The sequence below is a fragment of the Cricetulus griseus genome (genome assembly GCF_003668045.3).
Source record: "Cricetulus griseus strain 17A/GY chromosome 1 unlocalized genomic scaffold, alternate assembly CriGri-PICRH-1.0 chr1_0, whole genome shotgun sequence".
Lineage (NCBI taxonomy): Eukaryota > Metazoa > Chordata > Mammalia > Rodentia > Cricetidae > Cricetulus > Cricetulus griseus.
Genome location: NW_023276806.1, coordinates 36,960,675 through 37,104,853, shown reverse-complemented (window position 1 = coordinate 37,104,853; position 144,179 = coordinate 36,960,675). Strand labels below are relative to the sequence as shown.

At 44.4% G+C, this 144,179-nt stretch overlaps 2 protein-coding genes across 3 annotated transcripts; one reads left to right on the top strand and one right to left on the bottom strand.

Annotated features, from left to right (window-relative positions):
- The first annotated feature begins 36,484 nt into the window (after positions 1–36,484).
- Cnn3 (calponin 3) lies at positions 36,485–68,633 on the top strand. Its single transcript, XM_027395621.2, has 7 exons — positions 36,485–36,823; positions 59,991–60,112; positions 60,310–60,376; positions 61,974–62,111; positions 62,471–62,587; positions 65,174–65,320; positions 67,770–68,633. Exons 1-7 carry the CDS (start codon positions 36,767–36,769, stop codon positions 68,112–68,114), a joined length of 993 nt encoding a protein of 330 aa, XP_027251422.1. The 5' UTR covers positions 36,485–36,766; the 3' UTR covers positions 68,115–68,633.
- A 1,699-nt stretch (positions 68,634–70,332) lies between these two features.
- Positions 70,333–143,223, bottom strand: Slc44a3 (solute carrier family 44 member 3). Of its 2 annotated transcripts, XM_027395625.2 has the most exons (14): positions 142,808–143,222; positions 142,536–142,678; positions 141,210–141,346; positions 140,333–140,426; positions 127,580–127,740; positions 126,235–126,324; positions 124,226–124,350; positions 123,295–123,481; positions 112,064–112,229; positions 103,762–103,918; positions 100,381–100,467; positions 75,244–75,381; positions 71,885–72,121; positions 70,333–70,904 (listed from the first exon to the last, which is right to left on the bottom strand). In XM_027395625.2, the coding sequence occupies exons 2-14, from the start codon at positions 142,667–142,669 to the stop codon at positions 70,800–70,802; spliced, it is 1,818 nt and encodes a 605-aa protein (XP_027251426.1). In that variant the 5' UTR covers positions 142,670–142,678; positions 142,808–143,222; the 3' UTR covers positions 70,333–70,799. The 2 variants fall into 2 exon arrangements, with proteins under 2 accessions (XP_027251426.1, XP_035307888.1); XM_035451997.1 differs by having other exon boundaries at positions 142,536–143,223.
- Between the last annotated feature and the right edge of the window lie 956 nt (positions 143,224–144,179).

Sequence of the window (144,179 nt, the reverse complement as noted above, 5' to 3'; positions counted from 1 at the left end):
ACCCAGGAACTGCACAATGGACATGGACCACTGAACTGCTGAACCTGCCCAATGTTGCCATCTCAACAGCACGATGAGCGCTTATCCTCGAGTATCTGTCCCAAGTCCCCTCCTGAGTGATTATATAATTATATTGCAATGTAAAGGAAAGGCGGATTGTGCTTTTGGTTGTTTTGTTTTGTTTTGTTAAGAGTCAGAGGCTGGGTGGACTTCAAGCCTGAAGATCCTGTCTGGTAGGGTGGTGTGGTGCATGCTTGTAGTCTCAGCACTTGGGATTCAGAGGCAGGGGGATTGCTGCAAGTTCAGGCCTGTCTGAGCTATGCAGTGAGCACTTGGACAGTCAGGAATGCATAACAAAGACCATGAAATGGGTCAGCTTACCTATCAGTTGAAAATCTGAAAATATCAGAAGTCCTCCCAAGCCCTGGGCCACAGGGAATTCCAGGGGAAGCATTTTGGTTTGAATGCAGTGTCAGCTCTTCCTCGGTGCCTGAAACAGCTTTCTTGCTATGGGAGAGACAGCAAGAATTTGTCTTCTTAAATATTCACTTTCTTGTGCTTTTTTAGAAACCTCACTCCGTTTACCTCCAATTCTTCCTTTATGGGTGCTGGCAACAGAACCCTGGCTCCCCCACAAGAGCAAGCAGTGCTCTTAACCACTGAGCCGTCTCTCCAGCCCTGGGGCTTGAGTCTTAATAAGAAGTATTAGATTATGTGTGGGGGGGGGGGGTCTGTCCCCACAGATGGGCTTTGGTCACCATTGCAAAGGCTGGTGATCAGTTCAGCCCTTCCTCCCTTCTGTTGCCTCAGTTGCTACTATCAGCAAGTGGGACGACCTCACTCATCCCCCCCAAGCCGTGTGGGAAGACCCTCCCCACCCCCAGATGTCAGTACCACACACAAGACCTTCAGATCTCCAGAACTGCAAGTAAATAAATTCCTTTATCTTTTTCCTTTCGTGATCCTGAGGCTTGAGCCCAGAGCCTTGCCTCTGACCACATACCCCTACTTCGTTTTATTATTTTAGAGACAATGATCTCACCAAAGTGCCCAGGCTAGCCTTCACCTTGTGATCCTCCTGCCTCAGCCTCCCGAGTAGAGGAGATGTTAGGTATGTGCCACCACACCCAACTGAATTTGTTTTCTCTGTAGGTTACTTAGAGTGGGGTATTGATATAGCAACATGCATGTGTTATAGCAACGAACACAGACTAATGGCTCCAGTGGGCTGGCTTCATGTTATCAAATCTTTCATACACTTGAGCAAGGCATTGGTGGCGCACACCTTTAATCCCAGCACTCGGGAGGCAGAGGCAGGTGGATCTCTGTGAGTTCGAGGCCAGCCTGGTCTACAGAGCGAGTGCCAGGATAGGCTCCAAAGCCACAGAGAAACCCTGTCTCAAAAAACCAAAAAAAAAAAAAAAAAATCTTTCATACACTTAAATTTTGGCAAAACAAAGTTAACACAAAAAGTTAAATCATTACAGAAGTCAACATGTTCTTATGTGTAAAAACAAAACAAAAACCCAGCATGTGTGGTCTAGTATGAGAGTGTTCATAAAAGAAGAGATCTCTGGAGCTGCTTTTTAGAGAACTCTTGCAGAAGTGTATGTGAATCGGGACTGTCAGCATAAGTGGACTTTCAATGGGATGGGGGGAGGGGAGGCCATTACAAGGTGGGCAAAGAAGAAGAAAGAGCAGGAAAACAGAGAGTAACATTTATAGTTTGGTTGACAAACCAGCATGACAAGAGGGGACACTAGGAAAACACCTTTTTTTTAAAGACAAAAAAAAAAAAGTGGATTTCATTCTAATCAGATTAAAATACTACGTAAATAAAAGAAGTCCTTAGAAGCTTTTCATCTGACAACAGAAATGTTTGGAAAATTCTTAGTGGTGTGTTGCAAAGGGGACTTAAAGGGACACTGAAGGCAAGTGTCCAGGATCTTCAGGACCTGCCATTCAGTCTCGTGGTTGATGTTGATTCATTTAAAAGTTTTAAAGGTATGTGGGAAGGAAACACACCCGACACTAGCTTAAGCAAAAAGACAATTGCTAGCCAGTCATGGTGGGGTATGTTTGTGAGTCTAGCACTCAGGAGGCTGAGACAGAAGGATCACCCACAGTGCAAGGCCATCTGGGCTACATGGCAAGTCAGAGGTCAGTTTGAGTTACACAGACAGACCCTGCTTACCACTCCACAAAATAAAATAAATAAAAATTCCTTGCTTTGTGTAAGAGGAAATATGGGACTCGTCCATTTTAGTCATGGATAGACCCAGGAACATACCTCTACAGAGTGTTGTCTTCATGACAGCCTGCAGCAAGCACAGTCTTTTAGGATGGGTTGGGCAGTGTGACGAGGGCATACAGGCAGCTCTAGTGTCACAACCCCATTAGCTTTCAAGCCCAGCAAGAAAAGACTGGCTTCCTAGACAGTGCCTAAAGGGAAGTACTGGGGCAGATGCCCATGGGCAGGTGTGTGTGTGTGTGTGTGTGTGTGTGTGTGTGTGTGTGTGTGTGTGTTTGCCTTGACCCAACACTATGTATGGAGGCTAGAGGGTGGGAAGGGGCATCTGCCACGTTAGAATGGGTCCACCATGAGAAAAAAATCCTGGTATTAGGAAAAGGAAAGGGCTTCTGTTAATCATAACTCTTTTTTTTCCACCTTGATTTTTCTTCTCAAAAAGATTTGAAATGTCTTGCCAGGTATGGTAGCACACACCTATCCCAGCATTTAGGAGGCTGAGACAGGAGGATTGCTATGTGTAACAGGCCAGCCTTGGCTACATAGTGACTTCCAAGCCAGCCAGGGTAACAAGGAGAAAAAAAATCCCCTGTGTCAAAACAAACAAAAAAAGGGAAAGAAAGAAATTCCTTGTGAGGCAAATCTTGAGTGGCTTTGGAGCTGGTGGTATCTTCTAGTTAACTTAGCACATCTCTCTATATTGCCTAGACTGGTACGAGGCATGCAGTAAACACATGGCTCTCTGAACTCAAGTAACAATGCAGGGTCAAGACAGAGAGCCAGGCAGATGGGTGAAGCCATCTGGGCGTCCCAGCCTCGCTTAAGATTTGTTTGTTCAGGCACATGAATGAGCCCGGGGAAACCAATAAGCAAATGCTCAGTCAATCCATAGTATGGTAAGAAATGAGTTGTCAGGGCTAGTTCCTTTTCCAGCAATGGATAACTGTAACACATAGATCAACTGGATTTGTTGGAAAGTGAGAGAGAAAGTAAGCACAGTGCTATAAGCCTGTAATCCCAGGAGGACTGTGAATTCAAGCTAGACTGGGCTACATAGTGAGCTCCTGACCAGCCTGGGCTATGTAGGAAAACTGTGTAAACAAGAATAGGGGATGGGGGAGTGAAAGAGATCTGTAAAATGACTCCCATGCATTAAGGTCATTAAGGTTGACAGGAACTGATAAGTTTAGATAAGAACTGAGTTCAGATAAGAAGATGCTAGACATCTGGAGTCTTTAGGGACATTCCTATAGAGATGCCCAGTTGGTAGGTAGTAGGGTAATATGTGCATTTGAGCCTGGCTAGATGGGAGTCATAAATTTGACCTGTTGAGGATGGACTGACTGACCACCCAGGGAGTAAGAAAATGCAAAAGCCAAAGGCTAGAAGACAAGACCCAAAGGAGCCTAAACATTTAAGGGTGGGCAAAGGAAGGAAAACCAGCAGAAGAGACTACATTTTGCAACACATACAAAAGAGGGGATATGACTTGTTACCCGGGGTGGTAGATAGCATGGGGAAATTGCAAGGACCAAGTTGCTCATCCTCACCTCACAAGATAGCCTAGAAACTCTATGAGGCAGTGATGAGATGCTAACACACACACACACACACTTCCAGGCCCTGGGCAAGCTCATCTAAGAAACATTGCAAACTATGTGAGAAAAGCAGCCACCCCACACTGCTCCCACACTTGTGTCCCCAAGACGAGAATCTGGGGAAAACCCAACAAATTCAGAGCAAAAGAACAAATAGCTGCTCTAATCGGTGCCAGAAGACACAACAATGAGTTCAGTTACAGGAAGGCATGAAGTAACGCATGAGGAACCCACACATCAGTGAGGAAGACTGTAGCTCCATGAGGAAGCATGTGTGGGGCTATGCCACCCCTTCTCCAGACTCTTCTCTCTCAGTTCCAACACTGTGGCTTTCTAGAATATTCCTGTGGGGAGGAATCTTGATTGTTCCTTTTGCATTCTAGGACTGAAGTGTGCAATCACATATTTAAGCCAGTATGACACTTGGCATCCAGAAGCAATGGTAGCTTAAGTGTACACACCTGCAGGTGCTGTTTACAGTAGTGTGTGTGTGTGTGTGTGTGTGTGTGTGTGTGTGTGTGTACATGTGCACTCATGGACACTCAAACTGCACGTGTGAGCATGTGCTTGTGTTTACCCCAGTGTACCCCCACATCAAAGCCCAGCTATCTTAGATGTACAGTCGTCTTGTTTTACAATTTTTTGGCTGTTTCTGACAATAAGCCTGCTGTGCTGTTCATAACCCTGCCTAACTGAAGGCTTGGTTTTATAGACATATGTCAAGCAGCCACAGCAGGCAAGGCTCTACTGAGCACACACAGATGACAATCAGTGCTATGCTGGTGAATGACGCTTAGTAAAAGATAAGGCCTGATTTATAACATTTATCCATTTCTGTGGTGTACATGCTTCCTCTGTAGCTGATTCCAAGCTTCCGGTGGTTTAACAACTGGCTAATAAAAATCTTTGGGACAGGGGCGAGGAAAATGGCTCCATGGGTAAGAACACTTACTATGCAGTCATGATGACCTGAGTTCAAATCCCCAGCACCTCCCCCCCAAATAAAATTGATTGTGGTTACATGTGATACCCTGAGCTGGTGGAGGGTGAGAAAGAAAGATTGCTAGGGCTTGCTGGCCACCTGCTTAGCTCCAGTGAGAGATTTGTTAGACAGTGATGTATCAAGACACCCAGACATCCAATTTCTTCCTCTGACCTCTGTGCAAGCCTGAGCTTGTACATACACACACACACACACACACACACACACACACACACACACACACTCCTCAGGACAAGAGTCTGGAGAGATGGCCCAGTAGTTAAGAGGGAATTCTGCTCTTTTGGAAAACCTGAGTTCAGTTCCCGGGGCCCACACTGGATGTATCACAACTGTAAGGTTACTTCAATACCAAGGGATTGTCTCCTCTGGCCTCCACAGGCACCTTCACTCATGTGCGCACACACATAATTTAAAAAAAAAATGAAATAAAAGTTTTTAAAAGATGTGTACTGCTCTGAAGGGGACTGAATTTGGTTCCCAGAACACATATTGGGCAGATCACAATTACTCCATCTCCTGGGGAATCCAATACCTCTGGCCTTCACACACACACACACACACACACACACACACAAAGAGACAGACAGACAGACAGACAGACAGACAGATGCAAATATACATGTAATCAAAAATAATAAAACCTTTGGGGAAAGTATTGAAGAATGACATCCGAAGTACTTCAGACTAAATAGCATGCCCTCTCAGCTCTGTGTGTGAGACCTTGTTGGTCCTTCTAGCTCAGCCAATCTGCATCTGACATATACTTGATGGAAATCAACATAAGGATGTCCCAAACAAATCATGGAAGCAAGATTAACTTGTTTGAAGCCGCTAGGCTTGGAAGTGGTTTGTTTTGTAGCAATTAACTGACACACACCTAGTAGCCAGGAAGCTAGAGCCGCCCTTCAGTCTTCTCCTCCCCTCTGCTGTCCAGTCCTATCCACAGTTATCCAGACACTTTCAGTATTTCTTTTGTCTACACCAAGACTTCTGGATACCTGGTGCCACAAATAGGCACTGATAGCTGTACACTTTTGTCCCTTGGGTAGGTCAGTGTCATATTTTTAATTGGAGTTGGGGCTGCACAAAGTAGAGACTCAGTTTGGCAGGCAGGTATCAGGAAACGTTTTATTCAAACTAAAGACTGTACATTTTATCAAATAAAGGGAACTTCTGTTAATCAAGCCACTCAAAACCAGGTAACAGGGGCTTAGGGTGTAGCTCAGTTGATAGAGTGCTTGCCTAGCTCTCACAAAGTCCTGAGTGCTGTCCCCAGCACTAAATAAGGCAGGCTTAGTGGTTCAACATAGGCAGCACTCAGGAGCTGGAGGCAGAATTAGGAGTTTAACATCATCTTTGGTTACACAGCGAGTTGTGAGCCAGCATGGGATGCATGAGACCTCAAGCAGGCAACATTTGGTAGTACCTTCCTCTTCTATATTACTGTGTCCTTTAGATACATTAACCCTTCCTTCCTTCCTTCGTTCCTTCCTTCCTTCCTTCCTTCCTTCCTTCCTTCCTTCCTTCCTTCCTATCTTCTCTAAAGTTTATGAATGTTTGTCTGCACTGTGTGCATGCTGAGCTAGGAGAGGCCAGACAAGGGTGTTGGATTCCCTGGAACTGGAGTTACAGGTAGTGTGAACTACCTTGGGGATACTGGGAACCTAACCCACAGCCTTTGCAAGAGGAGCCACTCTAACTCTAACTGCTGAGCCATCTTTCCAGCCCCTGGATTACAAACATTTCTTATGTGTCCACCATCAGTAACAGACTTTGGACAATTGTAACTGGTTTGTTAACTACTGACAGTGCAGAGTAATGAGGACCCATTTCTTCCAGGACACCTCACTCTACAGTTAGTGCTTTTGGGGGGAAGGGTGATACCTTCACTCTACAGTCGGTGCTTTGCAGGGGTGAAACCCTCCTTTTCTAAGCATCACAGCTAATCCCGGGCTGGACTTCACTAAGGCATTATCTTCTTCCATGGATTTCAAAAGGTAAGCTCCCTCCCTTTGGATGATGTACCTTTACCACGAATGGAATGTCACCACAGAGCCAGGAACAGGCTAAGAACAACAGCAAAATCTTCTTGAAAAATCAGTTTCCTGGAGCAAGAAAATATTTATCACAGATGGCAAGACTGTTTTCTCCTGTGAGGAAAGAGTTAATGATGAAAGAGAGCATAAAGGGGGAAGCGTTTTAACTCTTGCCGAGCTAATAGGATAACATGCTTTCTAGTCTATGTTTTTAAGTATCTGTACAACTCTTTTTATCAGTGTGTGTGTGTGTGTGTGTGTGTGTGTGTGTGTGTGTGTGTGTATCTGTTCATATGTGTGAGTACAGGTAGGAGCAAGACAAGGCACACACACAAAGGTCAGAGGACAATGACAATCTTGAGTGTTGATCTACTCCTTCCACTTTGTTTGAGACTGGGTCTCTTGTTGTCTGCCACTGCAAATGACAGGCTAGCTGGCTTAAACTTGAGGATTCTCCCATCTTGTACCTCCCAGCTCAGTATAGGAGCACTGTGGTTACAGATGCAGGGGTACTGCTGTGTGTGGCTTTCCATGGGTGCTGGGGATCTGAATGCCTCAGTCTTCATATTTTTGTGGCAAACATTTTTCCCACTGAGCCATTTCTCCAGCCCCAGTGCACTTGTTTATTTGAGATGGGGGGGGTCTCACTGTGTAGCTCAGGCTGGCCTGAACTTGTTTCATAGAGCAGCTTGGCCTTAAACTCACAGAGGTCCATTTGTCTCTGCCTCCTAATGCTGGGATTAAAGGAATGTTGGACTGAACATACCCTGCCATCCCCAGCCCAGTTTTGTTTTTTTGCTTGTTTGTTTTTTAGTGTGCATCGGTGTTTGCCTATATGTATGTATGTCTATGTAAGGGTGTCAGATCCCCTGGAACTGGAGTTACAGACTGCTGTGAGCTATCATGTGAGTGCTAGGAATTGAACCTAGGTCCTCTGAAAGAACAGCCAGTGCTCTTAACCTATGAGCCATCTCGCTAATCTCCGTAGTGCAGATTTTAATACTCTTTGTAACTGTAGGGTTGGAAGTGGGTTTTGTTTTGTTTTGCTCTGTGTTTTGAACTCAAGCCCTTTCCATGTCAGGCGTGTGCTCTATGGAAGGGTTGCAGGAGAGATCTCCAGGTCTCATGCAGATTCTGTTTCACATTCAGAGCACCTACTCAATATAAATGTAAAGAGGCTCCTCAACTTACAATGGGCTCTGCTCTGATGATCCATTATAAGTTACAAAATGAAAGTTCATTAACTACATCTGTGGTGGTTGGAATAAGGAATGTCTCCCAGAGGCTCAGGTGTTTGAGCATTGGTCCCAGTGGGTGGTGCTGTTTCAGGAAGTTTAGGAAGTGTGGTCTTGCTGAAGGAAGTATGTCAGAGTGTGGGCTTTGAGAGTGCAAAGCCTCACCTGCTTCCAGCGGTCTCTGCTCTTCTTCCTGCTTGTGGTTAGGATGTGAACTCTCAGCTTCCTGTTCCGGCTGCCATGGCTGCCACTTGCTGTAGCTCTTCCAGGGCATCCCTGACAAGATGGACTCTTTTCCTGCTGGACCTTAAGCCAAAATAAACTGTTCCTTCCATAAGTGCTATTGGTCATGGTGTTTTATCACAACAACAGCAAACTAATCAACACCTTACCTATCAAACACCAGAGCGTAACCTCACCTTCCTTAAACATACTCAGAACAAAACACCTAGATTAGCCAGGTGGGCAAACTCATCTACACAAACCTATTGTACAATACAGAGTATTTCATTTAACTTTGTATATGTTTCACCGAAAGTCAACAATACATAACATAGTTATGTGAGTTCATTTCCACATCATCATAAAGTCAAAGAAGCAGACTCATGCACTGGAAGGCAGGGACTATCTATAGCATATTCTACATTCAGCTTTTTTATTATATCACCCAGGAGCTTGTTAGAAACGAGACTCTACTCCCAATCTACAGTACCTGTTGATCCTGAAGATGTTTGCACATTGAAGATTGTGAAGCACAAGCCACTGGTCCTGAGATAAAAGGAAGTCACCTTGTCCGCTTCCTCCACTTTCATCTACAAAGTAGCCATAATCACATAGATCTGTCTTCCCTCCCAGGTTGTCTGTGAAGACAGTGTAAATTGATATAAGAGTGTGTGTGTGTGTGTGTGTGTGTGAGTGTGTGTGTGTAAACATTGAATGGATGAGTTATTTTCACCATCTTGGAATAGATCCTAGAGACAGTCAGTTACAAAGAAGGAACCATTCTCCCTATCCACTTAACTTCCATACTTTCTGGAATAGCTTCAACTCCTATTTCCTGGCAGCCTCTTGCTTCTTGATTCTGCTCTGTCAAAACCCTTTTCTTCTCTCCCTTTGCAACCAGATGCAGGCTTATCCATGCCCACCGCAAGGTCTCTGAGGCAGATTATGTTTTTTCAGATGGCACTGACATCTGCAGCCTGACTATCTAGCAGATCAAACCCATCTGTTTGGCTGTGCCTGCCTTATGACAACACTGTCTAGGCTTGACTAAGGAAGAAGTTGAGCTTCAGGATGAGAGAAATCCAGGCAGGCAGATCTCAGACACACTGGATTCTGGATTACTTGTGGCTCTTTTGCTCTCTCTCTCTCTCTCTCTCTCTCTCTCTCTCTCTCTCTCTCTCTCTCTCTCTCTTTGTGTGTGTGTGTGTGCATATATATATATATATATATATATATATATATATATATATATATTTAAGTACAGAAAGCTAGCATGGCTTCATTTGCTGAATAGCTAACGGGTGTGACATTGGTCTTGACTGTCAACTTGACTGCACTGAGGGATGCCTAGGACTCCAGCAAAGTATACCTCCGGGCATTTTCAGAGAGGGTTGGTTTTCACAGGAGTAAGTGAAGGAGTAAGTAAACATATCCTGAATGTGAGTAGCACCTCGCAATAGGGTGGGGACCCGGATGAGATGAATGTGGAAGGAAAAAAAGCCATCCAGTATATGCATGCTCCATTAGGAGCCAGTGTGTCTATTATTGCTGCCATCACCCTGGACGTTAGGCTCTAGCTTCTTCATCCTTTCAGTGTAGACTCACACCAACAATGCTCCAGGAAGCTTCTAGTCCTTCAGCCTTGAATTGAAGTACATCACTGTGCCCTCTGATTCTGAGGGTTCTAGCTTCTCAGACTGCCCAGCCTCCAGACTGTCTCGCTAGCCTTCAGGTGGCCCTGATGGCAGGACTACTCAGCCTCCTATCATGTAAGCCAGTCCAATAAAGCCAATATGTTTCTGGCTCAGTTCTGAGATATGGGAACTCTAGCAAGTGCCAGTGGCATGGATAATCCATTCAGGACAGGTCCTTAGCCCAACTCAAGAAAGCCCATTCAGCAGAGCTTGTCAAAGTCAGTATCATGGTCAAAAGTTTGAGGGTGGCACCAATAGAGCTGCTGGTGACACATTCCTTACAAGAAAGCAGTAAAGAGTCATGTTGTTCAAAGTGTCATACCGGACCCCCCAAAGCCCCCAGTGTATAGTTGGCACCTCCTACTTCAGCCCAAGCACTGCCAATTAGTTGTAAGATTTTGTTTTTAGATTTATTAATTCTATATTTGATGTGCATGAGTGCTTTGCCTACATGTATATATGTGCATCATGTGTGTAGCTGGTGCTGGAAGACGTAATGGAAGGTGTGGGATCCCCTGGGATTGGAGTTATAGACAATTGTGAGCCCTCAGCACTGGGAACCAAATTCCAGTCCTCTGAAAGAGCAATCAATGATCTTAACCACTGAGTCATCTCTCCAGGCTCTAGCTGTGAGATTTGGGGGTTTTGTTTTTTTGTTTGTTTTTTCATTTGTTTGTTTGTTTGAGACAAGGTCTTACTACGTAGCTCTAGCTGTCCTGGAATCACTCAGTAGACCAGGATGGCCTTGAACTCTCAGAGATCCACCTGCCTCTGCCCTCCTAAGTATGGGGATTAAAGGTGTGCACCACCACATCCAGCCTCTAGCTGGATTTTGAACAAATTTTGAACACACACTACCTGGGTCTAAACATTCTCATCTATAAAATGAGGAAAGGACAAAGGACTTGTTTCTTGGTTTACTGTCAAATTTCAATGATTTAAATAGTATCCTGGAATGGTAAAGGCTCCATAAATATTAACTAATAGAAGTTTTAAAAAAAGGATCAGATATCACCTTATGAGGGGGGGAAACAAAACATCAAAATGGTTGAATGGTAGGACCCTTGCTTACTCTGCCCAAGTACCAAATAAAAGAAAAACCCTTCACGTTCACTACGGGTGGTGTTCATGAAGAAAGAAAAGTGGACCTGAACTCCTCCACATGACAGGCCTGCATGCAGGGTGGCCTCTTGGCTGGTGCCTGGGAACTTGGATTTTGGCAGGGTTCCCTCCCACTTTTGTTGATAAGAGGTTGGCCTTGCCAAAACTGTGCAAACAATATGGTTTATGCTGAACACCTGCTTTCCTCCTAGGAGTCTCAAATTGGTGCCTGTGCCAAGCAGAGGCTGCCTGTGTGACTGGCCCCTTCCATAAAAAATTAGATGTTGAGTCTCTAATGAGTTCCCTGGGTGATAACATTTCAACCAGTTCCCGCATGGAGAAGTCCTTCCTTGAGGTTTCGTGTGTATCTATCTTGGAACAGCACCCCGGAACCTGTGTGCCTGGGTCTTCCCAGAGTGCACCTCTATTCTCTTTCTTCTTGCTGAGTGTGCAGACATTTGTTTCCTTGTGGTGAGTCTTCACCCTGACTGGGTGTCCGACTAGGGAGTTTCCAAACCTGGGAGTGCTTCGGGGAAGCCTCTCAATGCAATGCTGAATCAGTTACCTCTGAAAGAATGCTTCAAGGGAAAACACCACATTATCTAATGGAAAGTAGATAAATGAACATGGTTTCACAAAAGACTCAAAAACATAGGGTCTGAAAACAAATGTTCTTTTAGGTGGGGGTTGCTGGGGATCGGAGAATCAATACCTCCCCTTCCCCCCGCAGCCCCTGCCACCTTATCCAGGCTAGGTAAGCATTCTATCGCCCTCCAACTCTTGGAAGAACTAGTCCTAAATGAAAAAAGGATACAAATGCCATCGAGCACTGTTTCATCATCCACGGCCTTTCTCTAAAATGATAAAGACATAAAGAGCCTTAGGACCTTACAGTTTAACTGCCTCACACACACTGAAACAGAAAGCAGCAGGGCTATCATTTAAATCATTTAGGTCATTACACATTAAAAACTTTCTGGTTCTGCCCCACCCATGTGTGATTTTTTTTCCCCTCCTCAGTCAACTCTTTAATGAGACAGGGTCTCACAATGTAGCCCTGGCTGACCTGGACCTCATATGTAGATCATACTGGCTACACATTCAGTTAACCTCCTGGGTTCTGGGATTTGGTTTGTGTACAATCACACCTGGTGGAAACAATGGTTTGATTTGTGAACATTTTTTTCTTTTATTTATGTTCATTATGTTAGGAATCGAACCTAGGGCAGCAGACATGTAGCCAGGTGTTCACACCAGTGGGCTAGATCCCCAGCTCCACCACTGATCACTTGACTGGCTTTTCTACATATGTGAAGGGAAATTGCACATTCAATCACAAGTCCTATATGGTGTGGCAGTACTGTGTCAATGTGTGGGATTAGGGATGTTCTATCATCTCTGTGTCTGTTTGAAATACACTCAGTCAACAAGAATTACTTGAACACCTTCTTCTGCCAAGCAGACTTCTTTGTTTGAACATGAATCCTGCAGCTTAGAAATCCTTGTTAGGAAAGCCTCTGGAAAATCCCGTTCTCCTCTGTGGAAGAGAATCATGTGTTTGAGGGGTGTGCTGGGCTTGGTATCCAATGTGCTAGTTACAGGTGTTGTTTTCTATGTCTTTGATGGAATGTCGCTTTCTCATTTGGGAGTGGGGGCACATAAACCTTCCTTTTACAAAGGTTTAATTAAATGGTGCATTTTTGAGACCTCACTATGGAGCTCAGGCTGACCTGCCCCAGCCTGGGGATTACAGTCATGAGCTACCATGACCTAAATGGTACTTCTCTCCAGCTGGTTAAATTTAAAACACTGGAAAAAATAAAATAAACAGTTTCATGCAAGGCTCTTCAAATCCAGGCCTGAGCATATTCTTTTGAGGGTGAGCTGATGGCATTGGTATGTCTCTCATAGGTCTGCAAGCATTTGTCTACTCTGGAGGGAACTGAGCCTTCAGGCCTTCCGTAGCCCTTCTGGTTCTCATAACAGTGTGGTTTGCATTACTGCTGCTGCTGACGGCCCCTTCTCTTTGAGTGCTGACAGGTTTCACGGAAGGGTTGGGCCAAAACTGTTACTATTTTCCTCTTCAAGTTCTGAACTGAGACATTTCCTGACATCCTTGTGACTGCTTTTCTGAGGTGATTTGAAGCCTCTGTTATGCAATTGGCAGAAAGGACGGAGACAGATAATGAGTGTATCCAGCTGCAACAGGAAGTGGCACAGTAAGTCAAACCTGTGTTTACCTACTAAGCATGGGCGCTGCTGCCTGACTTACACCAGTGTCAGGGATGGGAGAGGAAAATGCAGCCACAACTGCCAGGAGTAAGCGCTCGTCTTGCCTTTCCTAGTTCCTTGATGTCAAAGGACAGAAGGCTGCTGGGTTTGACTATGCAGGGTCACTGTAAACTGGGCAACAAAGCTGCTGGGTCCCCATGATGACCTGAAGCCAAGAGCCTGGGGCTAGCAGGAGGCCAGGGGCTGTTCTTGTCTGGAGGTCCCACTTCTGCTACTGCTTTTTCTCCGAGTCTGCTTGACGATCACTCCCTGCTGACACACTGTCTCAACTCGAGGCTAGTTGAGTCTGCTTGTTGTGCCTGTGACAACACTGTCTCAACTCGAGGCTAGTTGAGTCTGCTTGTTGTGCCTGTGACAACACTTCTCCCTTCTTATAGAAGAATTTTTGCTAGACATTTCCCACACTGCTAGTGGATACACTTCTGATGAGGTTCTGACCAGTGTAATATGGACAGACGTGATATGTACAGCCTCTGGGTCATGCTCTTGGCTCGCTCTTTCTGTTTGTTATAAAGATTTTAATGTTAAGCAGGCTGGCTTGGGACATTCTCACCTCCACCTCTTGAGTGTTAACAGCCTGCTCATATTACTCTTCTAAATAGACACAGGTAAACTCTTTTCTCTTGTTCTCTCCTTGGTCTTGGTGTGGCTGGGATGTAGCAGTTGAAGTCACTGTCTTGGACCATCTTTCTAGATGGTAACTGAAGGTTGAATATGGCAACAATAGCACTGAAGTCTAGGCCCTGACTGCACAGACCTGAGATGGTTATTAACCAACTCTGCTTAGACAGCTGAACTTCATTCACACTATAAAAGAAAATTTTCTATTTTATTTGAGCAATTGTTATATTGGGTCTTTAAGAGAGTGTAGAACCTGGTATGATGATGACCCAAGTTCAATCCCTGTTTCCCATGTAAAGGTGGAAAGAGGGACCTGACCGTCTCATACGTGCCAAGGCATGCTCCTTCCCTACATGTCATACACAAAATAATAAAATTTAATAAAACATAATGAACATTTTAAAAATCTAGACCCAAACTAATAAATCTTTTTTTTTCTGTTTTCTATACCTAATATGGAAAATGATCACCTTGTCACTTCTAAATTTACCAGACCCCAGCTGAAGTGGCCATATGAGAATTTTCATTCTTCCACCCAGAAATTGATTGGTCCATCTTTTGTCTTCTGGCTAGCTAAACTGAGAAGGGAGAACCAAGGAACACAAGCCCAGTTACTGGGTATCCCTAGGGAAGGACATTCCCAGAGGAAAGTCATTTACTTTACTCAACCAGGTTTATGCTCTGAGACCAACCAGTCCTAAAGGCATGTCTATGTTACCTTAGAAAGGTATAATTTGCTGGGCCATGGTGGTATAGGCCTGTAAAGCTCGAGAGACAGAGGCAGGTGGATCTCTGTGAGTTCCAGGCTAGCCTGGTCTACAGAGTGGGTTCCAGGATAGCCAGGTCTATTACACAGAGAAACCCTGTCTTGAAAAACAAAAACAAACAAAAAGAAAGAAAAAAAGATATAATTTATAGCATATAAGTAGATTAGCAAGCCATATATGCCCCACCAGCTACCAAGTCCTTGAATCATCCAGTGGCAAATCCTCAAGGCCAAAGTCCCATTTAAACACCATATAAATCAGATGCAGTGAGACTCTAGGCACATCCCGAAGTGAGATTCCACTCTATCATCAGTGGACCTGTAAAACCCAGCCATCTATATGCTTTCAGAACAAACTGGCTAGCCGGTCCCTTTCTGAAAGGGAATTAAAAGGGAAAAGGAAGAGATGACAGGTCCCAAGCAAGTCCCAAACCTAACAGCATAAGCACCCCACATCCTCAAAGCCAAAGAATGACCTCTTCAGATGCCATTCTCTGCCCTTTCTTCTCTGTGGGACAGTGGTCCCACCTCTGTGGCCCACTGGGGTGCTATCCCAATCTTCTAGATGGACTGAACTGCTATCGCTCAATTGCAGCCTTCATGGCTGAGAGTCTGTACTTGGAGTTTTAATAGGTAGGGCTCGAACCCCCATGACTCTGAGAATAGTGCAATTTTGCCTTCCAATATAGCTCTATGATCTCATCAATAATAATTTTTAAAAAAGACCACAAAATTGACTTCTTCCCCCCACCCCCACCTTCCTTCTCCTCCTTTGGTTTGGTTTTGGAGACCAGGTCTTGCTTTGTAGTCCTTGTTGGCCTAGAACTCACTAGGTAGACCAGGCCTGCCTCAAATGTGCAACAATTTACTGGCCTCTGTCTCACAGGTTCTAGAATCAGAAATGTATACCACCTTACCTGTTTTGAGACAGGGCTTACTGTGTAACCCAGGATGACTTTGAACTATCTTCTTACCTCTTCTTACCTCAGCCTTCCAAGTATTAAATGCAGGAATAAATTACTAGGTCCAGCATGGCAACCATTTCTTATTTTGCCCCTCTCCTTTGCCCTCCCTTCCCACTGATAGCATTCTGTTCAGTGTGCACAGTTGACACAATACAAATATCCTTATGGAACTTGGGCTGTGTCAGTTGGCCACACACTGAGAGACTGGCCTCTTCTGAGCTTGCTTTCTCAGTTTTCACAGGGTGGGTAGGGTGAGAATTTTTCTAAATCTTTTACATTCTAGTTCCCTTTGCTTAACAATTCTGACTTCAAGGAATTTCTTCCTTCTCACATTTTACTATTAGGACCTGGGCTCCTTTTCAACACTTGGCTTAGAAATCTATCCAAGTAAGTGGCCAATTCCTCCTCTTCTCCACCTCCCAAAAAACACTAGAGAATAAACACTGGCTCTGTGCTTGACAAGGATGGTCTTTTCCTTACTGTCCAATAACATGCTCCTTTCTGGTGGAGTCCTGGAGTCCTGGAGCTACCACCCATATGATGATCAGCTATACTGGTTATAACTCTCTAAGAAGACCCTTGGTAGCTTTCTTCTTTCCTCTGAGTTCCCAGGAGACTTGATTTTCAAGTTGGTTCTTGACAATCGGTTCTTGACGATCTGGGCTGACGAGCCAGTCTTGCCTAGGCCACGCTTTACCCAGTTCCCAAGCTCCTTCAGCTTGTAAGTGCACACACAGAACCATGGTGCTTCTTAGTACCCAGCTCCATCTTCACACACACAGGCCACAATAGCTAAATAACCCCACGTGCTGGGAAGTTCACGAAAAGCTGCGAAGATGCCAGCCCAGTGTCTGCAAAGGGTTCTTCTGTTTCTAGTATGCAACTACATACATAGCACAGACAGAACAAGCTAATACCATACTGAGGTATGTACCAAAAGGAATCAAAGTGAGCAAACAAGAGACTTGACTACACACCCATGTTTATTGCAGCACTATTCACAACAGCCAAGATAGGAGTCAGCCTGGTGCCCATCGGCACATGAATGGATAAAGAGAATGTGATAACATCACACAATGTAGCTTTTTTATTCCACCATAAAGAAGAATTAAAGTATGCCATTTCCAGGAAAATGAATGAACATCGTGTTAAGCAAAATAAGCCAGATTCAGAACAACAAACTTACATGCTTTCTCTCATATGAGTAATCTAGATTTAGAAACAAAAAAAGGCATGTAAATAGAAGACAGGCTGTCCCAGAAAGAGAAGGAGGCCACTTAGAGGGGTATGGGAAGGCAAACATAATCAAAGCATTATATGTGTATGAAACTGTCATGATAAAACATGGTATTTTGTAAAAATTAATATGTACACATGCTAGAATACAGCCCAGGAATAAAGTGTGAGAATTCTGAGCATGTGAGAAAACTCCAAGAAAACAAGGCTGCGCTGCATGCCTTTCACCCCAGCACTCAGGAGGCAGAGGCAAGCAGAGCTCTGTGAGTTCGAGACCAGCGTGGTCTACAGAGTGAGTTCCAGAACAGCTAGGACTACACACAGAGAAACCCTGTCTTGAAAAAAAAAAAAAAAAAAAAAAAAAAAAAAAGACAAGGTTTGCTGTGTAGCCTGGCTGCCCGGAACTTACTCTGTAGACCAAGCTGGCCTCGAACTCAGATATTCAACTGCCTCTGCCTTCAGAGTGCTGGGATTAAAGGCATGCACCATCAACACCTGGCTCAAAACCCTGTCTTGAAAATCAAAGCAATACAAACAAACAAACAACAAAGTCTTGTGATGTCAGTATCTTCAAAACACAGAGTTGTTCTTAGAATGTATGTTTGTGCTCTTCCCCAGGTGTATCGGATAGGAATGAGTTTACTTCAGCTGTTGCTACTCATATGCCTCTAGGAAAAACCTGGTTTTGCCATGTGTGCCTTGTCCTTGTCCTTACTCAGGTGACTCTTAACCCTCAGAGTATAAATTGTCTGGTGCACTGAATAAAGTTGGCTGTTGCATGAGACTTTAGTCCGCCTCATTTTTAGGCCCAGCTCTACCAGGTTCATGTGGCCAACTAGATCGGTAAACACCCATGCATATGTACACACACACACACACACACACACACACACACACACACACACACACACACACACACACACACACGAGAGGGGGGAGGGAGAGGCAGATGGAGAGGGGGAGAAAGAACAAACTAACTCTCCTGCTTCTTTGTACAAGGGCACTCACTAATCCTATTCAAGGGCTGCCCTCCTGAACAGTCACCTCCCAGAGATGCCACTTCCTAGTACTGCCACCTTTGGTTTTGATTTCAACAAAAATTTGGGGGGGAACACTAATAGTCTGTAACAGACAAAATATAACAAGCTGCAGATGGGCAGGCTTGGGAACCTCCAGTCAGTGTAACTGGAGAAAACAGTGGTGAAGAATGGTTTTGTGAATGAGAGCAGGGGAGTCTGTGTTCATCACTCTCCTGTCTCTTGAAACCAGCACCAAGCAGCCAACAGGATACGTAAATAAATGGAATCTGGAGCTCCCTTCCCAATAGTGGCCCTGGTAAGTCACCCATTCAGGGTCACCTTTCCTTCACTTTAATATATCGAAAGAATATAACCACAAGAATATATTAAAATTCAGAAAAAAATACGGAGACAGTAAATGCTGTGTGTTAGCTTTCACTAAAATGAAGCCTCGAGAGTAGGTGTGGTAGCTTGCACCTGTATTCCTAGCCCCTGGGAAGATTGTTGCAAATTTGAGGCCAGCCTGGGCTACAGAACAAGACTGTGTCTTTAAAAAGCAAACAAAAAATTAAAACTCTAATTATTATTTTTTTCTTTCAAAGGCACATGCTTATTAAACCCTTGCTTGTTGCCAGGAATAAGGGACACCCTGAGTTAAATAATTTAGCATTCCCTCAACTAATCATTTTCCTGGGTACAACTCTTAAAAAGCAGGTACTGGGGAGACTTATTTCTTCTTTCTTCCTGCCCCCCAACTCTCTCTGTGTGCACATGTCCTGGCCTATACATGGACATCAGAGGACAACTTGTAGGAGTTAATTCTTGCCAATGATCAAACCCAGCTGTCAATCTTGGGGGCATGCGTCTTTACCTGCTGAGGCATCTCCCTAGGGAGAACTCTGATCAAGAAGGCATCCTCTTTTCCTCCTCCTCCACCACCTCCTGCTCCTTCTTCTCTTTGTTTAGTAGGGTTACCACAAAAGAAAACACATTAGTCTCTAAATTTAAGAAGCACTTAGGCTGGTGCCAGTTACTGAACTAACATGGGCAAATGGGGACAAGAAAGGCTTCCCGGAGAAGTTGACAGAGATGAGGCTGATGAGGTAAAGTCATATAAAGAATGGGAGAACATGGAAAAGACCTCCAGACACAGACATGTTACTTGGTAACGGAAAGCCGGCCACAGAAACACACATTAGGAACATGGCAACTACAAAGCTCAGAGACCCATTTACTCCAGGCTGCCAATGAGATAGCCCATGAGATGAGGTCTCTGTAGAGTTGTCCATGATGGGGCACACCAGGAATGCCAGCACTTAGGTAAGAGGGTGGCTGTAAATTTGAGGCCAGTCATAACTTCATAATAAGATCCTGTCTCAAAAACAAGGAGGGTGTTTTAAACTCTAAGATGTTTAGAGCTGTCCTCCAAGCACTGTTGAGTCTCCTTCTGGAGGGACAAGGTTGGTTATGAGCTGTCCTTGGGCATGTGCAGGTTTGGTTAAATACAAGATGTGAAAATAGGGCTGGAGGTGTAGCTCAGTTGTTGAGTATCTGCCTAGCACACAGAAAGCCTTAGGTTCCATCCTGGCACCTCCAGAACGTGGAGGCAGTATGATAAGTTCAGGTCCATCTTTGGCTACACAGCAAGATGGAGATCTGCCTCATGCAAACAAAACCCTGCCTCAAAGAAACCTCATGAGTTTTCATAAATAAGTTTGGATAATGAATCCCCAGTAATGTAAGACATGCTTTTCAAGGCATGGATTTTGTATTGTGTATAGCTTACTTCTCAGAGTCCAGGACAGAGGCTGACACACAGAGGACACTCAGTGGCCATTTGTTAAATGAGTGAGTGAGCTAGCAGAAAAGACGTGTTATACTAAAAGCACTGTTTGCCGACCTTTGTTCATCCTTTTTGGGTTGGCCCTGATTGCAACAGCAGTTTTGGCTCGCATCTGAAAGAGACAACAAGTTTTTTCAGTTGTATATTAACCAGGCTTTTGAATGGTTATGTAAATATAAAAGTCTTCAAGAGGTAACCTTGAAACTTTAATTGAAAAAGGGTTCCTGGATATTATTGATAGTCTTCTTGTTACCTTTCCATCACTGTGACAAAGTACTGGATGAAGATCAATTTATATAGCAGGAAGGTTTGTTTTGGTTCACTCTTTCAGAGATTTAAATCTGTCGCGGTCAGTCAGCCTTTGGGCCTGTGGCAAGCAGATACTTCAGGGCAAGGAGCACATGGGGGAGCTGAGTCAAAACTGGTGGCTTCTTCGAGGCCAGGAAGCCAAGGGGAGAGAGAGAAAGAGGCTAAGCTCCCAGGGGCGCAAGTGACTTTAGTTCCTTCATCTAGGTCATGCCTCCTCAAAGTTCTCCTTCCCTGTATTGTCCCAGGCCTTGGGGACGTAGAACTGGAAATAATGGAGCTGTCTAATTCTCTCACATCTTACAAACCAGACAGATAGAGCTTACGAAGGTCAGATAAATCGTCTGTGTAACACCCCACAGCTACACATCTTCAACTCCAGGCGGATCTCTTAACATTTGCCCTGCAATTCTCACTTATTTAAAAATGCTTAGTAGGGATTGGCTCCAAAAATACTTAACTGATGTCAAGGGAAAACAAATCATTTGATTTTTTTTAAAATCACATTTTCCAAAAAATAATAAAATCTGGCTCTTCCCTCTTCTCACAGGGTCTGGCTATATTACCTAGGCTGGTCTTGCTTGTATCCCTGAACTCAAATGTTCTCGTGCCTCAGCCTCCCAAGTAACTGAAACTAGGAACTAGCCTGTCCAGCATTTTTGGACTTCCCCTTGCTTTATCTGTTGGTGCAGTCATGGACAATGATTTCCTACTGTTCTGGAGGCTGGGAAGCCTGTGGGCTCCATGATGCACAGGGCTGCTGTGTGTCCCAATGCTGCACCCTTTTTCTGCATGAGACAGAGAAGAAGGGGCCAGTTGTCCTCTGAAGCCTCTTTTATAAGATCCATAATCCCCAAGGGAGGGGCCCTCAAGACCTGGTGACTCTTGAAGGTCCCATCTCTTTGACACTATCACATTGCAGAGTAAGTTAGGGGACACAGTGAGACCACTGCACCATTGGTGAGATAGCAAAACCAGGCAGGCAATCAGAAGTGCATTTCAACAGCTGAAATGCATAGGGGGCTGGTTTGGTGGGGAGTAGTATTTAGAATAATGCCTATAAATCACACCCATACAGGATTCTAGCTGAGAGCTACAAGCAAAAAGCATGCAAATCCCTTTACAAAGCAATTTTCTTGAAAACTTTTTTTGGGGGGCAGGAAAAAAATTTTAGGTGAGGCTAAAAAGTGTTTTTTTTTAGTCTATGATCACAATCCAAACAATTTAAAATGCAAAGTTGGAGAAAGAAATGGAAACGAATGTGGAGGCCAGTTCTGAGCGCACAAAAGGGAGTGGAAAAATTCTTTCCTGTTCTGCTGACCACATTCCTCTACTAAAGCCTAAGCTCACAGCTGAACCAGTGCTATAATATAACAGGCATGTTTTTATCCAGGATGGCTGGACAATGGGTCCACCTACGTCTTTTTCTCAGCGCTGGGGGTTGAATGCAGGCCTTCCTGCCTGCTATGGAATGTTCCTGGGTGAGCTGCAAACAAGGCCTCTCTTCACTTTCTAATTCAGATGTGATTCAATTGCTCAGGCTGCCCTTGAACTCACATTAGCCCAGGCAGGCTGTGAATTTAGGATGGGGCTACCTCAGTCTTCCAAACATCTGAAATAACAGTTCCTTGCCTTCCTACTTAATTTCAGTTTGGGGATGAGTTACCAGATACACTACTCAGGATTCCATTTTAAAAATCACCTTAAGGCCTAACTAATTTGGGCTTATTTTAATCCTTGTTTAGTTCAGAAACACACACAGAGGATTGTTTCTGGGTTTTTGTTTTGTTTTGTTTTGTTTTTTGACTTCTTGTCTTCATTGTTACTGTAAGACCCCGGGAAAGCTCAGGCCTCCAGGATCTCAGCCCAGTACCTTGGTCACCCCAACCACCAGGCAGATTCGAAAGCTTGATGCAAACAGCATGAGGCTTTATTGTTGTTTTTTTTGTTGTTTGTTTGTTTTTGTTTTTGTTTTTTGTTTGTTTTTCGAGACAGGGTTTCTCTGTGTAGCTTTGGAGCCTGTCTTGGCACTCGCTCTGGAGACCAGGCTGGCCTCGAACTTACAGAGATCCACCTGCCTCTGCCTCCCGAGTGCTGGGATTAAAGGAGTGCGCCACCAATGCCCGGCAGCTTTATTGTTGCTTTATGAGCTAACCCCATGTTAGCTCAGGCCTTTCATCCCACCGTGGCGGATGGCTAGGAAAGAAGGCTCGAACCAGCTGCATAGAGGTCTTATTGGGCAGCGTTAGGGGAGTGTCTAGGGGTACGTACAGGCTCAGGATTGGTGTGCCTCCAGGCTTGGAGGGCTTGCCCTGTGTTGATTGGCCAACTGGTTGTTATGGCCCATAGGCCCTCCCAGGGTGGTTGCTATGCTCTGCGCATCATTGTGCACTCGTCTGTAAAACACACCCAGAGCCGTAAAGCATAGCGCCGCCATCTAACTTCTGATTGGTTCCTTGCAATGAAGCAAGCATCTGACCTCTTAGTGACCAAGGCAAGGTCAGGCAAGCACGTGTTCGGCTGATATGGCTGCTGAAATGGAGAGCTAATCCCTTCATTACTTGTAGTAGTCTGTTTCCTTTTGTTAAAATACATCTGATCCTGGTTTAAATAAAAGCTTGGGCTGAGATATAGCTCAATAAGTAGAGTGCTCACTACTTACAAGCAAGCATAAGGCCCTAGGTTCTAGGCACAGTGCTGCATGAAATTAGACTGTAATCCTAGTGTTTGGTGGGAGGGTAAAGGCTGAAAGACCAGAAGTTCAGGGTTACCCTCAACTAGATAGCAAGTTCAAGGCCAGCTTGGGCTATACAAGACTCTGTCTCACAAACAGGGAGGAACTGGTCTGGTCTTTCTCTTTTCATAACAACCCATTCTTGTAAGAATTCATCCTTTCTGAAGGCAGTGCACCAATGACCTAACCACCTCCCACTTGGCCCTACTTCTTTGTTCACGTCTCAGTTAAGGCTTCTATTTCTGTGAAGAGACTTTCATAAGGAAAACATTAAACTGGGGCTGGTTCACAGTTTCAGAGGTTTAGTCCAATATCATCATGGTACCATGGAGGCAGACATGTGCTGGAGAAGGAGCTGAGGGGTCTACATCTTGATCCACAGGCAGCAGAAGCAGACTAAGTGTATCTCAGTCTGGGTGTATCTCAGCCTGCCTCCACAGTGACACATACTCCAACAAAGCCACACCTCCTAATAATGCCACTCCCTATGGGGGCCATTTTCTTTAAAACCACCTCATGTGCATGTATGTGTTTGTATGTGAATTCATGTGTACATAGTGCATGTGAAGGCCAGGAGCCAACCTTTGGTGTCACCTATGTTGCTTTTGAGTATCTCATTTTAACATGGAACTTTCTAGGCTGTTTGGTCTGATACCTTTACCTCCCCTGTGCTAGATTCCATGTGTGCCACCACACCTGGGTTTTTTAAGTTGATTCTGGAGCTCAGACTCAGGTCCTTATGCTCCTACAGTAAACACTTTACCAATGGGGTCATCTGCCTAACTAAGCCCTACCCCTTAAAGATTCTACCAATACCACCTCCACTCTAGAGACCAAGCCTCTGGCACACGGATTTTTGGAACATAACCTACATCCATTCAAGCCATAACATTATCCTTTAAGTCCAAACTCCTCATAGCCTTCAAAGCCCTCTTGCTCTGACTCAGTCTGCCTGACCTCCTACTTCACCATTCTACCCTCCCCTGAAAGACCCCCGGAGGCTCAGGCCCCCAGGATCTCGGTCCAGGACTGCGGCCACCCCAATCACCAGGCGGAGTTGAAAGCTTGATGCAAACTGCACAGAGGCTTTATTATAGTTGTTTAATGAGCTAACCCCATGTTAGCTCGGGCCTTTAATCCACCCACCATGGCGGATGGCTAGGAAAGACAGCTCGAAGTGTCTGCATAGAGATCTTTATAGGGCAGCGTAAGGGGAGTGTCTAGGGGTACACACAGGCTCAGGATTGGTGTGCCTCCAGGCTTGGAGGGCTTGCCCTGTGTTGATTGGCCAACTGGTTGTTATGGCCCATAGGCCCTCCCAGGGTGGTTGCTATGCTCTGCGCATCATTGCTGTGTGCTTGTCCATAAAGTACACCCAGGGTCGTAAAGCATAGCGCCACCAGCTAACTTCTGATTGGTTCCTTGCCACGAGGCAGGCATCTGACCTTCTAGTGACCAAGACAAGGTCAGGCAAGTATGTGTTTCGGCTGTTATGGCTGCCAAAATGGGGAGCTGGTCCCTTCACCCCCACCTCAATGCCTCTCTCCTTTTTCTGGGTTTCAAGCCCATCCTCTCTCCGGAATGCATCCTCCATTGACCTCCCTCTCCCCGTAGCACATACCCAGCCTCCAGGGCAATGTTGTTTTACCACATGTTAACACATGTTCCCAGTCATATTGGCCTGACTGTATTCTGTACCCTGATCCTCCTAGACTGGAAACCCTGCAAGAGCTTACCTGTCTCATTTCCCAAGCATTCCCAGAGCCTAGAAAAATTGGTACTCAACAAACAGTAACTGAATTGAAGGAAATATATTCACCAGATGATCGGATTCTCTAAACTGAATTCTTTATCAGCTTTTCTCACGTTCATTTATTAAATATGAGAAATATATTTAATTATTTAATAGTAACTTATTTAATATAAATAATCAAAAGTTATTAGGGGGCCCCAAATATAGCAGTGTCGAAAATTAAAACAAAATTAAAAACAATATTTTTACCAGGGCATGAAGTAGTGGCAGGTCATCCTCAGATACACAGTGCATGTCATCCTCAGCTACACAGTCCATTCTGGGCTGCATGAGACCAAGATTCAGAAATAACGAAGCAGACACGATTCATGCATCAGGCAGAACTGGACCCTAACCCGTGTAGTTCCATAGAGGCAGTAAAGAAAAGGGAAGCTTTTGTGAGCGGTTGGCAGAAACAAGGCAAAGGAAATGTCTGATTGGCTAAATCAGAAAGTCCTAATTAAGAGGTTAGCTGGTGGTTTCTGATTGGCTAAATGGAAGTTTCATTTTAACGGCCTCCCAATTTATTACTGTTGTAGTCGTTGCCTTGCTGAAAGGCAACCCAGAGCCTCGAACATGTTAGGTAGTGTTGCTACCACAGAGTTCGGCTCCTAGCCCTCAACTAATTATTCTAACAACCTTTCGTGAAGTATCAGGATATACAGAATGGTCCTTGCCCTCTTGAAGCTTATCATCTAATGGGAAGGAGAAAAAATTTGAGTTAGCAGGGTCTTTGGTCTCCTATATGAATGCTTTAAATATCATTGAATCAATCCAAACATCTTCATTACCAAAAAGTAAATGCATGTGTGTGCATGTTGGAGATGCAGCTAAGCATGATTGTTTTAAGAAACAGGTGCCCAGCAACTTTGAACGGACCAGAGCTTCTCCCTTGCCACAGTGCTAAAGAACTTGTGTTTCAGAAAGGTGTCTGGCTTTCATATTTCAGTGTAAACAAGTTTACAAAGGAATTAAACTGCATTAGTATTCTGATCCCTTCTTAAATCAAATTATCTAAGGTTTTTGGTAAGTAATAAAGAGGACTGGAATGTGACACTGGAATGTGGGCCATTGCTTTACTTTAGAACATTTGCTTGCCAGAGATTCTCGGTGTTTACCCTACTCTTTTTGTTTGGATTTTGGTTTTTGGTTTTTCCAAGACAGGGTTTCTCTGAGTAGCTTTGGAGCCTATCCTGGCACTTGCTCTGTAGGCCAGGCTGGACTCGAACTCACAAAGATCCACCTGCCTCTGCTTCCCGAGTGGTGGGATTAAAGGCGTGCGCCACCAATGCTCGGCTGCCCTACTCTTTATAGGCAGGAGTCTTTACCTTACATCAAACTCAAGGACTTAAATGAACATGAAGAAGTGGAAATGGAGCAAGTTTGTGGGACGGGGTAAGGAGAAAAGCCCAGAGGCTGTGATCTTCATTGCCTGAGAATCAGTCAACACATCAGAATCTTTCTAAAACACTCACTGGGCTGGACATGGTAGTGCATGTTATCAGTCCCAGAGCTCCAGGGCACAGGCAGGTGGTTTGGATCTATGAGTTCAAGGCCAGCCTCATCTACCTATGGAGTTCCAGGAAACAACCAGGGCTATACAGAGAAATCCTGTCTTGAAAAAACAAGACAAAACAAAAACAAAACAAAAAACCATACTGTACTTAAGCACGTCATACACCAAACCATCACGGAATGTCTCCAGCAAGATCTAAATTCCAGACCACATAGCCCTTGCTCTCTTGCTCAACCCCAGACTGCTAAACCCGAAGGCTACACCGGCCCTGGGTCACACCTGGTCCACACCTAACCTAGAAGTCAGCCACCTTTGACCTTGAATGACCATCAGTGAAATTAGTGGAGTATTAAGATAAAACAAAAGAGGGACTGGAGGAAAGGAAGGGGAAGGGGAGAGTCATTCAGAAGTGAGGAAAATTAAGAATTGCCAGAGGAGACCAAGTCCTCCCTTTAGGATTCCAAGAATCAATACTGCCCCACCCCCATCACCCCCAGGCTCTGCTTTCCTCACTCTTCCCCCCTCCCCCAGCGCCTTCCTAAGGACCTGACCTTTCCTGCTGCCCTTCACTCTGATAGGCTTCCTAGAGCTTCCACCTCCAACTCTTCCCTTCCTACCTTAACCAATTTTAGTCCTGTTGGTTTTAGTTGAGACGAGGTTTACAGTAGCCTGGTTAGCCATGCAGCTGAGGACGACATTGGCCTCTCACCCTCATGTCTGTCTTCCAAGTACTAGAGTTAAATTCATGCATGCATCACCATGTCTAGCTTGCTCTCCACCCCAAGTCTTTTTTTGTTTTGTTTTGTTTTGTTTTTCAAGATTTCAAGACAAGGTTTCTCTGTGGCTTTGGAGTCTATCCTGTAACTTGCTCTTGTAGACAGGCTGGTCTCAAACTCACAGAGATCCACCTGCCCCTGCCTCCTGAGTGCTGGGATTAAAGGCGTGCATCACCATCGCCTGGCTCACCCCAAGTCTTATACTGCAGCTGGACTAGCCTTGACCTGTTAGTAATCCTCCTGCCCCAGCCTCTCTACTGTTGGGATTACAGCTGTGTGTCACTATGCCAACGGAAAGCTTCATTTAGATCTGCTGGACTCATGGCCCTGTGGCTTCTCAAGACAAACTGCACTCAAAATGACATGACCTTTTTGTTCTGTCATGGACCCTGTCTGGTTACTCAATCCCTTTGTTCTTTCTGAGTTCATTTTTTTGATTTCACAAGTTTACAGTTCTAGCTACTTTTTTTTTTAAAAATCTTTCTCCAAACCTGAGTAGTCCCAGAATTTAGCTTTCACTTTTTTGTTTTCTTTATACAACCTGCCTGAAAGAACTATTGATTGTGGTGATGTAATACAGGGTGATCAAAAAAAAGAATTAAACCACAGGCACAAATAAAAATTCGGTTTTGAGCCAGGCACTGGTAGCACACAACTTTAATCCCAGCACTCAGGAGGCAGAGGCAGGTGAATCTCTGTGAGTTTGAGGCCAGCCTGGTCTACAGAGTGAGTTCCAGTATGCACAAGGCTACACAGAGAATAGAGAAACCCTGTTTCAAAAAACTGAGTGAGAGAGAGCAAGCAGAGAAAACACATTCTCTCTCTCTCTCTCTCTCTCTCTCTCTCTCTCTCTCTCTCTCTCACACACACACACAACACACACACACACACACACACACACACACACACACTAAAACCTTCATGGAGATGGGGGCAAGAGGACCAGAGTTCAAAGTCATCCTCACCTATCTACTGAACTCTCTTACTTTCTCTGTCATCCATCAATTCAAACAGGTTGTAAATTGCACAGTCAGGACAAAAGATGTATAAACATCTCTTTAAGATGCTTTCGACTATTTTGGGTTTATAACCAAAGTAAAGTATCTGGATCATTCAGTAATTCTATGTTTGAACTCCCCCTGGGGATATGTAAGTCTTCTGGAGACGAACCTAGGGAAGAACCGTGTGGCAGAGACACAGAACCTGGGTTTCAGCTGCTGTGGGTGGTGTGCTAGCACTTTGTCAAGTAGTTACTGCTGGATTGGCAATTAAAGAGAGGGCGTAGGCATTCTGGGGGACTCCCTTAGAAGGTAGCTCCAAATTTGGGGGCAGGGCTGAAGCTTATACAAGTTTAGGACTATTTGTAAGAAAAGGACGAATGGAAGTATAAAACGCTGAGGTTTTTTGTTTGGTTGCTTTTGGTTTATTAAGACAGTATCTGAAAGAGCCCAGGATGGCCTTGAGCTCACTGGGTAGCTGAGGGCAATCTTGAACTCCAAGTTCTGGGATTATACACATGTCCCGTCATGCCTAGAATTGGAGTAGAGTATAGGGTTCTGAAGAGACTGTGAGAGTGGGGGAACCTTCTCAGACAGATCGTTGGGGAGGAGCTTGCACAGTGGGTATCATCTTCTTGCTGGCCCACAGCTCCCCTCCAGTTAGTAAAGAACTCTGGTGAATTCAGTGTGCTTCCTAGAACTCCAGCTCCAGGGGCAACTGGCACCTGCACTCACAAATGCATACCCCCACACACATAATTTGAAACAATAACAATACATTTTTAAAGGAAGCACTTTCTACCTTCTCTTTGGCAGAGTGAAATTACTGCCACCACTACAGTCCTTGCACTTTAGGGCAGTTATGAAGTAAAATAAAGCTTACTTGAATACAGCCATTGTGCTATTGTTTTTGATCCGATAACCAGGATCAATAGTGAGTGATGGGCAGGTAGTGTCCTCGCTTGCCTATTACTGTCATAAGATACTGAAGAAAAACATCTGGAGGAGGAAAGGGTTTATTTCACCTTATATGTAATTGTTCATCGCTGAAGGGAGTCAGGGCAGCAAATCTAGGGAAGAACCTGGAGGTGGGGACTGTATTAAAGGGGCACAGCATTAGGAAGGTTGCTTTAGGGGTTCCTACAGGATGGGGTGCCTAGAGCATGGCTGGAACCCCTGTGTCCTTCTTCTATGTCTCACCCTGTGCCTGCCTTCTTTATTTTCTTTCAGGAAAATCAATTGTACATGAAGCTGAGCCCTGCACAAAGCGAATATTTAAAGCCCTGACACTAGGGAGGTTGAGGCAGGAGGATATCTGTGAATTAGAGGCCAGCCTGGACAACAAAGACCTGGAGCCAGAAATAAACAAAAAGTAAATAAGAATTTAAAAAATGAAAACAGGATATTTAAACAACATATTCCACAAAACATCACCTGTAAAATTATTTAAATTCTCCAGGGATTTGAGTAATTTTTTGAAATTACCCTACACCAGGCCTGGTTTTAAGGCATGTCCACATGGACATCAGAGGACAACCTCAGCTGTTTGTCCTCAGGTACCATCTGTCTTGGTCTCTCACTGACCTGGCACTCAGTAATTTGGCCAGGCTGCCTGGCCAGTAACCTCCAGAGCTTTATTTCTCTCTTCCTCCCCTGGGAGGAGGACTACACCTCACCCATCTTTTACCTTTCTTAAAAGGTGAGATCTGGGATTCGAACTCAGATCCTTGTGTTTCAAACACTTTACTGAGCTATCGTCCCAGCCTGGAAGAATTGCTTTCTAAAACAAAAGACAAGACTCCTTTACAGTTTTCCAATGCCTGCTTTCTATTAGTAGGGTTTGGAAATGTAGAGTTACACTGTTTATGAGTGCTCACTTCAACTCAAAGTGTTCTTCACATTAACAACACTTTCAGGGAAAATGCTTAAGACTGACAGGCCCTCCCTAGTGACACACACTCTTGTTAGAACTTGGTTAGAGTTGTCTGAGTTTATCTTTTTTTTTCTTTCTCTCTACTTTTAAATTAGAAACAAGATTATTTTACATGTCAATCCCAGTACCCTCTGCCTCCCCTCCTCACCTGTCCCCCGCCCCCCAACACCCTACCTATCCCATACCCTTTCTGCTCCCCAGGGAGGGCAAGGACTTCCATAGGGGGGTCTTCAGAGTCTGTCATATCCTTTGGGATAGGGCCTAGGCCCACCCCCTGTGTCTAGGCTCAGGTAGTATCACTCTATGTGGAATGGGCTCCCAAAATCCATTCCTATGCTAGGGATAAGTACTGATCTACTACAAAAGGCCCCATAGATATCCAAGGTCTCCTCACTGACACCCACATTCAGGGGGTCTGGATCAGTCCCATGCTGGTTTCCCAACTATCAGTCTAGGAACCGAGAGCTCCCCGTTGTTCAGGTCAGCTATTTCTGTGGGTTTCACCAGCCTGGTCTTGACCCTTTGCTCATCATTCTTCCTTCCCTGCAACGGGCTTCTAGTTCAGTTCAGTGTTTAGCTGTGGGTGTCTGCTTCCATTTCCACCAGCTGCTGAGTGAGGGCTATAGAATGGCATATAAGTCAGTCATCAATCTCATTATCAGGGGAGGGCATTTAAGGTAGCCTCTCATCTGTTGCTTAGATTGTTAGTTGGTGTCACTTTGTAGATCTCCAGACATTTCCCTAGTGCCTGATTTCTCTTTAAACCTATAATGGCTCCCTCTATATGCTCTCTCTCTCTCTCTCTCTCTCTCTCTCTCTCTCTCTCGCTCTCTCTCTTTTGAGACAGGGTTTCTCTGTGGCTTTGGAGGTTATCCTGGAACTAGTTCTTGTAGACCAGGCTGGTCTCGAACTCACAGAGATCTGCCTGCCTCTGCCTCCCGAGTGCTGGGATTAAAGGTGGGCGGTGCCACCCCCGCCTGGTTATTATAGTATCTCTTATCTTGCTCTCTTCTATTCTTCCCCCAACTCAAACTTCCTGCTCCCTCATGTCCTCCTCACCTGTTCTCTTCTCCCCTTCTCATTCTCCAAGCTCCCTCCCTCCTCCTCTCATGAGTTTATCTTGACACCAAGTAAAAGACACTCTGTAAAAAGAAAACAGATGACTAAGCATGGTGACTCATGTCTACAATGCCAGTAATCTGAGAGGCTGAGGCAGGAGAATTGCTATGATTTTGAGGTCACACAGCAAGACCCTGTCTCTTAAAAATAAATATAAAAGATCCAGGAATGCTAGTGCATGCCTTTAACCCCAGGCAAAAGCAGGCAGATGTCTGTGAGTTCAAGGCCAGTCTGGTGACATATTGCAGTGTTTTTCAACCTTCCTAATTCAGTTTCTTATAAAATTTTAGGATTGGTACTTCATAACTGTAAGTTTGCTACTGTTATGAACCATACAAGATATCTGATACATGACCCAAAAGGGTTGAGAACCCCTGACATACTGCGTTCTAATCAGCCAGGGTAATGTGGGGGAGACCCTATCTCAAAGGGGGAAAAAACTTAAAAGAGAATTTTTTAAAAACATATGAGAAGATGCCCAATGTACTTATGAGAAAAACTGAAATTAAAACAATGAGCTACCACCCCATAAAAACATACTGAGTGTTGACAGAGGTACAAAAGATGTACAAAAGATGTAAAATTCCCATGCTTGCTGGTGGAAACATAAAACATCACAAACATTTTGGGAAAATATAGGTTGTTTCTTTAAAATAAACTTTTTAATTACACGTGTGTGCGAGTGTGTGCATGTGCCATACTTGCATGTACAGGTCAGAGGATGGGTTTTGGGAGTTGGTTCTCTCTGTCCACAATGTCTATTCTAAGGGGTCATGCACAGGTCATCAGGCTTGGAAGCAAGTGTTTTTAATTTCTGAGGCATCTCACTCACTCAGTTGTTTGTTACAAAATTAAAGAGAAACCTTTTACCTGCCAGCCATTGGACTTGGAGGTATGTATCTAAGAGAAATGAAAGTATGTCTATGTTAATGGTATGTTCATGAATGACTGTAGCAGCTCTCCAGGTGGTCCCTGACTGACAGTGGTTTAGGATTTCTCAATCTACAGTCCTGTGAAAGTGACATGCATCCAGAAGGAACTGAACTTCAAATTATAAATTCCTTTTTGCACTTTTGTTTTTTGTTTTGTTTTTAGAGATAGGGTTTCTCTGTGTAGCTTTGGAGCCTGTCCTGGAACTCACTTTGTAGACCAGGCTGGCCTTGAATTCAGACAGATCCACCTGCCTCTGCCTCCTGAGTGCTGGGATTAAATGCATATGGGCATATGCCATCAATGCCAGGCTGCGTTTTTGTTCTTAAGACAGTCTTTCTGGAATTTGCTATGTAGACCAGCTGGCCTTGAATTCACAGAGATCTACCTACCTCTGCCTCCCCAGTGCCTGGATTAAACGGTTATACCAACATGCCCAGCTGAACTACAAATTTGTATCTTTTCCTAGGAAAGTGCTATGTGGTCTAAGGCTTTCTCCTCATATTGAGCATTAGTAGGGAATTGCAGTTCTAGTCAACCAGGCGATCAAGAGGATAAACAATCACTCAGGCGCTTCACAACTGTAATCCTAGCACTTGTGGTGACAAGAAGATTGCTGCAAGTTGGAGGCCAGCCTGGGCTACATAGCGAGTTCTAGGCTAGTTTAGGCTACAGGGTAAGGCCCTGTCAAAAAATAAAACAAAAATGAGAACAACAGTGAGCCAGAGAACAATTGAAGATGATCTATGATGTACTGTGTGTTGTTAAACTTTGATGCTCAGTAGATTGGGTGTTATTTGAATGTAATTGGCCCACATAATTTCATAGGGTGTGGCACTGTTAGAAGGTGTGGCTTTGCTGGAGTGGGTATGGCCTTGTTGGAGGAAGCATGTTATTATGGGGTTGGGCTTTAAGGTTTTCTTTCCTTCTTCTTCTTCTTCTTCTTCTTCTTCTTCTTCTTCTTCTTCTTCTTCTTCTTCTTCTTCTTCTTCTCTTTTTTGAGACAGGGTTTCTCTGTGGCTTTGGACACTGTCCTGGAACTAGCTCTTGTAGACCCAGCTGGTCTCGAACTCACAGAGATCCACCTGCCCCTACCTCCCGAGTGCTGGGATTAAAGGCATGTGCCACCAACGCCTGGTGGGCTTTAAGGTTTTCTATGCTCAAGATGCCACCCATGTCTCAGTCGACTTCCTGTTGCCTGCAAGATGTAGGATTCTAAGCTATTCCTTTTGTACCACATCTGCCTTCACACTTCCTACCATGACGATAATGGACTGAACCTCTGAGAGAGCCACCCCAATTACATGTTTTACTTTATAAGAGTCATGATGTCTCTTCATAGCAACAAAAACTCTAAGACGGGTGTGTTAATTTTATTTCAACTTATACAATATTGTTAATTTATTATGGGTTTATTTGTAGTATCACCAAACTTTAATCAACTAGCAGATTAATCAGCAAGGGAAGTGATAAACACACACTCTTCTGTATCCCTGTGCTACAGGAATGTGCTAATGATATATCCTACAACGTGAACTTCAAGATTTAAAAATTTGTTTTTTATTATTCTTAGAGAGTGTATATGATGTATGAGTGTGGACATGCGTATGCCACAGAATGCATATGGAGGTCAGAGGACAACTGTGTGGAGTTTGTTCTTTCCTTCTTTCCTTGGGGTTGTTCGGGTATTGAACTCAGGCTGGAAGGCTTGCTCCAGCAAGAGTTTTATTCACTGAGCCATCTTGCCAATCCTGAAGACAATTTTGCTAAGTTAAAGAAGCCTTGAGGATGACAGCTACATCCATTCTCTGGTTGTGATGTTTATGGAGAAGGGTTGTGTGTCTCTCAAACTGCACTTTATCTGTTGTTTGTGGTTCATCAGTTGTGTTTCAATAACAAAATTAATAATTATCCTAATTTTTTTTGGAGACAGGTTTTCTCTGTGTAACAGCCCTGGCTGTTTTGAAACTCACTTTGTAGACCAGGCTGGCCTGGAACTCACAGAAATTGGCCTGCCTCTGCCTCCTGAGTACTGGGATTAAAGGCGTGCACCATCACCTGCCGGTTTACTCTCAAATTTTTAATTTTTTAAAAATTCTAATTTCATTTTATTTGTTCTGTATGTGAGTGTGTATATGTGTGCCACATTTTTCAATGTAGGGCAGCTGGCTGTCTTCCTCCTCTATGTGTGTCCTGGAAACCAAACTTAGGTCATGAGGCTGTGCTGCAGGAGCCTTTACTCACTGAGGTGTCACTTTGGTTATCCCCAATGCTAAACATCCTCCTCTCTTTCCTTCTTTAGGAAACAGGCTCCCGCCGTGTAGCTCTGGCTACTCTTGAACTGGAAGAGATCCACCTGCCTCTTCCTTCTGAACCCTGGGATTAAAGGGGTGCTTCAACATGCCTGCCTTTCATTACTGACACAGCCTTACTTATTCCTGGCGGTGAGTTCAATGAGAAGAACCCAGCTGCACTGACAGAACCCACCAGAACCAACAGTACTCCAGTAAGTGTCAGTGGCAGAGCCGAGAACAAATGTACTTCCAGGGAGAATAATTGATTGATTATAGTTGATAATAATAGTTGATTACAGGAATGGAACACTTGTTAATGATCATTTTGAAGCCACACAGAGGGACAGGAGAGTTAAATCCCCACAGTTGTGAGTGCTGTCACTGTCCATCAGCAGTACCATTTCATGTCACTAACCTTTCAAACTCTGTTGCCCTTAACAGTAACTTGTTAAAGACTAGAATCCACTCCTTTGGTGACACAAATGAATAAAATTCCCAAGCATTCTATCCAGTATGATTTAGGACGATTAAAATGGCATTGACCACAATTTACCCACTGTGGCCAAAAGAAGCCCTGAGGCTTGGGGTTCTGCAGGAGATCTGGAGCTGAAGCTGTAATTTCTACTTCAAATCTGGCTGCCAGGTTTCAAGTATTAGTTCTAAAAAATGGGTTTGGTCTGGTGGATGACACAGGGCCACTATCACAGGACTGGAAAAACAGCTCCAACCACTTATCCCATGATATTGGGTCAGTTGCATCATCTTTCTGTGGAAAGAATGCCCTAATTGGTCCTAGTACCTTCAGAATCAATCGGTAAATCGTAAGTCATTTCACATTTCTGCCTATTCAACTCATCGTTGCTCTATTACACTGTATCTTCCAGATTCTTCTAGCTAATAATTTTGTGCCCTTTCCTTTTCTTTATAGCTCAGGCTGACCTCCAACTCAAACTCACAGCAATCCTCTTGGTGCTGGGATCGCAAGGTGGGGACACCACGCCATACTTCCTTATTTCTATCCCAGAAAGGTTCGACTTCGGCTATTTGGGCTCTTTTCATGCAAGCAGTCATTCCTTGTTCTGTGCTCTCATCTAGAACATTAGCTTGTATTTGGGAAATAAAACTCATATCAGAACTGAAACCTGTCCTACGTTTGCTCCAGAACGCCAAGTAGGGAGGTGGTGACCTTGGTCATATTAGGAACCTGAGTTGCAGCCTTCAAGCCACTGAAACAGGTATGAATTCTATCTAGTAGTTGTGGCTAAGTAAATGGGTTAACCTTTGGGAGTCCTACAGTCCAGTGTGGTCCCACGAGCACAGGCAAGGGGCAATGTTCTGTTCTCACCTTCCTCTATCAGTTTGCCTTTGAGATCAGAAGAAAGGAAGGGTACAGGAAAGAAGACAGAGTGCTGATTCAAAGAGATCCCTGATTAAAAAAAGCAAACAAAAGCAGGTAGACTCCTTATTCAAGGCAGTCCTCTAATTAAAAATAAAGGAACAAACAAAAACTAGGCAGAGCAACAGCCACTTAAGACTTTCGGACTGGGTGAACTCCCTTCCTCTAAAGATGTTAGCAGAGGGTAACTGGTGCGAATCCAGAAAAGGACCTGAAAAGCCCCCAAGGTTTTGTCACAATACTTTCCCAATTTGTTTCGCACTGCTTTTAAAGTTTAGACAGAACGAGCAGGAATTTGGCAAAGAACTTTGACCGAGGCAGAGGTCAGACCCACAGGTGCGGCAGCTGCGTGGGGAGGGAGGACCTGGCAGGTGTTGATGCAGGCCTCCCTGTGCCAGACATGTGGGCTCGGAGGCTGCTCCAGGGGTTTCCAGCGCAGCAGCATCGGGGCGCGCTGTGCTCCGGGAGGAGGCGGATGGAGTGGCCGGTCAGCCACGGGCCAGCTCCGGGAGCTTCCTGTTCCCTCCACTGTCGGAGCGTCACGGATGCCTGGGAGTTGATGAGAACCGTGGCGACTGGGAAGCCCCCAGGCGCCGGGGCGGGGCAGCCGCAGCCCGCTGACCAGCCGGGAGGAGGGGCGCTGAGGTCCCGGGTGGCGTGAGGGCGGGGCCGGGGGCTGGGACCCGCGGGAGGGAGCGCCGCGCCCGCCGTGCTGCCATTGGCCACGACGCCCGGGAGCAGGAGAGGGGGAGGAGGCGGCGCTCCATTGGTCGGGCTCGCCGGCCAATCCCCGGAGGCCTAGGGGGGGGACCAGGCTGGGGGCAGAGCGTGCAGAGAGCTTCGGAGCGGGCAGCGAGCCGGGTAGCCAGCCCCACTCCAGAGTGACCCTGAGTCTCCGCGGGACCCGAGTCCGACCGAACCCTCGAAGCATCGCCCACGTCCCCCAGCCGCGTTCCGGAGTCTCTCCCGCGGCGCAGAAGAGCGAGCTCGAGCATCTCCCGCGCGGCCGCCTCTGGGGCTAGGAGTTGAGACACCACCGAGGGCGACAGACCCCCGAGCCCGAGCGCAGCCCCTTCCCGTCGTCGGAACCGCCATGACCCATTTCAACAAGGGCCCTTCCTACGGGCTCTCCGCCGAGGTCAAGAACAAGGTACGCGCGCGAGCGGTCTGGGGTCTGCGGCGGGGGGTTGGGGGGCTGCGAGCCGCTGCGGAGAGACGTCGAGGCTGCCGGAGAGGTGCGCGCTCCCCAGCTCACGGAGCCGGCTCGCACGCGCTGGCCCTGGCTTTGTTCCCGCGCCGCGGGCCCCGGCGGGCGGTGGGTTCCCGGACGCCTGGAGTCCTGCGGCGCCGCGGGGCCCGCTGGAAGGCTGTAGGATGCGCCCCTCCGGGAAGAGGGCGCTCCTGAGTGGTCTTTGGCCCTCAGGCGGGGCCTTGCCTCGCGGCTGGGACTCCGGGAGTTGCCGCCCCCGCCATCCGCCTGGGTCGGGGCTGCCGTGGGACCCTGCGTCTCCTCCCATCCTGGCCCCCTCCTCCCGCAAACGAAGTTGGGCGGTTACGTGGCCAAACCGGGCCCCTCATTGTTCCTCTCCTTCTCCATGGGAGGGGACGCTCGGTGTCCCGCCAACCCCTGGGACCCGCGGGCAGAAAGGGAGCCCGTCGGTGGTGCCTTGGTGCGGGAAACGCAGACAAAAGCCTGAGCGCGCAGCCTGAGAGCCGGCTCAGATGTAGATGGGAGACTTAGAAATGCAATCCTGAGAAGTTTTGCATCACGTTGAATTGTCACGATATCTCGGCAGGGTCGCTTTTGTTCGGGGCTTGTTTGCTGTAGCGGGTTGTATTTTTGGAGTGATTGGAATTTGGCGATGCTGCTTTACCGAGTACTCATCTGAAGAATGCATCGGGGTTTATCTTTCGGACTTTTGGCCTGGGAAAGAGATGAGAGGTGTCCCCCTCCCCAAATCCTCTCCTTCCTTCCTCCCTGCCTGCATTCCAAGTCCATGACATCAGGGGTTTCGGATGGGGGGGGGCACCAGCCAATCCGCGTGGAACTGCTCACAGACCGCTCATTGTCTCCCTTTTGCTGTTCCGGCCAAAGCGCCACAAAGGAGGGCTGCTGTGGTTTAATTCCCATTAACCTCCCGGGAGCCGAAGCATGTCAGAATTGTCACCGCTCTGTCCCATCTCTGGTAAAATACATTGGCATTGTCAGAGCTGTTAACATCCCGGAGCTGCGGGTGTCTGCGGTGCGAAGGGAATCACTTAGAAGTGATGAAGCTCACCGTTGTCAGACGCGAGCCAGAGAGTGGCTTATTCCTTCCCGCTGTTGTAGCTAGCGCACCCCTTTGTAATTCATCTAGAAGATTCTAAACAGTCTTTGAAGCAAGGGGTTTAATTTTCCTCTTTGTTCTAACATTGAGGTCTTCGAGGTTTTAACTTTTTCAAATGTTTTGTCTGTATTAAAGTCTTCCTAAAGAGGCAGAAAAGTTTGGAGTACTGCGCTCACCAACTGAAAAGTTCGTTGCAGAATAGCGGTCCTTCCAAGTTTATAGCCCTAGCTTTAGGAAGCCGAGGGCGTAGGCAGGGAGAACAGGGTGGCTTGTGCCCAGGCGCGGCTTGGCGGCGCACAAATTGTAATTCCCTCTGGGATTCTGGCGCCCTCTGAGTCTCTTTACCTTTGCATTGTAAATGAGGTACTGGTGTTGTTGGCAGTCCTTCAAGTGAACTGACTCTTCCTGGTTCTTAGTATCCAAGCTGGTTTTCTTTTTGCTGACTGGCGTAATAGCTTCTCCCATAGTTGTTCTAATTGAGCCAATAACCCCAGGAAATGCAGGACTCTGGCTGGGTCGCTATGACTGTGTTGGAAACAGTAAATCTTTTTTTTTTTTTTTTAAAGAACCTTTGGAAAGTTATAAAGGCAGTGGGGATTAAACACCAGGCCCTTTAAAAACAAACAAACAAACAAACCTTTATTTATGCGGGGCTGTGATACAGGGCCCTTTCATAAGAAATTCTTTTGATCTCAGGTGTCCTGTGAGATGAGGAGGACCACTGGGATTCCAGCATCATTTTCTGATTAGGATGCTTGGCTCAGGAAGGGTGTGATTGGTCAAAGGGCACAGAAGAAACTTGGAGTATTCTAAGAATTTCAGCAGTCGGTGTCTTAGTTAAGTACTTAGATATGTTCAACCACAGGACACTGTTGTCTGCCACTGCCCACCCTATTTTTGTCTTCCACCTGTTACTACTTGACATTGTAATTATTCCTGTCATGGTATTCATCATCTGTTCTGGGCTTAGAAACCCAATCTGCATGCCTGAATGGGGTGTTGATTTTTGACAGAGTGTAGGACTGTTGGATAGAGTGGATATATGGAAACATGGACTTCACATTGCATCTTTTCATTCACTCCTGTTTTTTTCATGCATTGTGTAATTTACGTGTTGATTACATACCAGAATTGTGTTGTCTGTTTTGTGTGTATGGGTGGTTTATCTGCCTGTGTGCCTGTGCATCTTGTACTTTCAGTGCCTCTGGAGGCCAGAGGAGGGCTTTGGATCCCCTGGAACTGGAGTTACAGATGATAGTGAGCTACCAAGTAGGTCTTGGGGTTAAACCTAGGTCCTCTGCAAGGCCAACTGGTACTCTTAAGTATTTAGCTATAGCTCCAGTTCCCTAGAATTTTCTTTCTTAAAATATCTTTTAGGAGTTTGAGTCCAGCAGATGTAACTTCCAGCCCCCCCCACCCCCCCCTTGGCTAGTTCCTGCTTTGGATGATGTGGGCAGGGCGGTTCGCATCTGTCTGCTGGAGTCCTGATTTAGGAAATGGAAGGCTCAGCTATTTTGTTTCTTGCAGTTGTCTGTCCTGCTCTTTTGAGTGTTCACTTTGTATCACAAAACATCAAGCTTATGCTTTAGTGGTGAGAGTAGTCCACCAATAAATTGAAGGCGTCTTTGATCTTAAATACCTTGAATCAGTAAAATTCCAGGGCAGCATCTTTGAAATTAAACATTTATTTGGTGAGATGCCAATACATAGCAGAACATACAAACTTCTTTAGGAAAAAATAGGGCAAGAAAATGTGGAAACCTGGATTAAAAAAAAAAAATCTGTTCAGTCTGCATTGTGGATAAAGTGTTTCTGCTTTTTTGAGACAGGGTTTAATGGAGTTGAGGCTGATCTGGAATTCACTGTGTAGCCAAGAATGATCTTGAACTCCTCCTGTGCCTGCCTCCACCTCCCCTGCCTCCACCTCCCCGCTGAGTGCTGGGATTACAGACCTGCACCCACTGTATCTGGCCTGTCTTACATAACAAAAAAGAAAGAAACAACAAAAGGACCAGTAACTGTGAGCTACATAAAATCCTAGCCGGCCCTGGAAGAAGTAGAGGTGATAGTAGACTTTTGAGGGAAAATGAAACTCGTCATAAGTGATACAGCCCTTTGGGTTGCACAGGTTGAACAGTGCTAAAAGCCACTTTGGAAGACATTACTAAAACTTTAAGTCACTTAAAAGTAAATGAAGCAGTCCTATAATAAAATGAGGACCGGAATGGAGAGGTGACTCAGAGGTTAAGAGCATTGCCTGCTCTTCCAGAGGTTTTGAGTTCAATTCCTAGCACCCACATGGTGGCTCACAGCCATCTATAAGGAGATCTGGTGCCCTCTTCTGGCCTGCAGAGATACATGCAAGCAGAATATTGTATACATAATAAATAAATAAATCTTTAAAAATAAAATAAAATGAGGACCAGGACCCATGACATCCTTGCTTGCAGCTGTCCCATGCCTTTTGAACAAACAGCTGCTTTTCAGGGTGGCCTGGATCAGGGTATTGCCCAGGTGACTCCAGCATAAATTATCACTGAAGCCAGGCTTAATGGTGCACTGTTTCATCCCAGCACTTGGGAGATAGAGGCAGATGGATTTCTGTGGGTTTGTGGCCAGCTATGGCTGTGTAGTGAGATCCTATCTCCAAAATAAATAGATAAATAAATAAAAATAATAAAACCACTTAAGGTAGCACACCAGAATCACTGTAAAAATGAGTAGCAGGGCTTACTTTTTTTTTCTTTTAAGTACTGAAGTTAAACAGTTTCTCATTAAAAACTTGTTATTATTTGTCTCTGACCATTAGTGATAAAGATCCAGGTCTTATTCAGGGATGTACCTCAAGGTCTGTATTAGGTTGTGATTTGGAGCATAAGGTAGAAGTTGAAGTGTAACTAAATACAATCCTAATGAGAAGAAATGGAAATGTATCTTGCAAGTTGTAGTAAATATTTATCGGTTTAATGAATTTGTTCATCAAGCAATAGATTTTGCTGTCTCTAACAGCTGGAAATCAATCTGCTAAGGAGGTGCCTCCTCCCCTCTACAGGAGAATTCTGTTGGGCAGGTCTGATATTTTTGAAGGGCTCAGATGGTTTTGTTTAGTTGTGGTTGAGACAGGGTGACTGTGTAGCCCTGGTACTGGTTATGTAGACTACGATGGCCTCGAACTCTCAAAGATCCATCTCACCTGCTTCTGCTTCTCAAGTGCTGGGTCTAACACGGGCTGTATGTTGTTTTGAATTTGTATTAATATCACCTTGAAAACTGTACCACTAAAATCACTCCATCTTGTTGCAGATTTGGGAACCCTTTCTTGGACTTCCAGTTAGAGAGAAACGGTAGAGGTCCCCTTTGAAAAGCCTATTCTGATTCTAAGCTCCCAGAAGTGGGACAGGGTGGCTGTCTAGCTAGGTCACATTCTTTGCTGCTGGAAGGTACTAATTATTGAGATTTGTCTGCTAGCTCAATTTTCTTTTCTTTACCCCATCTCCTCATTTTGACCAAAAACATAAAGAAGATGCTCTTTGAAAGGATGAGGAGAGGTACCATGCCTACTCTGGAACACTTTCTTATGGTGCTTACTGTCCTGTGACCTGTAGCCTTTCACAGTCTGAGACTTACATTGTTAGCCTACAGTTTTAGATTTCAGACATAGGCTGAACAGTGAATCATTGTCAGTATGTTCAATAACTAGGGTGTGTGTGTGTGTGTGTGTGTGTGTGTGTGTGTGTGTGTGTGTGTGTGTGTTTTCTCTATGACTGTCTGTCTTCCAGGAGGATTGCTGAGTTTTTTTCTTTATGTGTATGGGTATTTTGACTGCATGTGGTTTATGAGGTTTTTTTTCCCCTCTGCACTCCATTCACTGTATCTGAAATGGTTAATATTATTTGTGGCTAATTTTCTGTTTTAAAACGTGATTGGATGGTTTTGTGTGTGCTTTTTTTACCATCACTGTAACCATTTTAACTTGCTTCTCATGATGAGATTGGCATTTGCCATGTACTGTGTATTCTGTGTGCATTGGTTCTCTGGCTCTAGATTCCCCCATACGTGGGCTCTTGACTGTTAATGCCTGTCTTGCATCCTCCATATTTTGGTAAGCATTTCTGGAAAGGGGGTGTGCATTGGGTTTGTGGGGACTTGTGCCTAGTCTTTATGGTAAGCAATATGAACATACTTTGCAAGTTTTATAAGCATGTTTCTGAGCCCTGGAAGGCCTCCTGGTAGTATCATCTCTGGCTCGTGTCAGTGAGCGAATGAAGCTGTGAAGAATGAGCACCCTGGATTGACCACAGTTTCTTTGAGGTTCATTGTGGACTTCCGGCAAGTGACTTGACCTGTTTATATTTCTCCTGCGCAGTGAAGGTGCAACACACAGCTTTACAAGGCTGTTGGGACAAATCTGACCTAGATCATTCACATCAAGTGTTCAGATTAACACAAAACACACACAATACAGATGGTGTAGCATTTTGCTGGCCGGTTAGGTTCAGTTCTGGCTTCTGAGCGGTATTTGTCTTGTAGATTTTGATACTGTCTTCCAAAAGCTGAGCTTTCATTTGTATCTGACAGGAAGGGGCCCAGGACACCAAGCATCCCTACTTGGTTTCCCTTTTTCCTCAGGAATGTGTTGTGTCTGAATCCTTGTCCAGAACTCCCATCGCATCCTGGGTGATGCCCCTTTCTCCCCCATACCCCCTCCTCCCCAAGGCCTGGGTCCTCTGCTCCTTTTTGGCCCGGTTTCTCCTATGAGGTAAGGGAGAACTTTTCTGTGTATCAGTTAGCCTTCCGAGTAGGAACTGGGAAGCTGTAGGGAGTGGGTGTGCCTCTTGGGCAGGGCATCTGCAGTGACCGAGCCAGAGAATTGGGAACAAGAATGCTGCAATAGAGACCCTTTTCTTTTCCTCTTCCTCTCAGGTCTGTCTTCTCTTTTTAATCCCAGCTTCCCAGCCCTCTTTGCTACAGGCTCAGCCAGTGGGTAAGGGTATGAGCTCCATTCTTGCACTTTTCTCCCTCTCTTTTTGCTTCATGTGGGAGGAAATCTGAGAGAAAATAATTAGTACCATGTGTAGCAAGTCTGTCTCTCTTACTGTTGGTTAATTCAGACATCTGATTCTATTTAAAAAGCAACAGCAAGCCAGGGGCTGTAGCCCAGCTGGTAGGCTGCTTGCCTAGCATACACAAAGCCCTGGGTTCAATCATAGCACTGTATAAACCATGCTGTATAAACCCAGCATGCTCACAGGAGCCTGTAATCCTAGCACTTGGGAGGTGCAGGCAGGAAAATCAAGAGTTCAAAGCTATCCTTGGCTAGATGGTTAGTTTGAAGACAGCTTGTGGCACATGAGAGAACTTGTCTTAAAAGGGGCGTTGGGAAATAATTCTGTTGGTAAAGTGCTTGCCTTGTGGACCCGAGTTTTTCTTCCCACAGGGAGAAAAACAAAACAAAACAAAACAAAACAGCTAGGTATGGTAGCATGTCCTTGTGCTTGTCATCCCAGACTGAGGAGGCTGAGACAGGCAGATAGATCCTGGGAGCCCATGGCCAGGTAGCCTAGCCTACTCAACAAATCCCAGGGCAGTAAGAGACCCTGTCTCGGGGGTAGAGGAGGTAGATGGTGTTTGGGGAATGGCACCCCAAGTTGTTCCCTGTCTTCTACACATATATACAAATTCCTCTAAAAGAAAAGCAACAACAGTCATGTTATACTTTCCATCATGCATAGAAACTGTATGTACACGAACCTCATCCTTGGGATCTTGTTGGGGTCCATGCCTTTAGCAGCAAAACTGCTTCCCTTGGGCTGTTCTGAGTCTGGACATTGGCTTCAGGTTTCTGCAGAGAACCTGGATGCTGTGTACCCTCATGCCCCTCACCCTGGCCAGATACACTTGGACATTTATCTTGCCTGTGAGGTTTTCATCTCTACTTTTCTTCCTCTCCTGGCTCAATCTCATTACCTTTTCTTTTTCTTCTTAGTGGCAAGTAATTCCATTTTAGATACTTTCCTGTAGTTGATTTTCTAGTACCTTCAGACTGTGGCAAGAGGCTACTTTCCAGAGAGGCTAGTCGAATAGTTTTCAGACTGAGATGTCTTTGCCAGATATCTTCCTATGAACTTCTGAACCATGCTGGCACTGCCCTCCTGAGACTGCAGATTCCCCTGGCTATTGGAAGCAGAGTTCTTAGCTGGCAGCAGGCTCTAGTATATCCATGTGATACAGTGACACTGGGGGACAGGGATAGTGGCTGCCTTTTTTGTTTGTTTGTTTGTTTGAGATGGAGGGATCTTACAGTGTTGTCCAGATTAATCTTGTAACTCCTGGGCCCAAGCAGTCCTCTTTGCTGGTCTCTCCTCAGTGGCTTGGGAGTCGAGGCATACTCTACCCTCTTCTCTAGCTACTGGGAGATGAGGTAGCTATGAACTGGATATAGTAGAAGATGGAAGTCGAAAAGGCTTAGACTCTGGGCAGACCTGGGTCTAGATTCCTGCTTGGCATTCAGTCTTTGGATAGGTCATCTCTGCTTTCTTCCTTGCTTGTGAGAACCTCTCCAACTCTTTAATCTTTGTTTGGTGAATGAATAATTGTGAGGAATGGGAACGGTGCCAACATGGAGGAGCAAAGCGCTGAAAGAGCCCTGTATCCCTTACCCTCATCTCCACGGCTTGAATCACCTCGAGTGTCACTCAGATATTCCACAAGCTGAGCTGTCGTCTGTTGTATGGAGTTCTGTGATTTGCTTACTACTTTGTAGGAAAATTTTCCTTAAAGATGCTTGCGTGGGGAAGTGCTCTGGACCCAGTACTTAAATGTGCTTTAAGTATCCAGCAGTTGTTCATTTAAAAAAAAAAAAATCAGTCTATATTCCTATCCAATGCTATGAAACTGGAAGAAAGTCACTTTATTTATTTATTTATTTATTTATTTATTTATTTATTTATTCTTTGTCATCTGAAAAGCCAGTACTTGGAAGATAGAGAAAGGAGGATCAGGAATTCATGGCTACCTCCAGCTACATAGTAAGTTCCAAGGCCATAGTAAGTTCCAAGGCTAGGGACTCTGGGCTCCATGAGACTCTGCCTCAGAAAAACCAGACAACAGGGATGGCTCATTGGTTGAGAGTGCCTGCTATACAATCATAAGAATTAGAGTTGAGATCTTAGTTCCCAAGTAACAATGCATGCCTGTAACCCTAGCTCAGAGGAGGGGAGAGACAGGGGATCTCGGGTTTGCTGGCTTCCAGCCTGTATGAGAAAACATGAGCCCCAGGTTCAGGGAGAGACCCTGTCTCGAATAGGTGGGGAGTGATGGAACAGGACACCTGATGCCCTTTTTTCTGGTCTCTACATGTACACAGGTGCACACACGTACACATACACTCACACTTGGACCATCCATATCAAAACAAATCTCAAAAGAAATGCAGCCAGGCAAGCAAAAACAAACAACAGAACTATGTAAGTGGCCTTGGCGAGGCTCAAGCCACATGCTCTTTATTGTATGTATGATCACCAACATCTGTAATCCCCGATTCACTGGTCACCTTTCATACATGGGGATGGGACAGTGGGGAGGGATGAAGACACTTCCATTAGAAATTACTTGGTAAATAAAAAGCTTAGGCAGCATCAGAATGATCCCATATTAAATGGCCATCAAATGGTGTCAGTTAATTAATTGTAATGATACGTAGTCAGTCTTCTGTGGCTGGGAGCTTCACATTTGTGGAGGAAGCCAACCATGGACTGGAAATGTTCAGAATGTTCGTGTCTGTATTGAACATGTACACAGATTTTTCCCACCTGTTCTCTGAACATATGGTATAGTAACTATTTACAAAGCATTTGCATTTCTGTTAGGCAATATAAGTAATCTAGAGATGATTTTAAGTATGGGGCAGCCCTGAAGTTGTCACTTGGTGGTAGAGAGCCTGCTTAGCAGGTGGGAAGCCCTGGTTACCATCTCCAGTACTACACTTAAAATGTCATGGAAGCTCTGTGAGTTCGAGGCCAGCCTGGTTCCAGGACAGGCTCCAAAGCTACACAGAGAAACCCTATCTCGAAAAACAAAAACAAACAAACAAAAAAACGCCATGGAAGGATGTGCACAGGTTACTTGCATTGTACTACTTAAAATACCATTTTATGCAAGGGGCCTGAGCATCAGGTGTTTTGGTATTTGTAGTAGGGAGGGAACACCCAGAACACCCTGTGGATACCAAGGGACAGCTGCCGAATATGAGCAGTCTGCCAGTGTCTGAGTGGGAACGGCCAACAAAGCATAGGACAATAAGGGGGACATTCAGGGAGTTCTGCAATGTTCATGAATGAACTTGGGGTTATTCTGAGCAGTCGTGCGACTTGAGAGCCACTAAGGATCTCAATGTTTGCAGCAGAGTGGTATGTGTGGAGGTGCTCAGCAGTTTCCAGACCTTCTCTGCTTTAGTCCTAGGCCTGAGAGAACCAACATCTTTCAAGGGCAAAGAAGAAAGATGCTGAGCCTGGAGAGGGCTGGCCAAGAGGAGCGCCAAGACGGGCCTTTGACAAGATGGAGGGAAGGAGAGTCAGAGGCCTGGGAAGGCTGGTCTCATGCAGGCAGAGGGCTGGAAACAGGCCCTGGATTGGGCTGTTGAGCCCTTACTGCTAACCTTTTGAGAGCACTAAGAGGAAACAGAGAGAGCTGGCCGGACATAAAGAGAAACAGGTCAGTGCTAGAGACTGGCATCAGGTTCCTTCAAAGGTTTGCTTGTTTCAGTTGAGATGGGATCCTGTGCCCATTGAAGGGCCAGTGAAGGAAAGGCTGGGGACAGAGGTGGAGTTGAGGGTTAGCAGAAGTGAGAAGAAAGTGGAGAACCTTAAAACATACAGGTGATGTGGACGTCACTTGGGCTAGTAGTGTTGCTCTTCTTATGTGGAATGGGGTGTCTCTTTGGCCACGGCCTGGCCTGGAGCTCCTGAGCTGGCAGCATAGGCCATGGGAGTGAAGGTGGTTTGGCCTGTGTGTGGAGTACACTGCATTCTGCTGCTTGTGTCAACTGAGTCCTGTGGGTCCCTTTGCTGCCTCTGGGTTCCCTCCACCCATTCCCTTAGCCGTTGACCTGGAGAGGATAGGAAGTAGAGTTTCCGTTTTGAGTTCTGTGCCTGTGTGCCTGTCACATCACCTCTGGGAGACCTTTGTGCTGGGACAGAACACTGACCAACTACAGTTCACGAGGACAGACTTTGTTCCTCTTGGGTATATTCAAACTCGGTGGCGGTCACAAATAGTGTGAGTTGTCTTTCCTGTTGATTGGGATATCCTGGGGCCCCATAACCAGGTCCTGGCTGGAAAAAGGAAGCTGTGTTCAAGTTTTATTTATTTATTTATATGTTTGTGTTTGTGAAAAAAAATTGAGTCTTCTATTTCCTTCTTCGTTGTGGTGAGTGAGAAGCTTGAACTCCAGTTTGCTTCTAACCTGTGTTCAGGGGCATTTGTGTAGGTCATGGTGCTGTGCAGGTATGTGACTCTAACCCCCAAGTTTATGATTCTCTCTCTCTCTCTCTCTCTCTCTCTCTCTCTCTCTCTCTCTCTCTCTCTCTCTCTCTCTCTCTCTCTCTAGGGTTTCTCTATAACAGTCCTGGCTGTCCTGGAACTCACTTTGTACATCAAGCTGACCTCGAACTCACTGAGATCCGCCTGCCTCTGCCTCCCAAATGCTGGGATTAAAGGCCTGCGCCACCAACGCCTGGCCCAAGTTTATTATTTTTCACATCATTACATTAAAAGAAAACTGAACTCTTAGGGGTCTCTACCAAATCCTTGCACTGCTTGGGTCTGGGGGCTAGGGCCAATGAGGGAATGAAGAACGGACAGACACATGTACAGGAAAGCTGGGATGGGCTGGAGTGGACTTTACATTTGTGGAGGCAGCCAACCATAATAATTTATTATATGCAGGTGAATGGAGAGGTGGTGTTATTGCATACAGCTGGATGGGAAAGCAGGGTTATTACATGAAGATAAAAAAGGAGTTATAGTTATTAAATACAGCTGAGCAAAGAGCCATGGTGGATATTCTCTGTAAACACTGTCAACATTTGCACTCAGACCAGAAAAGGGCTCTTTGCCTTCGAGCTTCATCTGGCCATGCCCATGTCAACAGCGCATGCGCACTCGGGGCTTCTCTCCCTAAAGGTCACTTCCCATGCCATTTCATGAGGCACAGGGGGGCTTTTTGTTACGGGGGAATGGGATATTCCATCCTGTTGGTTAATGGAAACTTCATGTCCTCTAATTTTCATGGTGGGAGAAGGCCATGGTTTCTTGCACATGTAATACATTTGTGGGGTTCCCTAGCCAGCCTCTAACCTGCCTTAAAATTCCAGATCTGTGGCTGGTTGTGTTAGGCCAGCACTGTCAAATGGACAGGAGGTGCCATTGTAATAAAGGCACTTGTAGTCTGAGATAACAGATCTGGACCCCCAGGCAGCTCCACAGTTACTACCGACTAAGTGCTGACAGTTGCCTCCTACCTGTCCTGAACTTCCAGCTCAGTAGTGGATAGGGAGCCGCATGGCTGATGGTTAACTCAGAGACTGATGGGATGCTCACTGGATGGAGGGCATCCGAGGTCAGTAACAAGGAGCTTCTGGTGCTCTGCTTTGGGGACTATGATGGTAAAGTGGGTTTGTGAATTCCTCAAATCACCGAAGATCTTGAGTTGCATCCTCTAAGGCAAACTTGAAGTTATCCCGTGAGGAGTGAATACACACCCCAAAGCTGCAGAAGGCGCTGCAGCCAACATAGCCCGTGTGTGGGCTCAAAGGTTTTGGATGTAGCCACAGTTCTGAATCTGGGCAGCAGCAAAGAGCTGACACTGTTGGATGCTGCTGTGGAGAACGTGTGTGTTCCAGCCCTGGGAACAGAGAATACAAACTTGAGAGAGGTAGCCTTATTTTCACCCATTGCAGCTTCAGCTAGGACCCTCTTTCAGCAAGATCTCTATAGATCTCTCAGATTAACAAGGAATCCCTTTATAAGAGCCAATCTTCTCCAGCTGGCTTTTTTGCAAGTGGGCTTCCTACGCACACTCATTGGTACTAACAAGGTACTTTTCCACTTGGCTTCTAGTCCATTTCCTTGGTACTTCTATTTATTTTTTCTAGGTCTAACCTTCATGTGCCTTAGAATAAATTGGCTCTCCTGTAAGACTTTCAGTTAATATTTGGATCATGGCTATCATCACTCATAAACTTCTAGGCTAGGATATGTGTAGTCACTGCTGGCTGCCCAGTTTTTCGGGATAGGCTGTGTATGATTGAACATTTAGTCATTGAGACAGAATGGCTTCCAACTTGTAATGCTGCCTCTGTCTCCTAAATGCTGGGATTATAAACATGTGCCACTATGCTTGGCTGTATCTGAATTCTTTAATTTTTCACCACCCAGTTAGATCTTTCTAAGAGCAGTGGTTCTCAACCTTCCTAATACTATGACCCTTTAATTCAGTTCTTCATGTTGTGGTGACCCTCAAATATAAAATTATTTTCTTTGCTACTACACGACTGCATTAGCTACTGTTATGAATCGTAATATAAATATTGGTGTTTTCTGATGGTCCCAGGCAACCCTTATTGAAAGGGTCATTCAATATCACAGGTTGAGAACATCTGTTCTAGAGCCTGATGATCAGTTTTTCCTCTTTTAGAATGCATCTGGTTTGACCAGGGTACAGTTGATCGATTACCTAGCATTCTGTGTATCTGATTCTAAACTACCTCCTGTTTGAGTCAAGATGCTAACCCAGTGATGTGGAAAGGGCGTGTCTCTGCAGACAAGAGTCTAGGTCATACTTTGGCAGGTAGAGTTTCCATCTCTGTGAAGTTAGGTGATAATAGCTGTGGACGGTTTAATAGGTCACATACTTTTCTCTCACACTCCCTTCTTGAAGCTAATGCTTTCGTCAGGCCATTGTGATTCAAACAATAATTATATCTCTACACAAAGAGAACATTAGCTTACCTCAGTCTGCTCACTGAAGAAGCACTGTTAGTTCTAGACCTTTGGGGCAAGGTTTTAGATGTATCTTGGATAATTTGTTTATTGTACAAAATATGATTTTCTGGTTCCCAGTTTACATTTATAAGACACACTGTGGCTTCTAGATCACTCATTACCAGAGCAGAAGGGAACTGGCCGTAAGCCTCCAGAAACATCGCTATGAGCTCCTCCTGCCTCACCTTGGATAGTCATAGAGTGCCTGGTGACTGTTCCTGGCTGACCTTCCAGGACTACCTCAGACAGCATCTATGTCCCTAGCAATCCATCTAAGATTACTAGATTGACTGATGAAGGAGACGTGACGCCTGCGATGACCATAGCAGCATTCAGATGCAGATGCCTTTCCAAACAAGACAGATCTTTGAATCTGAGGCCTTTGGCTGCTGACATGGTCCATGCATGAACTCAAGAGCCATAGAGATCAAGTGCCAGTTTTACCTCATGGAAGGAGACCTGGGCAGCTGTTCTGGATGTGACTTTGAACCTTGCTGGCTATTGGATATCTACCCTCTCACCTGCCAGGTGCTTACACACAATTATCAGAAGTCCAAGTCCCCTCCAGGACAGTCATCCTCTCCTACCAGTAATAGAGACCTTTGTTTTGGAGGGTGGGAGTAGGAAGTGGACAGACATGCCTCGAGGATTTTATTCACAATTGCTCACTAAATAAGATGTCTCCACCTAACAGAGGGTTTTGAGTTTTAGCATGTTTGGGGTAGCCAGCCTACATACTGCACCCCTACCCCCCTTTTAGGGTTGCACTTTCAAAGTCTATTTTAACTATGTATGGTTTACAGCTGAGAATCAAAAGATTGTTTTTCTAGACGGTGAGGCTAAAACTGACTTTGTTCTTTTCTTTTTCTTCTGTCTGTTGTACTGTTTGGATTACATGATAGACCCATGTCTCTTCATATTTTTAAAGCTCCAGCTTCTTGTCAGTTTCGTAGTGTTTGCATTATCAAGTCTTAGGGGTCTTTGTGTTTATCTGTCTGGTAGAATTGGAATCTGACAAGTCTTGTGTGTTGAAATCTTGGTTGTCTACCTATGGCTGGTGCAATGTGGAGGAAACATTAGGAGGTGGGGCTTAGTGAAAGGAAGTGATGTCATTGGGAGGCTTCCCCTTAAAGGTGTCTTGGATCATTGCCTCTCCCTTTGTCTCCCTTTCTTTACAGACACTGTCAGCTGAGTATTTTTCTCTGTCTCATATTTCCTACCATGGTGTTCTGCCCCGTCTCGGGCCCAAAGACAACAGGGCCCAGTGGCCACGGACTGAACTGAGCCAAAAGAAATCTGGCTTCAGATATTTTTGTCTCAACAGCAGGAAACTAACATGGTCTGTATGGGGCCGGGGGTAGCTTGGTCTAAAGGTCTGGCTGTACCTTTGAGAGAAAGACTGGCTTTCTAGATGCCTGTAGGTGCCACCCTGCTACAGATGTAATTTTTGTACTTGACTTTCAGATTTCCCTAGCAAGTTTATGCCATAGAATGACTTTGGATTCTGTACTACTAAAATAAGGTCTCTTGGGGCAGGGTCTGCCTCTGAACTGTGCGTCCTAGCCGTTTAAGGAGAGCACATAGGAGAGGCCTAGAAGAAGCTGAAAGAAGACTCCAGAAAACATGTGACAGATGCTGTTTTAGTTACTGTTCTATCTCTTTGAAGAGACATTGTGACTAAGGCAATTCATGAAAGAAAGTAGTTAATTGGGGGCTTGCTTACAGTTTTAGAGGGTTAGTCCATGATCACGGTGGGCACAGACAGGCATGATGCTGGAGCAGTAGCCAAGAGCTTTACATCCTGATCCACAGGCAGCAGGCAGAGACAGACAGACAGAGACAGGGCCTGGCATGAGCTTTTGAAACCTTAAAGCCCGCTTCCAGTGACACACTCCTTCAACAAGGCCACACCTCCTAATCCTTCTCAAACAGTTCCACTAACTGGGGACTAAGCATTCAAACACAAGCCTTTGTGGGACATTCACTTTTAAACCACCACAGGCACTAACATGAGTGTAGTTTTGGGGAAGATAAATTAGGGTTATTCTGAATCATCTGAGTGGCTCAAAAGCACTCCCAGGAGAATTTAGGCCTGGCTGAAAATTGGGAGACTTTTGTCAGCACCAGAACCAATAATTGGAATATTGTTTTAACCGTCTCTTTGATGATTTATTTCAGGAAGGAAAATCCATTGGTTGCATGCACGGGCCAGGCATCTGCAGATTCTGTCAACCATGACAAAAATACTAGGAGAAAAACGATGTGTTTGTCAAACGTATTTTCATTCATTGTCATTATTCCCTGAACTCTATATGCCTGCTGTATATATGTATGTATGTATGTGTGTATATGTATATATATATATACACACATGTGTGTGTGTATATATATACACACACATTTACATTGTATTGACTATTGTGCGTGTGCAGTTGATTTAAAGTATACATGGATGTGCATGGGCTATATGTACATACTATGCTATTTTATGTAAGGAACTATAGTAGCTAAGGGTTTTGTTGTCTGCAGGGATTCTCAAGCAGAGCCCTGTTGTTGATAAAAGAATAAAGTCAAGTACTCTTCGCTCTTCAGGGATACTCTAGTGTGCCTGGCAAAGTGTGGCCATCAGGCAGTTTGTTTCCCATGAGAGTGAGCCCTCTGCCTCTAGGTGCCCTAGCAGCTTCTTGTCGAATGCTTGCTGCACACACACACACACACACACACACACACACACACACACACAGCACTACAAAGTAACACTGGGTTTGTTTCTAGTCCATTGCTGAGATGCCTTAGAAACCTTTTGTCTTCCTGTGGAAGACTTGAGCTGAAACTCTCTACACAATGCCAGGCCTTGGCTGCCTCTTAGCAACTGGAAGGCTTTTATCTGATGTAGTGTCTCCTATGATTAGGAAGTGCAGGCCCTTGGGGCTTGTGGTTTTGAAGAGAATCCTTCCTGTGTTGTTTTATGTTTTATTTGACAGAGGATGACACTTTGAAGAAGGGGGTGGGATTGGGAGTGGTGATGAAAAGAGATTTATGCACCCTAGTTCATCTGGCGTTTCTTTCCCTTGTTGTCTGTCATCGTCACTTTATTCTAATGACCTTTTCCCTAACATCTTCCATCTCGGCCAGTTTAGTTCAAAGGAATGAAACTCTGTTGAGAGGGCTGAGCTTTGGAGGGTCTTAAGTTTGTGTAAGATTTTGTTCACTGTCGTCTGCAAGACCCTCTGTGTGTGATGTGCATACTCCCATAATTTAATTTTTGGAGCAAATGCTGCTCTGTAGAAATATAAAGTGAGGGCTGAAGACTAGCCATGCAGGATTGGCCTGCACTTGAGTGAAGAGCAACTCCCAATGAGTCTGAGAGCCAAGGTTGAGCACATGGGCAAGGCTTCACAGAGAGAGGAGAAACGCAGGTTGGGAAGTTCATCCTGGTGCTCTTAGTTGTGTTCTTATCGTGGGAGAGAGGGAGGGAAGAGGGAAGACAGTTGGTGTTTAAGGGGAGTGATAGCAGCACTGAGTGTTGGCTGGCAGAAGAGGATGATCCACTCACTTGTGGCGGTTTGAATAAAAATGGCCCCCACAGACCTATAAGGAGTAGCACTATTAAGGAGTGTGGCCTTGTTGGAGGAAGTGTGTTGCTGGGGGCAGTGGCATTTGAGGTCTCAGATGCTCAAGCCAGGCCCAGTGTGGCACTCTGCCTGGATCTGCCTGCAGATCCAGATTTAGAACTCTTAGGACCTCTCCAGCACCATGTGTACTTGCAAGTCGCCATGTTTCCTGCCATGATGATAATGGACTAAACCTCTGAACTGTGAGCCAGCCCCAATTAAATGTTTTCCTTTGTAAGAGTTGCTGTGGTCATGGCGTCTCTTCACAGCAGTAGAAACCTCAACTACGACAACGTCTTGACCTCTGGAAGGCTTTTCTCTTGGTCTTCTTCCTTAACTGTATTCAAGGAAGATGCTGGTGAGCTTCAGAGGGGAGGCTCCACCAGCTGTGCCCAGGCGCAGATCTCAGTTCCCGTGATCTTCACTTGAATTTTGATACGGAAAAGATGGGGAGGAGTAGCTCTGCAGATACCGAAGGAAAGGAGAGGGTTTCTTGAGGACTTTAACAGCCAGGCAGAAAGTCTGAGAGAATAGCTTGGGAAGGTCAAGAAAGATAAATTTTGAAGAAGGAAAATGATGTTTATAAACAACTTCAAAGAGTGAGTTGTTTTCTCCCAACAAATTATAGAGCACCGTTTTCTTGAATTATTAATGAATGCATACAATCAGGTTGTTTTTTTTTTTTCATCTTTTCTTTCTTTTTCTTTAAAGACAGGATTTCTTTGTGTATCCTCTAGCTGTACTGGAACTAGCTCTGTAGACTAGGCGGGCCTCAAATCCACAGATCAGTCTGCCTCTGCCTCCTGAGTGCTGGGATTAAAGGCGTGCATTGACAGCCACCAGGTCAGTGTTTTCTTGATGACTGCTATTCTAAATGGAGTGAGGTATTTCAAAGCAGTTTTATTTATTTCTGTGTGTGTGTGTGTGTGTGTGTGTGTGTGTGTGTGTGTGTGTGTGTTGGTTTTTCGAGACAGTTTCTTCCCTGTAGGTTTGGAGACTGTCCTAGAACTTTCTTTGAAGATCAGGCTGGCCTCGAACTCACAGAGATCTGCCTGCCTCTGCCTCCCTCGTGCTGGAATCAAAGGTGTGCGCCACCACCGCCTGGCTCAAAGCAGTTTTAATTTGCATTTCCCTGATGCCTAAAGTTGTTGAGCCATTTAACAAAAAATATATATATATATATATATTTATTGACTATTTGTATATCTCTTGAGAACTGTCTGCTTCATAACCTATTTATGGATTGGATTTTTTTGTCTTGATGTTTCATTATTTGAAATTCTTTTTATATTCTAGATATGAATATCCTTATGTGTGATTGGTAATTTGTTGTTGTTGGTGGTGGTTGGTTGGTTTTTGAGACAGTGTTTCACTAGATAATCCTGACCGAAAGCTAGTCCCTGGCCTAGAACTCACCAGGCTGTCCTTGAACTCAAAAAATCTAGTGTCTCTGCTTCTCAAGTGCTGGGACTAAAGACGTCTAGCAGAGTGTTTTCCCTCCTTCCTGTATCTTTATTCTAACATTAGGGTTATTGGTTTTTTTGGTTTGGTTTGTTTTTGCTTTGTTACAAGGACGATTTAGCCTTAAGTTCAGAAATTAAAGCTTTGAAGGTGAAAATAGTGAATTGTATTGGCTAAAGGGTATTTGCTTTTTTAAATTTAGTTTGTTTATTTATTTATTTATTTATTTATTTATTTATTTATTTTTTCAAGACGGTTTCTCTGTGGCTTTGGAGGCTGTCCTGGAACTAGCTCTTGTAGACCAGGCTGGTCTTGAACTCACAGAGATCCACCTGCCTCTGCCTCCCAAGTGTTGCGATTAAAGGCGAGCACCACCAATGCCTGGCTTAAATTTAGTTTTGAGAATTCCATAATGCATGTGATGTGTTTTGATCAAATTCACCACCCATTCTGCCCACCACTTCCCTTTCCAACTTCATGTGGTCAGTTAAGCCCACTGAATGCACCTAGTGCTGCCTGTGTGGACATGGGTGTAGGATCACCTACTAAGCAGAGCATGTGTACTCTCTCCAGGATCACATTCCTGAAGAAAACTCTCATTGCCAACAGCTCCTCAGGTAGGAGTGGAGCGTCATGAACCCTTCCATTCTGGAATTTTGGCTGACTTGATCTTGTGCAAGTCTTGAGTTGTGGTCACAACTGTGAGTTAATGTGTATGACGGCCTTGTCATGCCAGGCGACTACATTTTGCTGCAGATGTCCATCTCTGCTTCTACAACCTCTCTGCTGCCTCTTTCAACAGTGACCTCTGAACCTTGTGGGCGGGGCCTGGGGTATAGGTGTCCCATTTAGAGTTGAGCACTCCGTAGGCCCTTATTCTGTGCATGTTGACCAGTTGTGGGTCTCTGTGTTAATTGCCAACCACTGCAAAAAGAAGCATCTCTTGAGGGTTGGACCATGGGTGCTAAGAAAGAATTTAGGATACAGTTTATTACTGTGTCCATTTAGCAAAATAAGAGTAGTAGGTTCTTATCTGTGACTTAGGCAGCCATGGGTTTTTGGTCCGGTTAACAGTGCCAAGTCCTGTGGCGTAGTGAGCCTTAAGTCCAATCAGAAAGCTATTGGTTACTCTTAAAACCTCCCTCCCTCTGTTTCACTGGTGGCCATATCTTGCCAGCTTTCAAGGTTCATGGATGTTGTTTACTTTTCTCTCCAAGTAGGGAGACTGACTTCTAGGGTTTTTCTGTGTTGTCTGTGTATATGGATGTGGTGTCTTTGGGGCCTTACCATCTAATTCTAGGGGGTAACAAAGAAGACTGGCAATGGCCTATGGTGTTTGAGGGGTTCTATACCACTCAGAAAAGCTACCCCATACCTGGTACAGGGCGTTTTTAATAGCTTGTGGTATATAGGAGAGGCATTGTCCCTCTGTTATAGAGTAGCTTCGTTTGAACTCAGTACTATCCATAGAAACAAGAGAGACCCTGCCTCAAAAACAAGGAGGAAGGAGAGAGCCAACTCCCAAAAGTTGTCCATTGACTCCCCCCCCCCCCACACACACACGCATGGCTATGTTTAAAAATCATCACCACTGTTCTGCAAAGGAAAAAAACCTGTAACAACTTCATCTCTGTATTTGAAAAGCAAGAGTATTTTTCCACCACCCCCAAAAATGGTCTCACTGGGTATCCCCCACTGGCTTTGCACTCCACCACCTGCCTCTGTCTTCTTGTGTTGGAATTACAAGTGTGCAAGTATGCAACACCTCTTTACTCTCTCTCTCTCTCTCTCTCTCTCTCTCTCTCTCTCTCTCTGTGTGTGTGTGTGTGTGTGTGTGTGTGTGTGTGTGTGTGTGTATGTATGTATGTATGTATGTATGTATGTATGTATGTACCATGTGCCTACAGTTCTTCCTTGACCAAGTTTGTAGACAACTAGAAGGAACTTAGGGAACTCATTGAAGTCAGTCTTGCTGCTGTGGAGACAGGAACTGGGTTGGAAGATAGGTGAATTAATCATGGGCTCCTGGTGAAGACAGAAGGACAGGTAGAGTGAAGACAGAAGGCTTCTTGTAGCAGCTGTGTGTGTCACTCGCCAGGTCTGTTGAAACGCATCGCACAATTAAAAATAACCTCAGTTAGGATTCGCTTTCCAGAGCTGTACCTACAGAGCACACTGACTTGTGTTTTTGCCCTTTCCCTTCCCTCCACCCCATCCTCCAGTGTGTGTAGTTTATTCTTCTAGCTATCTAGAACAAGATTTAAATCTGTCTAGCAATTTAATATTTATTCTACTCAGTACAGGTGTCATGCATAAATGGACCTGCTTGCTATGTGGTGTAGATAAATTATTCACAATGTTTATCTGGGGTAAGGGAGTGGTCACTGCTTTCTGCTTGTCCCTCACTGACAAGGTGAATCCTGGGTAGAACCTTCTACTATCCGCACCTCCTCCCTGCTTCCAGTTAGCCCCCAGTGCACCCAAGCAGGCAGGTAATAAAGTAGACCTTTTCAAGGAATTCGGGCACAAGGAAGAGAACCTTGCTGCACTCGAGGCACACGCTACACTGTAGAACTGTCTTGTGTAAACTAACTTACAGTGGGTGGGATTTGATCTGTGGAGCATTGCGGTGCTATCTTAACATGGCTATAGAAACTTGCAGGATTTCCTTGTGTAATCTTGGTTAAGCAAACACACAGTTGAAGTAAATTATCCATTATCCAGACCCGTTTCTCTAATTACGGGTAATGGAGTGTGAAGGGGACACAGCAATCCCTGAATCATCAGTTGACTTCAGCGGAGCCTCCCCTTGGTGATGGGGGGGTGCACCTGCCAGCATCGGCCTCACCCCCACGCCTTGGAAGGCGACCTGAAAGCCCTAGTGAGCCTGCAAGAGGAGGGTGTGGCTGTATTTGATGGAGAAATGACATCTCTTCCTGCCTTGGGAAAAAAAAAAAAGTAAAGTCATCATTGTCACCTGAAGAGGAACGGTAGTCAAGTATAGTCAGTTATGGCTGTTTGTTTTTAAGACTCGGTGCTGACTTTCATTGTTGGGTGTCACATGCCCTTCCTGACCCCACTGACCCATGACCCCTTCCTGGAAGGGGGGGCACACAGGCAGCCTGGAGGTCTTCATAGCTGTGCTTCACTCCTGCGGGGCTGGCTGGACCTGAGCTCTAAAAACCTCCTGAGCAATGTAGTGTAGTGATCTGTCTGCCTCTTTCGGTCCTTAAGCCTCATGTTTTATGGCCAGCAGACATCCCTGCTGTTCACTTTCATTTCTGACGATGCTGTAATTGACCTCCTATCTCTAGCCCCTGGCCTTTGCTTAGTGTGTTTAGTTGGCATATTTACCTGTGCTGAATGAAAGACAGAGTACATGATCTTGCCTTGTTCCAGCTGCAGCTGCCACTGCTGTTTCCTCCTCCCCTGTTTTTGGTTCTTTTGTTTTGTTTTGTTTTTGTTTTTTGTTTTTTATATATTTGAATTACAAACAAGATTGAATTTCATGACGATCCCAGTTCCCTTCTCCCTCCCTTCCTCCTCTACCACCCCCCCCAACTAAAATCCTACCTATCATATGTCCTTTCTTCTAATCTACACCTGACTCAAAATTTCTGCTTTTCATGACCTCTGCATCCTTCCTTTTCTTCCCTTCTCACTCTCGTAGCTTCCAACCCCCCCCCCCCATGTTCTCACTTTGTTTTTGGTTCTTGAGACAGAGTTTCTTTGTGTAGCCCAGACTGTTCTGGAACTTGCTCTGTAGCTCCGAACTCAGAGATCCACCTGCCTCTGCCTCCCAAGTGCTGGGATTAAAGGTGAGCACGGCTACGGCTACGGCTACTGCCTGGCTCTATGTTCTTTACTGACAAACCTCTTTAAGGAACTTTTAGGGTGAGGGAACTTGAACATCTCTCTCTCTCTCTCTCTCTCTCTCTCTCTCTCTCTCTCTCTCTCTCTCTCAGACAGGGTCTCACTTTTTAAACCTAAACTTAAGAGATTTGCCTGCCTCTACCTCGTAGGGGCTGGGATTAATGGTGTAGTACATGTCATTTTTAATATTTAAGTTTCATTTTTAAATAAGTTTAGGGAGCTGGAGTGATGGTTCAGCAGTTAAGTCCTGGTTGCTCTTCCAGAGGACCTCGATTAGATTCACAGCACCTATTTGGTAGCTAAAATCCTTGTATTCCTCTAGTCCCAGGGGATCCAATTGATAGTTTTTAGTCTCCACAGGTTATGATATTATTATGAAAGGATCTTTCAAATGTAGTATTTTTTAAGCCCAGAGAAATGACTTTTGAATGTATTTTTAGAAGTGTATTTATTATTGTGTATGTGTCCGTGTGTGTGTGTCTGTGTGTCTGTGTGTGTCCCTGTGTCCCTGTCCTCTTGCATGCCCACGCATGTGGGTGCAGTATAGTTTGTATTTGATGTAATAGAAGGCAGATCTCAGAACTTTCTGGACAACCTCCTGGAATGGTATGTCCTAGATGGTTGAGATACTGTGTCCCATGTGTTGGAATCTCTCTCCGTCTTTCTTTGGAATGTGGTGATTAACAGTCTTTAAAGTTTAAGGTTCAGCTGATGCCTTATTACAACACTGTGCTAAACCGGGTCCCTTGTGCCGTGGCTCAGACTCTGTCTTGTCTTGTTGGATTCTCTTCTTGGTCCCAGCTTCTCTCTCCATGCTCCTTAGTGGACACTGTCTTCACCGACAGCTTGTGTGTATGTAGTTACTGAAGCTGTAACAGCTGGTTTCGGTCACCTGTGAACTCTCCTGCGCGTCACAGCTGGGCTTAGTGGGTAAGGAACACAACTGAGGACTGTGAGTCGGCGGTGGGCAGCACCCTGTTACTGAACCCCTCTATTTCAGATTGCATCCAAGTATGACCAACAAGCGGAGGAAGATCTCCGCAATTGGATAGAAGAGGTGACGGGCATGGGCATCGGCACCAACTTCCAGCTGGGCTTGAAGGACGGCATCATCCTCTGCGAGTAAGTGGCCATCCCGGTGGTTCCCGCTCTCCTGCTCCTGTCCCTGCGACTTTGCCTTAATCCTGGTTCCAAATCTAGGATGCCGACCTTGATGGTCTACCAGTGTGTAATACTTCCCTTCACTGACTCCAGGGGATCAGCCTAACATTCTAGTTTTGGTTTTGACCCAAAAAATGTCCTTGTGGTTTTGTTTTTAGACTCATCAACAAGCTACAGCCAGGCTCTGTGAAGAAAGTCAATGAATCCTCACTAAACTGGCCTCAGGTAATTGCCAAGTGAGCAACCTCCAATCCATCCCTTTCCTCACCTCCTCCCTCCTTCTCTCCCCTCCCTCTGCTCTTTCCTTTCTCCTCTACTCCCTCTGTTCCCTCTCTTGTTCCCATTCCCTCCTTTCCTTCTCTTGTTTGAGTCAAGGGTTTCACTTTGTAGCCCAGGCTGGCCTCATTCATTATATACTTCACAATGGACAGAACTCAGGATATTCCTGCCTCCGCCTCCCTAGGCTTAGAATTACAAGTAAGCTGCACCATCTCAACTGGTTTTCTTTTTATTTGGCGAAAAAGGTCAATTTTTTTGTGTTAATTGTGTGTGTGTGTGTGTGTGTGTGTGTGTGTGTGTGTGTGTGTGTGTAAACAGAAAGTTGCACACACGGCTATATTTGTTTTTTGCCATTAAAAATGTTGGCATGATTGCTTACTGAACTGGTCTCTTCTCATGTTTAGTTTTAGAAATTTTCTGCATGTAGTTAGTATGCTTTGAAGGATTTGATACAATTTGACGCAAATACCATCTGGACCATAAGAAAAAAGGGGGAGAGCAAGGCATTTAATGCAGTGACTCCTGGTTTATGATGAACATGGCATCACAGTTTCATATCACTGGTGCATGGGAAGTGGCATTGGCTGTTTATTTGGTCTTAAGTAGGTAGCCAGCTTACTTTGAAACTAAAATTAAAACCCAGTGAACTATTGATATATGTGTGTAACTTTTGACAAAACTCCAGGCCTAGATAGCTATAGCACAGAATTCTTAAACACATGTAAGGATAATGGGCCTGGGGAGCAGTGGTCACCTAAGCCCAAGGACTTGAGTTCAGATCCCTGTAAAAGCAGGGTGAACCTATAATAACAATTACATGGAGGCAGAGACAAAATCACCAGGGCAAGCTGGCCAGCTAGACTGGCTAAGTAGTGCGCCTGGGAGCACGGAGACCCTCCTTGCTTCAGTCAGTAAAGTGGAGAGTGATAGAAGAAATATCTAATGTAGGCCCTCAGAATGCATCCATGCATACCACACATGGCTGATTTTTTTGTCCTTACAGAGCTTTAAAAAGCAGGGAGTGTCGGGGTGTGAATGTGGCCCCGTTTGTAGAGTGCTTGTCTAGCATTTGGGAAGTCTGGGGTTTGATCCCCAGCACAGCATAAATAGGGTGATAGTGCTCACCTCTAATTCTAACACCAGGTATGGAGGGAGGGTATCTAGGCAGGAGTATCAGAAATTAAAGATCTTTGTTGGCTCTGTAACCAGTTTGTGGCCAGGTTGAGCTTTCTGGTTTGTTTGTTTATTGTCTCAGATCAAGAACAACAACAAAAAAAAATGTGTTTTTTGTTTGTTCCTTTTTTTGTGGTGGGGGGCGCTGGTGGTTTTTGATTTGGGGGGATATTGTTTTTATTTAGATCTACTTTAAAAAACTGATCTATAGGACCCTTTCCAGAAAAAGCTATGTGCTTACTTTGTATCTGATAGGGAATCCTAACCAAAATCCTTCTGTCTGGAGTCTTGTTAACCATTCGTGAAGACTGAAAAATCTTGGTGCGTCCATTGTTAGCTCCAAACCTTGTATGACTCTTTCTGTTTATAGTTGGAGAATATCGGCAACTTTATTAAAGCTATTCAGGCTTATGGAATGAAGCCCCATGACATATTTGAAGCAAATGATCTTTTTGAGAATGGCAACATGACCCAGGTTCAGACTACGCTGGTGGCTCTAGCAGGCCTGGTACGTACATGCTTTTCACTCTGTCAAAAAACTTCCTGCACATAGGTGGTGAATTACATCATTGTTGTCTCAGGGATGCACAAACCCGGTGGGGAGGGGCCTGTGTCTTCCGTAATTACTAGCTTTGTGAAAAGACTGCTGACATCAGCTTGTGCCAGAGAGGTTAATTAGAACCCTCACATTTCAAAGGGTACAGAATTATCATTGAGTAGCCCTAAGTATGTTTTCTTCCTCCGGAATGATGTGACCTCCCCCATGAAGCCCGTCTGTGGACATCATTTCTTTGTTGTTTCCTTTTCAAAATGCTGGTGGCAGAATATCTGTGTTCCAACTCAGCTGATGAATGTGTTTATGTCTAGGCAAAAACAAAAGGGTTCCACACGACCATTGACATTGGAGTTAAGTATGCAGAAAAACAAACAAGACGTTTCGATGAAGGCAAATTAAAGGCTGGCCAAAGTGTAATTGGTTTACAGGTAAGTGGTGTGATGCTGTTTTTTTCATTCATTAACACAGTGTCATTAATTATTGCCACATAAAATGTTATGCCTCTCATGAGTAAAGTGTTTGTGAAAGTTCTATAATATAGATTGCTTGGATATATACATGGCTTATACAGTTTCAATCTATTTAAAACCCATGGTGGGGTGTGGTGGTTTGCACCTGTAATCCCAGCACTTAGCAGGCTGACGCAGGAGGATTGCTCTGAGTTTGAAGTACTCCTGGGCTACAAACAAGTTCAAGACCAGTCTGATCTACAGAATGAGATCTTGTCTCAAAAAATGAAAATTAGCTAGGCAGTGGTGGCACAGGCCTTTTATCCCAGTACTCAGGAGGCAAAGGCAAACAAATCTCTGAGTTTGAGTCCACCTTGGTCAATAGAGCAAGTTCCAGGATGACCAGGGCCACACACAGAAACCCTGTCTCAAGACATTTAAAAAAAGAAGAAGAAGAAAAGAGAGGAGGAAAGAAAAGAAGGAATAAGAGCTAAATAAGAGCTATATAAGAAAATGATGATAGTATCTTGATCCCCCCCCCCCCGACCCCACCCCAAGACTGGGTTTCTTTGTGTAATAGTCCTGGCCATCCTGGAACTCACTTTGTAGGTCAGACTGGCCTTGGACTTTAAGAGATCCGCTTGCCTCTGCCTCCTGAGTGCACATTAAAGATGTGCACTACTGCTGACTAAAATGTTGGTATTTTTAAAAGAAACTTCAGGTGTGTCGCCCAACTTGACCATTGTTTCTCTAGGAAGTTAAGTCATTGTTGTTTCTAATCATATTGTCTTTCAAAAAAGAAAGGAAATGCACTTTATAAATTCTTAGATGTTATTGACCAATGGAATATATACAAAGCCCATGATGCCAGAATCATTATACACTAGCAGTGTGTGGTATTGTGACTGGCTTAGCTGATTGGGTCAGGTTAGTGCTCGGGAAGTGGTTGGTTAAGGTAATGCTCACAGTCTCCCTGGAGAGTGTCACAAAACCACAGCCAAGTGATGTGAATGCCAAGGACCTCTTGACTGAGTCTATGTCAGGTGACTTCAATTTTAAAAAGTATAATATTGTATGGAAGGAAGAGTCCAGACCCTGATTGATCAATGAGTTGGAACCTGCAGCCTAAAAATTAACACCAGTGTTTGCAAAAATAAGTTAAGGGGAAGATAAGGTTATAAAATACTGTTAACTTGTAAGGGATGTGTGTATTTTTGTAAAATGTGGGTTTCTATGTGTGTGTGACTTTAGGCATACATAGAGACACATATGCACATAAAACCCAAAGGGCATTCACAGGTGTCTACTGCAAACTCTAGTTGCATCTATGCAAATGTTAATATTGCAGTAATCTCCCCCCCCCTTTTTTTTTCTTATGTGTGTGTGAATTGTTTCCTGTTCGGGGTTTTGCTTTTAGTAATAGAAGTTTTCTAAGTGTCCCCTGAGCATGGTGATGTGCACCTATATATAACCCCAGTACTCGGGAAGTGGACGATCGGGAGTTTAAGGTTATCCTTGCCTACCTAGCGAGTGGAAGGCTAGACTGGGTTTATATGAGACTCTCAAAAAAGCAAAGCCCCAAACTCTTCACAGTAGCAGGAACTAGTTTCCTCCTCCAGCACAGCCGACTGTGCTGAGAAGTCATGGGTTCATGTAGTTCTCAGCTGAGACGAAAAGTTAATTATTCCTCTGATCCTGCTTCAGTTTGCCCTCTTACTGCCTCATTCTGGTTCTGGCCAGCACGGTAGGAATGAAATGGATCTTTCCTCCATGAAAATGATGATGACTGCCAAGTACCGGCTTTTGCTTTGCTGTTTTTACTGTGAGCACACAGGCTGCACATGCAGCAGAGGTAGCTGTGGATTTCAGCCCAGCCCAAATTATGAACTTACTGAAACAATGCAAGATTTTTTTTTATTTTTTATTTTTTTTTATTTTTTTGTTGCTTTTTAGAAATTTTCCTTTCCTTGTGGCTTGATGTGCTTCTGGAGGGTGAACTTTGTAGATGACAACAGAAAGGTTGGGTGTGCCTGGAGCTGGAGTTGGAGGGCTTGTCTGTCTTCTGGTCTACAGTTGCTATTGGGTTCCCTGACTGAAGTGGGCACACTTTAACCCCGTACCTGTGCTACAGAGAATACAGAAAGAGCGTCAGGGAATTTATCCATAGCTCTGCCAACACAGTAACTTCCTATTTAATATTATACCTCTTTCTGTGAGTTTATATGCAGCTGATTGTTCCATGAGGAGCTGTGTGTTTAGAGTGGTTGGAATTCTTTTAAAGTTAGCCTTCACAGTTTGCGTTCAAAGCACAGAGGGGCCTTCATACTTAGTTGCCTAGAGACACTTTAGCTCAGGAATTTGTAAGTCCCTGGCTCCCCCCATCTTTTGGGGGGTGCTTGGGAATTGAACCCAGATCTTTGTACATGGCCTATGAGGACTCTAGAGCTGAGTCCACCCCAGGTCTACTTGACATTTCCTCGGTAACAGAACATTTTATTGTGTCTATGTTATTGACTTCTGGTTATTAATGCTGATTTTTTTTTTTTTTTTTTTTTAACTTAAAAGATGGGAACCAACAAGTGTGCCAGCCAGGCGGGGATGACAGCCTATGGGACCAGGAGGCATCTTTATGATCCCAAAATGCAGACTGACAAGCCTTTTGACCAGACCACGATTAGTCTGCAGATGGGCACCAACAAGGGAGCCAGCCAGGTAAGCAGAGGGCACAGGGGCCTGCTAAGTGAGCGCTGACCCTGAGTGAAGCTAGATTCTCAAATGGTATTTTTCTATAGTATTTTTAGTCTTCAGGAAAGTAGGTTTTGCTGGGAGATGGAAGAGCAAGGAATGAAAGGAGCCTTTCTCCAGCCTGAAGAGTGTAGCGTGACTAATGGTTTTGGTTGGCAGTAAGAACAGTTGGCCTTTCTGCCTAACCAGGAGAGAAAAAGTGATGTTTATATGTGTTCTTGCTCCAAAGTCCAAGTAAAAGATGGTTGGTTCTTCCTTACCCCTTTTTGGTTTTACTTTTCAAGGGGCCTATTTCAATAGGTCCATAAGATTATCTGGCATTTGTACTAAGAGCATTCTTAGGAAATATTAAATGAATGAAAAACATAAAAGGAAAGGACATGACTGCTCCTAGGTAAGACGGAGGAGAAAGTTTAAGGCACATCTGGGAGAGTCCAGAGTGGACATGACCACACTGAACTGGGCCATGTGGGGAGATGGGGAGGGGGAAAGGGAGAAAGGGGAACCAGGTGCGGCAGCCAGGAGGCCAAAGGTACAAAGGGTGGGTAACTAGAATGTCTGGATTATATAGGGAATGGCCTCTGGGGACTAGGTGTGCCAGACATACCCTATAACAGGTAGGGACGAAGGATGCTGGGAGAAGCTGGAGGCCAGGTCCGTTTTGATAGTTAAAATGGCACCTCAGGCATTTGTCCTGGTTTGAAACCTAACATTAAGTTACCAGAGAAATGAATTTGTAGGAAATGCTAGTTCAGCAATTCTGTAACTGTTAGTATTCTATTTCTATTGCTGTGATAAAACACCCTGGCTAAAAGTAACTTGGGGAGGAAAGGGATTGTTTGGCTTACATTTCCATGTCACAGTTCATTCTCCAGGGAAGCCAGTGCAGAAACCTGGAGGAGGCAGGAGCTAAAGCATAGGCCATCAGGGAATGTCATCTACTGGCTCCTCCTGCTTGCTCGGCCACCTTTCTTAGACAGCCAGGCCTCCCTGCCCAGGGGGCCCTCCTATATTCATTAGCAATCAAGAAAATGTCCCGTAGACACGCACATAGGCCAATCTGATAGTGGTAATTCCTTTATTAGTGTAAGAGTTTTTAAATGGATGCGGGTGTGGACAAGATGGCCCAGGGGGGTAAAGGCACTTGCCAGGTGACCTGAGTTTGATCCCTGGGACCTCATGAAGGTGGAAGAAGAGAACTGACTCTATAGAGATATCTCTCGTGTGCACGCACCCTGGCCCTATGTCTATCTAGCACTCCCCCCTTCCTCCCACCCCGTTCTCTCTCTCTCTCTCTCTCTCTCTCTCTCTCTCTCTCTCTCTCTCTCTCTCTCTCTCTCTCACACACACACACACACACACACACACACAAATAATAAATAATAAAAGCAAGAAGGTACCGATAACCATTTGAGAACAGCAGGGGTTTATATCTAAAAAGTAGCAGGAATAGGTTTTGGTAACCCTTTTATTTTTATGGTGAAATCTGTCATTTTTCCTTTATGGAACATGCCCCATCCCGTCAGCTGTTTCTCATAGCTGCCACTCACGTTTTCCTTTTCACCCACTCTGTATCTGAAAGTGTGTGCTGGCATAAGTGAGAAACTGAGGTGTGAGTTACTGTATTGTGAAAGAAGGAACTGTTCTGTAGTGGGTGGCTCTTTGTGACACCTCCTGGGAAGACCCCCATCCCTTAGATCGGCTCGGTACACTTCTTGATGAATTCATGTATGCTTGTTTAATCGGTTGTCTGGGTGGCCATTAATAGACAGTCTCACCTTTAGGTATGCCAGTGAGGAACTTTTTTAAATATAAAAAATGTTAGTTATTTGGGGGGTTTTGTATATGGCTAGTGTGTATGTACGTGTGTGTGTGTGTGTGTGTGTGTGTGTGTGTGTGTGTATCATGTTCATGCCTGGTACCCTTGGAGGTCAGGAATGGGCACTGGATGCTCTGAAACTGAGTTACAGATAGTTTTGGGCCACCGTGTGGTTGCTGGGAACTGACCCTGGGTCCTCTGTAAGACAGACAAGTGCTCTTAACCACACAGCAGTATCCCCAGCCCTGGGCTTTGTTTTTATATTCTTTGTGTCTAATTCTTTACTTAGTGGTAGATAGTATTACTTCTGTATTACACATAGGAAGGAAAAGATCACTATAAGTTGTCGGAGGCTGTATGGTGATTTTACTGAGGGCAGTGATGTGAAAGATGGCCCGGCTCAGCTCAAGCCTCAGTGACTCCCATCATAAAAACGGGTAGTTTAAGAATATTTTGGTAAGTTAGGTCCATATCAGACCAATTGAAAGTTACCATGTCAATGTTCACATTCGTGTGGCTTTCATAATTTAGACAGTATTACCAAGTGTAGATCTCAGCTGTTATCTTACCTTGTGTACTGTTATGTTCTAATAACAGGCTGGGATGTTAGCACCGGGTACCAGAAGAGACATCTACGACCAGAAGCTGACATTACAGCCAGTGGACAACTCAACCATTTCTCTACAGATGGGTACCAACAAAGTTGCTTCCCAGAAAGGAATGAGCGTATATGGGCTTGGGCGGCAAGTGTATGACCCCAAGTACTGTGCCGCCCCCACAGAACCTGTCATTCACAACGGAAGCCAGGGCACAGGAACAAATGGGTCAGAAATCAGTGATAGTGATTATCAGGCAGAATACCCCGATGAGTACCATGGCGAGTACCCAGAAGACTACCCCCGAGAGTACCAATATGGTGATGACCAGGGCATTGATTACTAGTCAGATACAGGAGCGCAGTATTTAGTCCATTGTTTTTATCCAGTGAGACCCAAGCTAGCCTTGAGTAATTCTCGTCTTCCTAAAACACTATTATGCTTATCTTACCTTAAAAAAAAAATGCCTTACATACATTCCTTTTTCCTTTTTCTGCCTCCTCCCTAAATAGTTGCCTTTTAGTGCTGTAACCATTAAATCCTACAGCATAACCAGTAACTTGCATATGAAGTAAAAAGCAATGCTGTGAGAGGACAGCCAATTCTTTTATTGAAGATCTATGCATTCTTTTTTACAACCTTACACTTAAACTGGTATTTTCAAACAATAGGAAACTATTTTTTCTTTTTTTACAGTTTAGCGTGTATCTGGCTTGTACATGGAAGACTAAAATGTTTGATTTGCTAAATGTGGTCTTTGCCAACTAAATCTAAGATGCAGCATTTAGAACCTGACACGTGGATGTTTTTCTGCAGTACTGCTTGCTGAGTTCTAAATAAAGTCATGATCAGTGTGCATTTGTGATTATACGTGTACTCATTCTCTTCCTTAAGCTGACAAGGTCTTTTCAGAGTGGCGCTTCTAAGGGCGTGTGTACAAAAATGGCCGCAGACGTGCAGGTTTGGGTGGTGTGCCTGCAGACTTCACTTGTGCCAATGTAATCACTGTAGACTCGCTCTGTTTCCCCCGACTGTATTTATTGCTGCATTTCTCAGCATAAACTTATCCCATTGTATTTTTTATAAATAAATATTTTTTTTTGAACATTCATATGAACCACAGGCTGCTTATTTTCTGGCTAGCTTCTATGCAGGCAGAGTCAGGTCAGAAACTGGAGGCCTCATTCCTTGGACACTAAGAGAAGGTATTCCAGCATTATTTAATTCATACAACATGGCGCTCATGGAGACTGGGTGTGGTGACTTAACACCTGTAATCCCAGCCCTAGGGAGGCTGAAGCAAGAGGATTTCTGTAAGTTTGAGGTCAGCTTGAGCCACAGAGTTCATGTTTTAAAGCTATAAAAACAAAACAACAACAAGAAGAAGAAACATTGCCATTGCCTACAGCCAAGAATTGTCTGGTCCTTGTTTTATTATGACTTGGCTGCCCTGTCCTGGGTTCATCTTCAATTTGGAATACCCTTAAAAGCACTTCTCCCTGCAAAGGGAGGGTTATTATGTATGCACTGAGGGTGTGATATGAATGATGTTGGAAGCTGACATGGGGTGTTGGGGGGAGATCTAAACCATCATTGTCACCTTAGAGAAGGCCAAACAGCAGCTAAGTGTGGGAAACAACAGTACCATCACCAAGGGGAGTTGGTCGCTCACGCCTTCTGACCTTGTTTCAGCCAAGCGATTTCTTCTGATAGGGCTGGCTGTTAAGCTTGGGTGGTTTTTGCCAAGACAGATAAAGAGATGCTTGAACCCACAGAAATGACGTATACTTGCCCATCTTTCTGTGACTCATTCGATGCTTCTGGGAGTGTCCTGTAAATTGTTGTAGGAGACTTCAGAGCTAAATGATTCTGTTAAGGAAAAAATTTGCATTTAAAGTGGACCTGAGCTGTCAGGCTGTTTCTTGTCAAAAGCAGAGGCAGCTGGGACAGGGAAGGGAAGGGAGCCTTGTATTGTATTATCACATGGCTGGCCAGCCACGTCAGTCAGATCTCTCGGATGAGGTGCCTGCCCTCATGTTTAAAGGTCCTTTTGTTTAGGGCTTTGAAAAGGAAAAGCTCTTGAACGCGCCATCTACGTTTCAGTTGCTGTTCAGGTCTATTTTTAAAAGTAGTAGCTTTTAAAAAGCTCCCAGGCAAGTCTCATTTGGGGTGGAGGTGAACATCAGCTGTGAAGGTGCCACCTGCCCACAACAAGCTGAGTCGAATCCTGCTTAGCTGCCTGTCTGTGTGTGCCTGCTCCAGTCCAGGTCAAGCCTAAGTGTAAGAGCTGTAACTGATGCTAATATGCTTTCTTAGCCTGTGTCCAGGGTTGGAAAAAACAGCGAAAGTCCTGCTCTGTAAGAACAGTGTTTTTGTTTGTTTTTTTGTTTTGTTTTGTAGGTTTTTTTTTTTTTTTCTTTTTCTGAGAGGGTAGTTTGAGGAGGGGTTTCCCTGTGGCTTTGGAGGCTGTCCTGGAACTAGCTCTTGTAGACCAGGCTAGTCTTGAACTCACAGAGATCCNTCGTCTTTCTACTTCGATCTCCTAATGGTTGTGACCTCACAAACTCAGGTTGAGTTTTTACATAGTATGTTATTTACTTACATTTTAAGTGTGTGTGTGCATGTGTGGAGGTCTGAGGACAACTTGTGGGAATTGGTTCTCTCCTTCCACTATGTGGGTCTTGGGGTGGTCAGTTCAGGTTCTCAAGCTTAGTGAGCCAATCTTATTTTTTATTTTTATTTATTTATGTTAAGATAAGGTTTCTACATAGCATTCAGGTTGGCTTTAAATTCCTGTGTAGCACAGGCTGGCCTTATACTGGTCGTCTTTCTACTTCGATCTCCTAATGGTTGTGATTATAGATGTATGTCACTGTGCCCAGACATACTGTGCCTTCTAAAGTGATGCATATAAACAGATTTCACGTGATTTTTCTTGCCCCAGTTCATGTGAAAATAGCTGTAGACGTTTCAGTATCACAGTGTGGTCAAAGTGCACTCAGGTTCTTCAGGTACAAAAGTCTCTGGGCCCCTATCTCACAATGGGCCTGAGTTCTGTTCCCTCTTCATTTGGTAGTGAGTCCCTGTGTCCTCGAGGCCTTGCATTGTTACAGTTGTTGGTCCGTGTTATAAAACTCTGAAAAACAAAAGAATGATGACACAGTGATGTGACAGCACCTTGGGTAGCCATTACTCATGGCCCTGGAATTTTAGGAAATAGAATTTTAAAAGCTTTCCAAGTGTATTAAAAACATTTGTGTGCTCATGGGGTAGATTTCGAAGTAGACTTTTAGCTGGAAACTTACAAGTTGTGAAGAGTAGACAAGTTAGCTTTAATTTAACCACCAGAGTACATGAAGAGAGGTAAAAATCGTATCCTTGTGTGTCTGTGAGTGGGACATTCAAATTAATACTCATACATTCATAGAAGTGCTAGAATCCAATGTCTGCTGAACCAACAGTGCCTTGAATGTTAAGACCAAAGGAACTTAACCCTTAATTTTTATGGCAACAAAATGAAAAAAAAAATATCATTTGACTGCCAGCTGCCAAAGCTCAGTTGTTGAAATGTCTCCTGTCCGAAAAGGATAAGGCAAAATCATGAGCAATTCATTGTATTACAAAAAGCTGTTGGAAACCACTGCCTGCTAGTTCCAGATACAAGGAGGGTGTGCCCTGTTAGCAGAGGGGCCCAAGGGCTGTGGATCTGTCAGTACTGGCACAAAAAGTTAGCAGTCTGCAGAGCAATGAGCCCTACCCACAGCTTTGTGGGTCTGAATGGTGCTTGGAAATGCAACATGCTTTCCATAAACATCAGTTGTTCAAACTCCCAGGCAAGATCAAGCTTTAATGCCAAAAATAAACCAGCTACTACTGTGTCCATTAGAGTCCCATGGAAGAGCCCATATGCCCCATTATATTCTCATTTCTCTTTGGAGAGGGGTGGGGGGTCTCTTAAGGAAGTGGTTCAGCCTCAGAAAGCTGAGCTCCCAAACCCCTCTGGAATTTTGGGCCAGAAATGAGACTGGGTGTGTTGCCTCTGCCATGTGTGAGTCTTCGACACTTTGGGAGGTTGTGAGGATAGTGATTACAACAGGAGGTGAAAGGTTTGCTTACCAAAAACTCTGGGTGCATGAAATACGGTTTTTCTGACGATCCATCATTTGTTTCCAGATCCACAGCGAAGCACAGGAAAAGTATATCCAGCACAGTTTCAAACACAGACAAGAAACTGTGAGCCACTAGGTAGGCAAAAAAGGCAACTAGCAGCAGAGGGATGGCCCACACTTGGAGCGCACGGTTGTAGTTAAATGCCATCAACCCTCCGAAAACGGTGAAGCACACCACCAGAACCTGTGGGAGGTGAGGGGGGGGCTCGTTGAAAACCTTTATGAATAGGGTCAGTGGGCTATTTACGCAAGGTTTTATTTCCCCGCAACTACAAGTAATACTGTTGTGTGTGTCCTAAAGAGATTTTGACAGGACGAAATAGAAAAAAGGGAAAACTGGTGGAAGAAACAAAAGCCAGTGGGTGAGAATATAACATGAACTTTCATTTTACCTGTGTTCGCTTTTGCCTTCATGTATATGTAATGCACAAAACTTTTATTCTGGTTTCTCGACACAGTAATGCAAAATCATCGGCATCATGAAGACGTGTGCTTGTGTGTGGAGGCCAGAGGCCCATGCCCAATGCCTTCCTCTATTGCTGTCCACCTTATTTTTTTGAGTCAGGATCTTACTGAACTTGGAGCTCATCCATTTGGCTTCCAGAGATTTCTCCCATCTCTACCCACCCCGTCTCCCAGCCCTGGAGTTAGACATGGAACATCTGCCCGTCTTTTCTGGGTGGTGGCCCTCATGCTTGCACAGGCGCTTCAACTGAACCAACTGGCTCTCAGCCCTTTGAAGCTTTTTCATTGTTTGTTTTCTTTTTGGTTTTTTGAAACAGGGTTTTTTTTTTTCCTTTGTTCCCTCCCTCCCTCCCTCCCTCCCTCCCTCCCTCCTCCCTCCTCTTTCTTTCTTTCTTTCTTTCTTTCTTTTCTTTCTTTCTTTCTTTCTTTCTTTTTCTTTCTTTCTTTCTTTCTTTCTTTCTTTCTTTCTTTTCCTCTGTAGTTTTGAAGACCGTCCTGGAACTTTCTCTGTAGTCCAGGATGACCTCAAACTCACAGAGATCCACCTCTGCAAGCAATTGAGTAGGTGAATTATTAATTTCCTAAGTGATTAGGATTGCTTTTACCCTCCAGGCACTGAAGTGGAAAGGTGTTAGTGTGCAACACAATTGGATGCTCCCAGGCTTTTGTGACGTGTAATTATTATATTTCCAGGGACACACTTATAGGCCATGGTGTACTCGGTTTCTTAAAATATGTGACAGAGTCTACCTCGGGCCCTTATCCCTAGATGCCTGCAAAGATGAATATAGAATTCAGAATGCTATTTACTTCAGAGGCCTAAAGTCACTAATTATCCCATACTTTTTGAAAGCTCGTATAGGAAATCTTAAAATGAATATATTTAAAGTGGAAAAACACAAATATGTTAAGGATTATGAAACTGCACCCAAAAATATTTTTGGAATTAGAAAATGTATCACTCACAATCTGACTAAGGTGATAGTATTACCAAATTGCATGCAACTCTACCTTATTTGGCTGTTTTGAAAGGCATAATTATATTGTGCTTCTGTTACAATTGTCACATGAAACACCTCTGGGGCCACACACCTGTGAGATCCAAGCATGTCTTCACATGCTGGAAGCTAACTATGACAGTCATGCAAATATTACACCAGAAGCATAGAATCCTAGATGGAGCAGTCCCCATGTTTGACATCATCCAGGTCACAGTTAGTGACTAAGATCTTTTTCACTTGGGAGCATTGCTGACAACTGGTATTCATATCAGAGAGGGAGGAATGATTTGAAAATCTGAGTACAGAAGACATGGTGGGGAAGAATCAGAGTCAAGAATCTGAGCAGCAGGCTGGAGAGATGGCTCAGAGGTTAAGAGCACAGACTGCTCTTCCAGAGGTCCTGAGTTCAATTCCCAGCAACCACATGGTGGCTCACAACCATCCGTTATGAGATCTGGTGCCTTCTTCTGGTGTGCAGATATACATGAAAGCAGAATGTTGTATACATAATAAATAACTAAAATCTTAAAAAAAAAAAAAGAATCTGAGCAGCATCTAAGGAAGCAGGAGAGCTAGAGAGATGGCTCATCAGTTTAGAGTCCAGTCCCAAAATCAGGCTGTTCACAACTGCCTGTAACTCCAGTTCCAGGGACTCTGATACCTCTGTCTTCAGCTGTATGCACACGATGCACATAAACACAGACACATACATTAGATAGACAGATGGATGGATGGATGGATAGACATCCTTAAGTGGAAGTGGCATCAGACAAACTAGGCTGTGCAGAATTTGGCGGAGAAGATGAGAATTACATGGAAAGAGACATCCATCAACATTTCAGTTATCCTTACAACCCAGGAGAGGCACAGCTATGATTTGTTTTGTTTTGATTGCTGTACTGGGGCTTGACCCCAAGGGCCTCATACATTTGACACCAATGTTCTCCCACTGACCTACATCATACCCAGCCCATTTTTAACTTTTTATCTTGGAGAGAAAAGATTAGGTCTTACTCATTTGTCCAGGCTAGTTTTGAACTCACTCTAAAGTGCAGGCTAGCCTTGCCTTGAGAGCTTCCTGGCTGAGCCTCCTAGTAGGTGGAGGGTAGACTGTGTCACAAGAGCTGGAGGTTTGAAGTTCCAAGTTACTGCTCTGTCCTTTATACCACAGGACACTGGAGCTTTAAGGAGCCTCTTTATTGCACAAGGCATTTAAAAAAGATAGTCAGGTGACATCAGAGTACTACACTTGAACTGGCTCCACTCAGATGCTTGGATTCCTTTTCTTTAGCAAGCTCTTGCTATGTGGCCCCGGCTGCCCTGGAACTCACTCTGTAGACCAGGCTGGCCTCACACTCAGAGCTCTGTCTGACTCTGCCTCCCGAGTGTTTGTGGTTTAAAAGCGTGTGCCACAATTACACATGGCTTCCAGATTCCCTTTTATAGACTTACTGCCCTTAAATAAATGTAGAAATTAATCAGATCAATGTTGCGTCGACACTTTAGGACACTTTAGAACAACAACAACAAAAAACAATCCGTGAAACTCATTTCTGACATTTTCATTTTTGACAAACCAGGGATCAAAATGGTGGACTTGGTCAGAGGCAAGAAAGGTAGACTAAGATTAAAACAGTGACTGTACATGCTGTGGGACCCTGGAAACATGAAACCTTGGTTTCCTCAGCAGAACAGGAAGCTGCATGGGATTGGGGAATGAATGAGGTAACCGGAGGCACGGCAGCTACTCCAGAGCCACAAACACGAATCTTTCAAGCCAGCCTCCATATTGTCTAATCTGCTGAATTCTAGGCTCTGTTGTTTAGTCAAGACATCTTACCTTTCCCAGGAAAATGACAAAGTTTCCAAAGCAGTTAACAGACATGAGATGACTTGTATTCTTGGACATGATCTTGTGTGCGTCTTTTGCTGATGTACAAAAATCTGTCCCGTTAATGGCAGCCGCAGTGTAAGCGTTCTAGAACAAAATACATCAGTTACAAATATGATGGTTCCTGTCATTTTAAGATAACAGAACAACAACAATACAGACTTCATGGCTGTAAACCCAGCGTCTCCGCCCGAAACAAACAAGTTCAAAGTCTCCCTCAGTTTTTGACCATATTCAAATATATCTTCGTACTGTTGTGGCAAATGGAAAAGTATCTCTCATCCATACAGCAGGTTAAAGGTCCCACCACAAACATGGAAACAATGAATAAGCGTAAGTTATTTCTCACTACAGAGTAGGAGGGCAGGAAAGGGAGTCTGGGTACCAGGAAGAGAGCAGATCCTAGTGACCAAGGGTGTAGCTGGCGTGGAATTAGCAAGGGCATCAACAATTAGGGTTCCTTAGGCCTGAAAAATGGTATTGGTTCTTACTAGAGAACTGAGTTTCCTGTACAAATTAGGATCCATAGTTCAAAATCAACCAGCCACTCAGAAAAGTGCATGAAAGATAACTACTGTGTTTTTCAGATAGTTGATATCTGGAGTCTGGGCAAGAGTGGAGCAAAATCATTCCCTCAGGGAATGGTGGGTCCCCACAAACAGTTACACTGACAGAAGTGGGCTCCCAGGAACAAGACAGACCAGGGAATATGCATAACCAACATGAGGGTCAAGCCCCAGTACTGCAATCAAAACAAAACAAATGATAACTGGTGCCTCTCCTGGATTGTAGGGATAATAACTGAAATGTTGATGGATGTCTCTTTCCATGTAATTCTCATCTTCTCGACCTAATTCTGCACAGCCTAGTTTGTCTGATCCCACTTCCGCTTAAGGATCGCTGTCTGTCTATCCATCAATCATATTCATATATATATATATATATATATATCCATCCATCCATCTATATCTATCTCTACCTATCCACCCATCCATCCATCCATCCATCCATCCCTCCATCCATCTATCCATCCATCCATCATCTGTCTATCTAATGTATGTGTCCGTGTTTATGTGTATCGTGTGCATACAGCTGAAGACAGGTATCAGAGTCCCGGGAACTGGAGTTACAGGCAGTTGTGAACAGCCTGATTTCGGGACTGGAGCCATCTCTCTAGCTCTCCTGCTTCCGTAGATGCTGCTCAGATTCTTGACTCTGATTCTTCCCCACCATGTCTTCTGTACTCAAAGCTAAACATCCTTAGATTTTCAAATCATTCCTCCCTCTCTGGTATGAATATCAGTTTTCAGCAATGCTCACAAGTGAGCAAGATCTTAGTCACCAACTGTGGCCTGGGTGATGTCAAACATGGGGACTGCTCCATCTAGGATTCTATGCTTCTGGTGTAATATTTGCATGACTGTCATAGTTAGCTTCCAGCATGTGAAGACATGCTTGGATCTCACAGGTGTGTGCTAATCACACATACATTTAGGGCTGACCTGGGTCCCAGAGGTGTTTCATGTGACAATTGTAACAGATGGATGGCTTTCCATCACAAGGATTGGAGAGTGGCCAGCCTCATGTCTCAGACCATGTCCCAGTGCTCAGTGTGGTTACCATTGTCTCTCTCCATCTTTGCTTCCTCTCTTCATTCAGGTGCGAGCCCAACGCATTCCCTTTCTAAACTAATTCCTAGGGGACATCCCAAGTTATATGGGGAAGGGTAGTTTCGTTATTTTTTGTTTGTTTTGTTTTGTTTTTTGAGGGAGGGTCCCCCTAAAATCCCCACTCCCTTGCGGCCAATTTAGTGCTATCCATCACTCATAAGCAACAAAAATAGACTTTATTCCTCCACTGAGATGATTAAAGGTTAAATGATACATTTTCATACATGTGTCAACTCCACAAATTTCAAGGGGGCTCATAACCATTTATCTTTACCATCTTGTGGCCCACTGAAAGAGAACATTAAAACCACATTGACAGGGAAATTATATATGCCTTCTTAAAGTGACTACAGCACTAGCATTTTACTACGAGAGTCATCCCTGAGTGCCACATCAAGACCTAGATTAATGACTGGCTGAGTGAGTGGAGGAGGGCAGCATTGCCCTAGACACAGGGTACAGACTTTGAGCATTCTGCTGTTTCAGCATTAGTGGGCCCGCCTACACTGATGCGGAGTAGAAGCTGCTTCCTTCGTAGGCATCAGCAGGATGGACTGCACTAGGCAGTCCATGATGTGTACATGTGCCTGAGCTCACATCTTCGGGGCCGTGTGGAAGGCAGCTATAGAGCTTGACAGAGTGTGGAAAGGATGGCTTTCGATGAGGCCTAGGAAGCAAGGACGTCATGTCGATCATGAATGATGAGGGGAGGTCACCCCCCACTTCCACCCCTGTGACCAACCTTTCAACAAGAGAAAGAGAGGGAAATGGTTAAATTGCTTTAAGTTGATGACCACATAAAATTCACAGGGTGAGCTGCTTTTATCCTCTTTGTGAAATAGGGTCTCATGGACCTGTTCTCAATTTTACTCTATAGCTAGGATGACTTTGAACTTGTGGTCGGTCTCCTGTCTCTAACTCCCAAGTGTTGGGATTAGAGCATTTGTTGTGCAGGCAAGCACTCTACCAACTGAGTGAGCTCCATCTCCAGTCCAGGTCAAAAGGTTTAAGATTTGACTTTCTATGTCACACCTTAGAAAGAAAAAGGAGAAATGAGGACAGAAGACCCGAGAGAGGTAAGTTTTCTAAATCACTTAGGAAACAACAAAGGCTATAGGAGGAATAAGCTACAAGTTATGGCTGGAAACCGTCATATAAGAACTTTGCAAGACATTCCCACAAGCCATAATGCCCGAGGGCCCTGCTGCACTTAGGGTCAATGTGGTATGACCACACAACCCCCAAGCACACTGGCCCAGTGACAGTGACAAACCAGAGTCTGGCCCAAAGTCAAGAAATTCTCCCCTGGGCACAAATACCAGGACTAGGAGCTGTAATTCTCCCCAGATGCTCTGACTCCTGAATACCCTGACCCGAGCAGATGTCCTAGTGGCGTGTCCCCAAACAACTTGGCACAAACCTGAAGAGTGCTTCTTATATCTGTGGCCTTTAAATGTTTTCTTCTGTAGGTATGTGTGCAACTTGTATGTGGAAGTAAACACTGTCACAAATGTTCATGCACTACACCGTGTGCTGCATCCTAGGCTCTCTCCCTGAACGTAAATACTGACTCATTTAATCCTCTTATCCCCAAGACAGAAAGGTAGCAGAGAGCACCCAAGCACAGAAAGGCTAGATGGCCCACCAAGCTGTCCGCATGAGTCCCATGTTACATCACTCCTGCGTGGAGAGGATCTCTGATTCGCCAGACCCGTCTGCAGGGTCTTGCCTTCAAAACAGCTGTGTGCTATCCGTGTGAGATCTGCCATTATGACACGTCAGGACAGTTTTGTAAAAGCAGGCTGGGTTCTAAAAATGGTTGCCTCCTAAAGCCTGCAGAGTAATCGCTGCAAAGTTGTCTTTCCAGGAGCCTCATTTTGGGCTTTGTAAAAAGACATCGGCTGGCTTCAAAGCTTTGTATTAAAGACTATCAGGTTTGGAGAGATGTTCAGTAGGGAAGAGTGCTTGCTATGTAGTGTGAGGACCTCCATTTAAATTCCCAGAGTCCACATTAAAAGCTGAGTGGAAGGGCTGGGAAGACGGTTCTGGGCTTAAGAGTATTTGCTGCTCTTTCAGAGGACCTGGGTTTGGTTCCTGGCACACACATGGCAGCCCACAACCCTCTGTAACCCTAGTTTCAGGGATCTGATACTCTCTTCTGGCCTCTGCAGGCACCAGACAAGCATGTGGTGCACATACGTATACACAGGCAAACATTCATACACATAAACAAAATAAATAAATCTTTTGAAAAGGAAAAGCTGAGTTTGTTCACACACTAGTATGCGGGAGAGTGTCAGAGACAGGAGGGTCACTGGGGCTTGCTGGCTACCAGACAGCTCCAGCTTCAGTAAGAGATCCTGTCCTGTAGCAACATGGTGGAGAGTCATAAAGCAGGACCCCTGAAGTCCTTCTCAGGTCTCCACGAGTATATATGTATTCGTGCACCTACACACACATATGACTCACACAGAGGCACATGTGCATGCGGACACACACACACACACACACACACACACACACACACACACACACACACACACACACACGGGAAGTGCTTCACAGTGGACCAAAACCCCTCATCATGTTACTTCACCTTAACTCAGTAAAATAATCCCTGTAGGCACTGTTACCTTACTTGGTAGAAAATTCTAATCATTGTGCTTTTAGGTAACAAAAAGGCTCCATCACCTCTCTATTTTGAAATTTCTCCAAGAATATTATTAGCAACACATAGAAAGGGTCCCCTCCCCCTCCCAAAGTCAAAACCGGAGCTTTCACAGCCTGGCCCTGAGTCCTCTGTCACCTGAGAGCACCTATATGTCCTCTCCCAAGCTGAAATGGCTGCTTCTTTTGATGGTAGGGCTGTGAACTTGAGCTGCTGTTGACTCTTCAAAAAGTAAATAGAGTTTTCCTCCATAGAGAAGGGAAGGGATTCGCCCCAAAGCCCTGCTGTGAATAGCTAGCTTTATTTCTGGAACAACTTTTCTAACTGAGTTCTGATTTTATTCACTCAAAATAAAGCAAGAACTCCTAAAACAAACTTGAGTAACTCAGACATCACTACTTCCCTCAGAAGTCAAGAGTCCACAGACATTTGGTAGGCCTTCTGAGGCCCCTAGGAAAACTTGCAGGAACTAGCCCAAGCCAGTTTCATCCCTGATTTTATCACAAACACATGGGAAGGAAGTCACGGCACCTGGCAAACACACTCCAGCTTTCCAGGGCCTGGCATTTACTGGCCCCTTCAAGAATGCACTGTTTACCAGGCTGCAAACCACTACCAAAGAGACTGTGAGTGGGCAAGCCTGCCAGCCCGGTTCTCTTCAGGGGTCCTGCCAGGAGGGAGGCACTCCCTCAGGGTTGGGGGTGGGGAGTGGTGGCTGAGAGTCACTCCTGCCAAGAAAGCCAGAAGCAGGGCAATACAGTCAGTCTCATTTGCTTTTCTGAAATTTGTTTGCTTTTAAGCTTAATTTTTACGATAGCCTTATTCTATCCACATAATGATGAGATTCTATCTCATCATTAAAAAATTAAGCAACATGGGGGCCAGAAGAAAGGAAACCACTGATCACTCTCTAGTAGCCCCTGGGAAGGACACTTCCTTTTCCTTGGCAAATATGCATAGTTGAAAGGACAGACAGACAGACCAGCCCAAGGGCAAGAGAACTGTATTTTATAAGGTTTTTCTATGAACGTACACATGTTGTCAAGTAAAGAAAGTGACATTCAACCCCACTGAAGGAATATTTGAATTTCTCCCAAATCATACTTTCACATACAAGAATTAGCTTTCTAGAAGCCCTTTGCCATTTATCTTAAGGTATTTAAATGTATTTTATTATTATTATTATTTGTGTGTGTGTGTGTACTAGCCCTATGGCACATGTGTGGAGGTTCAAGGACAGCAGCTTTGGGAGTCAGTCCTCCCCTCTGTGCGTTCCTGGAATAGAATCTGGGTGGTCAAGCTTCTGGAGCAAGCAGTTTTACCCACCAAGCCATTTTGCACTGGTCCTAAAACCCTTTTTGAAAACAATCATGAAAAAGTGGACCTAGAAAGACAGCTCAGCCAGTCAAGTGCTTGTCCTGAAGGCATGAAGAAAGTCCTAAGTCAGATCCAAAGAACCCATGTTCTTTGGATAAAAACAAACACAATGGGCCAGACCCACCTAGCAGCCCATGCCTAGAGGCAGGGGTAGGCAGATCTGTGAGTTCAAAGCATGCTTGGTCTACATGGTGAGTTCAGGGCCAGCCAGGGGCACATAGTGAGACTTTGTCTCAAAAATCAAAACAAACCAACAAACAGAAAGTTCAGTGGCACTCTATTATAGTCACAGCACTGGGAAGGCAGACACAGGAAGATCCCTGGGGCTCCCTGGCTAGCCAGCCTTGCCTACCTGGTGAGTTCTAAGCTATCGAGAGACTCTGTCTCAAACAAAGGTGAACAATGACTGAAGGTATGACACAGAATATTGTCCTCTGGCCTCACATGCTGCATACCCATGGGGACACAGGCCTTCAACACATAAGAATTAAACTGGCATGAAAATTGTTGCTTTTAGAAAATATCTGTAGGTAAGCTGGGCGTTGGTGGTGCACACCTTTAATCCCCAGCACTCAGGAGGCAGAGGCAGGCAGATTTCTGTGAGTTCAAGGCCAACCTGGTCTACAGAGCAAGTTCCAGGACAGGCTCCAAAACAGTACAAAGAAACACTGTCTTGAAAAAACAAAAAACAAACAAACAAAAATATCTGTAGGTTTATTAATTTCAGGAGTTCAGAAGAGGGCATTAGATTCCCTGGAACTGGAGTCACAAACCATTGTGAGTCACCCTGTGGGTTCTGGTGTTTGAATTTGGGTCCATTTGGAAGAGCAGCCAGTGCCCTTAACCACTAAGCCATCTGTCCAGCCCCATGAAAACTATTATAAGGGTTAAAAGACTTATTGTCCTTAGCATTGTGTATTAACTTCAGGGAATGTTGATTGCGATGGCTCCTTTTCTCTCTGGCCTCTCGATTTCATGGTTTTCACTATTGTCCTGACTTTTGTGATAAGGTTTTGAGTACTTAAGATCTCTTTGATGGGACCTCTACTTCTGACCTGAACCATGGCTCTAGGCCTGCCGCCCCTCCCCCTGGCCTGCTCCCCTCCCCCTCACCTGGTGCACTGTCCTGCAAAACCCCAGTCCCTCTGTTGAGATGACTTTTTTGAGCCATACCCTATCTGCGGGGCTGTTTGCTGAATAGATAAATGAATATGTTTTTGGCAAAGACTGTCTTCCAAATAATATTCCTTCCTACTAAACCCAAATTTGAACGACTGGCATGTTTATTTCTTTAGAAGAACGTTAGGCTTAAAAGGCCCAGGGCTGGTGGGATGGCTCAGTGGGTGAAAACACTTCCTGCCAGGCTTGACAACCTGAGTTTGACTCCTGGGAGCCACATATGGAATAAGAGAAGCAACTCTCACAGGTGAGACCTTTGACCTCTTCGTGTATGCTGTGGCATGTATGTACCTCCCCTATGTAAATAATAAATAGGGAAATAAATAAGTGTGTTAAAATAAGTTTGAAGGTACCTTCAGATGTACCCTGGAAAAATCTTCACATTCTACTGAGAATAAAGCATTCTCCCTGCCTGTGGCCAGGGAGAGATGGCCATCTGGGGCATAATCAGGGAGCAGACAGCACATATGCTATGATAGAGTGCTCATCTTCCCCCAGATCCAGGAAAAGCCCAACCAGACAAGGGCATCTTGCTGAACTTGACCCTTGGCTGATGTAGGAAAGCTGTGTGCTCTGCAAGGCAACTATGTGGCTCTGAGTGACAAGGCAGGTCCAGGAATCAGTGCTGTACAGACTGTTACCTTTTCCCAGACAGCATCCTCCCCTGTGCAGAATGGTGGCTGCCACCAATCTCTTTTGACCTGTGCATAGTCAGTAGAGGAAATGAGCAAGTCAGAAAGGAGGCCTGGTCTTTTGTTAAGGGCAAATTAAACTGTGGGTGTTTGAAGCGGGAAGGGCTGGCATGGCTTCTGACTTTAGACGGTTAGAAATACAGAATAGATGGGCTTGCCCCTGGTAACTGGAAGCATCAGTCTCCTCCTTCTCCTCCTCCTGTTCTTCCTCCTCCTTCTCCTCGCCCTCATCTCTGACAAGGAACTCAGCTAGTGCCACCAAGCCAGAAATGCCGTGGCTTGTGGCAGTCTTACAGATGACCTCCATAGTACCGCTGTCATTGTCATCCTGGCAAAACTACTCAGTTTCCTCATTTGTACAGTGTGGCTGACAGCTACCTGACACTCAGAGTCCTTAAGAGATTAAACTTAGGGCTGGAGAGATGGCTCAGAGGTTAAGAGCACCGACTGCTCTTCCAGAGGTCCTGAATTCAATTCCCAGCAACCACATGGTACCTCACAATCATCCGTTATGAGATCTAGTGCCCTCTTCTGGTGTGCAGATATACATGGAAGCAGAATGTTGTATTAAAAAAATAAATAAAATCTTTAAAAAAAAAAGAGGTTAAACCTAGATGTTTAGCCCTGATGTAAATACAGTACTCATGTATGAAACTGTCAAAGAATAAATATGAAAAAAACAATGTTTACCCTTGGGGCCTGTTACACTATAAAACCTCCACAAACACCACGGTGTTCACAGATGTGAGACGGTTGGTCCTTCACACCAAGCTTCTCCTATTTGGAGCTGAGCACTGAGGAAATGGTGCCAGTGAGATGAGGATAGAAGTGGGAAGGGTGTTTGTTCCTGGATACCATATGTTTAGGGGGAATAGTTTTAAGTCTGGTGTCTACCCATTCAGGAACGTATTGCTGATTGACAAGGGGCTGGCAAGGCAACAGCTGACCTGCTAGGTTGCAGGGCAAGAACCAACAGTTAGAACCCTGTGTGGTAGAATATTATTTTAAGGTGCGTTACTTTTGCTTGTGCTGTGGAACATTTAATGATGTAAAGATGTGTTGCTTTTGTTTATTCTGTATTTGTTTAACTCTGTGAAGCTGTGGTTCTTTGCCTGTCTAAAATAACTGGTTGGTCTAATAAAGAGCTGAAAGGCCAATGATGACACAGGGGAAGGGATAGGCAGGGCTGGCAGGCAGAGAGAATATATATAGAAGGAGAAATCTGGGAGGAAAATGATTGGGGTGGAATGAGAGAGGAATGAGGAGGACTTCAGGGACCACCCACTGAGCCACTGAGCCACCCAGCCACCCCAGTCACCCCAGTCACTCCAGTCACCCTGCTACACAGCCAGACATGGAGTAGGAAGGAAAGAAAAGGTATACAGGAATGGAGAAGCTAAAAGCCCTGAGGCCAAAGATAGATGGCATAATTTAAGAAAAGCTGGCAAGAAGCAAGCCAAGCTAACATTCCCAACTAAGAATAAGCCTCTGTGGGTATTTATTTGGGAGTTGGGTGGTGGGTCCCCCAAAGAGTCCAAAAAGCCAAAAGAATAAAACATCACATAATAACCCTGGTTCTGCTCTGTACCATGGCTTGGTGAACCTTGCAGAAAAAAAGCTCTTTGAAGAAAAATATATGATAGCATATCTTTCCACTCCTTTTTTTTAAAATTTTATTTATTTATTATGTATACAACATTCTGCTTCCATGTATATCTGCACACCAGAAGAGGGCACCAGATCTCATAACGGATGGTTGTGAGCCACCATGTGGTTGCTGGGAATTGAACTCAGGACCTCTGGAAGAGCAGCTGGTGCTTTTAACCTCTGAACCATCTCTCCAACCCTTTTTATTGTAATAAAAACTTATGAGGCCGGGTGGTGGTGCTCTCCTTTAATCCCAGCACTCGAGAGGCAGAGGCAGGAGAATCTCTGTGAGTTTGAGTCCAGCCTGGTCTACAGAGTGAGTTACAGGACTGCCAGGACTACACAAAGAAACCTATCTCAAAAAACCAGAAAACAAAATAACATATTGTATTAAGTTTATCATCTCAAACAGTTTTGGGTTATCAGGTTAGCAGTACATATAAATGGTTGGGCACAGATCTCTAGAACTATTTCATTTTACAGCATGGACACTCAATATCAACAAAACATGGATTCTCCCAGTCCTGGATAACCACTTTTCTCCCTTCCATTTCTACAGATTTTAACTTCTTTAGATATTTCACATGGCATTGTTATGATTTGGATATCAGATGTCCTTTCCACCCCCACCCCCAAAGACTCATGTAATGAAGGCTTGCATAACTTTATCAGTGAATTACCCCATGGATGACTTCATAGCTAAATGTTCTACTAGGAGGTGGGGTTGTGCCTTTGAAGTGCTTATCTTGTCCCTAGGCACTTACTCCTCTATTTTCTCTCTCTGCCTTCTGTCCACCATAAGGTGAGCCACCTTCACATACTCCCCCGTGATGTTCTGCCTTTCCTCCCCATGCTTGAACCCAGAAGGTACCGAGCCAAGTTAGCACCGACTGAAAACCATGAGCCAAAATAAAACCTTCCTCCTTTAAGTTGTTTCTCTCTGGCATTTTGTCACAGGGATGAAGGAGTGATTAATACAAATGAAAAGATAAGACATTTGTCCTTTTAAAATGGCCTGTTTAATGTTGTGAAATAATCTTTTTGTACACTGTAAAGATGTGTCTTTGCCAAGGCACCTTCTGATTGGTTTAATAAAGATCTGAATGGCCAATAGGTAGGCAGGAAGAGGCTAGGCAGAACTTCCAGGCAGAGAGAGAAGAGGAGATGTATCTATTCAGGATAGAGATGCCAGAGGACATGGAGAGGAAACAGGACATACAGAAGGAGAGGTAAATCCACAAGCCACATGGCAGCATGTAGATTAATAGAAATGGGTTCATTTAAATTATAAGAACTAGTGAGAAACAAGCCTAAGCTAAGGCTGAACTTTCATAATTAATAATATGTCTCAGGGGCTGGAGAAATGGCTCAGAGGTTAAGAGCACCAACTGTTCTTCCAATGGTCCTGAGTTCAATTCCCAGCAACCACATGGTGGCTCACAACCATCTGTAATGAGATCTGGTGCCCTCTTCTGGTGTGCAGATATACATGGAAGCAGAATGTTGTATACATAATAAATAAATAAAATCTTAAAAAAATAATATGTCTCAGTGTTGTTATTTGGGAGCTGGTGGTACAAAGAGTTGCTACAATTTTAGTATAATCTTGTCAAAATTCATCCTTGTGTAGCATGTGACAGAGTTGCTTTCCTTTAAAGGCTTTATAATATTCTTTTGTAGGTATATGATCATTCCCATTATCTATTCACCCATGGATGAATACATTGGTTTCTTCCACAATTGGCTATTATGAATAACGCTGGGATGAGCATGACTGTTCACACAGCTCTTTCAGATTCTGCTTTGAATTCCTTTGGATAGATACCAGAAGCAGGGGTGCTGGAGAGTATGGTGAGTCTGCTTTTAATGTTTTTGAGGAAACTTCATGTTGTTTCCCACCAATAGTCTCCAAACTTCACATCCTTGGTGACACTCATAATTATCTGATCTATTTAGAGTCACCTACTTCATGGGCATGAAGTGACATCTCATGGCTTTAATTTACATTTCCCTAATGATTTGTGTTGTTGAGTATATTCTCATCATTTATTGGCCATTTGTGTAGATTCTTTGGATATACGCCTCTGTAAATACTTTGCCCATTTTAAAAAATTAAGTTCTTTGGCCTGTTGTAGTTGAGCTGAAGTTCTTTATACATTGGTGATATTAATCCTTTATCACATGTGACTTGTGGTCATTTTGTCCCCTTCCAAAGATGGGCCTTTTATTCTGCGGATCACTCTGTAGATTGTTGCCTAGGGTGTGCAGTCAGTTCTTGAATTTAAGACAGACCTTTCTATTTATTTAGTTCATCTTTACCCCGTGCTTTTCTGTCACATATGAACAATTAGTGCTAAATCCAATGCCTTCCACTCCCTTCCTGTGTTTTCTTCCAGGAAGAAGAAAATTTTATAGTTTTAAAATTTTCAATCTATTTATTTAATTGAATGTGTATGGGTGTTTGACCTGCATATAAGATCTCTACAAATGTGCACTGCCCAAAGAGGCCACAAAATGGTCTGGATCTGGAGTTATAGGTGATTATGAGTTGTGATGCAGGAGCTGAGCATCAAATCTAGATCCAGTGCTCTTAACCATTGAGCTATCTCTCCAGCCCAGGGATTTATAGTTTTAGGTCTTTCAGGTTAAAATCCACGATGAGTTGGTTTTTGAATGCCACACAATGAGAGTCTTCTGCATGAAGATCCCCAGTTTTCTCAAGAACATTTGTTGGAAAGAAGGTCCTCTCTCTATGATACAGTTTGGTGTCTCTAGCCATATAGGAGCAATATATCTAGCCCGTCTATTCTGTTGAAGAAGTCTGTATCTCTATCTAACATGTTTGTTTATACTACTACTGTAGCATCTTAGTTATGACAGCATTTTGTATGACAGATGTCTTCTTTCTGAGCCTCTGAAGCCTGGCCACTGGTCTTTCCATTTCAACCTCCCCTGTCCACTAGTACATCTGCTCAAAAAGCCATTCTCCTGACAATCAGTCCCAGACAAGGGCAGCTCTTTTGAACTAGTACCTTTTTTTTCCCTTTCAGATTCCCAGCTACTCTTTGCGAATGAAAGAGATATATGAATTCATCATGGACCCAGGTCTAGTGTTAAGACCACATGGGCCTCATAGTTATCCTTTAGGCCATAGACATGTGTGGAAGGTCTGCTTTGGTTAAGTTCCCAGATACAGACTTGAATAGGGCACTTAACGAGAGCAGCAGCCTCTTGTTCCTTGGGCCTCCCCAACTTTCTTTGTTGTTCCTTTTATGGTGAGAAGTATGGCATGACAAACACCCTAAGACGGCTTCTCCACTCACACCGGGATGCGTCCTGATGAAGTCATTTAGCACAGCTGTCTCATTCCTCAGATAATGCAATCTTACTAATGCTCTCTTTACTCCACCCCTGTGCCAACTGAAGCATCCTATGAAAAGCAAAAGGAGTGGGCAGATGAAACCACAACTGCTGTCAAAGACCGGATCCAACTGCCAAAGCTTTCAGAAACTTCCTGGCCCCGCCTATTTAAGACATCTAATGGAACTAAATTTATTGACACCATCCCCTTGCCTACTTTTCAGAGCACATGTTTACTAATGTCTAGAGAGATGAATCTCTTAGCAGAAGGGCTGCCCACCATCTCTGCCAGGCGCATGCATGTTACCTGTCCTCTTTCCTGTGATTTCCTCCTTTCTCTCCCTGCAGGACTTGGGCTTTACTCATCCTCCTGAAGTGCTAAGCGCAGAGTGAGGGAAAAAAGATAACCCATCTACCACGTTTGCTAGTTTCCACTGCCCCTTTCTCCAGCCTTTAACCTTTGAGCCCTTCCCTGCAATGAGGAAAGCAAAGGAAAGAGCTTCCCAATATGATCTGAATGTCTTGGAGTAGCAGGTGTGTGCTCTGATCTTTCTCCACCCACAGAAAGAAACCTCACTGGCCTGGGGAAAAAAGGGACCAGAGGTTGGTGGTTTAGACCAGAGGTTCAGGTCATCTTTGTCTTAGCAAAGCAAGCAAATGTTAAGGGCCTTCTGTGACCACCCATATTTGTCTAAATATTTGTCTATTTGTCTAAAAAGGAGGAAGTTGCATCTCTGTGTTCTTTCAGATGACCAGGACAGACAATAACCTCCTGCTCACATTTTCGGCCACATAAGACCATATGTCATGGCTTTCTAAAAGAATCCTATTTTCCAGAGAGGGTCCAAAGAGCCCTGAAGACAAGAAGATGGTTTTCCCAAGAGCCAACCTGTGCCAACTGATGCCTGGGAACCCCTGAATCTTTGCATAAAAGCCCAAGGTTAGCAATTCACTTTTCTGCCCATCCAGTGGAATGGGAACTCAGTGTTAGAACTTGGGTTATGGGACATGAGACAGTGTTTCTCACACATCTGAGTTTTGGTCTTTGAATCACAATCATGTGAAAATCATTCGAATATGAAGCTCAGGTGGGATGAGAGCCTCGTGGGATTCCAGCAAGAATTAGTGATTGCCAAATCAAAACTTCTTTATTCCCAATCATTCTGACTCATGCCTCCTCTCATTTGTTTTCCTAATGAGCACATTCTCCAAACTCTGACCAACCACTTCCTTCCCAATGTCTAAGACAGAGATAACCGAGGAAGAGCAGCTGAGGAATGTCCCCGCAGCTGATGCTTTGCTAAGAAGGCAGGAAAGGGAGGAGTCCAAAGGAGCCTCTGACAGTACCCTTTGTCCCAAAGGGAGATGGCACAAAGAAGCCTGCTCTCTATCACAAGGAAGATTAGATTTGTGGTAGGAGCTACTTGACTGTTTAATTCTATTTCCCATGCTAAACAAACTTGGGAAACGTCAACAATAATCTATAGTCTTTACATCTCTTTAGTACTTGGGGTAGTGTTGGACTGTCAAACATTTTTCTTGCATTCTGAGCACCCACCTTCCTCCCTACCTGTGAACACAGAGGATGGTCTATCTTCGGATGCAGACAATCAGGGCACAAACACAAAGCTGTCGAGGGGAAGACTGTAGGAGAAAACTGCTTCTTTGGCTGCCAGAGCCTCCATGTTCAAATACTGTCACAACATGTTCTCATTTATGAGAAAAATAAGTTTTGCTGACTTCAGTGGTAGTTTTCATAGATTAAAAATACCCAAGTGATTCCACCTGCTATTTCTGGTATATCTAAGACATGGTTTGATGGGAAGGTAAGAGCATAGATGGGTGGCTTTGTGTTTTAAGTGAAGCTCAGAATCATACAGGATGTCTCATCATTAAGAAATGGTGGTCCCTTAGCTAGGGTGACTTTTTAGGCTTATGGTTCTGGAAGCAGTCCTAGTTACCCTTGCTAGGCCATGTCATGTCACCAATCTTGCTGATGAAAAATGGGAGCCATAGCCAGGCAAAATGGTGCATGCCTTTAATTCCAGCTTGTAGGAGACAGAGGCAGGTGGATCTCTGTGAGTTCAAGGCCACCCTGGTCTACATAGCAAGTTACAGGAAAGCCAGAGCTACATAGTGAGACTCTTGAAGAAAAAAAAAAGAAAGGAAGAAAGGAAGTGACAAGAAATTGATGCAGTGACAAAGCCTTGATGAAAAAGATGCAGTGAGACAAGCCTGCCTCCTAGAAGTGATGAGCTGGGTGGGCAGGCCGATTTTCTCAATCTCCAGCCACAGTCACACTCTGTGTCCTGATCTCAGGTTTGGATGGAAGTACTGGACCCTGGATTGGGGGAAATATCAGGCTGCTTTCAAATAGAGAAGGGAAAGCAGTACTCTGAGCAGCTCTGCTTCCTCAATGAGTGATGAATATGGTGGTGGTAACTGGGGTTAGGGAAGAGAAAACCATTGTAGGAGAAGCCCTCCAGGGATACTGATACCCCCCCCCAGAGAGGATCCAATGGATAACCTCATGAACTCAGCAGTCTTCTAGTGCCACAGAATAGACACACCCAGGCACCCCCACACTCAGCGATGGGTTGGTGATGATGATAATAATGTTAATATCTTCTGTGTTATCTAAACATGCCAGCCTAGAACTAAGAGCTTTGCAAACGTGCTTTAATTATCTGTCAAGGCCCTGGGAAACAGGCCTTTAACCATCAACTTCTCTAGCACACAGACTTCTAATATTTGGTGAATTAGTAAGTGACACTAACTAAATGCTCCCTTCCCCTATTGAACAACAAAACCAGGAGAATCCCGGTGACCCTGACTCCAGGATTCAAACTTAGATTTTTCACTCGTCCTCTGGGGGCATTCCTTCCACAGGCTAGGTCCTTAGAGCCCCAGCCCATTAGACATCAGAAGATACCTTCCCTTCATTATAACAAATAACATTTTATAGACTACTTAAGGAGAGGCAGACAGCATGCTTAAATATTGGTGTGTTGGCTTATTTAGTCATCCCTCATGTCCATGAGGTAGCCATTGAGTCTTTTGCTTTATATTTGAGGAAACAGAGGCCAATGGGGTGAAGGGAACCATCACAAGTCCCACAGTACATGACTCAGGTCAAGATCTAATTCAAGATCAAACCAAATTCTTACTCTAGCCCAGTCCTGGGGAAATGGAAACATGGACACAGACCCCAAGAGAAGTAAGGAGTGAGGGAGAGAGAACAATGGTAGCCAGGGGCAACAGTCTTTGAGAAGAAGGGAAGAAGGGGGATGGGAGAGGCTTGGAGCAGGAAGCTGAGAGTCTGGTCTCATCGTTAGGGGGAGATCCTGGTCCTCCAACGACCCAGACAGACACATTCCTTACCCTTCTGCCCTAGGAGCACAGGTCTGTCTTCCATGTTGACCCTGTGAGAGCGACTATCTCCATATAGTTGTTCTTTGGTCACATGGTATAAGGGAACACACTCGCCTATCGTCAGCCTCTCAGTGACGTGTGGAAGGCAAGAGAAGACACAGGATAGAGATGAGGTTGAAAGAAATCTGTTCAAACATGCCCTTTTGGTTTGAACCGTAAAGGTCTTGTGGGGAGCATTAAGTATTTGAAGGGAAGGAGAATCTCTGACCTCATGATTGTATTTCTAACTGTCTACACCCAGCAGCAGGATGTCTGTGGCCGTGGTGCAGCCCTCTCTACAACGACTGGTGACGTGTGTGCGTTGCTCTTTGATCTGATTTGTTTTTCCTACCAAAGGCAACACTTTGACATTTGTTGTGCTCCTCCCCCCTTTGTTCTTCTTTGTTAAATACTTCATAAATTTGAGAAGCCCATTATCAGGAAATGCTGTACTGTTAACCTACCTCTGTACATCCTGGTAACTTTCTGGTTGACCTGGATGAGAGCATCCTGAAGGCCACCAGAGTAACTGGGTTTTGGGTTTATGAATAAATATCACCATGAAGGAAAAAAAAAATCTGTTCACCATGTACCCTTGGATGAGTTAGCAAGTCCTCTGGCCTACAGATTTTGCTATAATGAAGGAAAGGTGTCTCCTGATGTCTGAAGATCTAGGGTTCTGAGCACATGGTCTCTGGTTGGAATGCCCCAGGGCTGATGAAAACCCAAGTTTCCATCCTGGAGTCAAGGTCACCAGATTCTCCAGGTTTCATTTGGTGGCCAAGACTGTCCTTTGGGAGAACATACCTCATTTCTCCATGGGGAAGAAATGGTGAGCAGAGCACAGGCTTGCTCAACCCTCTTCTGACTCTGTTGGGGGCGGTGGGGGGCTGTCACAGAAACTGTACTCTTTCAACTCCAGCTCCCACTCTGTGGGTAAGGCCTGCAAAAGGGTGGCTTAGTCCTTCTGACTTAGCGTGAACCATTAACAAGCTGTATAGGGGATGCGTTTTCCAGTCAGCTGATTTGGTGTTCAACTGTTTTGAACTTTGGTAAGGAAGAAGAAAGGCCTATTGTGTCTTCCCACCCTCAAAAGGCAACTCTCACTTTCCCTCTGTCTAATGTCTTAGTAAGTGTTCTTGTCTGTTTGGAAGACGACTCTAGTTAATACAGGTGAAGCAAGAGTGCCCAGCACAGCATCTATAAGTACCCAACACACAGCAGTCATCCATCTGCTGCACACTGGGGCTGGGCTGGTGTGTGTGTGTGTGTGTGTGTGTGTGTGTGTGTGTGTGTGTGTGTGAAAGTCATTTGTGCTAAGTACAGTCACCTCCCAGCAGAGATGCCTGCTTGCTCCAATACTCCTATATCACTGCCCCCTTTCCTGATAGTGACGCAATCCTTCATTTAATAAATCTCAATTGTTTTCCCCTTAAAATAGCATCTCAAATAGGGAAGGACATCAGTCTTGTCTAAGGTGGCAGCTGCTCTCTGAGGGTGTACCAAGACCCACTTAGAGAACAGCGCCCTAGGGCCTCGCCCTCTTAAGCCCTGACACTTGCATCATGCTCACAGCAGGTGTGAGCAAGGCCTGGGACAGGCACACAAAACCCTTCTTACCCAGAAGCAGCTCCTGAGCCACACACCAGGAAGCATGGGGATTCAACTAGTTTTCTTCCAGACAGTCTGGGGCCTCCTACAAAGAGGAGCGTTAATTCCTTTCTATCTAAAGCAGGGGTAGTAGCATTTGCTGTTAGACAGCTGGAACCAGGGGATTATCACTGTCCATATAGGAGCCTTCATGCAAAGCGTCAATGTGGTCACACATGTGTGCTTCCCTCTAAAACTTGCAAGCAGGAGACACCTCTCTAGAGCTCCTCCAACAGCTGGCAGCCCAGGGATAGCTCTGAGCCAGTTAGCAGGGGAAGCAGGAGGCAGAGCCATCTCTGCCATAGAAAGAGAGGCTGTCTGGGTGCTTTATGACCAGGGTTACTATTGGAGAGAACTAAAGAATGTTCTCTTAGGCTTCTTTCCATCATTCTCAGAATCTTGCTAGAGGAATTTCCCACAGTTCATTGCATCCTTCCCCTGAAATCACATGCTGCTCTGGGGAAGGAAAAGAAGTGTCAGTGGTGATCTGCCACCCCTGGCTTGTGATGAACCTGACATGGAAAAGTCACGAAGCACTGCTGCTATTCATGGATGGAGAGAAAGACAGGCATTGAGGCAGAGCCAACTGCAAGGACCTGGGGACAGAAGGCTTTGAAGTGTTTTTTTATTTTTTGAGACAGGATTTCTCTGTGTAGCTTTGTAGACCAGGCTGGCCTCAAACTCACAGAGATCCACCTGCCTCTGCCTCCCGAGTGTTCGAATTAAGGGCCTGCTCCACCACCACCCAGCAGGCTTTGAGATTTTACAAAGTCAAGTTGACTACCAAACCTCGGGAAACAGACTAACTTTATGTTCACTAATAAAAATGACCGGCAGGGCCGGGTGTTGGTGGCGCACACCTTTAATCCCAGCACTCAGGAGGCAGAGGCAGGTGGATCTCTGTGAGTTCAAAGCCAACTTGGTCTCCAGATCGAGAGATTTGAAGCCAGGATAGGCTTCAAAGCTACACAGAGAAACCCTGTCTCTAAAAACCAAAACCAAAACCAAAACCAAAACAAAACAAAACAAAAAACGACTGGCGGGCAGGTGGGCAGGGGTGTTGGCTAGGAGGAGGGAGGAGAGACGGGCCTATTTTTCAGGAAGCAGCAAGCTCTTTTCTTTACTCAAATGAATGAGACTGTCTGAACCTTTCTGACAAGTGTGTTTGTTGTTCAGAAAGACAGAGCTGCCCATATTTCCATGCAAATACCAGGAAGCAACAATCTCTGTACTGGCTTAGCCTGCATCCAGATAGATGACAGAGTGAGGGAGGCTGCATGCTTGGCAGTCTGCTTTGAGGCACTTTAATGCACCCCACTCCTCTTCAGGAGACACCTGTCTTCCTGTGTAATCGCCTATAGAGAAATGGGACAGGGACAGTGCTGGGCACTGAAAAGTTTCTGCACCCCGATAAGCCTCTCTGCTGATGCAGCAATCCAAATTAGACCAAATCAAACCAAATTGTAAAAAGCCCACATTTAATGCACACAACGCTCCCAGATGGTCTTCCAGAGAGAGCATGGGAAAGGGCTTTCTGAGATGCAGCAGGGTTTGGAGACAGATGGGGGGGGGGCTTGGGTGGAACTTCCACCCGAACATTCCAGACTCTTTGGGTATATGGATGTCAGGGGCTGGGTGAAGCTTCCACCATAACAGGCACCATAGGACTCTCCCACTTCTAAGGCTGCCCACAATGACCAGTGTCTGTCCTGAGTCCCGCTGTCAGCTATATGTGCTGTTTCCTATAGTCCTGGCAGAACCCCTCTAAGTAGACCCAGAGAGATGGCTCTGCTTTCTTCTCGAATACGCTTGAGAGCCACTCCCCATGATTCTAAATGGCCAACACAATGATCTTTGTGATTCCAGGGTCAGGCCTTGCCATAGATTAAGAAGCATTTGGAGGCAGGAGTGGTGGCATACACTTTAAATCCCAGCATTCAGGAGGCAGAGGCAGGTGGATCTCTGTGAGTTCCAGGCCAGCATGGAACAAAGCGAGTTCCAGAACAGCCGGGGCTGTTACACAGAGAAACCATGTCTTGAAAAACAAAACAAAAAAAGCATTTGGAGGTCAGGTGGGGGAGAAGATCATGTCAATTTAGAACACAGGAAAGCAATCAGATCCTAAGCCCTGTTGACAGGCTCTGCTCTGAGCTAGATAGTTCACCAAAGCTCAGAAGGCTCTACAGGGACCTAGCAGTTATTTAACCCAACGCTTTCAACCTGCAAAGCTCCTGAGGCTGAGTGGCCAGCTTGAGTTACACAAAGAAGGAAGAGGCAGAGGCAAATAGCTGTGACACCCAACTAAGAGCTGACTATTTTCTGGGAGAGTCTCCCAGGAGACTGGTAGTTTTCAAATGGTAATGGTATCAGCACATAGCTCAGTTTCTATACCTATTTCTACTTCTGCTAGAAGGAAAAAAAAGAAAAGAAAAGAAAAGGAATCCAATGCTTAAAATGACAACAAATAAAAATAAAAAATATGTTAGAACCGAACACTCAACAAAGTGTGTTAGTTTACATGAACAACTGTAACTGAACAATACTGGTTACACTTTTCCCAATTTGCACCATCCCAACACTGCCAACCTAGGGCCTAGTGGTAGTTTGAATGCAATTGGCCACTATAGTCCCAAAGGGAGTAACACTATTATGTATTGTGGCTTTGTTGGAGTGGGTATGGCCTTGTTGGAGGAAGTGTGTGTGTGTGTGTGTGTGTGTGTGTGTGTGTGTGTGTGTGTGCGCGCTTTGAGGTTTCCTAGGCTCAGGGTACTGACAGTTGACTTCCTGTTGCCTGCAAGATGTAGCACACGTCTGCCTGCACACCGCCATGCTCCCTGTCATGATAATGGACTGAACCTCTAAAACTGTAAGTGAGCCACCCCAATTAAATGTTTTCTTTATAGGAGTTTCCATGGTCATGGTGTCTCTTCATAGCAATAAAAACTTAAACTAAGACAGGTTCCAAACTCAGATAGTTCCAGGCACCACCCAGATAGTTAGAAGTCATAACAGACTAGAGAATATGACATCTAAGGAGACAGAGTAATACACTCATTGGGGTTCATAAAAAAACATATTTTAATAACCACAGGTTCTACTTTACTGACTGGTAAAAAGCCCTTCCTTGTGTGCAAGAATAAAAACCTATAGACCTTTGTGATTTTCCACTAAGATTTGAGAAAGAAAAGTTCTAGCGTGTTTTCAGATCGATGCAGAAGTCCCTATGAGAGTGTTGGAGGCCCAGCAGTGGATTTTTTACTTAAAGGGGAGCTGATCTAAAGCCACCATCAGAGCCGGGGCAGGTGCCCTGCATGTAGGTGGGAAGGCATTATCGTGAGGAACTGGGTGAGGACAGTAACAAACACAGAAGACAGACAGGCTTTCTGGTTGCTTGGTTAGTGCATGGTCCCTTGGGAAGATTTCAACTGGGTCCTTCAAATGTATTGGTAGGGAGCAGGGAGGCTCCAGGCTTCCTTGCCAGCCAGACTGACATGAACCAGCCTCCAGACCAGAGGCCTGGACCACTGACTTGCCTGGGGGGGGAGAGGGCAGTCAGACCACCCAGCCAAGGCTTCTCTACCCTGACACCACAGGATACATAGTCTTGGCTTCTGGTGGCCCTACATACTTCTCCTCTCCAAGTCTGCTTTTAGCAAGCCTTCCCCTGTCAGGAAGCTAGCCTGTCTGGATCAGAAAGCTGTTGCAAACAGTCCTGGGGGTGGTTCTGAGTCTCTGGCTAGAAAAGTTGCATAGCAGTAGGGCTTGTGAAGGACAAATGGACTTAGACTGACTCCTAGTTCCGACACTATGCGCCTTCCCAAGACTCAGTCTCTTGGCCTGTGAGCTGGTGATACTATTCCACCATTCAGGACTGATTGACAGTTGGTGCCAATAGCCTACAGTCAGCATTGTCACTGTTTTGTTAGCTGGTACTATCCATGGGGACTTCAACGACCACGCTTGTTCTTCTCTGAGTGTCTGCATTTTCTGAACTTCTTACTGGTGTTTATGTGTCTCATGCATGTGTTTCTGACTGCTACATACACACCCCAGATTCCCTTGGTTCCCTTCCCCTATTCTGCCCAGGCTCAAATGGTTGCACATAGCATCAGCGAATAAATGATATTGGTGTTAATGAATGTGTGAGGTGACATAGTTGTTTTACAGCTGTACACACTTGGGTATTTTCTGAAGCAGAGAGAAACAAACGAGAAATGATGGGGTTTGGTGTTTCATTACCCCAATCTGCAAATGCAGTACCTTCAGCCTTGGGCTGGGTGTCTACAAAAGGCGGAAACATCTCTCTGCCTCTGTCCTGGGTCCTAGTGAAGATGGATGAGGCTTTTAGGAAGTAGTGATAAACACCAGTGGCCTCCGAGCTGCAGGCAGGGGAATCTGGGTTCTGAGCAGGACAAACACATTTGATCCTCTTCCAGCTTCCCTAGCCTCCTTCCTATCAAACAGGGTAAAGAAAACAGGCTTTGGCCCTTTTGTATCTGATTTCCAGGCATAGAGATTGCCAAAGTCTCCCCACCCCCTGCAATGACCTAGTCCAATGGGAGGCTATTTTCCAGTCTAATCTAAGTCCATTTCTTCACTTTGAGCTCCCTTTCCCTTGGTTATCCACAGATGAGATTGACAGCTGTGCTGACTACCATTTTACCAACATTATTCTCCTTCCTCTCTCCTCACTCTTGTGCAACACAGACTAGCCTTGACCTTTTCATGGAGCTGAGTCTAGCCTGGAACTTCTGATCCTCCCGCCTCCGTCTGCCCAGTGCTGGGATTACAGGCGTACACCATACTTAGTGTATGTATTGCTGGGGATGTGACATGCATGCTATGTTAAACTCCCTACTAGCATGGTCTTGTCTGTGCCCTGTTCCTCTTTTTGATAGTTCATGATTTCTGTGTCATATTTAAGGACTCCTCTGCGTAAGCCCCATGGTTACTAAGGGCTTCTCTCCTGGAAGTTTTACAGCTTGGATCTACATTTGGGTCTCTGCTTCATTCTGAATCATCACCATCACCACCACCACCACCAGCAGCATCATCATCATCACCGTCATCATCATCATCATCATTATTTTGGTTTTTTGAGACCTGGTCTCTCTGAATCACTTTTTAAATTTATGGTGGAATTGTCTTTTCATATAGAACTTCCTTTTTCTTTGTTGATTTGGCATCATTTATAAGAAAGACCAGCCTTTCTCTGTTAACTGCAGCAGTATCTGTGTTGTTCATTCAGTGTGTCAATGTTCTGCTTTCCTGTTTCCTCCCCCATCGTGATGGTTAATCCTCACCATCTGTCTTCCTTCCTTAGCATTTCCTTCACTTTCAGGCCATCATTTAGAGCAGCCCCTTCCAGCCCCTTCCCTTCTTGTCCACGCTCCCATCATTCTTTTCTTTCTTCCATTCCTCCCCGTCCAGCTCTTTTCCCCAGCCTCCTGCCCTCAGAGTTCTCATGCCAGATGGCATTGCCCAATCCTGTAGGAGTCACCTTAGTGTAATGAGGCCATGGCTTACAGCACAGACCCCAAGGTCAGAATCTCAGAGAGCCGCCCCTGCTTGTCCCACTGACTCATTCTCAGAGCTGGAGCAAGGCCAGCTTACTCTCATTGCCCAGGACAATCACTCCCCCTGCATATCTGTCACATATCTTCATACAGGACACACCACCTGTATAACGGTAATTACAGTGTGGTTAAAATGAACACTGCACCTGACCTCGGCAATATTCTCAATTCCCAAGAGGAAAGGTCTTAGTTAATATTAGCAGGTGAAATTTCAGAAGGTAGAGACTATGTCCCTGGGGGTAACAGAGTAGAGAAAACAAATGTAAGAATATCAGACAGTGGTTTTCAAATGAGGTTGAGTGGCCAAGTCCGGACATATCCCCTCCCCTCCCCCCACCAAATGGTAGACTCCAAACCTGTGTCACATATGAGTGCAGCTATCTTTGTGGAATATAGGGAGGGTCAGAGTAAGTGGACCTAGAGCTCCTCCTTCTTCCCCACTGATCTATCTCCCCTCCTGATATGGTGGTGTCCTAGGTTCCCATAGGGGCAGTTGGATACCAAGAGTGAAATAGGGAAGGGCACAGCAAGAACTTGAATCCAGTAAAACACAGAGAAGTGGTGGTTCCAGCCTGGAATCTTGGAGGACCTTCTAAAGAGTTTGTATTAGTGTCTTGCTTGCCCAGGCTAACTGTATGGTTTTTCAGCTTTGAATTTTCACTTAACTACATCTTATCACATATCAACACATCTCAAAGCTTTTATACTGGCAGCTAGTGTCCAGACTCACACACACAGTTCTGAGAAGGGAAGCATTTTAGTCTATGAATGTACCCACAAGGCGTGGCTTGGCTTGATATATGCCCCACCTTTCTGAAAAATGCCACATTGCCTTATTGTGTTTTATATATAGTGGTTTGTGGTATATAGAGACAAAATGTGTTCTAAAATGTACACCCAGATTCAGACTTAAAAATAGAGCGGAGCTTAAAAAAGAATGCTACACTCTCCCTGAATAATGAAAGGTATTCTAAACACCAATTGTAAGACACCAAACACCGACAGCCTAATTAGCCCCTTCACTTCTGGTGGAGCATCTGCTAGAAAGATGGGCCATAAGAAGAGCTACTTTTCTAAGTGAGATCTCTGCACACACTTAAATTATAAAACAGCCGCTGCCTTACAAAAACACTGTTTTGTATAAATGTGACTAAGGGCTATTAAACTTTCCTAAACAAGCTACAGAAAAATAAAACATTTATTTAGGTCTCTGTCAGTTTGAAAGATTTTAAAAGAGAATATTTGTAGCTTGAAAGGGAAGTAAGTGCTGGTAAAATGTAGAAAAAAATGAGAGAAAATTCTCCTAGTTTAGCAGAATTATGCCTGTTATATGGCACTGATATTTGTTTGAGGTTGACAGCTATTCATTATAGTCAAATGGGAAAAGGCTCCTGCCCCTTTTTATTTTAGAAAAAGAGAAACTCACTTCTGCCGAATTTGAAGAGCAGTTGTAGTATCCTACCATTCCAAGGTACGGGGTCTACAAACCATACAGTCCTGAGGAGAGGGTGTGATCAGTTTGACAGACTCCTGCCCCGCCTTTCTCAGGCTGGGGCTAAGAATGACGCTCACAACATTAAAATGAGTGGAAAGGCAAAAGAAAAATACTTCTTGTCATGTGAAATTGCACGAAATTCAAATTTCAGAGTCCATCAGTAAAGTTTTATTGACACCCAGCCATGTGTGTTTCTTCACATTTGTCTGTGGTTGCTTTTCTGGATTTGATGATGGAGTTAAGTGGACTTGACACATGACATGGTTGAAAAGCTGAAGGAATTACACAACCCACCCTGAAGAATTTGCTGATCTAAGTGACAGAAGCCACCCTCAGACTCAGGGCACAGGGAAGCACATACCTGGTTGAGAAGTTGCAGGTGTCTGGCGAGACACCTGAACCCACAGTAGTTGCATCTGAACACACCTCTTGACCACGCACCACACTGCTGGGATCAGGTAGGTTCAGGACACAAAGATAGAGTGGGAGATGACAGAGAGAAGTAAGTAGCTTGTCTCTGAGGGGAGGACTGTTTCCATTTGCAGATCTAAGTACCCGGGTAAAGCTGGAGCAATTCTCACTCATATGCCAGCAACTCAACCAATTGCTATGACTGAGGATGAGCTAGCTTTCATTCATGGCCTTAGACGTCATGGTCCAGTTAACCTCAGCAGAGAAATGGATTAACTGGTGTTCACCAGCAAAGGAAAAGCTGACTTTTTAATTCTTGTCCCTCTTCATCTGCCTCTAAGTGTGTCAAATGGTATGCACAATTGGTGTGTGTGTGTGTGTGTGTGTGTGTGTGTGTGTGTGTGTGTGTGTGTGTTGTTTTTTAAAGCCAGGGTCTCCTGTAGCCCATGCTGGCCTTAAACTTACTATGTAGCTGAGGCTAGCCTTGACCTCCTCCTGATTCTCCTGCTTCTGCCCGGCCAAATATAGGTATTATAGGTATGGGTCACAATGCCTAGCTGAATTATTTTAGTTTTGTTTTTGAGACAAGGTGTTGCTGCATAGCCCAGACTAGCCCCGAGCTCCCAATTCCCCTACTTCAGCCTCCAGGGTACTGAGACAATAGGCATATGTCACCATGCTTAGCACATTTTGACCTTTGAATTCAAAGTTTGTGAGGTTTTTGTTACTGACTAGAATTCAAAACCATATATTGTAGATATGTGCCCACATAAATAATCAAGTTCAAGGGTGGGGGAAATAGATCCTATCATGAGGTTTTCAGACTAAATTTTAAAGATTCAGTCAATCTTCTGAAGTCTAACTTGAGTATGTAACTTGAGAATGAATTAGCTGAGGCAGGGGTGGTTCACCAAGTTCTACCTACCAACTACTGTGAAAAAACAAAAACCCAAGAAGCAAAATCCCAGGCTGGCAAGCATAGTACTTGGAGGTAAAAGTGCTGTACACTACACCTGACAACCTGAATTCGAATAAACAATTGAAAAAATTTAAAAATGAAAACTGAGTGGACTAGCAGGGCAAGGGGTAGCTGCCATATCCCACCTACCACCCAGAGATAACAAAACAAAACAAACCCCAAACCAGCTATTAATCCTCAACCAGCCTACTTTGTGGACCCCTGAACAACTCAATCTCACATAGACATTTTCTTGTCCCAGTGTTAATTCAACTGGATGAAAGTTGACCTGGACAGGTTTTCGCTTGATGGCGACTGTGAATGAGACTTTTAACGCAGGAGAGACCATATGTGGCTATGAGAAGTATTGACACTGCAGACACAGGACCAAGCCTTAAGGCTACTGCAGAAGATCTATGGGAGGTCTTATTTGATCTTGGTGACATCACTAATTGGGATTCCACTTGTGGAATCTGGGGAGTGATGAATAATCCTTTAGACCCAGGTCAGAGAGACCTTCCTCTTGCACCAATTTGGGTTTATGGAAGCTGTTTTCCCAAAGGGCTTAAGATACCTTGCTCATGCTGGGCGTTGGTGGCGCACGCCTTAAATCCCAGCACTCCGGAGGCAGAGACAGCCGGATCTCTGTGAGTTCGAGGCCAGCCTGGTCTCCAGAGTGAGTACCAGGATAGGCTCCAAAGCGACACAGAAAAACCCTGTCTCAAAAAACCAAAAAAAAAAAAAAAAAAAAAAAAAAAAAAAAAAAGAAAAAGAAAAAAAAGATACCTTGCTCAGTGGGAGACAGAAAGCTCTCAGCTTCTCATTGATTTATGATTATCAATAACTAATACACATGTTAAATGATTACATGCATTATTAGATATATGTATTAGTGGCCAATATATTAGTACATATCCATGACTGTAAAATACATATTAATGAAATATATATTCAGATGTGTGTTGCATAGGTACAAAATACTCACCTGACCTGAGTCTATTTAAAATAAAAAGTGATTCTGTACTTCAAGAAACCTGTACTGGAGTAGGGCTCAGTGGTTAAGAACACAGGCTGCTTTTGCAGAGGATCCATGTTTGATTCCCAGCACCCACATGGCAGCTCACAACTGCCTGTAACTTCAGTTCCAGAGAATCTGATGCTCTCTTCTGGCACATACACTCATTCAGGCTCACACGCATACACATAAAAGAAATAAGTAAATGTAAGGAAGGAAGAGAGGAAGGAAGGAAAGAAGGTAGGAAGGAGGGAAGGAAGGAAGGAAGGAAGAAAGGAAGCCTTCTTGAGGTTTTCTAAGACTGCAGTAGCTTAGATTTGCTATGGGCCAGGTAGAACCATCTCTTTAAGTGTCCAAAATGCAGCCAGGCAAGGAACCCCAGGAAAACATCTCATAGTCAAATGCTCAACATAGCAAGATAAGAAAGCCAGATAATTCCATGTGCAGTTCAACTGCATTGTTCCTTATTGATATGCCACGCTAAAATCTTGATTGTGGATTTTAAAATATCGAAAAATTATATTTCTGTTTTTAAAAGCAAACACAATTAATTGTGAACAATGTGAACCAGGGCATAAAACTTCCCTGTTTACTAAAGTCATGTAACCATTACCCAAAGGCTGGAGAAATCAGGTAGGTTTGTGAAACTCAGAGCAAGTCACAAACCCCCAAGGTGGAAGCAGGCGGGGGAAGGATTAGCATTGTATGAGAGCAGGGAAGCTGGGGCAAGTCCAAGTCTTCCTTGTGTGGCAGCTTAGAGACACCATGAGAACAGCTGTTTTCCTGGTGTTCTGGTTTCCACTGGCTTTCATAACTAAATGTGCATGGAAATAAAACCCGAGGAGGAGAAAACACACAGCACAAAAGCCCACAGTTTTCTGTCTTTTGAGCTGAGATGTAGGTCAGCTCATCCATTTCTCACTCTTGAGCGTGTGTGAGCATGTACACACACACACACACACACACACACACACACACACACACACACACACACACTCTTTCCTTCTGGCCCACACCAATTACTTCCCATGGCACCCTCTAGAAACACAGCAGGCAGGGAGTATGTTGGCATCAAAACAAAACGACTATTATTCCTACTTTATAATGTATCTTACTTACAAACAAGCATGAGAAAGAAGCATAAACACTAGCTGAAAGTGTACCAACAGGATTCAACCATTTGCCCAGCATTTTAATTAGAAGGACGCCAGCTAACACAGAACTACTCCTTCCTCAGCCTGGACACAAAGCTGAGCTTGGGGAGCCGGGTCTGAGTCCTTGCATGGATGCATGGGGGCCAGCATGGAACATTTACATTTCCTCATCCTTAACCTGTCATTTTTAGGGTGTTGTCTTACCGGCTCTCTCAGAGTATTATACATGTGCATGAGAATGACTCTTGGGATCCTTGTCACAGTGATTAAAAAGGACCCTTTCACGGCAGTTCCTTGATGGTAGCAGAAAAGTATGGAGAGAGATGAAAGGATTGGATGGGCAGGAGGGTCACTTTGATTCCTGGGAATAGGGAAAAAGAACATTTAAAACTCACTATTTAAAAAGCCACAAAGAACTTCTCTCTGGTTCAGACCCTCACTGGCATTGTGACACAGTAAGCACTTGGCAAGATTTTTATCCTCCTTGGTAGCCAGGGTTACCTTATATCGAAGGCTAATTCACATTTTTTTTTTTTTTGCTGGCATTCCATTGTAAACAAATGCAAAACAGAAAAAAATATCAGTGAGCCAAAATATGCATGTTTCTTTGTAATAGTTCTGGGTCCTTCCATCCGGGCTTCCAGTCCGATATTGCTATTATTTTCATTTGCATAGTCCTTCACAGTTCTCACCGTTTAAATGACAGAGGTACATATGTAATTTTTGCCTGAGGATTAGAGCTAGCATCAAGTCACATGATCAGGCCTGGGGCCAGCAAAGGTAACCGGGAGCTTAGGTTTGAAGGGGAGACACAACAACACTGGGTCGGTTAGCTCCTGCACCAGCTGATTTCTTCTGTGTTCCCTAAAGGTCACTTCAGTGTGAATCATTTACTGGACTTGTAATGACACAACACCCAAGAATGTGTGCCAGTCAGCTTCACAGAGCGAAAGAAAGAACAGAATAATGGAAATGGTCCCTCCCTCTCCCTCAAACCTGAATGCTAAAAGAAAGGAGAGCTGATGTCACCCTTCTGGTGACCTTCTGAATGTGTGACCCTGAGTTCTCAGGGATGCCATTCTAGAAAAGGAGGCCGACTTTCCCAGAAGCAACTTCACGGGCTCCAAGTGAAGCTTGTTTCTTTAGAAAAGATTCCTCTACAACTGGCTTGGCCTGCTAAGTCACTATGAATTAAGTTTTGACAATGGCCTGGGATCCGAGGGAGGAGAAGGTCCACGGCCAGCAAGGTCTCAAGAACTGGCAACCGTTGCATTTTGCTCTTACTTAAACCATCCAGGAAGAGAAAGGGGACATGGCAGTAAGACTGAGGCAGAACTGCAACCTGACTGCCTACCCAAGGGTGCCGTGTGTGTGTCAATGTGGCTCACTCGGTAGAGTACTTGCCTGGCATGCACAAAGCCTTGGGTTCAATCCCCAGCTGTGTATGAGCCCTGAGTGATGATGCAGTCTATAATTCCAGCACTCCAGAGGAGGTAGAGGCAGGAGGACCAAAAGTTCAATGTCATTCTCCCCTATACAGAGAATCTGAAGCCAACCTAGGCTACAGGAGATCCAGGGGGGTTGGAGGTGGTGTTGGAGGACAGACTAAGGCTTTCATTGATGGAAATCCATTTTGATCTGATACTGGAAGAGTAGAGCAGGCCAGGAAATTCTGACACATTTCCCCCATCTCCTCATTTTTTTCCTAAAGGAAGGATGTTTACTTTTCCACTGAGATTTATAAGCCTTAGAACTTACTCTACCGCTTAAGAGAGAGATGCAGAGGGGACACCTGCTTCCCATCTGCTTGGGAAAGAAATGACTCACAGGCCACTGTGATCTGACCTCGAGGTCTGGTCCTCCAGGTACTGATGTCTGGTTTAGGCATCAGATTTCTGAGCAGGTTTCATTGCAGCGGGATAAACCACTGGGACAGAGGAGTGCCAGTCCTGCCTCCCTCCCAAGTCACAATGCTTGGCTCTGCAGGGCTTGGCTGGAGGAAGATACTGGAAGCTCTAGAAGCTGGGTTATCACATGACGGGAGAGGGAACTTAAAAAGGCCCTTTTTAACCCAAGCCAAGAGTCACTCAATACCTGCTTTCAAGCTAGAAACAGTTCTGCAAAAGAGAGGTTGAGTAGAGTGTCATTGAAGATACCGCCTTTTCCTATGGTCACCAGGGACATCAGCCCGCCATTCCTCCCCCCTGCACAAGTGGCTAGGGCCATCAGTTCTGCCTCCCTCACAGCTAGCCCAACCTGCTTTTAGGGGAAGGATCTGATTATTTCCCCAGGAAGCTGAAAATAATACTAATTTCTGCACCTAACCATAGTTTGAGAACCGACATTATGGTGCTAGGCATGCTGGGTACCCAGTGATAACTTGAATAGGAGTCTGGGGAAGATTGAGAATACCTTTAAGTCAAGGTACACACAATTTTTTACAGCCACATTAGCAACTTCAGAGCCCTAAGAACAATAGTTTGATTCAGCCTGGCACTCCTTAGAAACTCCTCCAACATTATGCCAAGCCAATTTTGTGCTGTGGTCCCTGCATGGGGTGGCTGGTTCCCAGCAAAGCCGGTAGTGAGTTGGAAACAGAAACAGTGTGGTCACTGCAAATGCCTGTCCCTTCCTTGTATCTCTCTAGCAAAACCTGCAGGGAGGAATGAGGAGGCTCTGAGGTGGTGGTAAAGGTTATCCTTCCAATTTCACAAGAAATACAAACCATCTTTATTATGGGCATAGGTGCTTGTGTGTGTGTGTGTGTGTGTGTGTGTGTGCGTGTGTGTTCCTATATGTGGAATCCAGAGGTCACCCTGAGGTGGCAGGAGTGGGATGTTGTTTCTTAGGTGCCATCCAAACCTTGTTTTCTCTCTCAGGGCCTATCAGTAGCTTGGCTGGTTGGCCTGCAATCCAAGGATCTGCCTTTCTGTACTTTCCTAGCATGGGGGTTACAAGTCTACACCACAGGACTAGAAAAAAGGTCAGTGGGTAAAGGTGCTGACAGCCAAGCCCAATGACCTGAGTTCCACCCTTGGAACCCATAGTGTAAGAACAAACTCTAGCAACTGACTTTCACAACATTAAAATTAGAAACAAACGTGGGGCCAGGCGTTGGTGGAGCATGCCTTTAATCCCAGCACTCGGGAGGCAGAGGCAGGCGTATCTCTGTGAGTTCGAGGTCAGCCTGGTCTCCAGAGAGAGTGCCAGGATAGGCTCCAAAGCTACACAGAGAAACCCTGTCTCAAACAAAACAAAACAAACAAACAAACAAACAAAAGAAACAAACATGAGACACCGTGTCTGGCTTTTTAAATGTGTGTTCTGGGGCTCAAACTCAGGTCCTCATGCTTATACGGCAGACACTTCATCAGCTGAGCCGTCTCTCTCGCTCCTCAATACCTCTATCCACTGCCTTTGTTGAGACAGGGTTTCATGTGCCCAGGTTAGCCTCCAACTATGTAGCCTCAAGTGCATCCTTGATTAAGGGTGACCTTTAAACTCCTGATCCTTCCCAGTGCTGAGACTCCAGGCATGCGCTCTTGGCTTCTCAAAGAGTGTCTCTCTACTGACGCCTTCTTAAAGTGAATGTTTGTTTGTTTGTTTGTATTTTTTTAAAGATTTATTTATTATATATACAGTGTTCTGACTGCTTGTATACCTGCAGGCCAGAAGAAGGCACCTGATCTCATTTTAGATGGCCATGAGCCACCAAATGGTTGCTGGAAATTGAACTCAGGACCTTTAGAAGAGCAGCCAGTGCTCTTAACCTCTGAGCCATCTCTCCAGCCCTGTCTATGTGCATTTTAAAGAGGTATTCATTTTTATTTTATGTGTATGAGTGTTTGCCTGCATGTCTATATGCATGTCAAGTGTATGTCCAGAGGAGGCCAGAAGAGTGTACAAGATCTGGAACTGGAGTTATAGGCAGTTTTGAACTGCCATGAGGATGCTGGGAACCAAACCCAGGTTCTCTGCAAGAGCAACAAGTTCTCCTAACTGCTGAGCCATTTCTACAACTCCACAAAATGACCTTCAAAGCTGAGTTTTAAGGTTGCCCATAGGTTGGCACATACTGGTCTCTTTATAAACTCTTCAGCCCTCTTGAAGATTAAAAAATGACAACAATCAATGCGAGTGATTGCATCAGTCAAAATGCAGCCTGGAAAAACTGAACTGTAGATGAGAAAAACCTGGCGGTTTCACAGTGAAGCAGACAGTCCAAAGAAGAGTCTACTCCTTCTGTTTATTTTGAGACAGAGTTTCTCTATGTAGTCCATATTGGCCTAGAACTTGTTCTGTAAACCAGGCTAGCCTCAGACGTGGTAATCCTCCTGCCTCTGCCTCTTGAGTGTGCCCTCATGCCTGGCTGAGAAGACTTTAGTAGTTAAATAACTGTAGTGCTAAAAATAAATCATCATGCATTTTATTTTAGATTTTTATTTTAATTCATGTGTATGTCTACTTATGCCTGCCACATGTATGGAGATGCCTACTGGAGAACAAAAGAGGGACTGGCTTCCTGGAGCTGGGGTTGCCAGCTGTTGTGAGCTGCCAGATGTGAGTTTGAGGAACCAAACCTGGGTCCTCTGTAAGAGAAGCAAATGCTTATAACCACTGTACCACATCTTCAACTCACTCATTATTTATAAATAAAAGTAATAATAGAAAACCTAAATAGTGCCGGTAGGCTTAAGAAAAATAGCAGCTTGCCTCACCTATCTTGAATTGTCCCTCCCTAGAGATGCTAGTTTGGCTGTTTCTTCTGGAACTTTCCTCCGTGCTTTAAAACTGTAGGTTCTCATGACTTGCTTTTTCCTATGACATCCTTTTCATTTTTTCCCTTTGGTGTTGAGGACTGAACCCAGGGCCTTAGGCATGCCAGGCAAGTGCTCTACTATCGAGCCACCCATCCAGCCCCTCTTAATTTCTCAGCTTTGGATATTGCCTGCTGGTGTCCCATGCAGAATATTCACGTTTCTTTTTCCTATTCAGCCTGAACCCCCCCCAATGTCTTCATCTTTCTATTCTTTCACAATTACACTAAATTTTTTAAGTTAATGTTTAGTGTTCATATCGTTAGTACATAAATAAAATAAATGTACTGTGAAGAATATTCCCAACTGATCCAAGTATCCCTGTCCAACTATATTTCTTTTCTGTTTAACTTTAGGGTTTTCCTGGAGTTCATACTTGTATCAAATTTTCTTATTTGCTCTGTTTCCCTTGGGCTTCGCTCAACACTGAGCCAAAGTGTAAATCTCCGTGTGTTTAAGCACATCTGTTCCTCTCTCAGTTTTGTCTTTCCTGGAGACAGCCTCTTGTAGGTTCTCCCACTCAGCCTTAGGCTGGACTTCTTGTTTTAACACTTGCAACACTGCTACCTTCCCAGCAACTCCCCACTCTTCCTTCTACAGGCTGCTGTATGTTTTCCTCCCTTGCTTACTTACTCATGACTTGCAGTGGAAACATTCTTCCTAGAAAGGACGTGCCCGGGAAATCTTTGGGGATTTTTGTGACCTTTGATTGATCGATGGTGGGAATGGGTACAGAACTCTAGGTCAGGGACCTGGAAGCACACACATTTGGACAGTTCTGTTCTGCTCTCTCCTGTGTTTGGAGTTGCTGCTAAATGTCAGACATCAAATTTGATTCTGATGCTCAAGCCCTGTTGAATTTTTTTTTTCTCTTTGAGAAGCTTCTGGAGACGCCTAGCTTATGTCCTTAGCTCTGACCAAGTTTCTTTGAAAATTTCATTTATTTATTTATTTATTTATTTATTTATTTATTTATTTATTTATGTTGTTTTCTCGAGACCAGGGTTTCTCTGTGTTACCCTGGCTGTCCTGGAACTAGTTCTGTAGAACTGGCTGGCCTCAAACTCACAGAGATCCACCTGCCTCTGCCTCCTGAGTGCTGGGATTAAAGGTGTGTGCCACCACACTCGGCATATGCTACCATTCAGTGTGGCGCCATGCACTACTAAATGGTAGTCTATGCCTGAAAATCTCAGACCATTTGGGGAAGAAGCAAGAGGACCAGGAGATCAAGGTGACCCCCAGCAAAATGGGGAGTTGGATGCTTGGGCTACATGAGACCCTGACTTAAAAGTAAATTTTGTTGTTTGTTATTCTAAAACTGCATTAGTCAGATGGTCAGTTTCCTAAATAACCCTAACGTTTTATCCTCCCATTTGTCCTTTTGTTCAACTTTCTAGAAGAGTTCTTCAGCTCCAAGCATTCAATAGAAAACTCCTACTTGTGAAATAGCTGATTATTAAAGGCTCATGCTCCTAATATGCATGTTTACGCGTGGAGTCCTAGTTATGAGTCCAATATTTCTTTGATAGTATTTCTCTATGATACTATTATAGGTGCTTCCGCTGCACAGTCACCAGCTTCCTTTGCAGCTTGCATTGTGTCTCCTTCCTCTAAATTCCTTTTGTTTGGTTTCTAAGCTCTTTCACTTTCTTCAGATGCACAATAACCGCTAATGAACAGTTCAAACGCAGGTGGATGCTCTGTGGTAGAAAGCCTGGGTAGGAGTCTGGAGGTCCATTTCACTATGGGCTCATGGGGCACCCGACCTGGATTAAAAAGCTTCTGTAACCCTGCTCCTCTTTAGAGGGCCAACCTGGCTGCCAACATCCTGGGGACTGAGCTGCTGTGGAATGTGGGGGAGTGACGATGATGGGGTCCTCACTGACCAGTGCTTAGACTTCCGCTTGCTCTTCCTGCTTTAGTACATAGCATCGTCCCAGCCTCAGCTGTGCCAGATACCTCATACCCAGACTCTGTTTGGGTTATAGTCGTGGACAGCAAAGGCTTCCCTTTACAGAAAAGAAGGATCATGGGTTGAAGACTTAGCACCTTTGGAAGCATATTTTACTTTATATGTATTTGTTTTTAAATCTGTATTTAGTACTGCTGCATGTCTATGTGTGTGCTGTGTGTGTGGAAACATGAGGGCATGGGCCTTCCCTGGTAGAAGCTGGAGGACAAATTCTGGAAGTCAGGTGTCTCTTCCTAGCATTGGGTTCTGGGGATCAAACTCAGGTTGTTGGAATTTCATGGCAAGCTCTTTCATACGCTGAGCCATCAGGTTGGCCTGGAAGCGCATTTTATTCTTGAATTCCTGCCTCTGGCTTCTGTGTCCAGCCAGTATCTTCTCTGCATGTCTGCACACAGCCAACACTTACAAGCCGACCTTCCTAGCCTTTCCCACTGTGGCAGATCCCATCTTCAGTTTTCATCATCTGACTGGATTTTATTTTTTGACATTAGCATCCAAAGTCACACGTTTCAAGGCTGATAGCTCTCATCTGCTGTCATTGCTTGTCTATTTCTCACAGTTTGTGTATTTACTCCTTTGTAATTCTTTAATGACAGAGAGTGTGGAGAGAAGGGAGGGCTGAGATCAGTGTCCATGAACCACTGGACCTCTGCATTCAAGCCCTTGCTGGAAATGCTTTGGTCTGATTATGCTAACATAAAATCTGTCAGACAGATGTTAGTTACCTGCTGGCCAATTTGGCTGGCAGATAGATATGTGTTCCCTCCTGGAGACTAAGCAACTCCCATTGCCAGCTGCTGAGACAACCAAGGGGCAGCAGCCCCTTTTTGGGTCCTCCAGAATTCCTAATGATGTGGTTTCCAAAGAGTACCACTGTATTAAAAGTCCACAGTGCTCTTTATCGTCCGGAGGCAACTGCTCAACCACATGAATCATGGCTGCTTGGCTGTCTTACCTCAGAAAGCTCGTGTTTATCTACTCATTTGGTCTGAGAGACTAGAGGAGGGTCAGCTCTGTCAGGAGTAAACTTCCTGTTCCAAGACCAACCCTGTCATTGTCCCGAGCCTGCTCTTCTGGCTACAGTCCCAGGAGAGTTACACAAGAGATGCCAAGAGCTCAGGTATATGTGAGTGGGGATGGGGTAGGAGTGGAGGAGGAGCAGTAGTTCTCAATTATTTTCATTGGGTAATGGGCTATAGATACAAAAGCAAGTAATTAATTCATTAGTACTTAACTCTAAGAAAATCAGCTATAGTTTACAGTTCCTGTGTGCTATAAAATTATTTTCCAAGTAAATATTATTCTGATTTCACAGAGATAAAATAGTTGATATAGCTACTGGAGTGCCTTTAAAATAGACTCATAATGCTTAAAGTCTGAAGTCAGTAAGAATAGATATTCACAGGAGACTATAACCTTTTCCTTTAGGTGTTTGCTAATTCTAGGCAATACGATTACTTTGCTGTTGCTTTCTTTCTACATTTTCTAGTTTAAGCGAAAGAGCCTGGAAATGTGTGAGATTTAAGGCCAACTACTTCTGTCCATTAATCAAGCTTTTAGGCTAAATTTTAGCTTAGCCTTTTTGTTGGTTTGTTTTTTCTAATTCTTGTGACTCTCTTTTAAAGAGTTGAGTGAAAACTCCTAAATATCTTCAGAGGTATGTATACAACCCAAAACACACAGACAAATCACAGGGGACAAAGGCTGGACTCACCTGTTGAAATAGCAAGTAGCCATTGCTCCGGCTATAGTTATCCGCTGGCATGCAAGGATGAATTCGCTAGTCCATATGAGGCCAATTAAATGGTACCACCACATATACCGAATGCCCGAAAGAGGCTTATATTCCACTTGGCCACCTTCTATCACCTGAGCAGTGCCTACAATTTAAAATACAGACATGCTTTGCGCCAATATTTTCCTGACCATGGAAGATGGTTCAACGGGTTATGTTTCTTCATGCTAGGTCTTTGGCACTATGCAAAATGCAGATGTCAAAGTAAAATTTAAATTCATACAGCAAACACTATAATTTGAGAATTTAAATAATATGAACAACAATATCAATAGTGACTGTAGTGAATTTGTAACACTCTTGACATACAGTCTAAAATTAATTCGACTATGAAGTTGTGAAATGGGTTCTGAAGAGTCTAACTTCAATGATGTCTCATGATTAACAGAAGGACACCTTGCCCTGTATATTTTTTGTTACATCACCTTGTATGATGTGAGCCACATATGTTATACTGACGAAAACATACAAACTATTTTGGCTGTATTACAGAATTCTTCACCAAAGAACTTAGACTCCGTAAGAGACACTCTGGAATCTTCATTCACTCAAACGGATTCTATTTAGGGTTTGTTGCAAGAGCAAATGCTCTTGGCATGTGTAAAACGCCTACTTTCCTTGGTGTGGATCTTAGTGTTTGGAAGCCTGGGACACATTATATTGCTTCTTGGAGTCTTAGTCTTGCCTGGGTACTGATTTCTTCTAGGTAGTTTGAGCATGAAGTGATGTAATCGGGATCACTTCTGAGATAAAGCCTGGCAGACTGAAGTATCCCTCCATGGGTGATAACAATTATTGTTATTGTTATCATATTATCGTTATCCTGTGTTTCATGAGCACACAGTGCATTAGATTGAGGCTAGCAATGCTCCACGGCTCGTGGGCCTCGCTCTCCTTTCTCCTCCAACCTAAAGAATCCTTTGAATTAACTCTGCAGAAACTGGTAAACCAGCTCCCAGCTCCATGGCCATGCTTGGTTTCTATGTGTTCTCTCATTAACGCTTCAAAAAACTCCTGTAACTAAGAAAGCAGGCACTTGATCTTTGGAGAAACCTACGACTTTCCTATGATTTCCTATGTTTCTGTATTTCTTGTCACAGCTACCCATGGACGTTCAGTTCATCTGTTCCTTTGCCTTTAGACACTCACAATAGAGTTCATGCACAAAGTGGGAGGATGAAGACAAGCACGTGTGAAGCGAAACCACAGGTGAAGGCTGATCTTCACTGCTTCCTCCTAAAGTCTGCCGGACAAGCTTCTCACCATGAGAGGTAGCGGGTAGCTTGCTTTACAGAGAGACAGCAACATTGGTCTACTGAACGCTGAGCTCATTTGAGCTTGGAAGGGCATGTGTTTCAGGCAAGGCTCAGAAATATGCCTGTTTTTCCGAAGCTGGTGTGTTGCAGAAAAGCATTCCTAACCACAAGCAAGTGGCCCCTCGTGATGACAGTGCCCTTTAGATAAATCAGGCCTGCAGGCTTTGAGAGCAACACTCTGAATCCTCTGAAGTACACGGCCTCAGAACAAGCAGGCAGTTCCTTTGGCAAGACCATGAATCACAGCCGCACATTAGGTTTTGGAGGCAAAGAATATTTACATAGAGGGGGGCTGGGGGCATCACATTTCTCACACAGACAGAAGGCCAGTATGGATGCTGAAAGGACAATCTGCCCTCTTGGCTGCCCTGCATGGCCATTGCTACACATTTCCTAGCTTGCCTCGCTGGTGAAAATAGGCGGCAAGTGGAGGATCTGAAGTGATTGATCAAGATCCGCTTGGCCCTCAAAGACTTGACTTCCTCCAAAGAATCAAAAGCCACCCACAGACCATTTTTGATGGATTCCTATGAGCTGAAGTGCTGAATCTCCCCTACTCACCCCATGTATGCAGGCAATTGGGTATGCTCATGTATGAGGGTGTGTGCACACACGCCATGCCATGCATGAGGCAGTCAGGAGACAACCTTCAGGTTTTGGTCCTTGCCTTTCCATCTTGTTTGAAATGGTCTCTTGACTGCGGCCTAAGCCAGGTTAGCTGGCTCACCAACTGCAGGAGCTCCACCTGTCTCCTCCCTTCAGTTTCCTGTAGCATGCTGGGATTACAGAGACGTGCACTACCATGTCCAGCTTGTATGTAGGTTCTGAGGATCCAAATGCAGCTTGTCAGGCTTGCACATCAAGCACTTTTACCCATGGAGCTGTCTCTCCATCTCCCAAAGCCACCTTTTGTTTGTCCCTCTGTATCAGTTTTATTGAGATGTTTATAGATGTTCACTGAGATAGGATTATTTAGCTTCTCAATGTACTTGCTGGCATTTTGGAGCAGATATTTCCATGTAGAATGTAGTGATTGTTTGACCCATTTGTGGGTGTTTAGGAGTACGCTTTGCCTCTACTCCCCATTTTTGATGATTCAAAAAACCTCCATATGATGCCAAATGCCACCTGGGAGGAAATCATTGCAAGAGAACCACTGCTCTCAGTGTGTCTCTTAAAGGATCAGGCCCTGTGAACGTCTGGGAACAGAAGGACTTCCGTAGTGTTCCAGAGCCTGCGGGTGGGGCAGGCATGTTTAAGCATGCAGGACTGCCCTCTCCTGGTGGGCCTTGTTGGTGCAGGCAAGATCCTCTAGGGGAGCTGACCAACAGCAAGCAAATCATGGAACCTTCTAAAAGGTTCTTACCACCTAAGGATAGCAATAGCTACTTCTGGCTTTCTTGTGACTGCATCTCATTCTGACTCTAAATTTGACACAAGTAGCCACCACTAACAAATGTAATAAATGGATAAGGTGCTGAGAACAAAGTGTGATGCATGGTTAACTGCAAATGAATTATAGGTAATATGGTCCGAGTGCTGAAACTAAACATTTATGGAACATCTACTGCACGCTGGCATTTTGATGGACATCAGCTATTAGGAGGAAAAATGGGTGATGCTAAAGCAAACCAGAAGATACCTCCTTTGAGACTCTGAGGACTTACAGATGACAATGTTGGTTTGTTTATCTCATCTTCTAGACAACTGCTTTATCATCTCTCCTCCAACCACAGAGCCAATAACTTCATTTCCCGTTGCTCTAAGAAAAGTGAGGCAATTGGAAGACCTCTACTTATGCCTGCTCCCCATGTATACGTATTAATGTGTCCAGAATTTAACCTCAGCCCTTGAAAGGGTAAGCAGCCCCTGAGCCTGAGGCCAACCCTGTCATTAGAGCCCACTCTTTCCCACACACTTGAAAAGCTCTCTTCACAATTCTGCTCTTCTCCATCAAAATACCCCCTTTCCTGAGCCATTCTTAACTTTTCTCCAGAAAAATACAAAACAAACAAAAAACAAAAACCAAAAATACTGGACTGCCACCCCAGCTCTCTTTTACAGCCAAATCCCTCCAGATTAACCATCTATACTAGATCCTTCCAGTTCTTTTCTTCCTACCTTCTGTTAAGAGACCCCAATCATGGTCGCCTTCCCCTTAGCTACAACAATTACAATAGTCTGATCTCCAAGGTGCTGTAAGACAGCAATGCTGAGATCTTCGTTCTTATCATAGACATGGAACCACTCACATGCCCTGGAAACCCTTTCCCAGATTGCCACTCTTGTCACCTACCTCCCTTTGCTGACCTTCCTTATCTCCAGAGCCCATTTATTTCTATTCAACAGCAAAGCTAGGCAAGTTCTCTACCACTGAGCTAAGCCCTGACCTTCAATGGCATCTTAACATTGAAATGTCTCAAAGCACAAATCTTTGTCTACTCCCAAGCACTGTTTATATGTTCCTTCTGAACTTCAGACTCTTTGCTTATGGAAATATCCATCTAGTTGTTAAAAAAATAACTCCCCAAATTAATTTCTACTCAGGAAATTCCCCCTCTCAACTCTCTGTTCCAACCCAGTTAATGGCTATCTCTTCCTCCAGCTGCTAAAGTTAGAGAAAAGGCAAAACAACCCAAAGCCATTGCAAACTCTTTTGCCTCCTTCCTTCATCTAGTACATCAGCAAATACCACACACTCTAAAGTAGCTGCAAAACCCAGAATGTAACACTGCACTCCAAAGACCTCGTAGCCACGTCCCCATCTCTCTCCATCCTGCATAACTACTTTAAAATGAACCTGGGGCCATGCTTCTCTTCTCTGAACTTCCCATCTCATATCCCCAGGATTTGACCCCATCTCTTCTCTGACTTTACTCTGCTCTCTTAATAACTTGATTCTAGCTGAATGTGCTTCCTTCCTGTCTCCAGGACCCTCTCTACTTAGGACATTCTTCCTCCCCTAAGTCCGCCTTGTGGCCCTGCCTACACGGCTTTCAAGTCTTTGTTCAAGTACCTTTGCTCAAACCTAACCATAACTCTAACCCTATGGCCAAAGTAATAATCGAGTTCCTGTCTGATCTGGCATTTGCTGTTCCTGTCCTCATTTGATTTTCTCCATGCCTCTTACTGGTTGTTACAGCCATTTGCTTACTTTTCTTAATGCATGTTTTCCTCTGTCTTCTAACTGAGAAGAAAAGCTACAGTGTTCACATTTTAATAATTTTTATTTATTTATATTTGAGACAGGGTTTTTCTCTCTATAGTTCTGGATGTTCTGGAACTTACTATGTAGACAAGGCTGGCTTAGAACTCAAAGATTTGCCTGCCGCTGCCTCCCAAGTGCTGGCATTAAAGGTGTGTATCACCACTGCTCACCTCACAGTAAATGTTGAATTAGTGGATGGATGTAGAGATTGGTAGACTTTCTTCAAAGAACATATTCTATATTTTAATTTTAATTTTATGTGTTTGGTTGTCTTGCCTGCATATGTCTGTGCATCATGTGTACACATGGCCAGAAGAAGATGTCATATCCTCTGGAACTGGCATTACAGATGGTTGTACCATGCCATCTGGATGCTAGCAATTGGATCTAGGTCCTCTGGAAGAGCAGAGACATGGTTCCAGTTCTTAACATATTCTAGTAAAGATGTTTGAGGCAATTTTCTAGATCCCTTTGAAACACACTAGAATAACCTGGGTAGAATTCATCATACACCTAGCCGCATCCTTGATGCTACTGGCAACTTTTAAAGCATTGTGAGACTATAGTGGTATACTGATCATTGTCAATGGCAGATTCATAAGGAAGACAGACTAGCCAAAAGGGACCAGCTCAGTTTTCTAGAATGTGTTCTGTATATTTTCTTGTTTTGTTTTTTTTTTTTAGAAAACTGGCCTATGGGTCCTACTGATTCTTTGACCTTCTGATCCCCAGTCTGGCTTCTGCCTCTGCTCTGACTACAGGACAATTAGGGAAAATAAGAGGAAAATGTCATTGTTTTTAATGGCCAGCAGACAGCTACCCATTCAGATATAGCACACTGAGTCAAGAGACAGAGAAGAACAAACATGCCCCTCTCCTTGGTGTTCTCATACTTGTGGATCACAGCTATGCTGGCTAGTTTTATACCCACTTGACATGAGGTAGACTCATCTTAAAGGGGGAATCTCAGTTGAGAAAATGCCCCCACCAGATTTGCCTGGGGGTGCATTTTCTTGATTGCTGATTATCAATGAGGGTCCACCTCACCATGGGAGGTAGCACCCTTGGTCTGGTGACCCTGGGTGCTCTTCGAAAGCAGAATGAGCAAGCTAGTAAGCAACACTCCTCCATGGCCTCTGCATCAGCTCCTGCCTCCAGGTTCCTGCCATGTTTGGGTTCCTGCCCTGACTTCCTTCAACATTGGACTGTGATGTGGAAGTGTAAGCCAAACAAACCCTTTCCTCCCTAAGTTGCTTTTGGTCATGGTGTTTCATCACAGCAATAGACACCTTAAGTAAGATGGCAACACATTTTCTTTTTTATAGTACTGAGCACCTTGACACATATGACATATTTATTCCTCTTCCTGAAGAATGGGACTATTGAATTGCTTACTGCTACATTTCAAGTGCCCAAAGCACATAGTAGGCACACATAATACATCTCCAGAGATGATCACATCATAGGCAGACAATAAGTATTTGTTGAAAGAAGGAAGAATATGAAAACAATACACAAGAAATACTTAGGTATATATGCCCAAGAAATTTGTAGACAATCATCCAAGAAATAGAATCCTGGAAACAAACTTTAAGAATGCCTAGCTTCTGAAGCAGTTTGTGGGGGAGAGCTATGGTGAGAGTTGAGAAGGGGAGAAGGTTCGAGGTCAGATCATACTGGAGCAAGGACAGAGCGATGCATGAGGACAGCTTTCCTCTGTAGCAGTGAAATGACCTAAACTTCTGAAAGACTAGAGCCACTGAAGTCTCTTGTTATGGAATATTCCTTTACACTGTGTGAAGATGTGTCACTCTGATTGGTTTAATAAAAAGCTAAATGGCCAGTAGCTAGGTAGGCTTTTCAGGCAGAGAGGACACTGGGAAGTAGGAGGACAGAGTTGTAAGGAGACACCATGAGACACATTGAGAAGCATGGGCACTAAGGAGATGAGGTAATGAAGCTATGAGTAAATTAATAGAAATGGGCTAGTTTAGGTTATAAGAGCTAGTTAGAAACAAGCCTAAGATATTGACTGAGCTTTCTTAATTAATAATAAGTATCTGTGTGGTTATTTGGAAGTTGGCTGGCAGGACAGAAAAAAATCCGCCTACAGTCTCTTTTTTCTTCCTCACTTTGTTCCCAATCAAGGTTGGCCATCAGCAGGCTCAGTGAAATAACTTCAGTTACCGTCTAGATCCCTGGTAATTGTCTTTGATACTATATTCTCAAGTCCACCAGGCACAGCAGAGGGTGAGGCTAGTGTGAGATATTCCTTAGTCAATGCTAATTCTTAACATCAACAACATATGGCCCTTCATTTGCAAGGCAAAGCTCTCCTCCGGTTCAGCCTCCCACAGACAACAAGAGCAAAGCACAAAGAATTGGTTTCCCAGGAACTCTAAAGAAACCTGGACCCCAGGTCCTTTTGCGGGAAACCCTGTCTGAGCCTGCTGCCTCCTTTCCAAGCCCAGTCCAGTGCCTGTTCCAAGCACACTGTGTACATGGCTATGGCTGCCTTTCAATCACTGCCTGGACCTGGAAGTACAGCACCCCCTCCAAATGGGCCTTTCTATCATTTTCCACTCTGAGCTTCTAGACCGCTTTAGTGAACACTCGCCAACCAGATCATTTGGGCTCTTTTCTCCTCATCAACGGCACATGCTGGATCCCTAAGGTAACTACGATTTTCCTGTTTTGTTTTGTTTTGCTTTGACTTTGGTTTTTAAAGACAGGGTGTCTCTTTGTAGCCCAGACTTTGAATTCCTGATCCTCCAGCTTTACCCTCACAATTACTGGTGTGACAGGTTTGCACCATCACATCAGGCTCTTTATTTCATTGGATTAGAGTCAGTGGACAGGTCCCAAAGGACTAAGAGGTGTTACTGCTGCCAGGATGATGAGATGATCCTCAAAAAATGCCACACCTTGTGAACTAGTTAACAGATGAATGAAGTCACTAGAGAAACAGCTTGTGTGAGAAAACATGACCCATCAAAGTTCACTATGTTTCTGTACATTAAATTGTTAACTTACTCAACTTTTAGCTCCCCCAAAGAAAACTCACAGATATTTACCTGCTGAGGGTGTCCCCCCACAACATACACACACAACCTCACTCTAGGTCACAGAGATCCTGTCCTCTGCCTGAGAGGACATTCAGTGACACAAGGAGCCACCGTGCACGGTCCACTTGCATCCTCTGGCAAGCATCCCTTCCCAAGGTGTGGAACCTGCTTACACTTCTCACAGAAACAGCTAGGGCATCTTCCTAGAGTCAAAAATCAATGCAGTTGCTGGCCTGCTTGGCCCAGAGTCAAGTCACTGATCTGGATGAAGAGGCCTTGGTGAACAAAGGGGACTCTGTGCTCTTGGGCAGCCCATGAGGGTGTAGAAAGGTGGCCTGAGGGAGTCCATGATCCTGGACTACACCTGGGAGGGCAGGGGGTAGCTCTTTGTGGTACCTGCTCTACTGTCAAGGCGAAGATCACTCACCTGGAGAGCTACATTCGGGTCTAGACACACTGCTTCCTTTTCCTTCCCTGAGGCTCCTCTCATCCGTGCCCACTGAGCTCTTGCACTAGCAGAGAACCATCAGACTCTGACACACAGTCCTATGAAGTGGCTGTGGAAAAACAGGCTACCTTCAACTAAAGAATGACCTCCTGTCTCTCTGCCTTTACTCCGGGTGGTTGCGGCTGAGGCTGTCAAAGCTCTGTTGTTGGGCCCATGGAGGAGAATGTCACAGGATGCCACGATAGCAATTCAATCCCAAGTCAGCTTTGGGGCTGTAACTCCATGATGTCACTTTCAACTCTCAAGACTGGGCTTTTTCCTTCTTGCATGAGACCAGGCCCTCTCCTGGTATTCTCCCGACCTGCACTGAGTCTATTTTTGCTCTATCCATTTCTGATCTTCTGGCAATTTCCAGCCTTTCCACTTGCACAGTGGGGCCAGCACTTCATCCAGAAAGTAAGGTAGGCAATGGAAAGTGGGTTAGTGCCGAGAGCTTTGCAGACGGAGCCACAGCTCGTCCTCGATATACAATTATCAACTGATGACTTTCTGGATCTTTAATTTTCTGGCTTAAATCTTGAGAATGGCAGACAAGTTACAAGGGGGTCATGGTGCTGGTGGAAGAGAATGTAGGAAATTACCTGGTGTGGAGTTGGCCGAGGGCTTTTCAGCACAGGGGTGGTTTCTCCACTTTGTGCACACAGCCCCTGCTCTGCCTTCCAGCAGCACTGAGCCACCCGGAGCTAGTGAGCTAGAGGAAGGCTCTTGCTTGTGTGCTCCTTTCAAGCGCCACTGTAGCAGAGATTTTCCTCCCTCCTGGGTAATAGGCCCTGGAAGTTTTTAACCATGCCTGGCTGGCTCAATGGAAACATTTCCCAACCTCCTTAGCAGATAGGTGTTACCATGTCCCTTGGACCCGGCCATTGCTGATAGGTAGAATTCTGTGCTACCTGTGGCTTTGTCTTCATTCCCTGCCATTTTCCTGAGGTGAGACACCATGGTTGGAGCTCAAGTGGCCCTTTCATCTATGAAGTGGCGGGAAAGAGCAGAGGTTGTGGAGCAAGAAGGCATTGGGATCTTTCATAATTTGCATCTTTCAGTTTTCTCTCCTTTTTAGACAGAGCTCATTCTGACTATTATAGTCTATCTGCTTGACCAAGGTTCCTCTCTGGGTGACTACTGGACGTTCACTGGAGGCCTTCAGAAAGACTTCAGAGACCTCCAGCAGAAGGGGCTGCTCCTACAGCATCCCCAAATCTGGACACGTGGGTCTCCAAGGAGCCCGTGAGCAACTTAATTCTGTAGGGTCATTTAACTCCAGAGGAGGGGTAAGGGAACCAACTTCATGGAGAATCTACTACATTGACTTTGTCCTGTGACACGGGCCTGTGTCTGTATTATAGACACCGTGCAAGAGCATGTATTTCTGCCTCACCGAATGGAGTAAATAAGGAAGAAGATACACTTGATAACACATTACAGAATTGCACCAGCCTCGTGGCTGTGGCATCTGGTCTTGCTCTCGGCTGCCTGGGAACAGTCTCATAAAGTAACTCGCTGCTTGTTCTTGCCACCGAGTATGAATCTAGGCCATCACCCAATCAAAGAGTGGAATCCAAGCATTTTCAGGATGGCCTCACTTGAAGTGTGGCCCACCCACCAGCTGTTTGTCCTCGCACTGGTTGGTACCAGTCTACAAGGATGCAGGGGCTTCAGCTAAATGAAGGTCATCATTGAGCACGTTGCTTTTTCCAGCTGACATGGGTATGTCACATGTGTGTGTACATGTATTTGTTTATCTGTGTATGTACAGGCTTATGCGGGAGCATGTGTATGCAGGCATGGGTAGAAGCCAGAGGACAACCTCGGGTGTTACTCTTCAGGCACCATCTAATTAAATATTGAGACAGTGCCTCTCATTGTCATGGAACTGACCAGTAGAACTTGACCAGTAGGCCAGGCTATCCCTCAGCCAGTGAACTTCTGATCTGACTGTCTCTGCCTCCCCAGTTGGGTTCTGGTGATCAAACTCAGTTCTTTGTGGTTACAAGACAACCCTTTATGGACTGGACTATCTCCCCAGGCCCCTACATTTTCTTTTCATAGTAGGAATTTCTCAGTTTAGGCAACAACAGATAGGCCTAGATACACGTTTTTGGCATAGTTTCAGACAACACTTAGAAAGACACTGATGTAGAATATGAATGCCCTACTAAGGAGCATGATAAAAATATATCTATTGTTTATATACTTATATATGCTTGTTTTCAAGACAGGGTTTCTCTGTGTAGCCCTAGCTGTCCTAGAACTCCCTGTGTAGACTGGGCTGGACTCAAATGGAGAACTGCATGCCTCTGCCTCCCAAGTGCTGGGATTAAAGGTGTGTGCCATGATAACCCAGCCAAAAAAAATCTCCCTTTATACCTATACCATATCTGTCCATCCATCCATCCACCCAGCTGATTCTGAGAAAGACCGCTGATGGAGAAGCAGCCTTGGGACATAACAGGAGAATGGAGACTATAGAGTTGCTCTTGAAAAACCAAGGCAATTGGAACTTCTGTATATACTTGTTATGAACTTAAGATGGCCTTGCTGGAATCAGCTCATGGAACAGAGTCTTTATTCCATATCTGTGCTGTACCAATTTGCTTGGAGCTGGGAACTTGCCTTGGAAAAGATTTAAACCTGATACAGACTCAAACTTGCTAGGTAGCCAAGGATGACCTTGAACTTCTGATTTTCCTGCCCCTGCTTCTAGAATGCTAATATTATAAACATGTGCCATTTCATTCAATTTGAAAGGTGCTGGGATGAACCCGGGTTTTCATGCCTGCTAGGGAAGGTCTTACCCGCTGAGCTATTTTCTCCAGCCCTACACCTGAAGACAATTAACAGTAGTCTTTCTGTGAGCTTTGATTCATATTATAGTTTCACCTAAGTTTTCAAGCCTGACTCAGTTTATTAACTCATGAAACACAGCTTCTCCAAAGTCAATAAAAAACAGTCCTCCATGACAGAGCCCCTGGCTCTATCACTGTCACCACCAGATGCCTCTAGTTGCACAAGAGGTTTGGTCATCACAGGAACAAGCTGGAATGGTGACAACTTACCGGCAGTTCCCAGGCTCAGCAGCACAGTCACCCAAAGGACCCAGAAGAAAATGAGGATGGCAAATGTCCACAGCGGTTGGAACAGCAGGAAAGGACAGGTGCTGATGGCTTTGTTTGTGACTTGGAGAAGCTCAACTGTCAATTTTATCCTCTTTCTGAGTGTAAAAATCAAGACGAGGAGAACTGCCTGTTGAGAAAGAGGTCAGAGTGAACCCCTGCAAAGCAGGGAGGAACTGGGTGGGGCTGGAAACAAATGGTTTAGCTGTCACCAAGCAGCTCTCTTTGAAGATATCGGCTACTGCTGTTATAACTGGATAGATACATTCCTATGCACTGAGTCCTTACTATGTACTGGCCCCTGTAGATCCTGCAATCACAACAGCAAACAAGGCCTAATCCCTTCCTAAAGGGTCCAGGGTTCAAAGGTGAGAATAAGGCTCCATTTTCCTTCCTCCACGACACACACCCAGAGATGGACTACAAATAGGTAAGAGAATGTGAGTGCCATGTAAAAGGAGTGTGTCTCAAAGCTACTTGCTATGCCATCTTGACTGGGTTGCCACTCTCTGGACAGAAATAGCTATGTCTCTCAGATTAAGGAAAACATCATCCTTCACCCCTGTATCATCCAGCCTTCTCTACTATTTTTTCCTTGGTCAAGCTTCTTGGTTTGTCTTTGTCCCTGCAATCTTCCATTTCTAACCCCTATCTCTTTATCCACCACAACCTTGACCTCAACATTCTCCTGAAACTGTTCTCCCTAAGGTGACCTGTGGAGTGACCTCTGTGTGTGACCTGTGACCTCTGGAGTGTTAAGTCTTCTGGAATATCCAAGTTGTTTTTGGCTGGAATTCAGTAATTTGGATTCAGAGCTGATGGTGGCTACTTAACTAACTTTTCTTTTTTTTTGGGGGGGGGGGGCTTGTCTTACCGTCATGACTGTAGTGACAATGGCAAATGCCAGCATGCACTTCATATTCTCCCTTTCTGTGTCCAATTCTGTGCTGAGGTCGTTGGTGTAGTCATAATACAACCACCATAAGACACCACAGACAACTAGAAAGCAAAGTGACAGTAGGCTGGGTATGTGTCCTGAGATTACCCACTTTTCTTCTACATACACACACACACACACACACACACACACACACACACACACACACACACACACAAAGTCCAGCCACTTGGGACCCAGTGATCCTTTTCCAACAGTAGGTTCTAAATCCCCAGATGCTGTGTAGTCCATCACTTCTCTCTGGGTGATCTGGGCAAAGCCAGATTAACCTGCAGAGAACCTGTCAATTCCAGGGTTGCTATTGGCCCTTGGTAGACACAGGGTGAGTCTGAGCATAACCAGGAAGGCATGGCACCAAACAGAATGGTGAGAGGAAGAGCATCAGAGTCTAAAGTCTAAAGTAGTCATGTAAGGTCTACTGGTGACAGCTCCTGGACATAGAGGCCTGAATGTTGGCTTCTTACCCATAAAGATGGCTCATTTACAGAGCCCATGGAAATCATCCTATCAGAGTTTCACTGTGAAGATACACTAACACTGTAAATACTCTGCATCTAGATAAAAACATGACCTTAAACTATCACTGTGGTTTACACTGGAGTTACAACAGTGCTGTTCATAAATGGGGAGATGGATAATATAGCCTTCACTAGTCACAATGGCCATTCTCCACAGCTTTTCACGACTTAAACTGAAATGCCCCTCTTAGAAGTTCATGTGTTGAAGGCTAGACTCCCGGCTGGATCTATCCTTGGTGTTATTGGGAGGCAGAAGATACTTCAGGAGGTAGGGTCTACTTGAAGGAAGTGGGTTATTACAGATGTGTTCTTGGAAGGCATAGGGGATGCTAACTCTTTGCATCTTAGTGGCCATGAGGTAATAATCAGCTTTAGGCTATCTCATGCTTCCACCAGGAGAATACGACTCTAAGCTCAGAACAAGGGAACCCAGTGACTATGGAGTGAAACCTCTGAAACTGTGAGCCTAAGCTCACAGTTTCTCTCTTTAAGTGATTTGCTCAGGTGTTTTGTTGCACAGCTGGGAAGGTGACTAACACAGGAGCCCAGGACTCTGTGTGGCTGCCTGAGAGCAGTACTAAATATTCAAAGGGTGAAACATTGTAGTCATATTGTTCATTAAAAATTAAAATGCCCTGTATCCGTTGGAAAATAGGGCCTTAACCTCTTTCCTCAGAACTCCTAGGATAGTCACAATCCACTGTGAGGAAAAGAGGGGTCAACACAGGGTCCCCTGGTCTCTGCTCCTTCTCAGCCTTGCTCTTCAGACTGGCCAGAGCCTTTGTGTGACAACCATGGGTTCTTACAGGCCCACAGAGTAAGTGTAGAACAGAATAAATCCTTCAAAATGAAAGAAAGAAAGATTGAGAAAACATCTCTCTATGTAGCCCTGGCTGTCTTGAAACTTGCTATGTAGACCAGGCTGGCCTTGAATTCTTGTGGGACTAAAGGTGTGCTCTAACATGGCCAGCTGGAATTCTCCCTTACAATGTATATAAGTACTGGTGAAATATATTTTTGTTTTGCTGTTTGTTTGCAGTGCAGGAGATTGAATATAGGGCCGTGTGCATGCTTGGACTCTAGTACCAGGACTCTAGTACTGAGCTCTGTCCTCAGCCCAGTGTTACAGGCTCTAGGGTCACCCAGTTGGTAGGCCTTGTCTCAGGTGCTACACAATAGGCAGAATCAAGGATAGATTGGGCATTAACACTCTTTGGGAGGCAGAAGCAACTCCCATTGTCCTCCCTGGGCCTGGCTTTCCTCTTATGTATAATGATGGGGCTGGCCTGCATCTCCTTCTAAGACTCTAGTTAGTTTAAAAACAAAACAAAACAAAAACCCCAACCTTTAAATTCTGTACTTACTGGAAAGATGTTCCATTTGCTCTAAAAGAGTCGCAATACTTACACAGCAATCCCAAAATAACCAACGAAATGATAATGTGGACCAGAAGCGTGGAGATGAATCGGAAAGCAAACAGCATGGCCAGAGACAAGGCTGGAAAGGTAAGCACAGCACGTGATGCTCGAGGGCAGCAGGCAGCAGGGAGGCAGGTGGGTAGAAAGGGTGGCAAATATAAAAAACTGTGATGATCCAGCCCAGAAAAGTGAGGGCTGATAGGCTTACTCAATATCCAAGTATCTTGGGAAACTTACCAAATACAAAATACAATTGGTAAGCTATACCCAGGGTACCCTCCTAGGCCTGTGACATAGGCAGCTCTGGTAAGTAGGTTCTGAAAAATGCTAGCATTCTTCTCAAGTTTAAACAGTTAAAGATAACTAAGTAATGAATAAATAATAAATAAATACATGTATTATTCCACAATAATCAAAAACATATTTTTTTTACAAGTCCAAATCAACTATTTAAAATTTTATAGTATTTAAGTCTTTTGTCTTTTATGCTAGGCTATGTAAAGTTCTAACTTTGTCTTTTCTTTTATTTTGTTTTTTCAAGATAGGGTTTCTTTGTGTAGTCTTGGCTATCCCAGGCTCTGTAGACCAGGCTGGCCTTGAACTTACAGAGATCTACCTGTCTCTGCCTCCTGAGTGCTGGGATTCTTTTTATAAACAGGCAGAAATATGTTGATGGCTGACCAAAAAATCTTTCAGCTTGGAGTGTGAGGCCTGCTATTAGAAAGCACTGAGGTAGTTACCTACAACATTTGTCTAAAGCAATGTGGCTGAGCTTCTTCAGACAGAAAATTGGCTCTTAGCTTCAGCAAGGTGAAATACAGCATGGAAGCCACAGGGTCAAGAGTGGGCAGCTGCTTCCTCAGACACACAAGGGAGCAGGCCTTTGCTCTAGCAGGTAGGGTTCCGTCAGGGCTGGGCACCCAGACATTGCAGCTGACATGACCATGGACCCTGGCCAGCAGTCTTCTGATCTCACAGACTGACAAGTGGAAGGCACACTGGTCAGCAGAACTGGTGTCTGGTGCCCCCGATGATTGCACTTTTCATGGCCCATGCATAAAGTGGAAGTACTTTTTTTGACTATCTTGTATGCAGTTAACAAGAGACAAAAGCCAGGCCAATAGAGTGACTCAGTTCTACGTAGGACAGCTTCCCAGCTGAGAGCCAACTATTTTTACTGCCCCCTGTCTACACTTAAACCTTCGAACAAATCTGTAAAGAAAATAAATAAGCTCTATATTTAAAATGCTGATTTTTCATTACACAATGTGCTTGAGTGCTAGGAAATTGGGCATTCCATATACAGCTACTAAATAAAGTTAACAGAGAGTTACCGAATGTGAAGACACATAAGCCGAGGATGGTGTCTCTTCCCGCCATTATTCCACTTAGAATCCGATGGAGAGCATCAGCATCATTTATCAAGACTGATGCAAATAAGGAATAGCACTCGGGTGTCTGAGGGATGCACCGATTCAGTAAGGGAAAGGACTTACTGAAAACAAAAGGTAGAATCAATGGTAAAAATGATCAATTATTTATCTTTAAAAATGTTTATATTCAAATTTTCAACATCCCTGAACTAGAAGCTCAGCATTTATAAAAACGACTTTATAACTAAATGAGATGACTCAGCAGGAAAAGGCACCTGCTTCTAAAGCCTAATGACTCAAGTTCAATCAGGATGCTGTCCCCTGACCTCCACGTAGTCGTGATAGTATCTGCCCCTGACCCAATTATGTACCCAGTTATGCATGCTTTTTCTCCCTCCTCCTCTCTCCCTCTCTCCCTCTCTCTCTCTCCTCCTCTCTCTGTCTCTCCTCTCTCTGTGTGATTAGTTGATATTCATATTGAGAAAATGATTAAGGAAAATGCTAGACTCTTGAAACTATTCTTCCTTTTGATTTTTTAGAGGCTGAATGACATCCCATAGAGTATATATACACCACCTTTTTTTTTTTTTAAATAAATGTGAACATTTGGATTCCAGTGTTTTGGTCCTTAGACTATTAACTCCAGCACAAGAATAAAATCTCTCTCTCTCTCTCTCTCTCTCTCTCTCCTCTCTCTCTCTCTCTCTCTCTCTCTCTCTCTGTGTGTGTGTGTGTGTGTGTGTGTGTGTGTTTGTGTTGTATGTACATGGTTGTGTGTATGTTCACATATGCATGTGCATGTGTGTGTAGGTCTGTGGTCAATCTTGGCTGTCTGCTTTCACTCCACATTTGTTTTTGAGACTGTCTGGCCAGTGAGTGCAGAATCTTCGTCTCTGAGCTCAAGATCATATATGCACACTTCTGTGGCCAGCCTTTATGTAAGTACTGAGATTTGAACTCAGGTCTGCATGCTGGAGCAGCAAGTATTTCACTCCCTGAACCCTCTTCCCATCCCAAGAATTTCCTTAAGGAATAGTTGGGGGAGGGTGGACTGGGTCAACTAGAAGCTGCACTAATGACAGTCATGATTTTCTTTGGTCTTCTTCAGAAAGTGAAGCTCAGCTTGTGTGACTGACACTTCAGTCCATGTGAAAGATTATCTTTTCTGGGCTCCTCTTTGAAGTGTGGACACACCCAGGAACCGCCATTCTAAAGAATCTTCATGAACCACAGATACCATCTCAAGGTCTGCCACCACCCCATGGACTCCAAACAGCGGGGCTAAAACTCCCAGTTTAACAAGGGCTGGATGATCTAACAGATCGTTGAAAACCAAGCAGCTGCCACTTTGTGAAATGTATGAAGAGGAAACAGAGAGAAGAAAGAAGATGGCTTCAAAAACTCCTACTGCAGTTTAACATGGACGTGTGAAAGAACCTTTGGAAATGAGTCACTAAGCTTCACTCGCTGTTATGGGGGAGGAAACTCAAGCCCTGCCTCTACAGAGAGAAGTATTTATATTATTTACCTGACAGTCACTATACCAGCCTACCTTCTCCTCCTCTTCCTCCCCTCCCCCCTGTATTTCTTTATATTTTGGCTCTACAAGATGATACCAGAATTATTTGGCATTTTCCTTATCCAAGACCTCATCCAATCAGCTATTCCTCTAAGAATCCTTTGTAAAATGGCAATTAGAAGCCAAGAGCCATTTGTTGGATTTGCTTACTGCCATTGGAGTGTCACTTATTTAGATCCTCTCATCATCAACCCTAGTATAAAGCTTCAGGATTGCTAGTCAAGCCAGGACCCAGCACAAGGGATGCAGAGACAGGCAATCTCTGTGAGTTAGAGGGTGGGCTTGTCTACATAGCAAATTCCAGGACCCTGTCTCAAAAACAAACAAACAAACAAAAAAAAACAAAAACAAATGAAGCAAAACAAAACAAAAATATTTCTTAATTGCTTGTCAGTTTTGGTCCAAGGTGCCCCCCCCCCCAAATGTTGATGCTGGTGACAATATTCTATACAGAAGGACTTTGGTGGGATAATTAGAAGGACTGTTATTAGGTAAACAGAGGCCTAAAGGGGGTTTCGGTTTACCAGGAACCTCCTTCAATCCACCCCTGCCACAAAGATTAACTAGCTACCTTGGGAAAGGGCATCTAATTCCTGGTCAAACCAAACAGCCTGTACCAGATCAAAGACTCCCCTCCCTACATTGCCAGCTGTCATATAAAATTCTTTTGCTTTTCTGCTGTTTTGCTCTTCTCTCTGCCCCACCCCCACTCCCAGAGATAGCTTTGGCAATTTGATCCCCAGTAAAACTTTTTTTTTCTACTCATGGAGTAGCCAGTGGTTTCACTGCATCCTTGTAGTAATATCAAGAACCCTGTAGCCAACGAGTTCACTAATTCCAGCATGCTCTTCATGGCCAACCCTTCTTGCTTTTAACCTATACTTCCTAGTGACAAAGATGTAACCCAAAGTTACTTAGGACAGCTCTTTTCTTTCTACCTGCATCAGTGGGGGCTGTCATACGTTTATTTATTTATTTATTTGTTTATTTACTTACTTGCCTATAGACAGGGCCTCACTCCATAGCCCTGGCTCTCATAGACCTTCCTATGTAGACAAGGCTGGCTTCAAATTCCCTGAGATCTGCCTGCCTCTGCCTCTCCAATTCTGGAATTAAAGGCCTGCGTCACCATGCCTTACTGTCATACATTTGTTTATAGTTGGGAATCTCCTACCTCTTTGGCTGATTTGTGTTTTTCATTTGCATAAACTGAATTTCAGTCCTGTTCGGTTGTTGGTAAGAGTGGTCATTGTCAGAACAGTGTTAGAGTTTGTTTTGGTTTTGAGAACTGTCCTGAGATTTCATCTCCAACCCCAAGGGGAAGAAGATGAGAAGCGCATCTCCTAATTCTCCGAAGTCAGACAAAGAAGATCTCATGGAAAACGGTTTAGAGAATCCAAGGGCTAAGTGTGAACCACCTGTAACATTGGAGGGGGCATGGCTTTGATTAGGAAGTATCCACCACCGTGGCATTTTCCAGGGACAAGGGATGTATGAGGGCTTTTTGACGTCCAGATATGCTGCATATGCTAGGTCCATATTGTTAGACTGTACTGACTGTATCTAAGGCAGCGGCATGGAAGGCAGTGGGGAGCCTCAGCAGAATGAGGCTGCATACTGCCCCACTCAGCACTGAAGAGGGCCTCCCAAATGACCAGCCGGGTGGAGAATACAGAACACTTAGCACCTGAAAGTGGCCAGAGAAGACGCTGGAATTGTCTTTGTTTAATTCAAGAGCAAGGGGTGGGGAGATGGACTAGTTTCACTGAATACATTTAAAGACACAGAGGGAGAAAATCCAAGTTCTTTCTGGCTATGTCCTGTGTTCTGGATGTAATGGTTATGCAATGACATTTACATGAGTATAGATTTGTGCATTACCTATCTGAAAACACATAAAACACACCACATTTCCCCCTTTAAAGCAAAAGCAGTGCACTACACACTGGTCTATGGTTTGCTTTTAATAATGTTAGTAATGTACCTTACAGCGCTGCACATATCAGAATATGAGGGATTTCCTATTTTTCTTTTTAGAATTACTTTATTTTTAATTATGCATATGTGCGTGCAGGTGAGTACAGGTGCCTGGGGAAGCCAGATATCAGATTCCCTGGAACTGGAGTTGTAGTCAGTTGTGAGCCATTCAGTGTGGGCCCTGGGAACTGAACTCAGGTCCTCTGCAAGAGCAATATACACCTTTAACCTCTGAGCCATCTCTCCAGCCCCTGGGATTTTCTTTCCTTCCTCCTTTCTTTCTTTCTTTCTTTCTTTCTTTCTTTCTTTCTTTCTTTCTTTCTTCCTTCCTTCCTTCCTTCCTTCCTTTCTTTCTTTCTTTCTTTCTTTTCTGTTGTAAGATATGCATGTTACCATGTGACACTCAGATCTTAAACATGCAACCACATTTTGGCAAAAACATACATTCACATAACTACTACCCCTTTCAAGACACAATAGGAACACTGCCCCCAACATACACTAACCTGCCATCCAGTCTCATTTTCTCATTATCGAACCAATGCTGTCCTTAAACTTGGAATTTTCCTGCCTGCATTTTCCAGATGCTGGGATTACAGGCAGGAACCACCGGGCCTGATTAGGACATGGAACATTTTTATAGCTGCAGTAAGTTCCCTTAGTCTCCCACAGACCTGATTGTTCATTTTGCTTGTTTGTTTATTTTGAGAGGCTGTTGTCAAACTCATTATGTAGCCAAGGGTGATTTTGAGTTCCCGATTCTTCTACTGAATTACAACTGTCACACACCACTGTCCTCCATTCATAGAGTGCTGGGGATTTGGACCCAGGGCTTTATGAACACTAGCAAGTACTCTACCCCCCCCCTTTTAAACATACCTAAAGCTTTATTGAAACATATCTCAGTCCATTTGTTCATTCATTTTAAAAAAATGTATTGTGTGTGTATACGCGTGTGATATGTAGAGGCTAGGGGGCAGCCTCAGGTCTTGATCCCTGCCTTGCCCCTGGTTTTAAACATGGTCTCTTGATTGCTTCCTGTTATATTCACCAGGCTAACTGGCCAAAAGCTTCTGGGGATTCTCCTACCTCTGTCTCCATCGCCCCAGAGAAGCACTAGGGACACAGGTGGGTGCTCTACTGCATCCTTAAGATTCAAACTCATCGTCATGCTTATGCAGCAAGAACTTTACCCACGGAGCCCTCTCCCCAGCCCTGCCCATGGATTTTCTATGGCTGTGTCTGCACTGGTCCATTGAACACATATCGACAACCCAAGGGAAGACTGTTTTATACTGACTCATGATCTCAAGGGGTTCAGTCCATGTTTGCTTGGCCCCATGTACTTGAGAATACCATGGTGTTTGTGGTGGAGGAGGTTCTTCACCTTGTAATGGAGAGGGAGAGCACAGGAGGCAGGAGAGGGACAGAGGCAAGAGGCCCTGCAAGATTCCCCGTCTAGTGGCCCACTTCCTCTGGCTAGGTCCTGCCTCCTGAAGTTTCCATAATCTCCCAAACCAGCATTGTCACCTGAGGCCAAGTGCATAACACACGAGTCCTGGAAGACATTTCACAATATGATTCCATGATCTATAGCACCTATAGTTTTATCTTTGCTATGTTTTTAGAATGAACATATCAATTTCTATAAAACTCATATTGGGATGTGCTGCACACGTAAAACAAGGTTTAGGGAGATGACATTCTAATGGTATTAATTGTATAAACAGAGTGTGTTCAACCATGTACACAGATTCTTTCATTTCAGCAAGATCTTAAAATTTTCAGCTAAGGTCATGGATTTGTTTGTTAAGTTTATTTCTGAGTTTCTTTCTTTAAAAAAAATTCTGGTAAAGATGGACTTTGGAAACTGTTTCAGTGTTTGCTACTGGAATCCAAAAAGATTTTTTTTTTTTTAAATTTGAGACAGAGTCTGTGTGTGTAGTCCTTACTGTTGTGGAACTCACTTTGTAGACCAGGTTGGCTCCAAACTGGCTCCAAACATAAAGACATCTGCCTGCCTCTGCCTACTGAGTGCTGGGATTAAAGGTGGCGCCACCATGTCAGAAAGACAACTGGCCTGTGTCTGGCTTCGGTGCTCAATTTGCTTAATATTTCATAGGCCCTTTGGATAGTTCTAGACCACTGTTAATCATCTTTAAATAAACCTGGTTTTTCTTCTTCCCTTCTCTTTCTACTTGCTTGTTTCTTCTCATTTCTTTCTTTCTTTCTTTCTTTCTTTTTCTTTTTTTTTTTTTTTTTTTTTTTTTTTTTTTTTTTTTTTGAGACCGAGTTTCTCTGTGTAACAGCTCTGGCTGTCCTGGAACTCATTCTGTAGACCAGACTGGCCTCAAACTCACAGAGATCTGCCTGCCTCTGCCTCCTGAGTGCTGGGATTAAAGGCTTATATTACCACAGCATCAACTGCTCAGCATTAAGTACAGTATTAACTAGATTTCTTAGATTTTTTTCAAATTACATTTTATCTATTTTGTGCTGCTGTCAGATCCATGGCAATCCTCCTGTCTCAGCCTTCTGAGAGCCTGTCTTAGTGGTTTTCAGTAGGAGTCAGAAGCCTTCCCTATTTTCAGGAATTGAGAGTATCCGTGTCAGCTTCTGATATGTTCTGGTTTCATTTTCTATAGGAAAACAATCTATTGTCTGTGTCCCCTGTTGGCCTGATAATCATTTATCAAATAATTCACAATTCCCTATTGATTCACAATGCCAGTTTTATCATGCAACAAATTCCCATGTTTATCTGTCCATTGCTATAATGATAAATTAACAGACCGATAGAGAGGAATAAAGTCTTTTCATGTTGAATGGTATGATTAACATAGAGCACCTTTCTGTTTGTTTTAGTTTTTCTCATTGTATGTAAATTGGCACTGATGTTTTTCTCCTATGGTCCTCATATATTTCTTGTTAAATTGATTTCTAGGCATTTTGGTGTCTTTGTATGAGATCTTTGCTCCTGCTGTAGTAAATAAGTATTTTTTTTAAACCAGAAGCATGCAGACTTCAGTACTCTAGCTGATCCCATGCTACCTACATGAGTTCCTTTATTGCACACAGGGACTTTCCAGTTAGTTACCCTGGCTTCCTAGGACTATAATCAAACCCTCTGCAGACCAGCAATTATCTCCTGATTTCCGATTTCTAAACCTCTAATTTCTTTTGCTTTTCTGACGCTAAATGGTTTCACAACTCCAATAAATTGGAAGTGTTTTAAAAGCAAATGTATTCTGAAGTTTCATCAAGGTTTCGAAAACCTAAGAACAAACACAGACTTAACGCTATTTTATTGCTTTGATTTAAACATTACTCTTCATCAGACCTTAATTTTATGCACGTGGTTTTACTAACATGTGCATCTCTCTCTCTCTCTCTCTCTCTCTCTCTCTCTCTCTCTCTCTCTCTTTCTTTCTCTTTCTCTGTGTGTGTGTGCGCACGCCCACGTGAGAAAGAGTTATTTACTAATCCTGTATTGATAAAGAATGCCAAGAATGACTCATCTTACTCCAAAAGGAACACAGAGAAACATGTAAAGTTTGGATCTCTTATGAGTGACCTCCTTAGGCTCATACCAAGCAAGGAAGAGGAAATAAGCCATATCACATGTCTTGGAGTCACCACCTCTTCTACCTCTGAAGCCAGCCCCAGCCTTTTCACCCTCAAGCACAGACCTTGCCAATACTAACTTTCCAAGTGCAGACAGGCTGCCTCGCTGTCCCCTGAAAATGCCCGTCATTAACTTGGCCAGAGATGCAGTAGCCCACAGCCGGAGGTTTTTTTCCACGTTTTTACATTTCATTGACACTAGCAAAACCACTCCAACTTGCTGGAAGTAGTCTGGAGGGCTGCCCAGACAGAGGTATGGACATCTGTATGGGGATTTCACCCAAGCAAACAACACAGTGTCAAGCAGGAGGCCAGAACCAGAACTGAGTGGGAAGGGGGAGTGTGGGGGAGACTCAAAGAAGCACTGTGCTAGGCACCAAAGGGGAAAAAAACATTTTGCTTGTTATCTTCTGTAGTACTTTTTCACTGCTCCTCAGACTCATGCGCAGGTACTCATGTCTTCTTGAAATTCAGCCACTGCTCTGAAAGGGTGTTTTAGAACTTACATGATTGACACAAGCAGAAGAAACAATTGATGTAGTCAAAAGAAGTATTTAGAAAATGTTCTTTGGCTCTATAGCCACACTTCTCAGGTTTTGTAGCTTTTAAGGCTTGGCACAGCCCTTCCCACGATAAATATGATAATTTCCATCTTAAACAAATGCTTGCTTGTGTAGGAAAAGGAAATGGTGCCTTCAGGCCTATTTTTGTCTCCTTTGCTTTGTCCAAAAAAGGCTAGTCAATCAATACTTGTGTCTGCGCTTGCAAAGTTAGTATTGGCAAGGTCTGCACTTGAGGGTGAAAAGGTTGAGGCTGGCTTCAGAGGTAGAAGAGGTAGTGACCCCAGGACATTGGATAATGGGATATTTTCCCCTCCTAGCTTGCTGTGAGCCTTAGGAGGCCGTGCACCAGGTTGTCTAGTCTTGCCTTGATTGAATATACTGGGTTATGGAACCCAATATGGACACTGCTTGGTTTTTGAATGCCAGCTTTTTCTATTAGCTCATTTCATGGGCTCAACCTTTCTCTGATTAGTCTTCTCCTCTATCAAATGACACCTGCAGCACAGATACTCTGTGAGGCCCCACATGTTAGCAGCTTAGAAAATGAACAGACCAGAAGGAAGAGATCCACAAATATGCAGTTTTTCAGTAGCACTGTATAAGTTTCCCACAAACTCAGGGCTGTCATCCCAGTTACAGAAAGAGAACAGTTGATCAGAATCTGTTTAAATGGAAACCTTAACGAATTACATTCGCAGGGCTGGGGGTAGGGAATGGCTTAGTCTACAGGAGCTTGATTTGTAAGTAAGAGGGCTGTGCAAAAAATTCTGGGTGTGTTGGCACACACTTGTAATCCCAGCACTGGAGAGGCAGAGACAGTGCCTAATTGGTAAGCCCCAGGAACAAGACTCTGTCTCTAAGATGTGGATAGTGTTTCTCACTATAATCCTAGAGGATGTCCTCTGGCCTCTGCATGCTCCCAGGCACAGGCACACATGCACCCTGGTGCACGCACACGCGCGCACACACACACACACACACACACACACACACACACACACATTTTTCTTTCAGTTCTTTATGCAGGTACACTCACACTGCTCTTAAACACCAATATCCTTCTGTTCAAGCATTACATAATTTTACTTTAGCCTACTAAAATGTTCCAGTTGTTTTTCCTGTTCAGTAACATTTCATTAAGATAAGCAACAGTAACCATATAAAAAAGATAAGATACTACAGGAAAGTGGATTGAATAAGCTGCTCTGCAAATTTTAGAAAGAATGCTTCAAGATGGCAGATTGCACCCTGCTGCCCGTGAGCTTGACCCCTGCTTGTCATCTTTAGAACTTGCAAGGTTGGTATTTTTCAAATGTTATTTATAACCAGTTAGAGAATTGTGCTGTTCTTTCTTTCTTTCTTTCTTTCTTTCTTTCTTTCTTTCTTTCTTTCTTTCTTTTCTTTCTCTCCTCTTCTTCTTCTTCTTCTTCTTCTTCTTCTTCTTCTTCTTCTTCTTCTTCTTCCTTCTTCTTCTTCTTCTTCTTCTTCTTCTTCTTCTTCTTCTTCTTCTTCTTCTTCTTCTTCTTCTTCTTCTTCTTCTTCTTCTTCTTCTTCTTCTTCTTCTCCTGAGACAGAGTTTCTCTGTATAGCTCTGGCTGTCCTGCAACTTGATCTGTAGACCAGACTGGCCTTGAACTCAGAGATCCTCTAGTCTCTGGCTCCTGAGTGCTGGGATTAAAGGCGTGTGCCACCACCGTCCAGTAGTTGATTATTTTTAGTACAATATCTTAACCAATTGTTTGAGGATTTCATAAATGTATTGTGGTCATGTTCACACGTACTCCTCCCCAACTCCTCCCAGATCCATTCCCCACCTCTATACTTAACTGTGTGTGTGTGTGTTTTAATCCACGGAGTCCAATTTGCGCTGACCATGTATTTCTAGATGTAAGACCACCCACTGACGTGTAGTTCATCTACCAGGAGCCATGCCCTTAAAGAAAACTGACTGTCCCTCTGTCAACTATCAATAGCTCCTCAGCTAAGAGTGGGGGCTTTTGAGTCCCTTGCCTCTCCATGATAGACTGTTGACTGGCTGTCCATACAAATACATATGTCTTAAAAACATCACTGGAATAGGAACCATACATGATTCATATGTAATAAGAGGAGGTCTTCTTGTGATATTTCTATTTGTAAGAAGGGGCCCCACAACAATGATTCTACCCGGATCATACATATGTGAAATTATTTCTGTATTCCTGTCTAAGATAATTTGTATATTGATACAAATTCAAAATTATATTTGTCATACTGTGTGTGTTTCTATTTCTGTTTACGATATTTTTATACGCAAATGTAAGATTATTTTTGTCATACTGTATGTGTGTTTCTACTTCTGCTTAAGGTATTTTATATATTAGTACAAATCAATTACACTTCTACCTGTGATCAAAATATTTTTATATGTTGTTACAATTTTGAGATCATTGTTCTTATGCTGTACATATGTTTGAAGATTGTTTGCTTTTATAATGTAAAGCTTTAGTCTTTAAGCTATGTCGGTTATTAAGAATTACAGGTCAATAGTCACCCATGTTTGTCATACTTATAGTTATGTTAGTTAGGTTCTCTAGATGCACAAACATGTACTCTGAGTAGATAGCTAATCTTCAAACACTTCAAAGACCTACAGAATATGGCATTTAAATGTTTTAATAATTTAAAATTCTGTTGATGTGAGACACAACTGCTCCTGGCAGCACAGATCCCGAGAGAATGATGGGCACTGAAGACACTCCAGATGGGGCTTGTTTTCCTCTGGGAAAAACTGGCCTATTGAGCAAAGAACTGCCCTTGTCTCCACTGCTGACAGTCAGCATGCTGTCCAAAATGGACAAACAGGATAAAGGAAAAGTGACTGCTGAACCTTGCCAAGACAGGGTAGGACAGTCTTTCTAGTTTCCCTGCTTCTGAAAATGGTCTGTCAGATATTCTAAGCCTACAGCCAGAGTTGGCTGCCTCTATGTTGCAGAGAGACTTTGGGTGACTCTCCAGGCAGCCAGCTGTTTCTGTCATTTCTTGTATCTTTTGGAAGTTGCTTGCTTGCACTTTCTGCTTACTCGGGTAATATTATTTTCCTTTACAGGTCTTTGATGGGGTTGAAGACTAGATAGTCAGTGTTACTATTCTCTCTTATCTTAGCTAAGGTATATTAGGTACAAAACTTAGACTTTTCAGGATAGGACAACTATTGGAATAATCTGCTACTTGCCAGTTCCCTATTGCCTGGACATTTAGAATGTGTTTCTTGCTTGATGTTTGTAGTTCTATTTTTGTGTGTGTTATTATCCTTTCTTTCTCCTGGAAAGTACTTGTTTTTATTGTATATAGTTTTGTATTAGGTTTAGACCCTTCTTATTTAGACAAAAGGGGGAAATATAGTGGGTATTCAATCCGCCCATGACCTTGGGCTGTCTGGCCCTATAGAGGCTGTACATTTTGTCTGTGGACATGATCTCTTAAAAGGAAATGGAGGGTGGTTGCTCTCTCTCTTGTGTGATGGACAGAGATTGAACTGCTGGTTCCATTTACCCCCGGGGCAGAATGGAAGACCATGGCGGCAGCTGTTTACCTCCTGTATATCCATGAGTGTATCCTAATAAATCCTTGATGCCCCTTTAAAAGGGCTCTCATGGATTCACCTACACCTGTGTATGAAGGTATGTATGTGCTAGGTTGTGACAGAATATACTTTATTTTGTGGGACCCAAGCAAAAGTTTCATCAACACTGAATGAGTTGGTCAAGGCAATGTCTTGTCTTGTTTAAATTATTGTTCCTCAGGGATTTTTTTTAGGAGTACTTATTCATTGTAAATTTATTAATATTTTCCAAAAGAATGGCAGTACAAACTAGTACATTAGAATACCTTGCCCACGGCCTTAGCCTTTTCCAAGGGCAAGTGTGAGCCATGCTCATCAGCACTGCTTCACTACCGCTCGGTTAGTACTCATAAGCTGCTTGCCGGAAGCATGCAGGGTCGGAAGACCTTGGTGTGTACGAGGTCACCCAGGCTATTCAGAAGGACCTGTGCCTGTGTGTTCACTGAGAGACAAGTATGAAGCCTGTTTGACCTTCCCCTCCTGGGCCTATTTCTTCATTTAAAAAATATGATCAGCTTTTTAAGCCTTAGGTCCATCTTTATGTAAAATTCTAATACATTTAACCTGAATACACTGAATTTTCTAAACAATTATTTTATGAGTGTTTTGCCTGCATGTACGTGTGTGCACCACATGTGTCCCTGGTGCCAGTCCAGGTCAGAAGGTCATGTTGGATCTCCTGGGACTGGAGTTACAGATGGCTATGAGATACTATGTGAATCCTGGGAATAGAACCCAGGTCCTCCCTCTGAGCCATCTCTCCAGACCCCCAGGGCTATTTCTTAATGCATACTTTTGAACAATAAAAACTAACAATAAACTAACAACGTTGGTTGTAATGACAAAGTGAATGTTGATGATTTCTTAATGATAACAAAGAATTGGGAAGAAAAAATGTACACTAGCCACTTCATAAAATCATTCATTTGGTGATAATGTATATATTTGTTTTCACTGTCTTTAAAGAATTATTTTACGTGTGTGTGTGTGTGTGTGTGTGTGTGTGTGTGTGTGTGTGTGTATGAGCTCCATGGTATAAATATAGAGGTTGGGGGATGACTTTCAGGAGTGGGTTCTCTCCTCACATCATTTGGATCCTGGGCATGAAACTCGGGTCACCAGGTTTTGTGGCAAGTACCTTCAGGTGAGCCACCTCTCCAGCAAGCCCTAGTGTTTGAAGACCACACTCTCGTTGTTTGCTGATTTCTTTCCTTATTTAGCCATTGTCTATTACATATATTAAATAGTCCCCTTTTGACTGTCCCTGATTGTGAGTTACGCCCCGTATCTCCCTTTATTTTTCACAATGTATAGAGGAGGAATAGACAGCATCAAATACCGAATGCCCTTTCTACATAAGCTCTTACCTCGGAGGAACGGGGAGCCTGGGACATAATGTATCTGCATTTGGACTCTGAGTATAGTTGAAGGAATTCAAACTATAGACACATAGGGAAGACCCTGAAAGCAGAACACACATACACTAGGTTATTTTTTAATGTATTGTAAGAAGCCACTGCCATTCTACCAAATCCGGAAGGAATTGGTGTGCATTACCCTGACATGGAAAGCAGGTGGCCTGCCCACAGAAAGGACAGGTGAGCCATCAGAGTTGGACGTGGGCTGTCTTTCTCTCCAAACCCGAAGATTCAACACTATAAATCATAGGCTTGGCATTTAAAAATTTGAAGGCTATTTGAAGATGACTTATTGTAGGAGCTTGAGATTTTTAACTCAGCTTTGAAAATATTTTTTAAAATCTCACACTCCATTTTTTCAGACAGATAAAATTCACAATTAAGTTGCCTCAATTTTTTTTTTCTTTCTGTTTTTAGTTAATGTTAAATCTAACTGTCTGGACCAAGTGGTTTTAATATAACTTCTGACTCCTGTCAGTGAAAGTATTCAACGACTCTGACAACTTCATCAAAAAACCTCAGTGGGGGTGATTTAAATGGGAAGCTCAGGGCCTTGTATCTGCTGTCCCCTTTTTAGTCTCTAAGGTGGCCCTTTACTGCCATGAGCCGGGGCCACACCTGGGGTTCAAATAAGTACAGAAAGCCTCAAACCACTGAACAAGTTCTTGAGAAAATGTGGTCCCTTTCCATATAAGAGGCACCTGCAAGGTTGTCTAATTTCTACCTTTTCAGAGAAGGTAGCTTCAGGGTAAGTTACACTATCTATCGGGGACCCTACAGGCTGCTACACCAGCTGGTATGGAGAAAGAGGGGACCCCATACCTACCATTGATATCGGCAAAGAGCTGGATCTCTTCCAGGGTGTCCAACTGCTTCTCAGGACATCTGGATACACACAGGGCTGTGCGACCAAGCCACCGATCTTTGACTTGCAGATCGCAGGCATTCATAAAGAATACATGTCTACAGATGGAGGAAACAGAAGCAGGTCTCAGGCCACTGAGATGCGTTGCTTTAACCGTGGGCTTTGAAAATGTATCACATACCATCGCAAGGGGGAATGACTAAGGCAAGCACTCCCGAATAACTGAACACTTATCACACCAACTGGAGGCATCTTGTGAACCATATTCAAACGTGACAAAACCCTCCTTTTCTCAGGCTTTGCATCTGAGAAGTGAGGGACACAGCAGGAGTTACCTGAGACATCACTGAGGAAGAGAAACTGTTCATGGTGTGCTAGAAACTGACACCTAAGAGACTTAATGGAAACTGCTCTAAAGTGTTCAACTATGACTCAGAGAACAGCGGAACTCAGGGAAGTGACAAGCAGGAAGCAGGGAGCTGAGGTCGGGGACTTGAGGCAACACAAGAGCCGGGACATCCAGGTGACCTTCAGCTATTCAGCCCCAAAGCTGGCTGTTGCCATCAGTGGGTCATGTGCTGTCAGCAACGGCTGTTAAAGTCCCAGGAACACAGGGGAAGAGCCCCTGGGAGCACCTATCGAAGGGGTCTAGAATCCAGTCTCCCTCCACTGGGGATGGGTGGAAGGAAGGGTGCACAAGAGAAATGGTGGGACAGATTTCCTGGGTGAATGACACACACAGACTTTATTTTGGTAAAAAAATGTAAAAATATTAAAAAATTAAATTATGTTAAAACATACATAATATGCCTCCTTAATCATTTCCAGCCTGTGGAAACCGTTCCAATAGATAAGCTACTCATTCCCCCTCCTCTCCCAACCCAGGAAACCACCAGTTCCCGGCCTCCCACGCAGAATGCCGAATGCATACACACTACCTGTCTGATTGTGAGCCCTTGTCATGGGAACAATGAACATCTCCTAAGCTTTAGTTCATGCAGAGTCTCAGGGGATCGTTAAAACACCCTGGAAAGACAGGCATAATCACCAGTTTAAAAAGACGAAAACGCCTCCGAGAGGCTAAGGACTCTGCCCCAGGTCACAGAGCTGAGAAAGAGCGGAGGCCGAATGTGAACCCAGGACTGGCTGGTTCTACGGCTGCTTGCTCTCTTGCTGGCACGTGCAGCCTCCTGTTCAAATAGGAAAAGTTGCCGGGCTCTTAAATGAACGCAAAGCTTTGAAATATCAGCCCCTGTCTAGGTTGGAGACCTAACTCCCAAGACTTACTTTTTGAGAGTCATGTCCTGCCCCGAGAGGGGGGCCCCTTCCACCGGGGAGTTCTTCTTGCCACACACATTGCCGAAGCTGTCATAGCCGAAAAGGAGTCTTCCCGCTGCTCCAGCCACCACCGAATAACCCATGATAAACACCTGGCAAAAAACCAGGGGCATGTGATGACTGTCTGGCCACAGGGAGAAAACCACAGCCCCTCACATCCCTGAAGACGCTGGTGTGAGACGAGGTGATAAAGGAGGAACCGCTACAGCAATTCTACCCACCCAGGTCGGGTCCAACTGTGTGAATGCTAGCACAGCATGTGAGCAGGGAGGGCGCCCTAAAGCACCCAGACTCTGCTCCGCTCTCTCCTCCTCTTTGTCTTCTTTGAGAGGCCGTCGTTTTGTGATTTTTCAGCCAGACTTGATAGGTTATCTAAGTGCATCAAGGTTGTGCTAATATTTTCCTGTGTTTGTATGTGTGTGGGTGGGTATGTTTGCATGGGTGGGTGCACATGTGTGCACACATGCGTATTTGTAGAGGTCAGAGGACAACTTTGGTTGCTATGCAGACAGCCTCCACTTTGGTTTTCTGAGACACAGTCTCGGCTGGAGTGAAACTCACAGAGCAGGTTAGGCGCTCTAGCCAATGAGGCTCAAGCATCTATCTTCATCTGTCTCCTTGGATCGAATTCAAGTCCTCTTACCTGCAATGTCAACACTTACTGCCTGAGCTATCAGGCATCCTGTCTTTCCCTGAAAATGCTCTTTTCAGCCAGGTGGTGGCAGCAGCGGTGCAAGCCTCTTGCCCCAGCACTCATGAAGCAGAGGCAGGTGAATCTCTGTGAGTTTGAGGCCAAACTGGTCTACAGAGTGAGTTCTAGGACAGCCAGGACTACACAGAGAAACACTGGAAAAACGAACCAACCAAACAAAATGTTCCCTTCATCTTACTTTTAGGGAACTCGATCAAGGTTATACACAATTGATAGGTATCTACACACAAGTCTGAAGGAGTATTTGGGTTACTTGCTTAAACTTCACAAAACAAAGAACTTCCAAGAAAAAAAAAAAAAAAGGAATCTCAGGATTCTGCTGGTCAGGGCATCTTACAATCATCAGGTGTTTTCTTTTCTTTTCTTTTCTTTCTTTTTTTTTTTTGTTATTTTGTTGTCGTTGGTATTGTTATTTTGTAAACCCACTTTTATAGTGAATGTGGAATATTTGAAACTTAAGTCCCAACGCTGCAACATTTGTACATACCTGTCTGTCCACTGCTAAGATTTCTTCTCATAATACGAACTTAGCTAGCGTGGGGTAAGTTTCCAGATCCAATCATATAGAATGCCCCCTAAAAGTCTGTGGTATTAGCAGGCTTAGTGAGGGACGGAGGCTGTGGGATACAGGCCTGGCCACACTTCCAAAGTTACCCTGCCTTAAAGTCAACTTGCTTGAGAGGCTCTGCGTTCCTTGTCAATTTTGAAATATAAGTAGTAAGCTGCGCAGGTGGTGCTCGCCTGAAATCCCAGCTTGCAGGAGGCAGAGGATGGAGGAGTGGGGGAATTCAAGACCAGCTTTGGTAACAAAATGAGTTCAAGACCAGCTCCAGGCTACACAAGACCCCATCACAAAAAGCAAAGCAAAAATATTAAATATT

Coding starts and splice junctions, on each gene's coding strand:
- Cnn3 (XM_027395621.2), top strand. CDS start 36,767: ATGACCCATTTCAACAAGGGCCCTTCCTACGGGCTCTCCGCCGAGGTC. Junction 62,112..62,470: donor TGGTGGCTCTAGCAGGCCTG/GTACGTACATGC, acceptor GTTTATGTCTAG/GCAAAAACAAAAGGGTTCCA. Junction 65,321..67,769: donor CCAACAAGGGAGCCAGCCAG/GTAAGCAGAGGG, acceptor TTCTAATAACAG/GCTGGGATGTTAGCACCGGG.
- Slc44a3 (XM_035451997.1), bottom strand. CDS start 142,699: ATGCCCCTGGTTTTTTGCCAGGTGTTTATCATGGGTTATTCGGTGGTG. Junction 123,482..124,225: donor TTGTCACTACAGTCATGACG/GTAAGACAAGCC, acceptor CTTTCTCAACAG/GCAGTTCTCCTCGTCTTGAT. Junction 100,468..103,761: donor ATAATACTCTGAGAGAGCCG/GTAAGACAACAC, acceptor ACCTGATCCCAG/CAGTGTGGTGCGTGGTCAAG.